This window comes from Akebia trifoliata, chromosome 7, assembly GCF_017979445.1.
Source record: "Akebia trifoliata isolate Shusen 1 chromosome 7, ASM1797944v1, whole genome shotgun sequence".
NCBI lineage: Eukaryota > Viridiplantae > Streptophyta > Magnoliopsida > Ranunculales > Lardizabalaceae > Akebia > Akebia trifoliata.
Window position 1 is genome coordinate 30797086 of NC_141381.1, and position 144179 is coordinate 30941264.

At 33.8% G+C, this 144179-nt stretch overlaps 14 protein-coding genes across 19 annotated transcripts in view; 9 read left to right on the plus strand and 5 right to left on the minus strand.

Annotated features, from left to right (window-relative positions):
- The first annotated feature begins 11538 nt into the window (after positions 1 to 11538).
- LOC147398990 (glutathione S-transferase U17-like) lies at positions 11539 to 13644 on the plus strand. Its single transcript, XM_086448364.1, has 2 exons — positions 11539 to 12037; positions 13149 to 13644. Exons 1-2 carry the CDS (start codon positions 11720 to 11722, stop codon positions 13521 to 13523), a joined length of 693 nt encoding a protein of 230 aa, XP_086304490.1. The 5' UTR covers positions 11539 to 11719; the 3' UTR covers positions 13524 to 13644.
- Positions 13645 to 23012: 9368 nt separating this feature from the next.
- LOC147398991 (glutathione S-transferase U17-like) lies at positions 23013 to 25099 on the plus strand. Its single transcript, XM_086448366.1, has 2 exons — positions 23013 to 23402; positions 24574 to 25099. The coding sequence occupies exons 1-2, from the start codon at positions 23085 to 23087 to the stop codon at positions 24952 to 24954; spliced, it is 699 nt and encodes a 232-aa protein (XP_086304492.1). The 5' UTR covers positions 23013 to 23084; the 3' UTR covers positions 24955 to 25099.
- Positions 25100 to 31694: 6595 nt separating this feature from the next.
- On the plus strand, positions 31695 to 33468 carry LOC147398992 (glutathione S-transferase U17-like). Its single transcript, XM_086449022.1, has 2 exons — positions 31695 to 32012; positions 33067 to 33468. The coding sequence occupies exons 1-2, from the start codon at positions 31695 to 31697 to the stop codon at positions 33442 to 33444; spliced, it is 696 nt and encodes a 231-aa protein (XP_086305148.1). The 3' UTR covers positions 33445 to 33468.
- Positions 33469 to 41568: 8100 nt separating this feature from the next.
- On the plus strand, positions 41569 to 43880 carry LOC147398993 (glutathione S-transferase U17-like). The gene is made up of 2 exons (XM_086449023.1): positions 41569 to 41960; positions 43411 to 43880. Exons 1-2 carry the CDS (start codon positions 41643 to 41645, stop codon positions 43768 to 43770), a joined length of 678 nt encoding a protein of 225 aa, XP_086305149.1. The 5' UTR covers positions 41569 to 41642; the 3' UTR covers positions 43771 to 43880.
- A 9153-nt stretch (positions 43881 to 53033) lies between these two features.
- On the plus strand, positions 53034 to 55176 carry LOC147398994 (glutathione S-transferase U17-like). Its single transcript, XM_086448367.1, has 2 exons — positions 53034 to 53466; positions 54695 to 55176. Exons 1-2 carry the CDS (start codon positions 53149 to 53151, stop codon positions 55064 to 55066), a joined length of 690 nt encoding a protein of 229 aa, XP_086304493.1. The 5' UTR covers positions 53034 to 53148; the 3' UTR covers positions 55067 to 55176.
- Positions 55177 to 57383: 2207 nt separating this feature from the next.
- Positions 57384 to 63212, plus strand: LOC147398995 (uncharacterized). The gene is made up of 14 exons (XM_086448368.1): positions 57384 to 57613; positions 57699 to 57851; positions 57942 to 58040; positions 58904 to 59005; positions 59547 to 59690; positions 59827 to 59921; positions 60015 to 60144; positions 60259 to 60363; positions 60490 to 60596; positions 60679 to 60730; positions 61775 to 61864; positions 61982 to 62066; positions 62144 to 62208; positions 62853 to 63212. The coding sequence occupies exons 1-14, from the start codon at positions 57515 to 57517 to the stop codon at positions 62949 to 62951; spliced, it is 1425 nt and encodes a 474-aa protein (XP_086304494.1). The 5' UTR covers positions 57384 to 57514; the 3' UTR covers positions 62952 to 63212.
- A 1854-nt stretch (positions 63213 to 65066) lies between these two features.
- On the minus strand, positions 65067 to 66332 carry LOC147398996 (LOB domain-containing protein 27-like). The gene is made up of 2 exons (XM_086449024.1): positions 65481 to 66332; positions 65067 to 65387 (listed from the first exon to the last, which is right to left on the minus strand). The coding sequence occupies exons 1-2, from the start codon at positions 66257 to 66259 to the stop codon at positions 65285 to 65287; spliced, it is 882 nt and encodes a 293-aa protein (XP_086305150.1). The 5' UTR covers positions 66260 to 66332; the 3' UTR covers positions 65067 to 65284.
- A 5715-nt stretch (positions 66333 to 72047) lies between these two features.
- On the plus strand, positions 72048 to 81015 carry LOC147398997 (Actin cross-linking protein). The gene is made up of 5 exons (XM_086448371.1): positions 72048 to 72199; positions 72288 to 72881; positions 76894 to 77445; positions 77539 to 77833; positions 80652 to 81015. Exons 2-5 carry the CDS (start codon positions 72294 to 72296, stop codon positions 80684 to 80686), a joined length of 1470 nt encoding a protein of 489 aa, XP_086304497.1. The 5' UTR covers positions 72048 to 72199; positions 72288 to 72293; the 3' UTR covers positions 80687 to 81015.
- Positions 81016 to 81961: 946 nt separating this feature from the next.
- LOC147398998 (uncharacterized) lies at positions 81962 to 96835 on the minus strand. Of its 2 annotated transcripts, none has more exons than XM_086448369.1 (14): positions 93754 to 96835; positions 93540 to 93668; positions 93248 to 93439; positions 93075 to 93127; positions 92434 to 92975; positions 92117 to 92338; positions 90775 to 90888; positions 86357 to 86553; positions 86037 to 86252; positions 85574 to 85849; positions 85313 to 85460; positions 85077 to 85210; positions 82787 to 82873; positions 81962 to 82708 (listed from the first exon to the last, which is right to left on the minus strand). In XM_086448369.1, the coding sequence occupies exons 1-14, from the start codon at positions 96451 to 96453 to the stop codon at positions 82622 to 82624; spliced, it is 5097 nt and encodes a 1698-aa protein (XP_086304495.1). In that variant the 5' UTR covers positions 96454 to 96835; the 3' UTR covers positions 81962 to 82621. The 2 variants fall into 2 exon arrangements, with proteins under 2 accessions (XP_086304495.1, XP_086304496.1); XM_086448370.1 differs by having other exon boundaries at positions 90775 to 90873; positions 93754 to 96834.
- A 3357-nt stretch (positions 96836 to 100192) lies between these two features.
- LOC147398999 (pentatricopeptide repeat-containing protein At1g74750-like) lies at positions 100193 to 105510 on the minus strand. 4 transcript variants are annotated; one of them, XM_086448374.1, is made up of 3 exons: positions 105352 to 105506; positions 103358 to 103570; positions 100193 to 102884 (listed from the first exon to the last, which is right to left on the minus strand). In XM_086448374.1, the coding sequence occupies exon 3, from the start codon at positions 102879 to 102881 to the stop codon at positions 100350 to 100352; it is 2532 nt and encodes an 843-aa protein (XP_086304500.1). In that variant the 5' UTR covers positions 102882 to 102884; positions 103358 to 103570; positions 105352 to 105506; the 3' UTR covers positions 100193 to 100349. The 4 variants fall into 4 exon arrangements, with proteins under 4 accessions (XP_086304500.1, XP_086304499.1, XP_086304498.1 ...); XM_086448373.1 differs by lacking the exon at positions 103358 to 103570 and having other exon boundaries at positions 105352 to 105510; XM_086448372.1 differs by lacking the exons at positions 103358 to 103570; positions 105352 to 105506 and adding an exon at positions 105196 to 105218.
- A 1384-nt stretch (positions 105511 to 106894) lies between these two features.
- On the minus strand, positions 106895 to 109092 carry CRR28 (Tetratricopeptide repeat (TPR)-like superfamily protein). Its single transcript, XM_086448376.1, has one exon. The coding sequence runs from the start codon at positions 108998 to 109000 to the stop codon at positions 107168 to 107170; it is 1833 nt and encodes a 610-aa protein (XP_086304502.1). The 5' UTR covers positions 109001 to 109092; the 3' UTR covers positions 106895 to 107167.
- Positions 109093 to 125937: 16845 nt separating this feature from the next.
- Positions 125938 to 131724, plus strand: LOC147399001 (calcium-dependent protein kinase 10-like). Its single transcript, XM_086448379.1, has 7 exons — positions 125938 to 126794; positions 126891 to 127034; positions 127152 to 127304; positions 128398 to 128513; positions 128640 to 128807; positions 130681 to 130911; positions 131011 to 131724. Exons 1-7 carry the CDS (start codon positions 126128 to 126130, stop codon positions 131182 to 131184), a joined length of 1653 nt encoding a protein of 550 aa, XP_086304505.1. The 5' UTR covers positions 125938 to 126127; the 3' UTR covers positions 131185 to 131724.
- Positions 131725 to 132040: 316 nt separating this feature from the next.
- On the plus strand, positions 132041 to 136105 carry LOC147399002 (uncharacterized). 2 transcript variants are annotated; one of them, XR_015180083.1, is made up of 3 exons: positions 132041 to 132683; positions 134325 to 135101; positions 135969 to 136105. XR_015180083.1 is itself a non-coding variant. In XM_086448380.1 (2 exons), the coding sequence occupies exons 1-2, from the start codon at positions 132268 to 132270 to the stop codon at positions 134782 to 134784; spliced, it is 876 nt and encodes a 291-aa protein (XP_086304506.1). In that variant the 5' UTR covers positions 132041 to 132267; the 3' UTR covers positions 134785 to 135194. The 2 variants fall into 2 exon arrangements, 1 of the variants encoding a protein (XP_086304506.1); XM_086448380.1 differs by lacking the exon at positions 135969 to 136105 and having other exon boundaries at positions 134325 to 135194.
- Positions 136106 to 142335: 6230 nt separating this feature from the next.
- LOC147399003 (protein NRT1/ PTR FAMILY 2.13-like) overlaps positions 142336 to 144179 on the minus strand; it is a 5431-nt gene continuing 3587 nt past the window's right edge. Inside the window, exon 4 of the mRNA XM_086448377.1 lies at positions 142336 to 143397. Within this exon, the coding sequence (XP_086304503.1) occupies positions 142512 to 143397 (886 nt within the window). The 3' untranslated portion in view covers positions 142336 to 142511. The remainder of the gene's footprint in view (positions 143398 to 144179) is intronic.

Below are 144179 nucleotides of genomic sequence, written 5' to 3' on the forward strand. Positions count from 1 at the left end.
TTATGATGACATATTCTTCAATTGTTTTTATTTTGAGTCGTACTAGAATGACCTCAAGCTGCTGGAACCTCATATCGCACTTCTTAGTGTGAAAGTGAATAGGAAACATAGATGATTTGTCACTTGTATCTCGATGAAAAGCATTTATGGTTCCCATACACTTTCACGTCCCGGAGTCACTTCAACATTATTCTTTTATTATTCCTCTTTCCAAGAAGCTTGCTTTAAATTCATTCTCTTTGACATATTTCAAAATAGTAGGGATCCTGAATGGTGTCTTGTACCTAACAAAGGTCAAGTGGCACCCCATTTTATGCCATGTGGCACTTTTGAGACTCACTAACCGTATGAATATGTGATCCATCCCTTGGTGAACCCACATACCAAAAATCATGGTGTTTGATAATTTGTATCCACTAGATCTAAGCTCTTGAAAAAAAAAATTAAATCCAACAATTATAAATTATTCTTAAAACAATGTTATTATCAATGGATGCACATCACCAATCAAACTGATGTTTAGTGTGTAGATTCATCAAGGGATGGACCACATATCCATACCGTTGATGGGTCCCTAAAAATGCCACATGGTATAAAATGGGTTGCACCTAACCTTGGTTAGGTACGAGATATTGTTCTGGATCTCTACTCATTTCATAACCCTTCCAGGCATCACACATACTAAGATTGCATTCCTAGAGACCCATGATTCTCAACATATAGGAGAAAAAAGATTTTACTTTTCTAACATCAAACAAATTTTTTTTTTTTTTTTTGAATCGAAGTATTCGGGCTCTTAGAACAAGTAACTAATCATTGGACCACGTGCAGTCCCCTCTCCCTGGCCACCACACCCACACACCCACACACACACACACACACACCAAGTAATTTCAAAAATAAATTATGAAGGATTGCCTCAAAGGGGGATTCGATTTCAAGACTCCAAGTCTTGTAGTGTGGTCTTGACCATCTCACCAACCCTTACATGATATTTTTTATTTTTTTTGGGTGGTGGTTGGGGGGTCTAAACAGAATACTTAGACATTATTGAGGTTAGTATTTTCCAAAAACTCTGCGGTCACCTTTACTCTTAAGATTCCATCTTATTTCACCTTCAAATTTAAAGCACTAAGATATGTGTTTTGGGAAAATTGAAAATGACTTTTTTCGAAAGAAAATCATGGAATGAAGCCGAGTTTGAAGAATTTGATGATAATGGTTTTCAAAAGAATTTGAAAATAAGGGTATATAAATAATTTGTCCGTTTGTCTCTCAAAAAAGGCAATTATCATAGATAACATTATCAATTCGAAAACACAAGGATATCTATCCTAACTTCGGAGAAACATGTCTAGATCACCCTTCAAATGAAGGAAAATAAGAAGATGGTTGACCATCATCTCATTCTCATAATCAATCCTCTTAGGCCTCCGATATGTTTTATTTATTTATTATTATTATTTTTTTATTGGTAAAAATCATAAGAAGAATAAAATGGGTATCTCATTCTCATTGAAGAACTTTTTCTTATAAGAATATGATTATGAAACAAATAGTAATGTTGATTATGGACATCTTATGCATCATAGTTGATTTCAAAAGTTGGTGTTGAATAAATAAAAATTGGTAGGTAATATAAACTACCTTATGTCAACAAGATGAGTAATGTCCTTTGTGGGAGGATAAAATTGACATCTCGTCTGGACTGTTTCATTGATACATATCTGTAGGCATGTGTCATGTCACATTGCGTTGTTTGACTTGGATCAGGAGATTATCTTAATAGGAAAGGATTCTCTATTTATGGATAATTAGCTTATATGGATAAGAGAAAATTTGATTGTTACAATTTAAAAAAGATTCGACAACAGTGTATCTCACATATTAGAGTTTCTTTTCTCTAAAAATGGGTAAAATCACTTTAGAGTAAAAGGGGAGACGAGATCATGTAAAAGGGAGATTCAGAATATAATGGAACGACTCTTCGAGGCAATGGACATAGACACATTGTCGAATTATATAAAAAAAATCTCTTTGTGTTTTTTCTCTTTTTTGTTTTTTTTCATTATTTATATGATTTATTGATCAGAGATCTTGATTTCGATGGAGATCTCGAGATAGAGTACAAAAATATCTCTATATTCTTCCAAGTGGTGGACCTACTTACACATAAAAAATAATCTTGATTGGTGATTTCCAACAATTGGATTTGACAATTTTATGATGGCATGAAAGAGTGACAGGACAATCATGACCAGTGAGACATGAAGAATGTGCCAAGTGGCAAAACAAGGTTTGGAATTCAGTAACATTATTCAACTCCTATTGCAGAGAATATTATGCAATTAGTAAGGAGAGACCATCGTCACAAACCTCTTCTCACATCATATACGTGATGACAATGGAAATATAAAACAGATTTTAAAATGAATGAGATCATCACAAGGCGATGATATCGAAGTTTTAAAAATTGGATCAGATCACATCTGTATTAAAAAAAATTAACCTGATATATCAGATGATCACAACCATACTGTTTATAAATTTTACGAACAATATGATCTCTCGTCCATCAACAATTTCCATCATCAACATCCCTATACTTCAACTGATCAAGAATTTTTCATTTGGAAACCGTGATAAAGTCAATTATGATGTATAATTATTTCAAATCGATATATTAATAATGATTTTATTAGTATTTAATCATAAAAAAATAGAGATTAATTGTAACTATATAGAAAGGATACTTCATAAGCAAGGCATACAACCTTTTATATAAAACCCTATTAGAGCATTCATAATGGATGTGTTAGTGGGTCTGCTTATATCAGCCACATCAGCATGTTAAACTTAATAAATTCTCAATTCATCTGATTTTTATTAAAAAAGAAATGTTAAGACTTAAAATTTAGTGTAATGATTTTGTAACTCAATCTAACAGGATAACTCAAAAATTCAACCGATGTGTGCCCTGCAAGAATTGTAGATTTTTTCCCTTAGGATACACAACTGGACATCCTCATAAAACACGTGTTATTATGTATCTCGAGGGAAAAAATCTACGATTCCTACACTTGTCACATCAGTAAGTTTTTGAGTTACCATGCTAGGTTGAGTTACAAAATCGCCTACGTGAGTAAGTTTTTTCAGTAAGTAAAAAAATTAACTTTAAAATTTAACATATACATTGGAGAGGAGAATAGGTTTGTTCACTAGCATGTATTAAAAACGCCTACGTGACACCTTTTAACATCTCCATTGAAGATGTTCTTACTATGTCAAAATTTATAATTAACTTAATTATTGATATTTGATCATATGACTCATGAGATAGAGGATTGACGAAGAAACTTTAAGAAAGCTGAAAGTCTCTCTAATTGGAGTAAAAATAAATGTCTGCTTACATTGATTGTCGAAAATATTGATAGATTGTATGGTTAAAATCTTATCCTTGAGAAATTTATATGTTTATTGCAAATATAAGATCCTACTTTAGATAGTGAGACGACTTCAACTTTCAATTTATCAAGAGAAAATGTAATTACCAAGCACATCTGTTAGTTTCTCATAGCCTTCTTTGTAACTTTAACTCGAGGAACTAATCTACTTATGTAAGGGATTACAATTTCACTCATGAATAAAATCTAGTATTTAAAATAAAAAATAAAAAAAAATAAGACAAAGAAAAGTGGGTTATGGTAATCAAAAGTCAAAATATCAATTTTTTTTTTTGTTAACAAGTGCCAATTTAAACATTTTGTGTGAAATTTGGCAAATTGTTCCCACACCCAATGTACCAAAAATCTGGTTGATGATGTATTAAAGAGTCATACTGGAGTAACAGTGAAATGTACATCGGTTTGTGTATTCTTATGTGATGGTGCACACGTAACCATAGATGTTTTTCATTGTGATACAAGTGAAAAGCATTTATGATTATGTGTGGACCATCACATAAAAATATACAAACAATGTACATTTTAATGTTACTTCAGCATTATTCTTTATGAATTATATTCTTGTGTTTCCGGTGAGTGTCGTTAACACAAATAACCATTTGGTTCCTTTTCAAGAAATATCAGGGTTTAGTTCACAAAGGATAAAACTGAAGAATCCCTTTAAATGTCACATTAATAAATGTAATGTGGAATCCCTATAAACGTATCCTTGTTGACTGAATTCTATATTACAAAAATAATTATTTTCACATTGTCTGTAATATAGTAAGTTCAATTATAGGATTTTGTCAGGGCACACGTTAAAGTGCAATTTATTGCACTTTAAAGACACGTTAACAAGACCCTTAATTATAAAGTTACATTTGGAAGAAAATAAGTTGGTGTTCATCACCACCCTTCAATTTGCTTTTATGTGTCCCAAAAGAGTCATGCTGCAGTGACCTCAAGATTGACCTCATTTCGCACTTTCCTAATGTGGAGGTGGGCATATGACCAAAAATGATTTTCAGTCGTATCTTGGTGAAAAACATCTACGGTTTGATCACACCTCCGCATCATTAAAGTGAGAAATGAGGTCACTCTTTGAGCTCACTTCAGCATTATTTGTCTCAAAAACATTGGCTAGGACCCACAAAGGTGTCAATTGGTGAGCTTTCAATTTTTTATGGGGCTCTTGCTTGTTAAGAAACTTTGAATATAGAAGTATAATTACTTATTATAGCATGTTACAGTCTCCCTATCCTTACTAAGAGCAAGGATCTCACGCTTACTAAGGATTCTTGGGCTCACCTCTTGGCATCCAATAACATGATTTAATGTTTTAGGGTTGTAGAGGACGCAATTCTATGAATTAAAAAAAAAAATTTAATAAAAATTATTTTTCACCGTTGAATTTTATTTTTAAGTTTGGGAGATACGTGAAAGTTTGATAGTCATCTATTTCAAAATCTTGGATCTAGTTCAAAATTAATTTTTTTTTTTAAGAATCTATGTTTTTCAAAGAAACTTAAAGGGTTATGGTGTTGGATTTTTGATTTGATAATCCATTTGAACAAAATGACCCTTAGGAAGACTCAAAATCTTATTATGTTAGTAAACAAAGGGTTTCACTATATTATAACAAATCCCATATATTAGAGGGAGTGGATCCTCTATAATACTTTTTCATTGTAGGTCATTGTAGTGGATTTCGATGGTTGAGAGAGTGTCATGTCACAAAGACACAAAAATCCGCTCAACCCTCCAGTTCAAAGCCTTTGATCAAGCATACAAAAATATTATTTTTTTTCATTTTAAAAAAAATCTGATATAAATGGCTGAGGTGTTGATTTTTCTTTTCAACATGTCAATCTCTACTATTTAAAATCCCTTACAACGAACTGGAAGGAATAAATGGTATAGATCTAGGATCCGTCCCTAATGTAACAATTCTTTTTTGATAAATAAAGAGTTTTCATTTATGAAAAACAATTATGGTAGGTTAGAATTGACCTAGTCAATATCATCGATCATAACTTTGTGATGTGTGCAATTTGACGCACGTACATGTGTGTGTTGGTGATATGGACTGGAGTTCTCTCCATCGGGGGCAAAAGATGAAAACCAAAAATGAACATGGACCAACATGGGACTCAAGTGAGAAAATTTTTTAGAACAAATGCAATAAATATGATTCACACCAAAAATCTTAAAATGATGTGAATACAATATGAATGCAATAAGCGAAACATTGTATTTATTCAAACAAATAACACCATGCAATATTATGATCAAATGAATATATCTTATGACTTGAATATAAGAATTGAAGTGACATGTCTTGAGTTATGACACTTAACTATACAGTAAAGACATAGAAAACACAAGTCTAATTTATATTTGGACAACAAAAAATCATTGATAGTAATTGCATAACTTCAAAGCTCGTGGTAAGTATTTCATCACTCTACTTATAACATTCCAATGCTTTATACTAGACTTGCAATTACGCCTACAAAGATACTTCTATTGCATATGAAATAATTGGACCCATATAGGCGTTATGTACCTGAGATCTCTAGAATATTCATTTTTGTTTATATGATCACACCATTAGGATACAACTAAATAGGATCAAACATTTTTAATATAATGAGACTAATCTATTGCAATACCATCAATAGTACTCGTTAATTTAATTCTCAATATTATATTTATTTTTTTATATATCGTTCATATCAAACTTTTTTTTTTTTTTGCCATAAAAGATATTTGATCTCTTCACTATCTCTAAGTATTCAAGAATCAAAAGGTAAATCCAATAACTACACTTCAGACCTAATATGGAAATGTCAAAACCAATGTGAATGCAATAATGTAATGCACAACCACAATGGCTATAACTAATGTGAAAGCAACAAATGTCGATTTAATTTATGAGTCGTAGATCTGAATGTCTCGATAAACATGATTGCACTTTCCCATAAAAAGTGTATCCCGAGAGAGATGTATTCCGAGGCGGAAAGATCTATTGTTTAAAACTTGTTCATGTAAATGAGTCGATTGAGTATGCCACCTGGCTAGTCATTTTATTAGGACTCTTAATTTATTGGTCTTCTTAACATAGCTGTCCCTCGAAAAATACCCCCCAAGTTCTTGTTAGCAAGACCCTTTATTTATTTAAATACATTATTTTTTTTCTTGAAAAAGTTGTAACTCAATGAAAAGGGTATTTCATGTAGTTGAATGACAAAAATTTCCCGCCAAAATGAGCAAACTTCTATGTAAATATCTATTTCTATTAAAGGTCTAGTTAACGTGTGGCCTTAGGCTAAGGTCACACCTTAAAGTGCAATAAATACACTTTGGAAATAAACAAATGAGGGTGTTTTGGTAATAAATAAAAAAAACTTTAGTGCGAGCTCTTAGGGAAAATGTTAACAAAACCCTCTATTAAATAAGAAACATGTGAGAACTCCAAATTGGACCCAACTCAAAATTCGACCTAATTCACTTGGTTTAATTGAAGAGTTGTGATAATGTGACGTTCTTTGTACGTTTCCTTTACAGAATAGTAAATCCTTTTCTTTAAGATACATAAAGAGAAAGATTTATGATTTTGTAAATTGCCAGGTCAAAGAACATACAAAAAGAGTGTCAGATTATCATGATTCTTAATTGAATTTTATGTTGAGATGGTACATAACTAAGTGAAATAACCGATTGAGTTTTTGCGAGTAATCAAACTGCATGAATTGACTTAATAGAAATCTGATTTGAATTTTTAAAAAGGACAATTTTTACACTCCTCCAAGTTTTTGTAACTATTTAGATAGAGTAGGATAAATGGACGCTAACAAAATCATAGATCTTTTTCTTTGGGATACACAAAGAATATATATTTTTATATCAGTAATCATTTAAATATCAACGTTTTCAAACTCATCTAGGTGATGGAGAGATTAATAGAAATAACCTAATAACTAAAAGATTGGAAAAGAGATTTGTTATTTTAAAATTTACGTACTAAGATGATAAACCTATGGCATGACGTCACATATATTGAAAAAAAGCAAGAAAATAAACTGTTCCAAAATTTTCTCTCCACTAATCAATCACTCTTATTTTTTTTTTTTATACAAGTGGCATCAGTTCATCAGCTTAGCACATAAATTTTGAAACAACAAATCTTTATTCAAAAGATTGATCCCATCTTTTGCGAAAAACCCTTGATTCTCCCCCTCCAAAAGAAAATAAATCTATCCCTTCAACCTTTGATTTTGATGGCAAAATCTCCACTTATTATTATTATTACTATTTCTTTACTGTTTCTTATTATTCAATGAAAAAAAAAATTGAATAGAGTTTTACCTCAGACAACTCCACAAAATGAATTGTATAAGAATTGAAGCCAACATGTTTGGGGAAAATCAAGATTTTTTCTTATTCTTTTGTTTTATTTTATTGAGGGAAGAAAGTCTAAAGATTGTTAAATAGAACTTTTTACCTTTTAAGGTTGAAGAGTTTGAAGGCTGCCGACTTTTTAATGGAAAAATAAAGGTTTTTGACAAAGAGTTGAAGGCAAGGTATTTTTGTTCGAGTCACTATCCAGGATGGTGACGCATTCCTATAGTTACCAACAACGTCTACATGGCATTTATTTATTAGACAACAAACAGAGAGCTGTGTGTGACTAGAAAAATGGCTTGATTAGGAGTCTGATGTATTTTAAACTCCAACTAAACACATGCCACATATACATTGTTCATATTCATTAGAAACGGAACATCGTATGTGATATGAGTCGTTTCATTATTTTTCCTACACTAACCTCACTTACAAGATCACAATCGTTATTTTTATTAATTATTTCAAAGAATTAGAATCTAGAATGGTGTCCCGAACAATGTCTATGTGGCAAGATTTAGTGTTTAAAATGCACCGAACTCCTAAACAAGTTGTGTACATAGTTCTATTTATTTTAAATCCTACCAAAATGTGCATGTAGGCTTCATTTGTTGTTATAGGAACAAGACATCATTCTAGGTCGAGACTCTACTTCGTATATGAGGAATGCTAGCCTCCACCCCCTTCCATGTGAGCGTGAGTGTGAGGATACGAAGACAGAAAAATGGGATTTTGGTTTGACCAAACATTTTGTGAATATTTGAGATATCCCTATATATTTTCAAACTAGTGGCATACCCCGTGACATTGATCTTCTCTTTTAGACGAAAGAAAATTAACATTAATATTTTAAAATTTAATTTTTTTTATTTAAATTAAATATGATTTTATGACTAAACATCTTATAATCTATATTATATTATATAAAAAAAATATTCATATAAAGAAATAATTGTAAATTTGAATTAAATGATTTATCTCATACAAGATCAAATGGTCAAATCGAGATCTGAAAGTTGAATCCATGGCCATAAGGGCACACGTTAAGATGCATTAGATACACCACCAAATATTATTTTACGATGTCAAAATTGAAATTCCATATAAAAAAAAAAGAATTTCTACCAAAATTTCCTCAACTGCTTATTTCCAAGGTGTTTAAATGATCTTAACACATGCCATGGGGAACACGTTAACAAAATCCATGTGTAAAAGGTGAATTTGAAAAGGAGTCGTGTTACTCTGCCTGTGTTAGGCATTGGGTTCAAAACTAAACTGACTTGTTAGTGTACATAAATTTATTTTGTCGAGATACAAATTAAAAATCAATGATTCTCTATGCACTATTAAGTAAATTCAGTGTTGAACCCAATGTCCAACACAGGCAATCAAGCATTTTCCTTGAAACACCGATAAAAAAAGAGGATTTTGTTAATGTGTGCACTAAGGGCATGTACTTTGAAAATTGGAATTTGAGGGTATTTCTAAAGTGTATTTATTGCAACATTTGATAATTCTCTTATTTTTCTATTTAATTACGAAAGTGTAAATAGATTTTTCATAATCTTTTCAATAGACTTCCAATTAAGTTATTTTGTACAAAATTTCCTTTCCCTTTTGGCCCTATCTTCATAAAAAATTAACATTAAATTTTGAACTATTAGAATTTCGTTCTAATTAAAATCACATTTAATTTTTAAAACTTCTATCTTGAAATTTTTCCGAACTTCGTATTTTAGATCTGTTAATTGGGTTCAACAGTATAACTATTAATCCCATAAAACTGATGGTTCATTCGATTAACCCATCTATTTGAATCAAATCAAACTTTCTTCGGCAGATTTACAAAACCTTGATAAAAAAAAAAATTCAGCTCGGTTAAAATAGATTGGGGTCATTTGAAAGAGCCATAGATTTTAATGGGGTAGGTGGATAGTGGAACCATATGAACCATAGGTTTTTATAGACAGATTTTAAATTAAAATTTTTGGAAACAAAAAAATTCGAAGATAAAATTCGAAGATAATATTCTGGGATATAAAACAATATTAGGTCCATAGAGAAGATTCTTTAACAATCAGATCTTAATAAAATAGCACAATATTACTTTTTTAAAATTAAAAAACAATTATTTTTAAAGTAATAAAGAAACTATATAATAAAAGAGGTGACTGTTTTTTAAAGTAATAAAAATAATTTAAAATTCTTTAATAACTCCTAAAATTATTCATAAATGAATACATGTATACTCATTTAAGAGATCATCCTCATAAAAAATCATTTCATTCTAAAATTTCTTACCCTAATTTACAAGTTCAAGCATTGTAAATTATTTGATTTTTGTAAATCTTTTACGAGATTAGAAGTTTTAGAATGGGCTGATTTTTGACGAGGATGATCTCCTCTTGTACATTGAAAAAATATTAGGCATAATGTTTGGCTCTTTTTAGGACTTTTGAAGACCATACTTTATTTAATCATAACCATTGATGGTTTTTTACTCATATCTCAGTAAAATACATCTATGGTTATGTGTGCACCATCAAATCAGAATGTACAAATTATGTAAAATGTAATGTTACTTCAACATTATCCTTATTTAATATATAAGGAGGGTTGGGAAGAAAATAAAATTTATCGGTTATTCAATTTCTTAACTCAGAATCGAATAACAATTTGTTACAAACCAGCCCAAAATAATCAGTTTGCTTCCATTCTCGATTTGAACCGGATCATGTTGGGGTGTCCTTCGTATTAGAGAAGTCAAGTCTTCCGATTCATTCTCATAAATTGTTGTAACTGCTTTAGTTTATTTTGTTTTTGAATTTGTATTTTAAGTTACAACTGTACACTTATCTATAGGAATCTGTTACAGCTGTACACTTATTTTTAGGGATCAGTTACAATTTTTTGTATTTATGTTTGCTAATTGAATGAGAAGTCGGTGTGGCATATTTCCACTCCTCTGTTTCCTTCATTCATTATATGGTATCAGAGCATTTAATTGCTGCTGCTGCTGCTATCTTTTCTAGCCACCAGTACCAATAATTCCAACTCTCTGCCTGTCATTCAAAACACATCTCTCATCTCTATCAATATCTCAGCCCAAGCCCCACTCAAACTCACCACAACCAATTACATCTCTTGGAAACTTCAATTCCACACTCTCTTTGTTGGCTATGACCTCTTAGGATATATAGATGGATCCAAACCTTGTCCACCCTCCACTATTACTCAAAACAACACCACTGAATCAAATCCTGATCACACTGTCTGGATTAGACAAGACCAACTGATACTTAATGCTTTAGTTGGATCTCTTTCTCCCACAATTATCCCGTTCATTGCTAGAGCCAAAACATCAAAGGAAGACTTGACTTCTCTAATACTCCGGTCGTCGTTTCAAAGAACTCTCTGGAAGGAACATTGAGAATCTTTTTTTGAATCCAGCTCATGTTTCCATCTCTAAAGTGTATTTATTGCAACACGTTTAAGATGAACCATAATGAAAAGCAACTGTCTTAGGGACATTGTAGTAGGTAAGGACGTCTGAGCATATATGTGATAAAATGTAGCTCTGTTAATCTTAAAAAAGAAAGAAATTAATAAATAAAAGTACACTGCTCAAGTATTCAAGTTTAACGGCTGAGATGGAAAAAGATTTTACGACTAAAAATCTCTAGGAAATGTCAACCAATCTCCAACGTTAAGAAAAAAAATCTGTAAGAACATTTAACGATCCCTCGACATGATTGCGTTCACACCTATCCATCTGTATATTTGAAGTAACTCTAACTTCCCTCAAAACTTAAAAAGTTTCGAAGTCTCTCAACTAAAGAGGAAAAACAGAGCTAAAAGAGTAGAGAGCAATGGCAGAGAGCGATGTGAAGATATTGGGAGGATGGCCGAGTCCATTAGTGATGAGGCCTCGTATGGCATTCAACATCAAATCGGTTGAATACGAGTTTCTTCAAGAGAAATTAGGAGCCAAAAGCGATCTTCTCCTCAAATCAAATCCAGTATATAAGAAGATGCCAGTACTCATCCATGGAGACAAACCCATATGCGAGTCCCTCATAATAGTCCAATACATCGATGAGGTCTGGACCTCTGGACCATCTATCCTCCCTTCTGATCCCTATGATCGCGCCATTGCTCGATTTTGGGCTGCCTACGTAGACGATAAGGTTGGTATTTATTTAATTAATTTCAACGAAATATAAAGACCCTCCAATTTTTTTTTATTTTTGAAATACCCCTTTGTGTTTTCAGACTGTTGACATACCCCTTGACCTTGGTCTTCTTTGAAAGACACTATAAATGATCTAAATGCTGTCTTTAAGTTTTCATTTCCTATTACTTGCCGAAAATCCTTTTGAGGTTTGAAAGTTTAAGGAAATGGGATCTTAAGGTTCAAGATGAGGGTATTTTATTTTTTTATTTTTAACTTATAGGTTAAAGGTAACGGAATTTTGGGAAAAAATTTAAAAAAATCAAGGGAAAATTACTTAAAGATCCTTTTTAAAGGGTTTTCTTTCTTAATAATCCTTGAATTCTTGGTGATAGCTTGATAGTCCATTGGGTAAGGTTTTTTTTTTCTTCTTAATGGTCCCTCGTTATTGTCGAACTCACTACTTACATTGTAAAACCAACCCATTTTAGTTTTTGAAGATTTTTCGACTAAAATAAATGAAAAGATCCACTAAAAACTTGATATAATGACTTGAAAAAATCCTAATTTTCAACATAAGTCGATTGAGATGCTTAAAGTTCAATTTTTTTGAATGAAAATTGTGAGTTCGATCTGTTAAGGGATATTCAACGTTTTAATCGTGAGAAATATGAGGAGTGAGATTCAGGGACTGTTTAGAAAATTATTTTTTACTAAATAAACTATTAAGAGAAATCCTAAAAGTAAAGATTATTTAGAAAAAAAATTCCACAGCCAAGAACTTAAAGTAATTTTCTCAAAATCAAAGGTTTTTGGCTATGTAATGAAGATGAGGGCATTTTTTTTTAACTGTGTAGTCATGTAGAGTAGACTGAGTTCAAGAGGTCTATCATCAGTTTTGTGGGCATCTCAAATATCTTCAATGGAGGCCGGAGAGGGAAAAAAATTTGGCTCACGAAATTCTAGATTCACCAATCACACGAACGCACATGTATTGAATGGCATAGTTAATTTACAAAACTACCCTTGCATGTTTGACATGGCATTGTGGCACACACTGAGGATTGATGAAAGTAATTTGAACTAATTGTGTAATTTAATAAGTTGGTTGTGGTTGTTGTTGTTAGTGGTTCACTCCTTTGTCAGTGATCGCTAAAGGAATAGGAGACAAGGAAGAGGCGGCCAAACAAGTGATTGCTGCGAGTGAAGTGTTGGAAGAAGCCTTCAAAACTCTTAGCAAAGGTAAGGATTTTTTTGGTGGAGAACGAATTGGATATGTTGACATCACACTTGGATGCTACTTGGCATGGCTCAAGGTGTGTGAGAAGATTGTAGACTTAAAGTTTCTTGATGAGGAGAAGACCCCTTGTCTTGTCGTGTGGGCTGAGCGCTTTTGTGCTGATGATGCTGTGAAGGAAGTGATGCCCGAGATCGAAAAGTTGTTGGAATTCGTTAAGAAGCTTCAAACCATGTTTGCAGCTCCTACTACTACTACTAACTGAACTATTAATTATGTTATATGTGTGTTGAGAGTATGTTATATGAGTATGAAGGATCCGGAAGGAATCATGTTTGGTTTAGTGTTGTTGTTTTATAATAATAAATGTTGATTATCTTTACCAATTCGATTTTGGTTATATTTTGAGTATTGGATTGTTAGAATACTATTTATTTAAGAAAATCGCTTTCTAGAATTAAAAATCTGTATTTGGACTGAGAGAAATGGGGAGAATAGAAAGAAAAAATAAATGGGCTTCTATCTTTCTCCTTCTTTGGATTGTTAAGTGGGGGAGGGAAGAGAGAAGAGAAGAGAAAAAACAGAGAGTTTTCTTTTTCTCCAAAAGTGAAGAGATTTGAAGAGAAATGAAGAGAAAGTCTTTTAAAATATTTTATAATTTCAACTCCACCCCTAGATGTTTTTTAAGACATTTTAAAATTCTAAAATTATCTTAAATTCTCTCCTTTAATCCAAATATGATGGAGAGACATTGAGTTTCTCTTCTCTCCACTTCTCTCACTCCAAACAAAGTGTAAGTGACACCAACTTAAAAACATAGATTTCCACCAATCAAAAAAAAAAAAAAATTAAGAATATGGGTCCGGTCCCAATTGCAAAATACTTGGATAGGAACTTAAGAATTAATGGGCAATGGCAATTGGGATAGGTTGTCTATTGGAGAAATTTTTATTACCAAGTAGCCCGAGAGATAATAATCCAAGTAAAACTTTCATAAAAGAATAAGATGGCATATTACTTATGATATTCTTAGGTTAGAATGGAAGAAAGATGGGACTAAATGTACTCAATAGTTGAAAAAATTTAAAACAAAGTACAAGTGGACCAAGTTGTTATTTTTATTTGATGTGATATTTTATGGATTATACAAGAAGACCTACAGAGGATCCGCGAGCCAACGGCTTGGTTAGGGGCCGATGTGTTCTGATCTTCAATTAGAGTTTGCTAGACACACAAGAATGGGACACCTCATTGGATCACGATTTGATTGATAAGTCCATGGGAACTTCTCTTTAAAGGGTTAAGATGAGAATAGAAATGAGGATGTGAGTAGCAATAACAATGATGATGATGATGATAATTACAATGACAATGATGACAAGACCGTAACCCATGTTAATTTTTATAGGACACTTTCTATTACAAGTTACCATATTTGCTAGGATTCTAAATAGTGATGTTGAATTTCAATGAGATCTGTGTTATCCTCCTCCAACAATTTTACACTAATAGATAACGCAAGAAGAAACCAAGAGGATAGTCATAAACCTGAAATTAAAATCAACAATAAAAGTGAAAAAAAAAAAAAAAACCCCCCTTGTTGCAACTAAAGAAAAAAAAAAGGGTGTTAGAGGAAGAGGTTTCTCTAGTTTTCGAGATGGATGAAGAGGTTGTGACGGAAGACCATCCAAATATGGGGTCAACTGTTCAATTCCACGTATTCCAAAACCAAAACTTAAATAAAATCTTGGTTTTGATTCAAATCTCTGCAACTAGAACCCCGAACCAACCCTACAAATACCCCATACCCATCAAGTACTTGTTTGATACCAATTATGATAAATAATATTTTTTTGAATGTGAAAAAAAGATAAATATCCAATAAATCGACAATAATTTGTAAATTTAATAATTTAACTTGTAATTCCTCAATTGAAAGTTAAGATCAACGATGATTTTTTTAAGCAAATAAAAAATTTGAGAATAACATCATAAAAAATTGTGGCACAGATCAACTATTTGTTGTTGAAATTGTATGATACATGAAAAATTAATGGATGTTCACTTAAAAATAATAACTACACACTTCACATTCTCTTTATATTTTAATTCTAGGTCAAGTACATTCACTTCAATGTATCTCTTTGTTAGTTTTTTATTAAATTACTAATTTTATTGTAAATGTTATAAATAAAATAAATGTACTAGTCGGGTACCCGAATGAGACCCGATTCTGATCAAGTCCTTAAAATAGCCACCCAGAACGAAACCAAAAATGCTTAGATCTGTAATGATAGCCGAAAACCGAGTAATCTATTTCGAGTACATTAGGTAATTGGGTATTGATTGACACCCTCACCTAAATGTGAGGGTTGCGGTGTTATGAATCATATGAAACATAAATGCTAGATAATGTACCCTCACCTGTGAGACTTTCTGGTGACAAATGCTTAGACTATGTCAACCAATATAGATATGTACTCATGGTTTAGATTTAAACCTTCTCCAGTCAATTTTTTGAAAATGGACCTCTAAACCATATATCCTCCCTTATGATCCTTATGGCCGTACCATGGCTCACTTCTAGGCTGCCTAGATAGATGACAAGATTCAATAGTTAATTTTCACCGTTAAATATTAATTTTAAAATTGGGAATTCGGTAATCGTCCATTTTCCACACCTTGGATGAAGTCCAAAACATATATATATATATATATAGGGTCAGGTTCAAGGGCCATATGAGAAAACATATAAGAAAACTTTCGTTTTTAATAAAATTTTAAAATATGGGTTAGAAATTTTGGATTGAGCTGATTTTTTGTGAGGATGATCTCTATGATGAGAAGATCATTCAAAAAAAAAAAAAAAAAAAAATCAGACCAATCTGAAACTTCTAACCCCATTAAAAGTGATTTAGAATGTGGACCGTCGATTTTTTATCAATTTTTATCACTAATTTGTAAATCACTTTTGATGGATTTAGAAGTTTCTGATTGAGCTGATTTTTTGTGAGGATGATCTTCTCATCATAGTGACCATCCTTGCAAAAAATCAGCTCAATCCAAAACCTCTAACCCTTATTTTGAAAAACGAAAGTTTTCTCATATGTTTTCTCACATGGCCCTTGAACCTGATCCTCTATATATATATATATATATATATATATATATATATATATATATATATATATATATATATATATTTTAACGTGAGTTTTTCCATGAAATCTAGAAGACTCTATTAATGTTTCATTGTTAATGTGATAATTTGTATGAGCCCAACAACCTTTAGTAATATTTGAAACTAGCTAAGTTAGTATGAAAAATAATTTTCTTAGGTAAAATACAACCGTTGGGATTTGAGTTTTACTCAAAGTCTCCTTTGATTTGAGTTTGACTTTGGTAAAAGTTAGTTTAGTATAAATTTCGCTCAAGGCCTAAAGCATCAAAAGTAACAATTTTATTCAAATTTTAAATTTAAGCCGACTTTGAGTAAGGGTCGGAGATGCTCTTAGATATACACCATTTAAATTTTGGTGTATTCAAACTGATGACATACCTTGACCTTGGTCTACTCTAGAGGACCAGTAAAAAATGGCCTAAATGCCCTCATTACTCTACTTATGACATTCCAACGCTTTATACCAAGCTTGCAAGTATGCCTAGAAAGATACTTTTACTACATATGAAATATTGTTGGAGAAATTTATTACACTTTAAAGACACACTTTAACAAGACCCTTAATTATAAAGTTACATTTGGAAGAAAATAAGTTGGTGTTCATCACCACCCTTCAACTTGCTTTTATGTTTCCCAAAAGAGTCATGCTAGAGTGACCTCAAGATTGACCTCACTTCACACTTTCCTAATGTGGAGGTGGGCATATGATCAAAATGATTTTCACTCGTATCTCGGTGAAAAACGTCTACGGTTCAATCACACCTCTACATCATTAAAGTGAGAAATGAGGTCACTTTTTGAGCTCACTTCAGTATTATTTGTCTCAAAAACATTGGCTAGGACCGACAAAGGTGTCAATTGGTGAGCTTTCAATTTCTTTTTGGGGCTCTTGCGTTTTAAGAAAATAATGTATAATCTTTGAATATAGAAATATAATTACTTATTATAGCATGTTACAGTCTCCCTATCCTTACTAAGAGTAAGGATCTCACGCTTACTAAGAATTCTTGGGCTCACCTCTTGGCATCCAATAACATGATCTGATGTTTTAGGGTTGTAGAGGATGCAATTCTATGAATTTAAAAAAAAAAAAAATTAATAAAATTATTTTTCACCGTTGAATTTCATTTTTAAGTTTGGGAGATATATGGAAGTTTGGTAGTCATCTATTTTCAAAATCTTGGATCTAGTTCAAAATTAAATTTTTTTTAAGAATCTATGTTTTTTAAAGAAACGTAAAGGGCTATGGTGTTGGATTTCTGATCTGATAATCCATTTGAACAAAATGACCCTTAGGAAGGCTCAAAATCTTATTATGTTAGTAAAGAAGGGGTTTCACTATATTATAACAAATCCCATATATTAGAGGGAGTGGATCCTCTATAATACTTTTTCATTGTAGGTCATTGTAGTGGATTTCGATGGTTGAGAGAGTATCATGTCACAAAGACACAGAAATCCGCTCAACCCTCCAGTTCAAAGCCTTTGATCAAGCATAAAAAAATATTATTTTTTTCATTTAAAAAAAAAATCCGATGCACACTACGATCCTTACTTGGCTGAGGTGTTGATTTTTCTTTTCAACATGTCAAGCTCTACTATTTAAACTCCCTTACAACGAACTGGAAGGAATAAATGGTATAGATCTAGGATCCGTCCCTAATGTAACAACTCTTTTTTGATAAATAAAGAGTTTTCATTTATGAAAAACAATTATGGTAGGTTAGAATTGACCTAGTCAATACAATCGATCATAACTTTGAGATGTGTGCAATTCGACGCATGTACATGTGTGTGTTGGTGATATGGACTGGAGTTCTCTCCATCGGAGGGTAAAAGGTGAAAACCAAAAATGAACATGGACCAATGTGGGGGCTCAAATGAGAAAAAAATTTAGAACTCTATGTAAATGCAATAAATATGATTCACACCAAAAATCTCAAAATAATGTGATTACAATGTGAATGCAATAAAGGAAACATTGTATTTATTCAAACAAATAACACCATGCAATATTATGATCAAATGAATGTATCTTATGACTTGAATATAAGAATTGAAGTGACATGGCTTGAGTTATGACATTACTAGACAATAAAGAAACAGAAAATACAGTCCAATTTATATTAGGACAACAAAAAATCATTGATAATGATTGCATAACTTCAAAGCTCGTTGTAAGTATTTCATCACTCTACTTATGATATTCCACTATGTGAAAACTGGAAAATTTGACAAAAAAAGTTGACGGGTTAAGGCCCACGAATTTTAGAAATTGAATTTTGACGGTCTAGAATTGTTGAAATTCTTGATGTTCCTAGATTTGACGGCTTAGAATTATCGAATTTCTCCCATCCTTCATTAATTTGACAGTTTTGGTACATTGAAAAAAATAATTTGACAATGAAAATTTTGATGTCTATTCGACCTCTTGGTCTGTCAAATTTTATGAAATTTGACGGTCCAAGACTGTCCAATTTTGGCTTTTTTCACATTGTGTTCCAATGCTGTATGCTAGACTTGCAATTACGCTTACAAAGATACTTCTAATGCATATGAGATATTAGGACCCATATAGGCGTTATGTACCTGAGATCTCTAGAATATTCATTTTTGTTTATACAATCACATCATTAGGATACAACTAAATAGGATCAAACAACTTTAATATAATGAGACATATCTATTGCAATACCATCAATAGTACTTGTTAATTTAATTCTCAATATTATATTTATTTTCTTATATATCTTTCATATCAAACTTTTTTTTTTGCCATAAAAGATTTTGATCTCTTTACTATCTCCAAGTCAAGAATCAAAAGGTAAATGCAATAACTACACTTCAGACCTAATATGGAAATGTCAAAACCAATGTGAATGCAATAAATGTAATGCACAACCACAATGGCCATAACTAATGTGAAAGCAACAAATGTTGATTTAATTTATGAGTCGTAGATCTGAACGTCTCGATAAACATGATTGCACTTTCCCATAAAAAGTGTATCCCGAGAGAGATGTGTATTACAAGGCGGAAAGATATACTGTTTTAAACTTGTTCACGTAAATGAGTTGATTGAGTATGCCACTTAGCGAGTCATGTTATTAGGACTCTTAATTTATTGGTCTTGTTAACATGTGCTTTAGGGCACACGTTAAAGTGCATTAAATACACCTTAGGTCTGAATTTTCTACCATAACTGTCCATCGAAATATACCGCCCAAGTTCTTGTTAGTAAGACCCTTTATTCATTTAAATACATTATCTTTTTTCTTGAAAAAGTTGTAACTCAATGAAAAGGTCATTTCATGTAGTTGAATGACAAAAATTTCTTGCCAAAATGAGCAAACTTCTATGTAAATATCTGTTTCTATTAAAAGGTCTGGTTAACGTGTGGCCTTAGGCTAAGGTCACACCTTAAAGTGCAATAAATACACTTTGGAAATAAACATATGAGGGTGTTTTGGTAATAAAAAAAAACTTTAGTGTGAGCTCTGAGGGAAAATGTTAACAAGACCCTCTATTAAATAGGAAACATGTGAGAACTCCAAATTGGACCCAATTCAAAACTCGACCTAATTTACTTGATTTAATTGAAGAGTTGTGATAATACGACGTTCTTTGTACGTTCTCTTTACAGAATAGTAAAATCCTTTTCTTTGAGATACATAAAGAGAAAAATTTATGATTTTGTAAATTTTCAGGTCAAAGAGCATACAAAAAGAGTGTCAGATTATCATGATTCTTAATTGAATTTTATGTTGAGATGGTATATAACTAAGTGAAATAACCGATCGAGTTTTTGCAAGTAATCAAACTGCATGAATTGACTTAATAGAAATCTGATTTTAAATTTTAAAAAGGACAATTTTTACACTCCTCCAAGTTTTTGTAACTATTTAGATAGAGTTAGGATAAATGGATGCTCACAAAATCATAGATCTTTTTCATTGGGATACACAAAGAATATATTGTTTTTTATATCATTAATCATTTAAATATCAACGTTTTCAAACTCATCTAGGTGATGGAGAGATTAATAGAAAATAACCTAATAACTAAAAGATTGGTAAAGAGATTTGTTATTTTAAAATTTACGTACTAAAATGATAAACCAATGGCATGACGGCACATATATTGAAAAAAAACAAGAAAATAAATTGCTCCAAAATTTTCTCTCCACTAATCAATCACTCTTATTTTTTTTATACAAGTGGCATCAGTTCATCAGCTTAGCACATAAATTTCGAAACAACAAATCTTTATTCAAAAGATTGATCCCATCGTTTGCGAAAAACCCTTGATTCTCCCCCTCCAAAAGAAAATAAATCTATCCCTTCAACCTTTGATTTTGATGGCAAAATCTCCACTTATTATTATTATTACTATTTCTTTTACTGTTTCTTATTAGTCAATGAAAAAAAAAAAAAAAAGAATAGAGTTTTACCTTAGACTCCTCCAGAAAATGAATTCTATAAGAATTGAAGCCAATATGTTTGGGGGAAATCAAGATTTTTTCTTATTACTTTATTTTATTTTATTGAGGGAAGAAAGTTTAAAGATTCTTAAATAAAACTTTTTACCTTTTAAGGTTGAAGAGTTTGAAGGCTACCGACTTTTTAATGGAAAAAATAAAGGTTTTTGGCAAAGAGTTGAAGGCAAGGTATTTTTGTTCTAGTCGCAATCCAGGATGGTGACGCGTTCCTATAGTTACCAACAATGTCTACATGACATGTATTTATTAGACAACAAACAGAGGGCTGTGTGCGACTAAAAAAATGGATTGATTAGGAGTCCGATGTATTTTAATCTCCAACTAAACACATGCCACATAGACACTTAGACACTGTTCCTATTTTATAGAAACAGAACACCTTATGTGATATGAGTCTTTTCATTATTTTTCCTACACTAGCCTCACTTACAAGATCACAATCGTTATTTTTATTAATTATTTCAAAGAATCAAAATCTTGAATGGTGTCCCGAACAATGTCTACATGGCAAGATTTGGTGTTTAAAATACACCAAGCTTCTAAACAAATTGTGCACGCAGTTCTATCTATTTCAAATCTAACCAAAATGTGCCATGTAACCTTCATTTGTTGCTATAGGAACAAGACATCGTTCTAGGTCGAGCCTCTATTTCATATATAAGGAATGTTAGCCTCCGCCGCCCCCTTCAATGCGAGCGTGAGTGTGAGTGTGAGGATACGAAGAGAGAGAAAAATGGGATTTTGGTTTGACCAAACATTTTGTGAATATTTGAGATATCCCTATATATTTTCAAGTTAGTGGCATACCCCGTGACATCGATCTTCTCTTTTAGACGAATGAAAATTAACATTAATATTTTAAAATTTAATTTTTTATATTTAAATTAAATGATTTTATGACTAAATATCTTATAATCTATATTATGTTATATATATATATATATATATATCATATAAAGAAATAATTGTAAATTTGAGTTAAATGATTTATCTCATACAAGACCAAATGGTGAAATCAAGATCTGAAAGTTGAAACCATGGCCGTAAGGACACACGTTAAGAAGCATTATATACACCTACAAATATTATTTTACGATGTCAAAATTCAAATTCCATAAAAGAAAATTTTCTACCAAAAATTCCCTCAACTGCTTATTTCCAAGGTGTTTGAATGATCTTAACACATGCCATGGGGAACACGTTAACAAAATCCATGTGTAAAAGGTGAGTTTGAAAAGGAGTCGTGTTACACTGCCTCTGTTAGGCATTGGGTTCAACAATAAACTGACTTGTTAGTGTACATATAACCATAGATTTATTTTGTCGAGATACAGATTAAAAATCAACGATTCTCTATGTACTATTAAGTAAATTCAGTGTTAAACCTAGTGTCCAACGTAGGCAATCAATCAAGTATTTTTCTTGAAACACCGATAAAAAAAGGGATTTTGTTAATATGTAGGGCACGCACTTTGAAAATGGGAATTTAAGGATATTTCAATAAAAGGCAAATCTTCCAAGAGCATTTTTGATACAAAATTCAATTTCTAAAGTGTATTTATCCCAGGGACATTGTATGCAAAGACGCCTTTGAGCATATATGTGATAAATGTAGCTCTTTTTTTTTTTTTCTCGTTGGGGTTCTGCCTAAGTTCGTTAATTTAAAAAAAAAGAAAAAAAATTAATAAATAAAAGGCCACTGTTCAACTATTCAAGTTGAACGGCTGAGATGTAATCTGTATTTCTCTTCCCATCTGAACTGCTTCTAGAAAAGTCCACGTTGTCTTATAATAAATACATAGATCTGATGGTGATGTCACGCCACACATCATACATATATATACACTTAGATAGAAGGAAAATTCTATTGGAAGTCAGAACGGCTGAGATGGAAAAAGATTTTCTAACATAAAATCTCTAGGAAATGTCAACCAATCTCCAACGTTAACTAGACATAGTTGGACGGTTTCCCACGTTCATTAGAAGTTGAAAAAAAATCTGTAAGAAAATTCAACGATCTTTCGACATGATTGCGTTCACACCTATCCATCTGTATATTTAAAGTACCTCTAACTTCCCTCAAAACTTAAAAAGTCCCAAAGTCTATCAAATAAAGAGGAAAAACAGAGCTAAAAGAGTAGAGAGCAATGGCAGAGAGCGATGTGAAGATATTGGGAGGATGGCCGAGTCCATTCGTAATGAGGCCTCGTATCGCATTCAACATCAAATCGGTTGACTACGAGTTTCTTGAAGAGAAATTTGGAGCCAAAAGCGATCTTCTCCTCAAATCAAATCCAGTATATAAGAAGATGCCAGTACTCATCCATGGAGACAAACCCATATGCGAGTCCCTCATAATAGTCCAATACATCGATGAGGTCTGGACCTCTGGACCATCTATCCTCCCTTCTGATCCCTATGATCGCGCTATTGCTCGATTTTGGGCTGCCTACATAGACGACAAGGTTGGTATTTATTTAATTAATTTCAACGAAATATAAAGACCCTCCAATTTTTTTTTTTTTTTTGAGATACCCCTTTGTGTTTTCAGACTGTTGACATACCCCTTGACCTCGGTATTCTTTGAAAGACACTATAAATGATCTAAATTCTTTGTCTTTAATCTTTCATCTCCTATTACTTGCCCAAAATCCTTTTGAGGTTTGAAAGTTTAAGGAAATGGGATCTTAAGGTTCAAGATGAGGGTATTTTATTTTTTTATTTTTAACTTATAGGTTAAAAGGTAACGGAATTTTGGGAAAAAATTTAAAAAAATCAAGGGAAAATTACTTAAAGATCCTTTTTAAAGGGTTTTCTTTCTTAATAGTCCTTGAATTCTTGGTGATAGCTTCATAGTCCTTGGGTAAGGGTTTTTTTTCTTCTTAATGGTCCCTCGTTATTGTCGAGCTCACCACTTACATTGTAAAACCAACCAATTTTAGTTTTTGAAGATTTTTCGATTAAAATAAATGAAAAGATCCACTAAAAACTTGATATAATGACTTGTCTAGATGATTTCAAAATAAAAGAATCATCTTTAATCAATTTTCATCTAAAATTTTGAAAAAAATCCTAATTTTCAACATAAGTCTCCTAAACTCGATTGAGATGTTTAAATTCAATTTTTTTGAATGAAAATTGTGAGTTCGAACTGTTAAGTATATTCAACGTTTCAATCGTGAGAAATATGAGGAGTGAGATTCAGGGACTGTTTACAAAGAATTTTTTTACTAAATGAACTGTAAAGAGAAGTCCTAAAAGTTAAGGATTATTTAGAAAAAAAATTCCACAGCCAAGAACTTAAAGTAACTTTCTCAAAATCAAGGGTTTTTGGCTATATAATGAAGATGAGGGCATTTTTTTTTAACTGTGTAGTCATGTAGAGTAGACTGAATTCAAGAGGTCTGTCATTAGTTTTCTGGGCATCTCAAATATCTTCAATGGAGGCCGGAGAGGGAAGAAAAATTTGCTCACGGAACTCCGGATCCACCAATCACATGAACGCACGTGTATTGAATGGCACAGTTAATTTACAAAACTACCCTTGCATGCTTGACATGACATTGTAGCACACACTGAGGATTGAGGAAAGTAATTTGAGCTAATTGTGTAATTTAATAAGTTGGTTGTTGTTAGTGGTTCACTTCTTTGTCAGTGATCGCTAGAGGAACAGGAGACAAGGAAGAGGCGGCCAAACAAGTGATTGCTGCGAATGAAGTGTTGGAAGAAGCCTTCAAGACTCTTAGCAAAGGTAAGGATTTCTTCGGTGGTGAACGAATTGGGTATGTTGACATCACACTTGGATGCTTCTTGGCATGGCTCAAGGTGTGTGAGAAGATTGTGGGCTTGAAGTTTCTTGACGAGGAGAAGACCCCTTGTCTTGTCGGGTGGGCTAAGCGTTTTTGTGCTGATGATGCTGTGAAGGAAGTGATGCCCGAGACTGAAAAGTTGTTGGAATTCGCTAAGATGCTTCAAACTAAGTTCGCAACTCCTCCTCCTCCTCCTCCTACTAACTAAACTACTAATTATGTTTTATGTGTGTGTTGAGAGTATCTTATATGAGTATGAAGGATGGGAAAGGAATCATGTTTAGTTTAGTGTTGTTTTATAATAATAAATGTTGATTATCTTTACCAATTCGATTTTGGTTAGATTTTGAGTATTGGATTGTTAGAATACTATTTATTTAAAAAAATCCTTATCTTGAATTAAAAATCTGTGTTTGGATTGAGAGAAATGGGGAGAACAGAAAGAAAAAAATAAATGATTTTCTCTGTTTCTCTCTTATTTGGATTGTTAAGTAGGGGAGGGAAGAGAGGAGAAGAGAAAAAACGAGGAGTTTTCTCTGTCCAAAAGTGAAGAGATTTGAAGAGAAAGCATTTTAAAATATTTTATAATTTCAACTCCACCCGTACATGTTTTTTACAACATTTTAAAATTTTAAAGTTGTCCTAAATCTCTCCAGAATCCAAATATGGTGAAGAGAAATTGAATTTCTCTTCTCTTCTCTTGTCTTAATGGATTTCTCTTCTCTCCACTTCTCTCACTCCACACAAAGTGTAAGTGAAAACAACTTAAAAATATAGATTTTCACACACACACACAAAATTAAGAATATCCATCCCAATTGCAAAATACTTGGATGGGAACTAAAGAATTAATGGGCAATGGCAATTGGGATAGGTTGTCTATTGGAGAAATTTTTATTACTAAGTAGCCTGAAAGTCAATAATCCAAGTAAAACTTTCAAAAAAGAATAACATGGCATGTTACTTATGATATTCTTGGGTTGGAATGAAAGAAAGATGGGACTAAATTTACTCAATTGTTGAAAAAATTCGAAGCTAATATCTATGTTGGTTGATGTAGTCTAAGCACTTGTCACCAGAAAGTCTCACAGGCGAGGGTACATTATCTAGCAATTATATTTCATGCGATTCATAACACCACAACCCTTACAATTAATTAGGTGAGGATGTCGATAACCAATTACCTAAGGTACTTAAAATCGCTTAGTCAGTTTTGGGCCTATCATTACAGATCCAATCATTTTTTATTTCATTCTAGGTGGCTATTTTAAGGACCTGATCAAAATCAGGTGTCATTTGAGTACCCCACTAGTAAATTTATTTTATTTATAATATTTACAATAAAATTAGTAATTTAATAAAAAAACTAACAAAGAGACATATTGAACTAAATGTACTTGAACTAAAATTAAAATATAAAGAGAATGTGAAGTGTTTAGTTATTATCTTTAAGTGAACATCCATTAATTTTTCTTGTATTATACAATTTCAACAACAAATAGTTGTTCTATGCCACAATTTTTTATGATGTTATTCTCAAAAGGCTGATTTGTTTAAAAAATCATCGTTGATATTAACTTTCAATTGAGGAATTACAAGTTAAATTATTATATTTACAAATAATTGTCGATTTATCAGATATTTATCTTTTTTTTTCACATTCAAAAAAATATTATCCATCATAATTAGAATCAAACAAGTACTTGATGGGTATAGGGTATTTGTAAGGTATATTAAAAAAAATATTAACCAATAAGAATCGAAACCAAGATTTTATTTAGGTTTTGGTTTTGAAATATGTGGAATTGAGTAATTGACCCCATATTTGGATGGTCTTCCATCACGACCTCTTCATCCATCTTGAAAACTAGAGAAGCCTCTTCCTCCATAGTTGGAAGGTCTTCTAGCACCCATTTTTTTTTCTTTAGTTGCAACAAGGGTATTTTTTTTGCACTTTTATTGTTGATTTTAATTTCAGATTTATGATTATCCTCTTGATTTCTTCTTTCGTTATCGAGTAGTGTAAAATTGTTGGAGGAGGATAACTCAGATCTCATTGAAATTTGACATCTCAATTTTCACACTTAGGTTTTAAGCTAGCAAGTAACTCCAAATTTTAGTTTGCTCGACTTAATTTTGAAGAACGGCTATATCTGTTTTGGGAGAAAAATAAAGAGTTGAATCGAGGAGAAAAGACTCATGGTTAACGATCACTATATAGAATCCTGGCAAATATGGTAACTTGTAATAGAAAGTTTCTAATAAAAATTAACATGGGTTCCGGTCTTGTCATCTTTGTCATCGTAATTATCATCATCATCATCATTGTCATTGCTACTTGCAACCTCATTTCTATCCTTATCTTAAAACCCTTTAAAGAGAAGTTCCCATAGACTTATCAATCAAATCGTGATCCGATGAGGTGTCCCATTTTTATGTGTCTAGCAAACTCTAATTGAAAATTAGAACACATCAGCCGTTGCTTTATAGCTCTTCTTGTGTAATCCATAGAATATCACATCAAAGAAAAATAACAATCCAGTCCTCTTGTACTCATGGTTTAGACCTTCTCCGGTCAATTTTTTGAAAATGGACCTCTAGACCATCTATCCTCCCTTATGATCCCTATGGCCATGCCATGGCTCACTTCTGGGCTGCCCAGATAGATGATAAGGTTTGATAATTAATTTTTACTGTTGAATATTAATTTTAAATTTGGGAGTTTGGTAATCGTCCATTTTCCACACCTTGGATGAAGTCCAAAACATATTTTAATTTTAATTTCTTTTTTGAATATGAATTTTTCCATGAAATCTAGAAGGCTCTAATAATGTTTCATTGTTAATGGGATCATTTGTATGAGCACATCAACCCTTAGTAATATTTGAAACTAGCTAAGTTAGTACGAAAAGTAATTTTCTTACTCAAAGTCCCCTTTGATTTGTGTTTGAGTTTGGGTAAAAGTTAGTTTGGTATAAATTTGGCTCAAGGCCAAAAGCATCAAAAGTAACAATTTTATTCAAATTTTAAATTTAAGTGAGACTTTGGGTAAGGGTTGGACATGCTCTTACACATACACCATTTAAGTTTTGGTGTATTCAAACTAATGACATACCTTGACCTTGGTCTACTCTAGAGGACCAATAAAAAATGGTTTGAATGCCCTCATTACTCTACTTATGACATTCCAATATTGCTTTATACCAAGCTTGCAAGTATGCCTACAAAGATAGTTCTGCTATGTATGAAATATTGTTGGAGAAATTTGAAAATTAAACAGAAAAGAGAAGAGAAAATTCAGAAAATCGATCTGAGACATAAAAAAATATTGTTATCTTTAAACCAATATTAGTCCTCATCATGTGAAACGTGATTAATAATAAGTTGCCGGCAACGTCAGTTCCAAGATACAATGGATGGAATCTGAATTCTTGTGATTGACTTCTCAAATTTAATCACGTTTGTTCGAACACCAAAAACTCTAAATAACACTTTAATCAAATAAGATAACTTGTGGACAAGTGTTTAAAGAGTTTATTTGCTGAAATTTTTTTTATATAATAAAGGCAAATAACAATCTTTAAATAGATTACCAAGAGATGTGTTAGACATCCTTTCAAAGAAACCCAAAGGAGCAATGGGTGCCAAGGTAACCACCGGATTTGAAATCAATTTGATAAAGATCAAGGGGTGCAACTTTTAATAAAATATATTTTCTTTTAAAAAAGAAACTGTTTTGAAAAAAATAACTAAATGGATATAACGATAAGACTATAATTGATTCCAGCCGTTTAAATTTAACAAAAAAAAAAAAATTCTCTAACAAATATTAGGTCCCATATAGGCGTTATATACTTAAGATTACCAATTATACTAGAATATTCATTTTTGTTTATATGATCACATTATTAAGATACAACTTAATACTAGGATCAAACCTGGTACATACAAGCTTACACTATTTTATTTTGTTTTAGAAAAAAAATCTTAATATAATGAAATTGATTTATTGAAATACCATCAATATTACTAGTTAATTTAATTCTCAATATTGTAAAAAAAATTATATTTCTTTCCCATCAAACTTTTTTTTTTGGCATAAAAGATGTTTGATCTCTTTACTACCTATGTATCAAGAATCAAAAGGTAAATGCAATAACTACACTTTAGACCAATAGGAGTAGGGATGGAGAAAGGTCTCCCGTTTCAAATCAAGGTCAGGTGTCACCCCATTTTGTTTCACGTGGCATTTTGGGAATAGATATGTGATCTATCCCTTGGTGAACCTACCTACTAAGAATCACAGTGTGTGGTAACTTGTATCCACTAGATCTAAGCTCTTGAAAAATAGTTTAAATCCAATGATTAAAAATCATTCTTAAGACAATGCTATATTCAATGGATGCACATCACCAACCAAACTGATCTTTTGTGTGTAGATTCACTAAGGGTTGGACCACATATCCATACGGTCAGTTGGTCACAAAAAAAAAAAATGCCACGTGCCGTAAAATGGAATGCCACCAAACCTTCGTTAGGAACATGACACCGTTCTGGATCTCTACGAAAGAGAAAAATGGAAAAAGCAATGTGAAACAATAAATGCATACATAACAACAATGGCCAATACTACTCCCGAGCAAGCTAATGAGAATAATTTGTAAAGGTGCCAGTGGACACATCGATGACCATTTGTATTCTTTTGTTTTTTGGTTACAGGTCTGTATATATATATAATGTGAATATCTGTTTCTATTAAAAGGTCTTGTTAACATGTTAAAGTGCAATAAGTACACTTTGAGAATAAGCATACGGAAGTATTTTCATAAAAAAAGAAAAAAGATTTTTAGGGCATTTTCGATATAAAATTCAATTTTTCTAGGTGTATTCAATGCCCTTAGGGCATATGTTAACCAAACTCACGTGCCAGAGCTCCAAATTGGATGGTCAACTCAAAACTCGACCTAGTTCGCTTAGTTTAATTGAAGAGTTGTGATAATTTGACACTCTTTTACGCTCTCTTCATAGAACCGTAGATCCTTTGTTTTGGAATGCGCAAGTACAAAGATTTATGATTTTATGAACTGCCAAGTTAGAGAGCGTCAAATTATCAGATTTGTAATTGAATTTATGTTGAGATGGTACAGAACTAAGTGAACTAACTTGTCAGGTTTTGTGAGTAATCAAACTGCATGAATCGACTCAATAAAAATGTGATTCAAGTCTAATTGAATGTTTGAAAAGGGAAATTTAAACATTCCTCTAGGTTTTTGTAACTATTTAGATAGAGTTGTGATAAATGGACACATTGAAACATACTTGGTAAGTACGTGGCTGACGTGGCAAGGGCACAAAATCATAGATCTTTTTCTTGGGGATACACAAGCAAAAAGATCTATGATTTTGTGCACTTGTCATGTCTGACGCGTAGATTGCATATGTTTCAACTTGTCATTTTTATCATTAGTTATTTCGATATCATGTTTTCAAACTCATCTACGTACCGGAGAGATTAATGTAAATAACCTAATAACCAAAAGATTGGAAAAGGGATTTGCTATTTTAAATTTATGTACTAAGCTGAAAAATCAATGGCATGACACCACATATATTGAAAAAGCAAGAGAATAAACTGCTGGGAAATTTTCTCTCTGCTAATCAATTAACTCTTATTTTTTTAATACACATGACATCATACCATTCGTCATCAACTTATTTATTTTGATCTTGCATTTTGTGATATTTGAGATGCCTCCTTATGTTCTCAAATTGATGATAAGATAAGTGAAAATCTCGACTGAGTCAATAAAACTCAGCCGAGTCAATTAGGATTTTCTATATTTTAATTAAAATAATTAATATTTTAAAATTTAAATAAAACATTATTTTATGACTAAATATCTTCTAATCTACATTATATTATAAAAAAATATTTATATAAATAAATATTTGTAAATTTGAGTTAAATGATTTATCTGGTACGAGAACAAAAGTTCAAATCGACATTTGAAAGTTAAAATATTATTTTACTACTTCAAATTCCCTAAAAGAATTTTTTCTGTCAAAAATACCCTCAAATGCTTATTTCCAAGGTTTTTATATGCATCTTACATGTCATGAGCACATTAACAAATCAAAATCCATGTATAAAAAGGTAAGTTTGAAACATGAGTCGTGTTACACTGCCTTTGTTGGACACCAGACTTGCCACTGAGCTAACTTGGCAGTGCACAGATAACCATAGATTCATTTTCTTGAGATACCAGCTTGAATATCAACAGTTTTTATGCCAGGTCAGCTCACTGTTGAATTTAGTGTCCAATGCAGGCAGTCAAAGCATTTTCCTTGAAACAACAATCTTTAATAAAAGAGTCGTGCTGGACTAACATTGAAATGTGCATGGTGGGGGACATTTGTACATTTTTGACATTGATGTGTGTCAGAGAATCATAGATACTTTTCATCGAATATGAGTAAATCTTGATGAAAACATCTACAACTGCGACACACATCCACATCAGAAACATCCCCCATAATGTACATTTTAAAGTTACTTCAGCATTTTCCATGATGAAAGCCACTGTCCAACTATTCGAATAAAACGGCTGAGATGCAACCTGTATTTCTCTTCCCATAGATTACATGTGATGTCAGGCCACACTTCATATGATATATGACCCACCAACAATTTTATATATCTTTACGATAAAAGCAAATTTCTAGTGGAACGTCTAAGAAGGAAACATATTTTATGGAAATTTTAACCAATCTCCAACGTTCATTACAAGTTAAAAAAGGGAAATCTGTAAGAAAATTCAACAATCGCTCTTGTTAGATTGCGTTCACACCTATCCCTCTTGTATATGTATAGTACCTCTAACCTCCCTCAAAACTTAAGTCTCAGTTCTCTCAATTAAAGAGGAAAAACAGAACTAAAAGAGTAGAACAATGGCAGAGAGCGATGTGAAGATATTGGGAGGATGGCCGAGTCCATTCGTGATGAGGCCTCTTATCGCATTCAACATCAAATCAGTTACATATGAGTTACTTGAAGAGAAATTTAGAGCCAAAAGTGATCTTCTCCTCAAATCAAATCCAGTATACAAGAAGGTCCCAGTACTCATCCATGGAGACAAACCCATATGTGAGTCCCTCATAATAGTCCAATACATCGATGAGGTCTGGACCTCTGGACCATCCATCCTCCCTTCTGATCCCTATGATCGTGCAATTGCTCGATTTTGGGCTGCCTACATAGACGACAAGGTTTGTATATATATTTAATTAATGAATCATGCTGGAGTGACTACAAGATTGGACCTCATATCGCATATCTTGACGTGAAAGTGGATAGTAACCACAAAGTGGCTTTCACTCATATCTTGAGGAAAAGCTTCTACGGTCCCATTCACTTTCACGTTGAAACTTTTTACCTATATAAAAACAAACAAATTGGCTATGATGTGGGTGCGCTTAGTAATAATTAGGGTGTCTATAGACTGAGGACAAGGGTATGCCATCAATTTTGTGGGAGTGATTGTTTGTTCACAGACCAACACCGTTTTGACATGTAGCGATGATGTCCTAAGTAATAATAAGAGAAATTTTCTCTCTGCTGCGCATGGTAAAATACCGAAATTTCCTAATAAGATCATCTTGTCACATTCAAAATATGATCCAATACAAAAATGTTGTAGAGGATGAAATTCTATGAATTAAAATACAAAAAAAAAAAAAAAAATACAAAAATTTAAAGTTAGTTTTCACAGTTATATTTTAGTTTTAAATTTAAGTGCTTGGTAGCCATCCATTTTCAACACCATTGATCAAGCTCGAATTTCCTTTTTTTTTTTTTTTTTTACCATGAAGTTTTCCATGAAATCTAATAGTTTGTGGTGTTCGATTGCAAATATGATGTTCCATTGGATCCCATGATACTTTTTAATATTTGAAATCTAAAAAATAAAGATTTCTGGCACACAAGGGATGTGTGGGCAAGAGAGAGAAATTTCCTTCTTATTACTTATGTCATCAGCACCAAATGCTAAAGCAGTGTTGGTCTATGAGCAAATTTGCTTACAGCGTTGTGATCAAACAATCACATGTTTTGTGGGCATCTCAAATATTCGCGAAAAGATGGAGACGAGAGGGGATATAATTTTTGCTCACAGAAATTGGGAATTCACCAATCACATGCATGAAACCACGTGTATTGAATTGAATAGCATCCATAATTTACAAAACTACCCTTGCATGGTGGAAAATAATTTGAACAAATTGTGTAATTTAATAAGTTATTTGTTGTTGTTGTTATTGGTAGTGGTTCACTCCTTTGACAGTGATCGCTAAAGGAACAGGAGACAAGGCAGAGGCGGCCAAACAAGTAAGTGCTGTGAGTGAAGTGTTGGAAGAAGCCTTCAAGACTCTTAGCAAAGGTAAGGATTTCTTCGGTGGAGAACGAATTGGGTACGTTGACATCGCACTTGGATGCTTCTTGGCGTGGCTCAAAGTGTCTGAGAAGATTGTGGGCTTGAAGATTCTTAATGAGGAGAAGACCCCTTGTCTTGTCGGGTGGGCTGAGCGCTTTTGTGCTGATGATGCTGTGAAGGAAGTGATGCCCGAGACTGAAAGGTTGTTGGAATTCGCTAAGGTGCTTCAAACCAAGTCGGCAGCTTCTCCTCCTCCTACTACTACTTGAACTATTAATTATATTATATGTGTGTTGAGGGTATGTTATATGAGTATTAAGGAATCATGTTTGGTTTGGTGGTGTTCTTTTATAATAATAAATGTTGGTTATCTTTATCAATTCGATTTTGGTTAGATGGAGAAGAGAAAATAAATGGGCTTCTCTCCATCTCTGTGGTAGTCTTATGTGGATTGTTAAGTGAGGAGAGAAGAGAAGAAATGGTGAGTTTTCTTTCTCTTCGAGAGTGCTGAGATTTGGAGAGAAATCGAGAGAAGCCCTTTAAAAATATTTTACAATTCCAACTCTCCCCTAGATCTCTTTAAGACATTTTAAAATTTGAAAGCTGTCCCAATTTTTCTCCAGTTAATCCAAACATGGTGGTGAGAAACTGGGTTTCTCTTATCTTTTCTTAATGAGTTTCTGATATTTCCACTTCTCTCAACCTAGACACAGTGTAAGTGAAAACAAGTTCTTTCTATTTTTTGTTAAATAAGTAAAAACAAGTTAAAAACATAGATTTCCACAAACAAACAAAAAAATTAATAAATAAGAGTATGGGTATGGTCGTCAATTAGTAGAATTTTTATTACTTAAAAGTCGAAGAGTTAACCATCCAAGTAAAACTTTCATAAAAGAATAACATGGCATAATACTCACATATTCTTGGGTTGGAATGGAAGAAAGTTGGGACCAAATTCACTCAATTGTTGAACAAATTCGACCAATTTCACTATAGATATCTGTGTTGGTTGATGTGGTTTAAACATTTATGACCTGAAAGTCTCAGGTGAGGTAAATGATCTAGCATTTTATAGTTCATGTTACTCAAAACACGACAAACCTCACATTTAGGTAAGGGTGTCAATCGATATGAAATTACCTGATTATCCTATGTACTCAAAACCAATTAGTTGGTTTTGGGTCTATCATCATGGATCCGATCATTTTTGGGTCCGTTTTTGTTGGAAATATTACGATGGAGGAAGAAAAATAACTTCTAGGCTTGAAAAAATTCGATATCTTTTAGACAAATATTCTCCCTTACTGGTTAAACCAAAGTATACAAGGGATCGATGAACAAATACCTTCAAAATACAAAGAAGCCTTACACTCAATTTACTAAATCAGATTATGTACGATCTGATTTAGCCTAGAACACTTCAAAAAATAAGAAACTGATGATGCCTAGATCTTAAGCTTAGAGAGAAGAGAACATAGAATTTTCCAGTTAAGAAATCTGAATTCTGGTTGGCTTTTTATAGCCATTTTTGTGTCTGTTGACCAAGAGTTATGATTTAATGTCTATTGGTCTAATAGTCGTTAGATTATGTCTTATCTGAGATCTAACGATCCAGATTGCACCCTATCGAAGGTATGTGTCTCATACCTTTTAACTAACACCTTTTAGTTAAATCTGTTCAATCTAATGGCTCTGATTGCGTCCGATTAGTTACCATTTGATCTAACGGATCCGATCGTTCCTAATCGGATACCAATCATGAACCAACACACCTGATCGTTTCTGATTAGGTACTATATCGATCCATCGCACCTGATCATTTTGATCAGGTACTACCTTGATCCAATGCATCGGATCCTTCTCGATCCAGTAATATTCCGATCCATCGTATCCGATCGGTTCCCGATCAGATACTAACTTGATCGTATGGAACTAATCGCACCTGATCCATCACACATGATAGATCAACCACAATCGTTGGATGGTTTCGTATCTCAAAAACTTTAAAGTTCTCCAGTTCTTCCCGACGATGCGTACGTACAAAGTGCAAAGTGCGCCTCAAAGCGCCCTAAACGCCCAATCGCCATTTCGCACGCGGGTAGTGCTTCGCACCACCTCGAAACACTGGATCAAAGCCTAAAGGTGTGACACAAATAAACTAACTATGTTGACTATTACTTATAAGGTACACCACTTTCTTACTTGTGAGCGATGTGGGACTAAACCTTATATACACAAAAATCTCAAAAACTAACTTAAGAAAAAATAAACCAATAAATCATAAAAATCTTATTTTATTTTTTAAAATATTCAACAGTTTTGAGTGGCTATTTTAAGGACTTGATCAGAATCGGGTGTTATTCAGTACTCGACTAGTAAATTTATTTTATTTATAACATTTACAATAAAATATTAACAAAGATATAAGTTGTAGAAAATGTATTTGAAGTAGAATTAAAATATAAAGAAAATGCGAAGTGTTTAGCTTTTATCTTTCTCTAAGTGAGCATCCACTAATTTTCCATGTATTATACAGTTTCTATAGCAAATAAATGATCCGTGCCATAATTTTTTAAGATTTTATTTTCAAAAGTTTGATTTGCTTGAAAAAAATCCATTGTTGATCTTAACTTTCAATTTAGGAATTCCAAGTTAAATTATTACATTTATAAAAAAAATTGTCTATTTTCTGGGATATTTATCATTTTTTTTTCTCATGCAAAAAAAATATTATTTATCTTAATTGGCAGAGGCAGAGCTAGTAAGGAGGTAGTGGGGGCACTTGCCCCTATAGAACTTTGAGATACCCCTTATTTTCAATTAATTACATGTCTTATTTGCCCCCACTCCTCATCTCCCTCCCCCCACCCCATTTAATTTTTTGAAGATGAAATTGCCTCTTGATCGGATCATTTCTCATTGACTAATTGGAAATGACCTAAACATCATGAAAAATCTCTTAAGTTCTCCCTCAAAATATTCATCTTCACAGTCCTCAAGTGTACCATTAACTATAGTTTGCCCCCACTACAAAAAAAATTCTAGCTCCGCCCCTGTTAATTGGTATCAGACGAATACCAAAATGGTATAGAGTATTTCTCGAGTCGACTGATTCCAAGGATTTGAACCGAAACAAATAAGAGTCAGAACCAAGATTTTATTTAGGTTCCGATTTTGGTATACATGTAATTGACCATTTGACATCCTTATATTTAGGTAGTCTTCTGCCACGATCTCTTCATCCATCCCGAAAGTTAGTGGAGCATGTTCCTCCAGTGTTAGAAGGTTTTCTAACACTCATTTTATTTATTTATTTATTTATTATCTTTTAGGCAATGTTTGGATTGAGAGAAGTGAAGACAAAAGAAACTCATTAAGCAAAGAGAAGAGAAAAGAATTGGAGAGAAAGAAAAAAGTGAGTTTCTCTCTCCTAAAGTGGAGAGAAGAGGAGAGAAACCCTTTTAAAATATTTTATAATTCCAACTCTACCCATAGATATCTTTTTAAGGTATTTTAAAATTTCAAAGTTGTCCCAAGTTCTCTCTTGTCAATTCAAACATGGTGGAGAGGTTAGGCGCATGTTACGGGTTTGATTCCCCTCTTGAGTTTTTTTCATGATTTAAGTAGGAGATCATGGTGGTGGGTTGCTGTGGTAGTCCTCCCCGAGATTAGTCATGGTGCGCGCAAGCTGGCCCGGACACTCGGTTAGTAATAAAAAAAAAAAAAAAACAATCCAAACAAGAGAAATGGAGAGAAACTCATTTATTTTCTCTTCCCTTCTCTTCTCTTCTCTTCTCTCCATTTCTCTCAATCCAAACACGTCCCTAATTGCAACAACAATAATTTTTTTGAATTTTTATTATTGATTTTAATTTCAGGGTCTTGGTTTCTTCTTGCGTTATCTAGTAGTGTAAAATTGTTAAAGGAGGATAACTCAAAGCCCATTGAAATTATTCGACTTCTCAAGTTTTCACACTCAGGTTTTGATCTAGTAACTAGTTAAAAATATTTGCTTTGCTCGACTCATTTTTTGAAGAAAAGCCAAATCTACTATGGGAGAACAATAAAGTGTTGATTGAGGATGAGGATGAAAAACTCTCATGGATAACGATGACTATTTAGAATCCTAGCTAATATAGTAACTTGTAATAGAAAGTTTCCTAAAAAAATTAAAATGGGTTAAGGTCTTGTCATCATTGTTGTTGTCGTTATCGTCATCATCATTGCCATGGCTACTCCCATCCTCATTATCTTAAGGTAATTGATTTTGAGAAGAAAATGAAGGACTTTTAGGTCATTTTTATTTGTCTATGATATAAGACTGAGGTCAAGGGTTTATGTCACTAGTTTTTGAAGAAAGGAGGTATCTCAAATATCTATAAAAATGCAAGATAAAATCCTTGTTTTTTTTTTTTTTTCCTTTTCTTTTTTCGGAAGTTACCTGTCCTTATGTGCAGTTGGTGAGAATTATGTGAGAATAACATTCAATCATGTTTAATGTTTATTTATCAAACTCGGAGGACTATGTCAAAATCAATTTTTTTTTTTTTCTACAAAAGGAAAAAGTAGGTTTGAATTGAAATACCAAACCTCCAAACCATTAATATAATGAAAAGTTCAATACCATTCAAAGTGAACGGTTGAGATGGTACCCATGTTTATATTCTCATCTTAACCCTTTAAAGAAAATTCCCCATAGACTTATCAATCAAGCCGATGATAAGAACGCATCAACCCCTAACCAAGCGGTTGGCTCGTGGATCCTCTATAGCTCTTCTTGTATAATCTATAGAATATCACATTAAAAAAAAAAAAAAACACTCAATCCTCTTGTACTAGTTGTTTAGACAGGATTTAAAAATCTTCAGTCAAGTTTTTGAAAATGGACATTTGGACCATTTATCCTCCCTTCTGATCCCTATGATCGCGCCATCGTTTGCTTCTGGGCTACCTACATAGATGACAAGATTCAAATTTAACTAACTATTTCTTCAGTTTCCGAAAATACGAACTATATACAAAGACCACCATCCAATCTCTCAATTCTTCTTCTTCTTCTCCCACTCCTCTTCTCTCTCTATTTTTCTCCTCTTCCTCCAATCTCTTTCCCTCTCTTCTCTAATGTTCTTCTCCTCCTTCTCTTCCCCCCCTCCCCCTCTTGCAAGAGCGTCGAAATTGTTGGAGATGAGAGGGGTGCCCTTTTACATGGAGTGCCCACAACATTTTTTGGATTTTTAGAGATACCCCTAAAAATTGGAGGGCCCTTAGATTTTTATTACATGTTAATAAAAAATTTCTTATTTTCTCATTAATGCTAAGTTACTTATTGGGTGATTTAGAGTATCTCCAGTTATGACTCAAATTTTTATTCAAATTTAAGTAAATATTTAATTTGATATGAAGTACTCCACTGGTAAATTGAAAAAAAAAATTAGCTAACTTTACTACCTTAGGAAGATCTCAAATCTTATTGAGGGTCTTGAACTCACATTGTCGCATCCTAAAACATGATCCAATGCCCCAGAGTTATAGAGGACAAAATTTTGGAAATTAAGAAAAAAATTAGAAAAAATGTTAATTGTCATTGTTGAATATTACTTTTAAATTTGGGAGTTTGATAGTCATCCATTTTCTGCACCTTGGATGAAGTCCAAAACAGATTTTTTTAAATTCTTTTTTTTTTTTTTAATTTTTTTTTTTAATATGAATTTTTTCACGAAATCTAAAAAGTTCTAATGTTGGATTGCCAATGTGATAATCAGTATGGGCCCGACAACCCTTAGTAATATTTGAAACTAAGTTAGTATGAAAAATAATTTTCTTAAGTAAAATATAACCATTAGGATTTGAGTTTTATTCAAACTCTCATTTGATTTGAATTTGAGTTTAAGTTTGAATTTGGGTAAAAGTTAGTTTGGTATAGATTTAGTTCAAGGATTAGGGTGTCAAAAGTAACAATTTTACTCAAATTTTAAATTTGAATCTGACTTTATAAAGGGCTAGAGATGCTCTTAGACATACACCATCTCTTAAGTTTTGGTGTATTTAAACTGCTGACATACCTTGACCTCGGTCTACTCTAGAGGACTAGCAGAAAATGACCTAAATATGCCCACATTACTCTACTTATGACATTCCAATGCTTTATATTAGGTTTGGAAAGTATGCCTACAGAGATACTTCTACTAACATATGAAATATTAGGTCCCATATAAGCGTTATATACTTGAGATTACCAATTATACTAGAATATTCATTTTTGTTTATACGATCACATCTTTAAGATACAACTTGATACTAGGATCAAATGTGGTACATACAAGCTTACACTATTTTTTCTTTTTCTTTTTTTAAAAGAAAATTCTTAGTACAATGAGACTGATCTATTGAAATACCATCAATAGTACTAGTTAACTTAATTCAAAATATTGTATAAAAAAAATTATGTATCTTTCATATTCAACTAATTTTTGCCATAAAAGATCTTTAATCAAAAGTAAATGCAATAACTACACTCTCAGACAAAAAAGAAAAAAAAAAAAAAAAAACTTGTAAAACCAATGTGAATGCAATAAATGAATTTTATGTTGAGATTGTACATAACTAAGTGAACTAATCAAACTGCATGAATCGACTCAATAAAAATCTGATTCGTGTCTGGTTGAGTGTTTAAAAAGGACAATTTAGACACTCCAGGTTTTTGTATCTATTTGGATAGAGTTGTGATAAATGGGCAAGCTGAAACGTCCGCTGTATGTACGCGATTAACATGGCAAGCACACAAAACTGTAGATCTTTTTCTTCGGGATACACAAGGAAAAAAGATTTATAATTATGTGCTCTTGCCACGTCAACCATGTACATACCCCGTATGTTTCAACACGTCGTTTTATCGTTAGTCATTTGGATATCATGTTTACAAACTCATCTAAGTACTGGAGAGATTACTAGGAAATAACATAATAACTAAAAGATTGGAAAAGGGATTTGCTATTTTAAAATTTATGTACTAAGCTGAAAAACCATGTATATTGAAAAAGCAACTAAATAAACTGCTCTGAAATTTTCACTCCGCTTATCAATCACTCTTATTTTTTTATTGCACGTGGCATCATGCCATTGGTTCATCAGCTTAACACATAAATTTCGAAATAACAAATCTTTGTTCAAAAGATTGATCCCATCTTTTGCGAAAAACCCTTGATTCTCCTCTTCAAAAGAAATGAAATTTATTCCGTCAACCTTTCATTTTGGTGGCAAAATCTCCATTTATTGTTATTATGATTTAATTAATTACTATTTCTTATTAATCAATGAAAAAATAATTAATAGAGTTTCACCTCAGACAACTCTACAAAATGAATTATATAAGGATTGAAGCCCATAAGTTTGGGGGAAATAAATATTTTTTTTCTTCTTATTTTATTTTAATTTTTCGAGGGAAGAAAGATTAAAGATTGTTAAATGGAACTTTTTATCTTTTAAGGTTGAAGAGTTTGATGGCTACCAATTTTTTTACAAAAAAAAATAGATAGCTTTGCAAAGATTTGAAGGCGAGGTATTTTCATTTGAGTCGTGATCTAGGACGGTGACGTATTCATATAGCAACCATCAGTGTCTACATGGCATGTATTTATTCGACAACAAACAGAGGGGTACATGCGACTAGAAAAATGGCTTGATTAGGAGCCCAATGTCTTTTAAACGGCTTGATTAGCAGTCCTCATCAAATATTTATAAAGACTGTTAATGAGTAGCATGATCTTGCATTTTATGATCTTTGAGATGCCTCCTTTTGTTTTCAAATTGATGACAAGACTGGTGAAAATCTCAACTGATTCAATAAAAGTCGATTGAGCCCGACTAGGATTTTGTATATTTTAATTAAAATAATTAATATTTTCAAATTTTAATAAAATATGATTTTATGACTAAATATCTTCTAATCTACATTATATTATTTTAAAATATATATATTTAAATGCATTTTAACACATGCTGTGGGCGCACAAGGTAACAAAACCCATGTAACCTTTTTTTTTTCTCTTCCCATCTCAACCACTTGTAGAAAAGTCCACGTAGTCTTCGCATTGATTATATGTGATGTCAGGCCACACATCATATATTTGACCCAACAATTATTTTATATCTTCTTCTACAAAAGGAATATTCTAGTGGAACGGCTGAGATGGAAACAGATTTTAAGACAAACAATCTCTAGGAAATGTTAATCAATTTCCAACGTTCATTAGACATAGTTGGACAGTTTCCAACGTTCTGTAGAAGTTAAAAAAAAAAAAAAAACTTTTAAGTAAGAAAATTCAACAATCTCTCGATATGACGACATCTATTTTAGATTGGGTTCACACCTATCCCTCCTGTATATTATAGTACCACTAACCTCTCTCAAACTTAAGTCTCAAGTCTCTCAACTAAAGAGAAAAAACAGAGCTAAAAAAGTAGAGCCATGGCAGAGAACGATGTGAAGATATTGGGAGGATGGGCGAGTCCATTCGTGATGAGGCCTCGTATCGCATTCAACATCAAATCGGTTGAATACGAGTTTCTTGAAGAGAAATTTGGAGCCAAAAGTGATCTTCTCCTCAAATCAAATCCAGTATACAAGAAGGTTCCAGTACTCATCCATGGAGACAAACCCATATGCGAGTCCCTCATAATAGTCCAATACATTGATGAGGTCTGGACCTCTGGACCATCAATCCTCCCTTTTGATCCCTATGACCGTGCCATTGCTCGATTTTGGGCTGCCTACATAGAAGACAAGGTTTGTATATATTTAACTAAAATTTGTGCCGGGTGACACAAAGGGGGACACAGTTGTGACACAATGACGTGGTGGCACGCACATAATCGTAGATGATTTTCTGCGAGATACAAGTAAAAAGCATCTACAGTTGTGTGCACGCCACCAAGTCATTTTTGTAACAACTGTGTCCCCATTTCTAGGGGCAAAGCCAAGATTTTCTTGTAGTGGGAGGCAGACTATGGTTAATTGTATAACTAGAGAACTTGAAGATGAGTGGTTTTAGGGCGAAATTCAGAGGTCTTTTGTTAGCAATTGAAGAAAAGGATATTTAAGTCATTTCCAATTAATATATGAGAAAGGCAATGACATAGGGGTGTCTCAAAGTTCTATGGAGGCAATTGCCCCTACCAACTTCGCCCTTGTGTGTTTTTGTTACTCCAAGATTAATGTATATTTAATGGAGAATGCTAACTACCAAAACATTAGGAGGATGTTAGCATTCTTGGAACATTTATTTCTCCTAATAATACTCTTATTCATTTTGTCTTTTACTAAATAATAGGGGTTTGTTGGTCTTTTACACAATAAATATTTATTTATATTAATTGTCAAATCATTTATTGCAAGTAAGACATTTAATTATAAAAATTAAATGTCCTTAACACTTATTATTTGAGATATAAGTATTTATTACGTAAATAAATATTTATTATGTAAAAATACTAATATACCTTTGTCTTTTTCATTAAAAGACAAAATAGATAGAGGTATTATTATTATTAAAAAAAGTGTTATAAAATGTTAATGTCTCCATGAAGTATTAAACGTTATCGTTTTCCATATTTAATTAACTTCAACAAAATATAAAGACCGTCCAATTACTTTCCTATTAATGCTTAAATAATTGGGTTTACAGATTTAGACATACCCGTTTACGTTTGGGTGAATTATTTGAGATACACCTTTATGTTTTCAAACTGATGACATACCCCTTGACTCCAATCTTCTTTGGAAGACACTATAACTGATCTTAATGCCTTTGCCTTTAATCTCTCATCTCATGCTAGTTGCCCAAACTCCTTTGAGGTTTGAAGGTTTAAGGAAATGGGATCCTAAGGTTCAAGAAAGCATAAAATAAAATTTTACCTTATATGGAATTTTGGGCAAAAAAATCAAGGGTTTTTTACAAAATGTTTTATGAAGATGAGAATATTTTGTTCATTGTGTTTTTTCCGTAGAGTAGACTAAGGTCAAGAAGTATGTCATCAATTTTGTGGGCATCTCAAATATTCGCCAAAACGTGGAAGTCGGAGAGGGAAAAATTTTTGCTCACAAAAATCCGAGATCCCCCAATCACATGACATACGTATATTGAATGGCATCCCTACTTTACAAAATTACCCTTGCATGGTGGAAAATAATTTAAATGAATTGTATAACTTAATAAGTTGATTTTTGTTGTTGGTAGTGGCTCACTCCTTTGTTAGAGATCGTTAGAGGAACAAAAGACGAGGCAGAAATGACCAAAGAAATGATTGCTGCGAATGAAGTGTTGGAAGAAGCCTTCAAGACTCTTAGCAAAGGTAAGAATTTCTTCGGTGGAGAACAAATTGGGTATGTTGACATCACACTTGGGTGCTACTTGGCATGGCTCAAGGTGTGCGAGAAGATAGTGGGCTTAAAGTTTCTTGATGAGGAGAAGATCCCTTGTCTTGTTGGCTGGGCCAAGCGTTTTTGTGCTGATGATGCTGTGAAAGAAGTGATGCCCGATACCGACAAGTTGTTGGAATTTGCTAAGTTTTCCTATCATATCAATGTAAAGTCATGAAATTTTATTATGTACATCGAGGAATTAAGTCAATTACATTGACCTATTTTCCTATTTAGTTTTTAAAAAATATTAAAAATAAAGTGTGTTATTGTCGATCTAAAATAATGATTTTCTAGAAGGAGAATTTGTTAAATGAAATGTATAATTTGAGGAATCTTACCATGATTATGAGCGAAAAATTAGAACATTTAGTTAAAGTAGATCAAATTTAAAATTTTATGTGAAACTCTTTTAGTCAAATGGACATTGTCATTAAGTTCAAAATCATCGAAAAACATAGTTTAGACTGTCAATATGTTTAAATCTGAATTTAATAGGATAAGTTATTAAAACATTAATTTTATAAAAAAAAGACTTAGGGCATAAAGGGTATTTTGGTCAATGGGAATTTCGAAAATCCAAGACGCACAATTTGAATTGGTCTAAAGTAACAATATAACAAAAAAGAAAAATATATATAAAATAATATATTATTTAATTATTATTTTTGTTATTAAAATAATAAAATAATTTTTTTTATATAATAATTGGGTTTAAGTGTAATTATTTACATAAGAGGGATTGATTTGAAATTATTAAAGAGTTAAAGGGGTGAGGTGTAATTAAGATAAATAAAATTATTATTATATTATATTTTATTATGTTATTGTATAATATAATATAATATTATAATATATTATAATTTATAAATGTGTTAACAGATTAGATACCTAGGTGTATTATTTTTATATATTATAATATAATATATTATATTATTATATATTATAATATAAGTTGATGTTCATTCGTACTGCTAAAGAGAAATAGAAACTGAGATGAGTGGATTTTGATAGTGAGTTCGTATGTGTTATCTTCGATCAAAATTTAAATATATTTCAGATGTGAATTAACATCCGATACTGAAGAACAAAATGCCATCGATGTTGAGATTTACTTAGTCATCAAAGTATTTTGTCGAATCACCGAATACATTAGCTAGAAAAATTAGTTTAATGTCATAGGGACGCATAAAATCCAGCTACGAAGGTAGGAAACTTATAATTTCAAATTCATAGTATAATTTTCAATGAAATATATTTTATTTCAATTTTGATAGTTATTTTTAAATTTGTTATGATTTAAAAAATCAAAATTTATATATCGAATTGTAAAATAATTTGTTTTATATATTTTCTCTGATATTTTAATATTGTGAAATAAAAAATAAATGAATTTGGGACAAATTGATTTTCATAGTAATTTTCGTAGAGTATTCAATTTTAAAACTGTTAAGACGTCCTATTTTGAAAGTGTATTTTTATTGAGTAATAATCTATTAAAAAATAAAATATTTAAGTTTAAATTTGAAATCAAGAATGAAAATTTTGATTATTTAAAATTAAGAATGGGATTCTAGACTGTATGTGATTGTGTTGAGAAATTTCAAGGTTTAGAGTATTTTTGAGCACTATGTAATAGAATATATGATGCAATTAAGATGGTAATCGTGGGACAGTATTCCTGTATGTTTACTACTTTATGATTTACTATCTTTCGATATATTTGCAAATTTATTTTAATTTATTTTAATTTATTTCAAATGAAATTTAAAAAATATAATTACTATTTTTGTCATCCATTATAAGGGTAATAAATGTCGATAAGATTAATCGGTAGCACCTTTCGAATGCAATCAATTAATTTAAATAATAGGGATTTGATATTCTCTTCAATAGTTTGAGATACCATTTGAGAATACTATTATACCTACTATTTGAGAAATTCTTATCTTATCTTTATGAAAAAATAATAAATTGTATTATAAAAATAGTTTGCAGATAACTAAATCGATTGAAGACACATGCATATCACAGAAGTACGATGAAAATGACTTTTGAAATGATCATTTACAATCTATAATAGTTAAACAATTTATCTTCGTTAGAGATCAATGACCAACCTAAGCCAGAAAATAGGGTCAACCAATTATGATAATTTGTCAGACTGGTCATAAAATTAAGAACTAACACTAAGTTCCACACTGGTTAAGTACTGGAGCATCGATATACAGATCACTATTTTTGTATCGATCGTATATATCGTCATTCTTATCAAATACACCACCAAGATTGATATTTTTATAATATGTTTATGTTTCTTTTATTTTATTATAAGATGAAAATATTTCATTATTTTTTTTTTTTAAATTAGTCTATTTCGAATGTTATTTGTTTTTATTTAATTATTTAAAATTAACATTATTTGTAATAGATAAGTTTGTTTATCCCTTCATATCAAGATTATTAATTTGAAATGTCAATTTACTTTAAGTAACTTCTTTATTACTCATCCTACTAACAAAATATTACAAGATGCCTATTTCTAATGGGGAATATCATATAAAGGGATCATAAAATCAAGATGATGAACATTATTTCTTTTATATATGAGTTGAGATTGGAGTTAAATGAAATTATTTTTTGTACTTTTGCACTTTTTTGTATAAATTAGCATTATGCATGTTATGTCTTTTTGTATATATATGTTCAGAGTGTAAGCGTTAGTTTTTATGACATGGACAACTGAAGATCTATATGAGATGTGTAGTTGATGTATGTAAACTTTTGGATTGTAATTATAGTTATATTTTTTTTGAAGTGATGTATATTCGTTATAAATATGATAGTTGGATTACAATGGATATATGAATTTTGATTATACAAGTATATTTTTACATGTGAAATTTTTTATAAGTCCAATTTTAAGGGAAACTCTAGCAAAATTATTTGGAAAAAATATATATCGTATTTAAGTTTTGAAAATCTTGATTTTGATTTTTTTTCCTTTTGCTCCAATGTTGAGATTTGGAAAAATTTAAATCCTAAATCGGGGGCGTGACAATAATCTATTGAGAGTATGTTATATGAGTTTGAAGCAATCATGTTGGTTCAGTATTGTTTTATATATAATAATAAGTTGTGATTATCTTTACCAGTTTGTTTTTTGTTAGATTTTGAGTATTAGATTGTTAGAATATTATTTAAGAATTAAGGGTACGTTTGATTGCACGAAAAATCAGGTGAAAATTGCAATTCCGTGGAATACTGCTATTTTCAAGTGTTTGGTGTGTCAAAAATTAGAAAATTGCAGGGAAAATGATTTGTCAACACATGTGATTTTCCTTCATTAGCTGCAAATCATTTTCTTACCCCTCCCCCTAGGAAAATGATTTGTCATCACCTGTAGCATTAAAATTTTAAAATAATGAATTATTTTAAATTGTTAAAAATTATGCTTTATTTATAAAATAAATATTTAAATTATTAAAAATTAATTATTTTTATCAAAAAAAAAAAAATTTAAGTTAACATAGTCAATTCTTTTTTTTTTTTGTTGTTGTAAATTTCTGATTAAATAATTAATTTTAAATTATTTCAATATATGTTTTGTAAATAAAAAAAATAGAGAGCTACTATTGGAACCCGAACTTTTATTGATTACACCCCAGATAAAAAAAAAAAAAAAAAGAAAATCATAAATAAAAATTGTGGTGCCATTAAAAACTTTCCTAGTTGTTTGCTAGATTATTATCTATTTTTCGGTTTAGGAATTTATATGAGTTTAATCATAATTGTAAACTGCTACTAAAATAATTTTTGCCAAACCTTTGTAATTTTTGAAGAGTGTGTTTTAATCTTCAATTGGGGATTGATAAATAATTTAAGAAATTGGAGTATAATAATTAAAATTTGGGGTGCACATAGTAGCTCTTGAATAATTTAAAAAATTCAGGTGTAATAATTTAATTTTTGCACAAAAGAATGATTTTATCGTAATTTTTTATATAGTATCACAAAAGCAAAATTAAAATAGTATATATATATATATTTATACAACTCTAACAACAAAAATAATTTTCCGTGAAATTTTTCATGTTGTGTTCAAACAGTAGAAATGGATTTGCTTAACAAATCATTTGCCTGTCAAATGATTTGCCAAGTAATATTTTCTCTGTAATCAAAGAACCAATGGGCAATGGCAATTGGGACAGGTTGTCTATTGGTGAAATTTTTATTATTTAGTAGCCTAAGAATTAATAATTTCAAGTAAAATTATCACAAAAGAATAAAATGGCATGATATTTACAATATTCTTGGGTTGGAATGGAAGAAAGATGGGACTAAATGTACTCAATTGCTGAAAAAATACAGCCAATTTCACTACAGATATCTGTGTTGGTTGATGTAGTCTAAGCATTTGTCACCTGAAAGTCTCAGGTGATGGTAGATGATCAAGCATTTATATTTCATGTGACTCATAATACCGCAACCCTCACATTTAGGTAAGGGTGTCAATCAATACCCAATTACCTGATTATCTGATGAAGTGTTTAGTTTTTATCTTTTCTCTAAGTGAGTATCCATTAATTTCCATGTATTGCACAGTTTCAACAACAAATAAATGATCTGTGCCATAATTTTTTATGATTTTATTCTCAAAATTTTGACTTGCTTGAAAAAGTTATTGTTGATCTTAACTTTCAATTCAGGAATTAGAAGTTAAATTATTACATTTATAAATAATTTTCTATTATATTAGATAATTATCTTCTTTTTTCTCATTCAAAAAATATTATCTATCTTAATTAATGGGTACTTGATGGTTATAGGGTATTTGTAGGGTTGATTCTGGTTCCAAGGATCTCATACCCGAAATCAAAACAATAAGAATCGAAACCAAATTTTATTTAGGTTTTGGTTCTAGATATATATGGAACCGACTAGTTGACACTCACACCCTTACATTTAGGTGGTCTTCCGCCATGACCTCTTCATCCATCCTAAAAACTAGTAGAGCCTCTTCTTCCATTGTTGGAAGGTCTTCTAGCACCATTTTTATTTTTTTAATTTTATTTTTATTTTATTTAATTGCAACAATGTTTTTTTTTTTTTTTTAATTTTATTTTTATTTTCATTTTAGAATTTATGAATTTCCTCCCGGTTTCTTCTTACATTGTCTAGTAGTGCAAAATTGTTAAATTAGGAGGATAGCTCGAATTTCATTGAAATTCAACTTCTTAAATTTTCACACTCAAGTTTTAAGCTAGAAAATAGTTCAAAATTTTTTGCTTTGCTCAAATCATCTTTGAAGAATAGCCAAATCTATTGTGGGAAAACAACAAAGAACTGATTGAGGATAAAAGATTCTCATGGATGACCATCACTATTTAGAATTCTAGCTAATATGGTAACTTGTAATAAGAAGTTTCCTATTGAACTTGACATGGATTACAATCTTGTCATCGTCATTATCATCATCATCATCATTGTCATTATTGGTGGCATTCTCGTAAGCTTATTCAAAAGGTTGAAGATGATTAATTTTGAGAAGAAAATCATGGGTTTCTAGGTTTTTTTAAATTTTTTTTTTTTTTTTTTAATAATATAGGACTGAGGTTATGGGGTATGTCACTAGGTTTGAAATAAAAGGAGGTATCTCAAATATCTATGCAAAAAATGCAAGGTAAAAACCTTCTTTTGTGGGGGTGGGGATCAAGATTATTTTTATTTTTATTTTTTTTTAGGGAGAAAAGATTAAAGATTGTTAAATAGAAGTTTTTAAGTTAGAAGGCTACCTATATTTTGCAGAAAAAGAATAAAGGCTTTTGGCAAAGAGTTGAAGGCGGCGTATTTTCATTATTTTTACTAGACTAGTCTCACTTACAAGATCACGATCATTATTTTTATTAAATACTTCAAATATGAGGAATGCTGGCCTCAACCCTCTTTGATAGGACTGTGGCCATAACGCTCTTCAATCGTGAGCACGACGTTGAACAGAGAGTCAAGTGGGATTTTGGTTTGACCCAACATTTTTGTGAATATTTGAGATATTCCCATATATTTTCAAATTGGTGGCATGCTCTTTAATTTCGATCTTCTCTTTTAGGCTAATGGAAATTGACGTATATAAAACTTCCCTTGTCTAAGCAAAATCTCTCTCTCTCTCTCATGTGTCCTCATGTTGGAGAGAGTTATGGCCAAGCTTCCACAAAGACTATATTTAGATTGAGAGAAGTGAAGAGAAGATAAATCAATTAAGAGAAGAGAGAAACTCAGCTTCTCTCCATCTTGTTTGGATTGATAAGAAAGAAATTGAGATAGATAAAAATTGAGTGTAAAAACTACTTATATTTTAGGAAAAAAGAATAAAGGTTTTTGTCAAAGAGTTGAAGGCGAGGTATTTTCATTATTTTTACCATACTTGACTCCCTCTAGCTCGATGAGTCTACATGTGAGGAAGAGTGTGATTTTATCTTGATCTTTCATTTTTATGATATTTGAGATACCTTGTGTTTTCAAACAAGATCAGTGGAAATCTCAACTTAGTCAATAAAACTCAGGTGAGTCAATTGGGATTTTATATATTTTAATTAAAATAATTCATATTTTAAAATTTAAATATTTATTATTTAAATAAAAATATGATTTTATTAAGTAAATATCTTCTTACTACATTATATTATAAAATATACATTCGCATAAATAAATAATTATAAATCAAGTTAGATAATTTATATCGTACCAGACCAGAGGTTAACCCCAACTCAAGGTTTGAAAATTGAAACAGGCCTTGAGGGCACACACTAAGATGCATTAAAAACACATTCAAATAGTATTTTATGATTTCAAATCCCGTTCCACAAAAATATTTCGGAATACTTATATCCAAGGTCTTTAAATGCATCTTAAGGTATGCCTTCGGGCAAACGTTAACAAAATCCATGTATTAAAGGTAAGTTTGAAATACTGAGACACCTAATCCTTGATATAATAAAAGGAAAAAATTATTTAAAAAATAATATATTAATTTTTTTATTATTAAAAATAATATTTTTTAGAAATCATCAATAAATTAATAAACTTATAGTCCAATCCTCAATTTTCAGCCGAAATTTAATCATGTACTCAAAATACCCTTCACTGAAACTAGACGGTTGAACCATCGCTTTCGTAAATAAATATATATTAAATTATAATATAAAGTATATATTATATTAAATTAAATATTATTATATATGATAATATAATAAATTATATTAAATACAATTTCTACATGTTAATATATATATAGAATAATGATCTTTTAACTAGAAAATCAACCTTCGTGTATATAAGTAAAAACAATGTTATAACAATCATTTTTCAAAATATGGGTTAGAAATTTTTTTTAAGCTGATTTTTTGTGTGAATGATTTCTATGATAAGAAGATCATCCTAAAAAGAATCAGCCTAATATGAAATTTCTAACCCCATCAAAAGTGATTTAGAATGTCGACCATCAATTTTTTACCAATAATTTGTAAATCACTTTTGATGGATTTAAAAGTTTCAGATTGGACTAATTTTTTGTGAGGATGATCTTCTTATCATAAATTAAAAAAATAAGTTCAATCCAAAACTTTTAACCCATATTTTTAAAAATGATTATTTTTACTTGTGTGACACCATCAACCCATATATATATAAAATAAATTATATTAAATATGATTTGTACATGACTATTATATTATTTTATAATTATTAAAAATAAGGAAAAATTAGCTTATTTTCTAATAGTATTATAAAATTAAAAAAAAACTAAAAATCATTTGTTATATTTTATAATTACATATTTATAATTTATAATTAATCCTTATAGATATGCAATCCTAAAAGTAGTGTTTTTAATAATTATAACTATTATTTAAAAAAAATTGTAATTAATACTTACAAATATTATTGAAAAACAAATAGTATTGATAGTTACATATATTATTTGTAATTATCATTATATTAATAATTATTATTCATAATTATTATATTAATAATATAATATTGAAAAAAAAATAGACACTTACATATATTATCAATATTATTTTTTATATTAATAATTATTAATTGTAATTATTATACCATTAAAATGTGAGTATTACCACCAATGTATGTTGATCTTCACAATAACCTCAATACCGGCATACAATCATTCTTCGACTAATCATCTAATAAATTGAAAAAAATATCCCTTAATTAAGAGAAATTAGAGAGTAAGAAAGGAAGAAGGATAATAAAAAAGAATTGAGTGTGAGATTGTGCAAAATGGGGATTGAATATGTTATTTATAATGGGATTTTTCATGATCATTGGGCGTGGAGTGGAAAATATGACTGTTGGAGCATAAGTTGGAGAATTTTTTTTTTTTTTTAATTTGACTGTTATAGCGAAAACAAGCGGTTGAACCGCCGATTTTCATGAGGGCATTTTTGTCAACTTGAAAACCGACGATCCAATTGTCGGTTTATTACTTATTTGCTATATTCAAAATAAAAATATTAACTTTTAAATAATTATAAATTAATGTATTATTGTTTAAATAAATTTTCCCTAACTAAAAGCCACTAGCCAACTATTCAAATTGAACAATTGAGATGTAACTAATATTTCTCTACCCATCTCTACAGTTTCTAGGAAGTGTAATGATCTTGTAACTCAACCACACAGTGTAACTCAAATACTCAACTGACATGTACGGTGCAAGAATTGTTGATTTTTTCCCTTGAGATACACAATTGCACGTTCCTGAAAAACATATGCAGTTGTGTATGCCGAGGAAAAAGTCTATGAATCTTGCACCTACCACGTTAGTAATATACTACAAAACTAATGATAAAATGACTCGAAAAAACATATGCGGTCTGTATTGGATTGATGTTTTATACACTTGCCACATCAACCGAATACAAGTTGAGTAAGATTTTTTGAGACAAATTATAACGACTCTAAACGCAAAATGACTAATGATAAAATGACTCTAAAAAACATATGCGGTCTCTACGTGGTTGATGTGGCAAGTGCACAAAATTATAGATCGATTTCCTTGTGTATCCCGAAGAAAAAGATACATGATTCTATGTACATGCCACATCAACAACGTATAGACCAAGTACATTTTTTCGAGTCGATTTATCACAACTCCTACAAAGATTATACTCAGCTAACATGATAAGGGCACAAAACCATAGATCTTTTCCTAGGGTATCTCGAAGAAAAAGATCTATGGTTATGTGCCCTTGCCACATCAGCCGCGCACAAATGAAGTGAAAATTTTCAAATCAGAAAATCAACTCATGTGATGTCAGGCCACACATCATATATCTCATCCACCAACTATTTTATATCTTCTTCATTAAAAGATAAAAAAATATGTAAGAAAATTCAACAATCTCTCGACATATATTTTATATTGTGTTCACACATATGGTTTTCTGTATATTAATAGTCCCTCTCTCAGCTTAATTCTCAAGTCTCAACTAAGGAAATTTACAGAAGAACAAAACAGAACTAAGAGAGTAGAGCCATGGCAGAGAGCAATGTGAAGATATTGGGATATTGGCAGAGTCCATTCGTGATAAGGCCTCATATCGCACTTAGCATCAAATCAGTTGATTACGAGTTTCTTGAAGAGAAATTTGGAGCCAAAAGCGATCTTCTCCTCAAATCAAATCCAGTATACAAGAAGGTTCCAGTACTCATCCATGGAGACAAACCCATATGCGAGTCCCTCATAATAGTCCAATACATCGATGAGGTCTGGACCTCTGGACCATCTATTCTCCCTTCTAATCCTTACGATCGTGCCATCGCTCGATTTTGGGCTGCCTACATAGACGACAAGGTTTGTATTTAATTAACTATTTGTTCATTTTAATAAAATATGAAGATAGGGCTTAAAAGGGGTCGGATACGATCCGGATATGAATATGTTTATATCCATATCCCAATTTTTTTGTTCTGATTCATATCCGGATCCGACTCAGATCTTAATAATTAAAATCATATCCAAATCATTTTACTTTCATCAAATCCATATTCGGATCTGATCAAATTATTTGACTCGAGTGGGTCGAGTCAGATAATGTCAAACCATTCAAGGTCATTTCAAATAAAATTGTAAATATATATTTGAACTTCGAAATATATTCTTAGGACAAATAATTTTATATTTTATATTTTATATTTTTTTACATTCACTTATCTTTATACAAGTCATTAATTATCATTAGTAAATTATCTAATATTAATCAGGTTTACGCCAACTTGACTTGGGTTGGGTTTGGGTTGAGTATTTTATGTCCAAGGCTGTGTTGGGCGTGGGCATGGGTTGGTGTTTGTCAAGTTTAAGTTGGGTATGAGTTGATCCCTGACCTGGCCCTTCGCCCCTGCCCACCAAAGTTGCAGTCCTTGTTTCTACAGGTTTTGAAGCCAAGTTGTGAGGTGAACCCTTCAAATGCCTTAGCAACTTAGATAAGTTGGCATCTTCGTACGTCCAAACTTCTATATTTATAATGAGGTTTGAAGGTTGAATGGGATGGATCTCAAGGTTGAAGAACAATTTATATATATATAAACGTTAAGAATTTAAAGATAAGTTGTTTTAAGTAGAAAAATCAAGCGTTTTTTACTATATTCTAAAGATAAGGGTATATTAATCATTTTATATAAAGTCCTATGGAGAAGAGAAGTAGACTGAGGTCAAAGGGTATGTGACCAATTTTAAAACAGTGTATATCTCAAAGAATAATGCTGAAGTGACCTCAAGATTGTATCTCACATCGCACATTGTGACGTGAAGGCGTATAGGAACCATAGATGCTTTTCTTCCAGAAACACAACTCTCAAATATTCACCAAAACATGAAGTGAAAAAGCCTCTATGATTCCTATCCACTCTCACGTCGGGATGTGCAATATGAGGTACAATTTTGAGGTCACTCTAGCATGACTCAATCTCAAATATTCACCAAAACTTGGAGTGGGTATGTATGTCTAAAACGTACACCTCAAATAGTTCAAACGAATTGTGTAATTTCACGAGTTTGTTTTTGTTGTTGGTACTTGGTATAGTGGTTCCCTCATTTGAAAGTGGTTATTAGAGGGCAAGGAGACAAGGCAGAAGCGATCAAACAAACGATTGATGGGACTGAATTGTTGGAAGAGGCCTTCAAGACTCTTAGCAAAGGTAAGGATTTCTTCGGTGGAGAGCAAATTGGGTACATTGACATCGCACTTGGTTGTTTTTTGGGGTGGCTCAAGGTGTGTGAGAAGCGTGAGGGCTTGAAGTTTCTTGATGAGGAGAAAACCCCATGTCTTGTGGGGTGGGCCAAGCGATTTTGTGCTGATGATGCTGTGAAGGAGGTGATGCCCGAGACAGAGAAGTTGTTGGAATTTGCTAAGGTGATTCAAACCATCTACACAGCTCCTCCACCTAGTAACTGAAGTAGTATATTATATGAATATGAAGGATCGGGAAGGAATCATGTTGGTTTAATGGTGATCATTATCAATGATCTTGTTATTTCATAATAAATGTTGATTAGCTTTACCAATTCATGTTTGGTTGAGATTTAGATTTTGGATTGTTAGAAGAGACATTTCCCAAAACATGCATAACTTTTGGCCTAATTCCCAAAACACGAATGACGAAATCACTAGTATTTTATCTTTGCATGTAAAAATTAAACTATGTGGTAGTGATTATAAAGTGACAATCTCGTTAAAAATAATTTTCACAAAATGTGGAGTATGATTTTAAATTAAAATGAACAATGTACCCGAATAGTGGAATAGGAATTTCACCATATTCAACAAAGGAAATGGTAATCCTTCTTAGAATAATTATAGGAAAAATGGGTTACAAAAGATCTACTCTAATTCTGTACTTGGCAAGTAGCCCGATATGTTCTAATCGTCAATTAATCGAGCCCCAATATACCTATCAATCAAGTAGTGATCCGATAAGGTGTCCCATTCCTATAAATATGAACAGTTTCTACTTGGCACATTATGATTGGAGAGTAGAACACATCGGGCTCTCTCCTCAGGCTTGGTTAGGAGCCATGTGTTCTATAATCTCCAACTAGAACTTGCCACATAGACACTGTATTTATGTGATGTCATTCCATACATCATAAATCGGACCCTCCAACTATTTTTTATCTTCCTCGGAAATCACCAACTCCCAAGGCAAGTGTATCCCTAGGGAAAAGTGTATTAATACCCAAGTTGTTGAAACTGATCTTTAGGAAATCAATCTTTTTCCTCAAATCCTAACCGTTGTGTTGATGGAGGGCCTCAACATGGACGTTAGAAAAGTCTCTTTTAGATTGCGTTCACAAGTCACAACTATCCTTTTATATATCAGAGCCGTGATAAACCTACGCATTGACACATATGCAGTTTGTACGCGACTGACTGACGTGGTAAAGACAAATAATCATACATCTTTTCTTCAGAATACACAAGGAAAAAATCTATAGTTCTATGTTCTTGTCACGTTAGTCGTGTACGTGTTAGTGTGTCGTTTTATCGTTAGTCTATAGATTAAGACTAATGATAATCTGACTTGAAATTTTTCATTAGGTCTATATACGATCAACAAGGCAAATGCACAAAATTATAGATCTTTTTCTTCTTTGTTTGTCCCGAAGAAAAAGATCTATGATTATGTGCACTTGCCACATCGACCAAGTACAATCAAGTGGAATTCTCACAACTCTACGAGAATTTTACGTTATTTAGATACTTATAAATCCCAATTCTTGGATTTCATGTTTACACAATTAAGATAATGTATTTTATCAAGAGTCATTGGAACCGACCCTTCTAATAATTGAACTAAGAACAATTCCAACGCAATACCCATCCCTCCACCCAGCTGTTGTTCGCTTAGTGGAGTCAAAATAGTATCTTCACCTCAAGACCCATCCCTCATTATTTTTTGGGTCTTAACATTTTCTATACCAAAAAGAGGTACTCTCATAGGGAAAAGATTCAGACAGTTATGTTGAAAATAAGTCAATTTAAAAAAAAAAAAATTAAATTATATCTGAATTGAAATCAAAAAACTATCAAATAATTTATGGGTAGCACGGTTGGCATGTCGCATGGATACCCATAATTACAACCCATATACCCAAAAAAGCTCATTTATGGGTATGAGTGGAGAGTGCTGCGTTGGAGATGATCTAAGTAAAGGTTATCTGGAGAAAAAAAAGTCAAATCCAACGTTATTTCATTTTCAGTTTCACCACTAACATGTTGACTTTTATAGAAACCACTTTTTCCTTGGTCGGCCAAGTTTCAAACAATTAGTAAGTAATTGAAATACCCAGCCTCCTCAAGCTGATGATATCTCCCCTCGACCATAGTCTTTTATAAGGGACTAACATAAAATGACAGAAAATCTCCAACCTTTCCTATCATGTTAAAAGTAAAACCCTTGTATTTTCCACCAATACACTTGATGTTCTACCATAGATTTTATTGACAAGATCGCTACTACATGACTTTTCCAAATAAGAGGATGGAAATTTTGGAAGAAAAATTAAAATCAAGGTGATTTTTTCAAGTGGTTGAATACAGGGTATCTTGGTCATTTTTTGTTGATATTAAAGAGAAGATGACAGTCAAGGGGTATGTCATCAATTTGAAAATCGCAGGGTCTCTCAAATATTCACCAAAACACAAATGGATAGATCTAAATTATCCAAATATTTTCCGAAAGCGACCACGTTTCGATGGAGTCTACGCCATCTCTTCGAACTTTTCCTTCGGCAAAAACAAAGCACACTAAGAAGCTTTTCTGCACGGAGACAGAGACAGAGACAGAGAGAAAGGCACACTTGAAGCTTTTCTGCTGAGAGAGAGAGAGAGACAGAGAGAGAGATGGAGAGAGGAGATGGAGTGAAATTAGACAGATGGGGATACCCAGTGAGAACCTCTTCTGATGGTTGCATCTCCGCCATTAATGCCTACTATCAACAGGTTCGTTTCTCTGTCTCTCTATCTCTGTTTCCATCACTGTTTCTTCTAATAATTATTGGATTTTAATTTGTTCAAATAAATGAAGTTTCTGAGTTACGGGAGAAATTATTCGGTGATACTCGAAGCATCAATCCATGATGAGAACTGTGTTCTTGGAAACATCTTAATTGCTCATTTTCTCTCCTCCAATAACCCTTCTCGAGCTCCATTTCATCTCCAATCCGCCAAAGCTCGATTTGTAAGATTTCCCCATCTCTCAACTTTTTACCTATTTAATTCTTTCTATCTGTTTTTCTTTATTTTAGTTGCAAATTTCCTTTTATTCCAGCAATTCGCCACCTCGTATGAGAAAGCCGTCTTCGATGCGGTCTCCTGTTTGATCTCTGATGACAGGGACGACGATGTGGTACTTGATTTACACTCCAAGGTAGAATTTTTTTTCCAGTATTTAATAAGTGAGGTTGAGATTCTTTCATTAATTTTTAATTTTTATTATTAATTTAAATCAATTTTTTCCAGTATTTAATTAAGTGTTGTGGAAAGTGCTTAATTTGAGTGATCCGATGAATTATTGTATGATTTCGACAAAAGTTTAACACTTGACCAGCTAAATCACATAATATAATGATTCCCAATGTTGATGTTGTGTGAAAGGTGTGGATTTTCTCTTCCCTTGTTTGAGATTCTCACTTGATCTTCAAAAGGTGATTGGGGAGGTTTTTGTTTCTTGGTTGAAAGGACCTTACTAATAGAAACATGAATCAAGGCGATATTACTTCATGTTTCTATCTCTTACGGGGCCAAATGGAATCATAAGTGGTGTATAGTCCCACTTGTCGTATGTTAGGGTATCTGGAAGGTGTAAAACAAAATTAATTTCGAAGGTAAGAACAAATCAGTCGTGATGATGTGCATTCCTGTTGGGCAATTTCGTATTACTGGACATCCATCTTAAGAGAGTTGCAGGGTGTAAAACTAGAGGGCTTTTGTTTTTTCCCTTAACTGGAGTTGTATCATTGTGTATGTTTGAGTTCTCGCTGTTTCCCTTCTCATTGACTACTTTTTTTTTCTAGAGGGGGAATGGTTGTTAACTCTATGTAATTTTTACCTTTTTGGTTAGATTGTTTCTTTGTTAGCATTTTGGGTCGTTTTAGTTGTAAAGATGAGTTTTCTTTCTACTGGGATAGTTACATTTGGCGGGGGAAACCTTTGTTGCATCATCCTCTCTTTTCTTCCTCTTGCTGTGTTGTGCATGCCACAATAATTCTGCATGTGATGTTTATTTTGCAGTTACTGGAGCAATTTCCAAAAGATTTGGTTTCTCTAAAAAGGGCTCAAGTGCACTGCTTTTACATGGCTCGACCTGATCTTTCTTTGGATCTTGTTGAACAGGTAGTGTTCCTTTTGTTACAAAATATGTGTAAGGGAAGGCCATCCTCACATCATCCATTAACCCTTTAGCATTTTCTTACACTTATCCAAGATAATCTCAATATGTGATATATTGATGTCGTTCCTTTCTGATACTTCCAAGCATAGTCACCAAAGTCTCCAACTTTTTCAAAAAATCGTGTTTAAATCACTATTTTAAAGACTTATTAAGCAAGCTATTTTAAAAGGGTTTTCAAAGACCATTTATTCTTAAGTTTAAAGTAGGATTTGATAATATAAATAAAAACAACACTTAGTAGAAAAAAATATATATTGTCTTAACACTATTTCGACTTTTTCCCGATTTGTTCGACTTTTTCCCTTGCCTACTTTTTCCCGAACCCCGACTTGATGATGCTTCCAAGTACACAACTTTTTTGTACTTCATCTTACTTTATTTCTTTGAAGTCTGCTTCCATGATAATCTTTAAGTACTTCTTTTCATGTTTGATTCAGATCTTGTCGTGGCTTGAATGAGTTTAATAATTAATGCAAGAAACAGGTTCTACCACAAAATCAACAAGAGAGCTACATATATGGAATGCTTGCTTTTCCTTTATTGGAGCTTGGCAGAATGGATGATGCTAGGGAAGCTGCAAGGAAGGGATTTGAGATCAACAGGCAAGATCTCTGGTCTCAACATAATGTGAGTCAAAGATGTTATCATATCCTTGAATCCTTAGTAAACACATTTAAATTATATCCAAGAAATTATAGATTTAATAAGATAATTGATCGTTTGTATGAATACAGATTCTTGAATCTTGTGGATTCTTTTGCAGTTATGCCATGTTCTTCAGTATGAATGCCATTACAAGGAAGCAGTAAAGTTTATGGAAGAATGTTCATCTTCATGGAGTTCTTGTTCATCATTCATGTATGGATCTTTCATTCTTTGAGTATGAATTTTTCATGGTTTTTATTATCTGTATTGTGTTCAACAACTTTGATGAACTAATTCTACTCTCAGGTACACACACAATTGGTGGCATGTTGCTGTTTGTTATTTGGAAGGTAATGCTCCGATCAGCAAAGTCTTGGAAGTTTACGATCATAATATCTGGAAGGAGTTGCAACGAAGTGATGCTCGTTCTGTAGAGGTATATTAGATCTTGTTCTCATTAGCATGACCTACTTTGTAATACTTATAGGTAATTTTACTTATAAAAAAAAAAAAAAAAAAATTATAGGTCATTCCTCCCTTGTGAATTCAGGTGTATCTGAATGCTTTATCATTGTTGTTGCGAGTTTACGTACGGGGTCAGATAGGTTATTTTGAGGACCGTCTAAAGATCTTGGCAGAATGTGTTATGGACCAAGTGAGTTATAAGACACAGTATGTTTATTTGGAAAGTTATTAACTTGGGAAGATTGTTATGCCATATGCATGGAGGTAGCGCTTAGAGTATATTTGTATATTGATGAATGGTTACTCTAAAATTCAGTCAACCTGGCTTTTGGAGTGGCACCTTGATGTGTTAATAATGTGGGCATTAGCGAGTACCAACAAAATGGCTGAAGCAGAGGATTTATTCAAGGCCATGAAATCCAGGTAAGAAGAAATCTACTTTTTTCTTTGTTCATGTTGGATACTGCATCTATCTAACAGTGGAACATCCATTTACATTTTTTAGGCTTTGTTCGATGAGTGGGAAGAAGCAACAATCTATGCAGAGAGGATTTCTGGTTTGTCTAGTTCATTATTTCCCGATTCCTAATATATTGGTTGGATGATTTTATATTCAAATATATTTATTTATTGTTGATTTTTCCCTAATTGGAGCTTAGAAAATATACACAGGTATTTATCACCTTTATAATAAAAGTATGGTAGTAATGTTAGAAGTTCAGAACGTTGAGAGGGAAGTTCTCTGAAAATGAGAATAAACATTGTGTTGGATATTAGTTTTCATGGATTTTATAAGTACAATACATTCTATTATTTTGTTCTCTAAGGTACAATTTTGTTCAAATTGGAACCAAGGATAAAGTTGTATCTATATAACAAGTGATTGAAAGTGTATTACTAACACCTTGTAGACATTACTTTAGATGTTAAAACCAGATGGGATACCATTGTAGTCGAGATGCTAGTTTGACATTGCCTTGTTATTTTTTCTCTTTATTTATCTTTTCATCTTCTTTCCCCTAGGCAGGTCCCCTTGAACCTCCTAGTTTTTTCTGCTTTTCTTTTGATTTCTCATAATATCCTTTACTTTACCTATCAATAAAAATGGTGTTACAACTTACAACTGTGCCACTATGTATCCTATTGGAAATATCTTCAGATGGTTAGCATAATTTTTTTGCTAGGCAAGAGTGGTTGAGGACCACAGGGCTAATTTGTAGAATGGGGTCTTCAACCCATTGCATTACTGTACACTGGGGTCTCAAACAAACGGTTCTTTTTATTTTATATATTCAGGCGTATTAGTGAAGTTTTACTTCTAGCAAGGAAGTGATTTCTTTTTAATATGTTTTTTTTCCTTAGTCTGCTGAAACGTTTTATTGTTTGGCTTATTTATTAATAGATCTTCCCATAAAAAACATCAAGCACCATTTTGTGCTGCAAAGCTTTTATTACCATTCTATTAACATGTCATATTCCCTGATGTCCAACATAATAACTGGTTTGGAAATTGTAACTACGCTATCATGAATCAAAATTTCTTTGTAGTTGTGGGACCAATTTGAACTTATAAGGTTGCAATCTTACTTCTTAATACCCAGCTTGCAGAGGCTCTGTATGAATATGGCAAAGGGAATTACGAACGGGCATTTGAATTGATTGGTCCTGATTTTTATGCTATTGACTGTAAAGTATGATCATCACATAATATTATTCCATCCTCCTCTTTCCTTTTCTCTCGTCTTCTTAATACACTGGCTACATTTTCATAATATTTGAAGTCTAAAACTTTTTATTTTTTACACCAGATAATCGGTGCATCAGATGAGCAACTTGACGTCTTTAATGATGTTTGGTACAGTATCTTGCTGAACACTGGACGATTTCAGAAGGGTATGATCACTATTGAACTTTATTCTCCAAATATGCAGCTATTTCTTTTCTCATTGATCTTTATATTCAAACTACAGCAATTGAAGAAATTGAAAAGCGGGTTGAGAAGACGAAAGGGATCCCGTTCTTGTGGCGATTGCTGGTATTGCTTTCTGATAAGTCTTCATTTCTTCTTTTTTAAGTTGCAATTGCAATGTTGTTGTGGATTTTTCCCTAGCAGATCTAACCCATTCCTGCTCATCATTTTTAATAATAATAAAAAAAAACTACTATAAATAATATATATCTAGAATAATGGCTCTAAGTGCATATTGTTGAATTTAGTCCCACATCGGACACTCATTGCCTGGTCTCTTTCCTTATAAACTTATGGGCCTCTCCACTCATTGCAAATTGGTTTTGAGTTGGACCCCCAAATTTATCATGGTATCAGAGTGGGCCTTTCTCTCATCCACATCAGCCAGTTCATATCTCCACGTGCTTTGGCCTAGTCCGGCCCACATGTGAGGGGGTGTGTTGAATTTAGTCCCACATCGGACACTCATTGCTTTGTCTCTTTCCTTATAGCTCCTGGGCCTCTCCCTTCATTCCCAATTGGTTTTGAGTTGGACCTCTAAATTTATCATGTATGCCTTTGTTGGCTTTCTTGAAGGGTATCCTCACACTCCCTTTTAAACACAGAACCTAGCAATTCTAACACTGATATTGTGAGGACCCATCTTGAAGAAACTGAGTATAATCACAAGCTATGGTCAGACATTTGTTTACTTGGTACTGTTTTTCCAGGAGAGAGGTTATTCTATGGCTGGCAGGGAAGAAGATGCTATTGTGTTATCAGAAAAGGCTAGGGCTTTAGAAGGTGCATATTTCGAACAGGTGGTATGAACAATACTAAACTACTGTCATCTTTCAATCATTAGCCCAGGCCTTTGTGGGGGCAAATTATCGTTTGCGGAGGTCTCCCCAATACTTAATTCTGTAACGTTGAAGCCTTGTTATAACTGTTTAACATATGCACTCCCTCGTCGACTCTATTAACTTTAAAAGATGTTGTAAGATGTAAACAGATCCTTGAATAAGACTTAGACCTTCTAATCCTTTTAACGTAAGTGGTAAAATGGATAGCCATAATGTTTCAATTTATAATCCAGTTCTTATCCTCTTAAAAGTAATTCTCATTGTGGTGCCACTGGAAATCGTTAGTAGGAGTAGCAAGAATTCACTTGTAATCCTTTTAATAATACTATTCTTCGGACTGTAATTATTTCTATCACCGATGATGATGATGACGACGACTGGTTGGAATGCATCTCGAAAGGTCCACATATTTTTTAATTTGCAGAAAAGATTATGTTAGGGAACATATTTTTCTTACCTTATCCGTTTGAATTATCATGGTTTGTGATTATTGGATTGTCAATGTTTAAAAAGTCCTTTAAGAAATATATCCTCTTGGCTCCATTTATTTTAAAATTTGAATTTCATTAGAAGTCCATAGATTGAATTTTTATAGAAATATTCTCTCTTGTTATCCTTTTTTTCTCATTTGGTTGTCATAGAATATTGATAATAATAATAAAAAAATTGGGAAATTTAGTCTTACCCTCATAAAATTGGTGAAATTAGTGATACCTCTCCAAAATGCAAGATGAGGTCTGTACTTGTTGACTTTCGTTGATTTGGTCAAATGTTAAAAAATCTCCATTTTATTGGTACGTGCAATTACGAAACTACCAATCATCTCTCTCAATTTACAGTTCTGCGCACACTTTTCACATCTATCTCTTTCAAACCCTAATCACAAGAACAAGGAAAAACAAAAGAAATTGATTTAGGGCTTCGATTTCTTTGTCATAAATGGCGAGTTCAGATCTCGTTCGATCAAATCACTACCACTAGATTGTATGCACCTGATGGTCTTTAGGTCATTAACAGTCTCAGTTAATAGAGTACTATTTTTAACAGTTTGACCAAGTCAACTAAAGTCAAGGGGACAGATCCGATCTTGAATTTGGTGAGGATCACTAATTTCACCAATTTTATGGGAGAAAAGACTAAATTTCCCAAGTTTTTTGAAGAAAAACAATCTAATTTACAATGGATTGTGCACGTATGGTGTCCAAATCATAAAATCAACATTTGTACCATAATTTAATTCTCCATTCCATTGGTGGTGTGGACATAATGTTGTGGTGGTGGTTGTGGGGATAGCACGGCTGTCTTGAATGGATATTATAATCCTCATTCAATTTTGAACGCGGCCAATAAATCTTACAATTTACATGGCAACATGACCGGTAGTTTTTTCATGCTTCTTTCACACTTTCATCATTCTACACTGTACAAGTTTATATTTTGTGATGAAAACCACACTTCTCAGCATGTATTCAAAACACTTAATAATAGAAATAAAAATCAGATCTTAGAATTAATGGGTTTTTATTATATAAAAGAATATGAAAACTTTCTTTCAATATAAATTTTTAAAGTAATTTTATGTTGGTAGGTACTCAGTTGGAAGATTAAAATTGTTTCAATAACATAATTGAAATATTGGAGGAAATTGAATATAGAAATTGAATAAGATGAAATGAAATCGTAATAAAAGATTATAACATTTAATAAAATGAGAAAATCATTTATGCCTTTTATTTATTATGAATGTAAATGTAGTAAGTTAAAAACTACTAAAAGTTAAGTGTGTATCAATTTCTTGAGTTTGATCTCTTAACTCATATTTTGTCAACTGTGAAATTTTAATTAATTATGTACTACAAATTTACAGTATACTTTATTACTTAAGACATCTAAGAAGACTTATACCAAAAAGCATTCATCACATGAATATGGAAGGCGCTTGAATTGGAGTAGGTGATAAGCATAAGCAATGTCGTTGTTTACAAATAGCAACGTGTATTGATCAAGCCCAAATTTCTTTTTCGAACGGCTTTCCTTGTTTTATAAATTCATAAAAATATAAAAGACAATTACAACACTAGCTAAAATGACATAATTGAATGAAGTAACAAAACTCAATACTCGTTTGCTATTATTTATTTTGTAGATTCGTGGATGTGAGTGGTTCATCACAGAAACATTCAAAATTATGGAATGAGATATTTGGAATTGATCTGAAAAAGATTAAAAATAAATAAATAAATAATTCAAAAATAAAAATTGCTCTCACATTCTTCTTCTCAATTCTTTCTTTCGGTTGATCAATTGACACCCGCAAGATTAAAGCACGCGGCAGCACTTTTAAGTTCATTCTCTGAAATGTTCTCAATTGATTGTGTTGTATCCTTCAACGATGACTCGGAGCTGTAGATAAATTACAAAATGTGTCAAATCAAATTTGAAAATTATCTAATTATAATAAATCAAATATCAAAAGAACTTAAAACATATATATACCTCGATTCATAAGCCTCCTTTGAATCAATATAGGATTGTCTATCATCAATGGTATCGAAAAAGGAGGGAATGTCATTATAATCTTGAGAGCCTTCTTCTATTTGATCATGTTGGAACGAAAATGCTTGGAAGGAAGGAACGAATTGAGATTGAATTGTGACCGAATTAGTATTATTGTTATTATTATAAGGATGTTGAACCCACGAAGGACTCATAATGTTATCCTTGGCATCGACAACATAACCATTTGTGTCGTAAATAGAATTATTCTCATTCGATAACGCCATTGGATTTATAAATTGCTGATGAGGATGATCTTGGAAAAGTGTTAGAGCGTTGTTAGGTGATGTCGTGCCTAATTGTAATTGAGAAGAAGGCGAGTGATGATGATGATGAGGAGGAGGGGGAGGAGATTGTTGTTGTTGGTGGTGTTGTTGTCTATAAAGTGCAAGTTGAGCGTTAACGGCTTCAAGTTCGAGATAGGTCTGTTGGATTTGGTATTGGAGTTGAACAATAACACCGTGACATCCGTGAACGGGGTACCTCTCGCGAATGGTTGATTGGAGAATGATGGATCGCATTGCGTCGGTTTTCTGAATTGGGTTCAATTGTTTGAGAATATTCAAGATGTTGCGTACGCCGAATAATCTATGAGCATTCTGAAACATTTTTGGCTGGTCGGGAGGGAAGAACGGGGCGAGCGCACAGTCGGACGAGCATTTCCGCCTTTGGTACTTGCATGCAGCGCAAGCCTGGCTTGTGCCGCCCTTAACGGTCATCTTCTATGGGATCTATCAATGCGGAGAACAATTGAATTGAGGTATACGGTGCGGCCAAAGAGGCAACAAAGAAGGACAGAGAAAATAATTAAGAGAGTGAGAAGGTTTGTTGTAAGCCATTGAATTGAAGTAACGAATTTGTTGGAGAGGAAAGACTTAGTAAAAGCTTGAAACTGATTTTCAAAATGGTCTGGATCGTATACACCAAGGGTGGATGATTTAAACTCTCTTTCCACATCTCAATACATGCCACGCAAGTCTATGACGAGAAGATGCCGGGTCGTGCTGGAGTAACATAGAAATTGACATCGTTTGCGACATTGGTGTGCACTAAACCATATATACTTCTCACTCGTATCTCAATGAAAAACATCTATGGTTATATAGACACATTCACAACAGCAATGTCCCAAACGATGTCAATTTCAATGTTACTTCAACATTTTCTGAAGATATTTTAGGATTGAGTCGTGATAATCTGAGTACCCCATGTGGCAAACTCAATCAACTACCTAATGTGACAAGTTCAAGAACTGTAACTTTGTGCTCTTCGAGAAACAAGGTTCCTCTGAGATACACTTTTTAATGGGTAAGTGCAACCGTGTATCCCGGGGAACGCAGATCACAATTCCCAAATTTATCACGTCAAGATAGTCGATTGAGTTTGCCACATGGGATAGTCAGATTATCACGGTCCTTTACGATTTTTAATTACTAAGATTGTAACTTAGAATAATGATAACTTAAAACCCCCACGTGGCATATTTAAAATACTCTCCTGACGTGACTTGTGTCAGGATCGTAGTTTTTCTTTCATTAGGATACACAACTATACAGATTTATGGGGGATGTGATATTGTGTATCTCAAGGAATAAAGTCTACGGTTCTAATGTATGCCACGTCAAGAGAGTATTTTGAGTATGCCACATGCGAGAGTCCGATTATCACGACTCTATAGCTCTCGTGGCATGTATTGAAGTGGGGACAGAGGGTTTCAATCCTCCACCCTAAGATGTACACGATGTGGACTTTTTTCAAAAAGTTGTTTTAAATCTTTGAACTTTGGGGACAAGTGTTTGTTGATAAATATCGTTTGGATCTTTCGATAAAATATCTTTTGTGGGTTGGGTTTGGTTTTGTCTCAAAACCGATCCGACTTGCCCAAGTTTTGGTTGTATATCTATTTAATGATAAAATATGAGAGCTGTTATTGGCACTTTAACTTTTACTTATTACACCCCAATTAAAAATATAAAAAAAGTAAATTATTGAGAATAAGTATAAAGTCGGGGTGCCAATAGAAACTCTCTCGATTTTTGGGTTTTAGATTTTATGTGAGTTTAATCATAATTGTAAACAACTAATGAAATTTTTTGAACAAGTGTCTTATGTTGAGATAATAATTTGAGTCAGGTTCGTAATGGTTGAATGGTGTGTTTTAATCTTTAATAGAGATGTGATTAATAATTTAAGAAATTGAGGTTTAATAAGTAAAATTTGGGGTGTCAATAACAGCTCTCAATATTTGGTTGGTTGTACATAGGGGTGCAATTTGGTCTAGTTCAAACTGAGAACCGATGCAAGCCAATAGTTTTGGAATGGTTTGGTTCGGTTTGGAACAAATTGTGGTTCAGTTTTAGATTACGAAAATGGAGAACCAATCAATTTGGTTCGGTTCTCAGATCAAGCCTGTATAGAACCAAACCCTTATGCAATAAATAAATATATATGTGTATAATAATTATTATGAGTTATTTTAGCAATTAGAACATAGATTAATGATTATTTATAAATAAACTAATGATTTTTTTTATGGATAGATTAGTGATTTATTATACGAAATTTTATGTTTATTATATGTATATTTTTCATTAAAAAATGGTATTTACAATTTATAGAATATTAGCAACCCATATAACCGAACCAAACCAAACCAACTTTAATTCGATTTAGGTTGGTTTGGTTCTAGTTCTTATTTAGTGGAACCGACCTATGTTGGTTCGATTCAAATTTGACCTCATCTCGAACCAAGTTGCACCCCTATTCAAGTACCTAGAACTGACATTATAGCTTTGGGTATTTCAAAAAATACTCACACCCAAAATTGGATTGGAATAAAATATTCAGGTATTGTTAAGGTTCACAATCGGTTTATGGTATATTAAAACGTTCTTTTTCTTCTTATTTTAGTTTTGTTTAAAACTACAAATATATGAACTTTAGTTTAATATATAAATTTTTAAAAATGTTTATATAACAATATTTTAAAAAGTGTTTATAATATTTTAATTTTTAATTATGGTTAATTTTGTTTTACAACAATGTTATAATTCTTAGGAAATATTGGAAAAATATTTTAAAAAATTAGATAATATGCCGAAAAGTAGAATTGTGAAACCGTACTCGGGTTTGAGTTCAGGTTCTGGCTCAGTTATCCAGTAAATGTAGGGTCAAGTTTGGGTTCAGTCTGATCTCAGGGTTGGGAAACCAAAATTGAACCGTACCAACTCAGGCTCGATACAATTTGGGTAATTTTCGAGTTCAATCCAGGTTTGGATCCATTTTTGGGATCAAGGTCAAGTCGAGCCTCGGGTATGGCACTCAAAGTTGGTACATGTACAAATGGACTAGGCCCCGATACGATATTTCTACTCAAAATTAATGCATGGGTTAACCTCAAATGCATAATTAATGACTTTATATGTACAAGTTAAGAATCTTGGGGTAAAATCCTTTTGTATCAAAGATTTTGGGTCAGTTAATCAAATTAAATCAGATTTTGAAATGTATGCCCATTTTAAAATTTTCAACAAAACCTCTTATTCAAGTTATATTAAAAAAAAAGGCTGCAAGTGACATTAAAAATGACATCGATTCACACATTGCCGATGCAGATGTGTACGGAGTCATAGATGTTTTTCATCCAAATACAAGTTAAAAGCATATATGGTTATGTGCGCATCTCTACATCAACAATGTGTGAATCGGTGTCATTTTTAATGTCATTAAAACACAACTTATAAATTTCATCATCGTAAAACCTTCTCATCATCATCATCATCTTGATCACATAGCTTTTTTTTTAATATTATCCAGATATATAATTAAGGCAAATGAAATTTTGAATTTCGAAGAAAATTTGGGTACAATGTGGATAATTGATTGATTAAATTTGAGTTCATCTCGGTAATGTTTTTCAAAAACAAATATATGAAATTTTCAATCTGTGGATTATGGGTAAGTTAGGAATTTTCTATTGAAAACATTCTAAGAAATATCAGTGGTCTTGAATTTTGTCATTTTCTTTCTCTACCAAGGGTTTCCATCAACATCCAGGTGTTGCAAAATGCCCAACATCCACTATCATGCCCATTTTTCCCAACTCTATCCTACTTCTTAAGAATTTGATTTATTGGAGACTATAGAAGGTGACGTGTGCAAACGTAGTGTTTATCTTTAATTAAAATATTGATTATGAATAGGGGTGCAATTTGATCCAGTTCAAATCAAGAACCAAATCAAACCAATAACTTTGGGGTGGTTTGGTTCAGTTTGTACTAAGTTGCGGTTTGATTTCGGATTACGAAAATGGAAAATCGATCAATTTGATTTAGTTCTCGGATTAAGCTTGTATAGAACCGAATCAACCCGAGAATCGAATCCCTATGCTATATATATATATATATTATGAATTATTTTAGGAGTTAGGATATAGATTAGTGATTTTTTTATGAATTAACTAATGACTTTTTATTGATAGATTTATAATAATTATAAGAAATTTTATATTTATTATATATTTGTTTTTTCATTAAAACATATTACTTACCATTTATAGAATTTTGGCAACCCATAGAACCAAACCAACTTTAGTTTGATTTGGTTTGGTTCCAATGGAATTTAGTTCAATTCTGCTTCTTATTTAGTGGAACTGAGACCTCAAACCAAATCAAGTTGCACCCCTACATGAATGAGGATAACCACATAATTGGTACCATATTTTTCGTAGAAACTCACTTTTATAAATAGGACCCCCAAGGGTCATAAACATGAGCTTAGACTCAAGCTTACACTATTTCTCTATCATCTCTCCTATGCTATTTTATTTGTGTCCCTCCTCAATGCAATGGTTACCAAACAACAATTGACACAGTTTATTGTAACCAACAAGTATTGGGCATAATGACCAAGGCATCCTTCTAAAAGGGAGAGATCTTGAATTGAAACCCTCTCATTGGCCACTCATAGGGATTTATTCATATTTACTTGGTATGTGTGATTTCCTTCTAAAAGGGAGAGGTCTTCAATTGAAGCCATCTCGTTAGCCACTCTCAGGGAATTATTCTTATTTACTTGGTATGTGTGGTTTGTATGGCATTGCGTGTACCTAAGAGATTTGGGCAAAATATGGTACTCTAAGAGGTCAATTGCCTCACACTTAATAGTCCAACCTACACGTCAAAATCCCATCATAAAAAATAAAAATAAAAATAAAAACAATTGACATATTTAAACATCCAATTCGTACTTGATCTTTTCGTGAAAAATATACGAATTTTATGAACATTGACATAAAATTTCAAAAGAATAAAAAAAAAAAATTAATAGATAATTTTGTAGAATTTTGTAGGTGAACAAGAAGAAGTCAGCTATTTTAATTTTAAGTAGAGGCTGACATTTAAAAAAATTTATACCATCAACATGCAGTACTAGTTGTTATTTAAAATTTCAGCGCTCACAACTCCACCACACCCACCCCAAAACATGTTCAATTCTTAATAATAGAGTCTGAACACTCAAAATGTCAGAGCTTCTGCTGAGAGCTTAGTCCCCCACTACATTCCTCTATCAATATAGGGAACGTTTGTTTACAATTCTAGAATCTAAAATCGATTATAGATTTTGTTTCTTACATTTCTGCATATCATCAATATAGGGAACGTTTGTTTACAATTCTAGAATCTAAAATCGATTATAGATTTTGTTTCTTACATTTCTGCATATCGCCTTTTTTGGGTTAGGCCATTTGATATTTTGTATCACAAGAGTACAAATGAGCCCCCAACAAAGAGATATTCTTTTGACTTCAATTCATTCTCATCTCTTTGGCCTAAATCTGCACCTGGCCCATTAATCGTTCCAAGAGTCCAATCATCTTTTGTTTATTTAATAAGATAAAAAAGAGAAACATCATACTTACGGTTCTCATATAATCTAAAGTATTATTGAGCCTAAGAGCTTATGAATCTTTAATGATCGGGCATCTGAATCTCGCATGATCAAGATCATCTTTGATTGATAGAGGCCCAATTAATATTTGGATTAAAATTTGATATGTTATGGTCGATCTAAGTTAAGCAATCCTCTTTTTTTCCGCTCCATATCGATGACATAGATTTTGCAACAACAGATCGTTATTTTATCGAAGTAACATTAATCATTTTTATCACCGACAATATTAGAGTACCATATCATTCCCATAATGATGAGGATGAATTGTTTTAATTTTGTTTGAGTTTGTCCTCAACTCGGATTTGTTTAATTTATTCTTTGAAAAGTTTTTGTAATTCAAGTTAGAGAATCCATAAAATTCGAATATTCTACGCTACAAGACTCCAAAGCCGTTGGATTACCTATAACAACACATAACAAAGTCCAACCCACCTTCTAAAGCGTGTATTAGAAGAGCAACCCACCTTCTTTGATATTGCCAATTTTAATATATTTGTTTAAAAAGTCCAATTTGGAAGGTTGAGTCAATAAATGGTGCAACCTTGGAAGTTACTGGTCAACACAGCTAAGTCTTTTAGACAGTATTTAATCTTCCTTTTATAAACCCAAAACCCATGAATTAGAGAAACAACAAGGAGAAGAAGAACAACAAGAGAAGACAAACACACACACACACCTCATCTTCCATCTTCCATCTTCATCTTCATGTAAGAAAAACAAAACCCATCTTTTAGTTTCTATATTATTCTAACTAATTTGTTTATTTATATTGTTTTGTTTGATAATTGAAATCAGATACCAATGGAATTCTTCAAGAAATCAAAGACTATTCGACTCCGAAGCCACCTTAACAAGTACCTACTAGCCGAAGACGATCAAGAAACAGTTCGACAAAGCCGTAATAGGTCATCTCATAAGGTAAATTGGACAGTCGAATTCGTCGAAACAAACAAACAGGTCGTGCGCCTTAAGAGCAGCAATGGTCGATACCTTACTGCCTCCCAGACGCCTTTTCTTCTCGGTATGACTGGGAATAAGGTAATCCAAACTACACCAATAACAAAGTTTGATTCATCGATCGATTGGGTGCCCATAAAAGATGGATCTATGGTGAAATTAAAGAGTTGGAACGAAAAATTCTTGCGTGCAAATGGCGGTACGCCGCCTTGGAAGAACTCGGTGACTCATGACATCCCTTATAGGGATTCTACGAAAACTTGGATATTGTGGCGTGTTGATATGGTGGATGCATCAGATGTCGATTCGTCGTTCGTAGACTTTCAATCACCATTATCAAGTTTTTCTTCCCGATCTGAGGATCCATTGGATTGGCCGGAAGCACTATCGTTGGAAGCAACTAATTCTCCCAGATTAATTAGCTCTATACAGGTATGATTAATTTCCTACTTGTTCCAGTTAATAATAAGTTTATAATTCTAGTATTTCTTAGTTAATTTCATTGTGTTTTTCATAAGTTTCTTGTTTGGGTGAGTTTTTTCATAGAAGATAAGATAAGGTATAAGACTAGAAGCACAATAATTAATTAATGGTGATGAAAACCCATTATTAATTGATTTCAATGTTAAGGAAATTTCAATTTGCATTTTAATTGACTTGATTGATTGGAACTATGAAAAAAAGAGGGGTCTTGATTTTAAGAACTCAAATACAAGTGTATTAAATTTATAAATATTTTAAAATAAATTTTTTGTTTAATTTTTAATTATTTACCAAACTATTAAATGTAATGGTATAGCTCGGTCAACTTTTTAATTCCACTTGGTATTTTCAAGTTGATGGATTAGCTCCATCGAGTTTTGCAATCAAAGTCACCTTTAGTCCAATCTATTTCAATCGGCTCGACTCAACGAGTTTTAAAACTATCGTTTAAAGTCTAAACTCATGTTTAATTTGTTTTTTTCTAAGCTTAATCTACGTAAATTTAGGTCTGTGTCTCACTCTTTCATAAGCTTTGAAGTTACATGTTATTTTTTATTGAATAACGATGAATGCACACGGTCCTGTTACGCGGTTGACATCGCAAGGACACAGAACCACACATCTTTTCATTTGTATCCCGATGAAAATGATCTATGATTATGTGCCCTTGTCATATCAACCGCGTGCATTCATCATGACTCTTTTTAATGAAGACTATTATTATTGATCTTTGTGACACATATCAAATTATTTTAATAAATTTCTCTTATTTTATCGCCCATTGGACGATTTTTACTATATGTTCACAAATACTAAAAATTAAATATTATAACTTTTATAGGATTACTCTAAATTTCTACACTTATACATGAACCCTTGGATCAATCATTGTGACTCCCCATTTATTAAATACATACTGGGGTCCAGCCAATAAACAATCACTCTTAATAGAAACCAAAAAGAAATAGGGAGTAGTTGTGGTTGTTGAAATTTCAGAAAAACTAGTGGAGTCTATTAAAGTTACCTTCACTTCCTCTACAACAATCATGATTTTGTTTGTGCCCCAACTTATATAAGGTGGAAAGCAACTCCACCACCTTCACGAAACTTCTTTAGTGAGGAAACCAAAAGTCACCATCCATAACAACCTAGTCACGTTTTCTAGCTTGTTTGATAGTTGATTTTAGACTCTTAAGTCACGAAAAGAAAGACTATAATGTGTCCAAAAACGATAAAGATCGTGCCATCTTTACTTTAGGGTAAGTAATATGACCAAATAATTCTCCTCTTCTGTTTGATGACTGATGAAAATAATTCACAAAGAAGTACATGATTCCATTAAAACACGAAATCCAAACAAATAAATACAAAATGTTACTTATTTTTAAGATAAATCTCAATAATTAGATTTCGTATTTTAAGTGTAGAGCTCAAATCCCTGGACCATCCTTATGGATTTATCCCAAAAATTACTTGATGCATATGGGGGAGGGGATTGCATGACTCCTAAGGATTAATTAGGTCCTCTATGAGATCTGAATAACCTGATTCAAGAAGAAGAAAAAAATTATGTGTTTTTGTATGAATTTTTATTGTTTTATGGATAAGCTATTTGAAATTTTGTTGAATTTCATTAGAAAAAATTATTTGTTTCTTATGAAATAAGATAATTCCATGTTTATTTTGTGGTGTTGAGATAATAATTAAAAGTCATGGTAATCTGACTCTCTTTTTTTATATCATTCCTTCACAGAATTATACAAAATCATTAATGTATGTCTTTGTGTACCTTGAAACAAAGAATCTACGATTCAATCAAGAAAGGGTACAAAAAAGAGAGTCAGATTATCATGACTCTAATTAAAATATAGGGTAAATTACACTTTGACTCCTTATAGTTTGACATAATTCCATTTTGACCCCCATAATGTTTTGAGAATTGCACTTACCTTCCCTTTCACTAATGGACTTAATATTTATATGTTATGTTACTATTTTACCCTCTTATTTCATATTATTCTTTTATTAAAAATAATAAATTTTAAAACAAAATTAAAATACTCTCATCTAAGCGTTCATTGAACCCATTTTTTTCATGGGCATATTTTTATTTATAAAAAGGAATAACATTTTAAAATAGGCAAAATGATCTTCATAAAAGGAACCTAACAATTAGGTTGACGATAATTTGATGGAAGGGGGTAAAGAACCCCTTAGACAACTATAAGGGAGGTAAGTGACATTATCAACATATTAGGAGTTCAAAATAGAATCATGCCAAATTATAAGGGTCAAAGTGTAATTTACCCTAAAACATATGTTTTCTAGAGATGGGTTTCTTCGCATTCGTATGGGCTTAGACTATTTTGGGGTTGTATAGGGTTAATAGGTGCACTAAGGATAAACATGGGATGCATGGGGTGCAAGTAGAATGGCCTAATTCATTTCTAGGAAAAGCTTAGCAATACCAACTAGTTAAAAATAAGCCAACTCAACTTGTCAAGTCAAGCTGTAGTGCGCTACTACACTTGATATCTATAGGCCCAGGCCAAGCTTGTGCTGTTAAGGTTGTTGTACACGACCTCATAAGATACATAACATATGCGGTGGTAGGCAGAGCAGTCTATATGATCGGCAACGGGTTATCAAAGAAGTAGATAATTATGGGTCTTGTTAATTTGTTCCCTATGATATACATTAAAGTGCAATAAATATACTTTGAAAAATTAGATTTTGTATCAAAAAAATACCCTTAAAAAATTATTCTTTTATCAAAATACCTTCAGGTATCAATTTCCAAAGTGTATTTATTGCATTTTAATGTGTGCCTTAGGGAACACATTAACAGAACCCAATAATTATAACTCTACATAAAAAAAAGATAGATCTTTACCCGTGGAAAGCTACCCCACCCATTTGACCTATGAATATGATTAATGGTTTGTTCAATTATTGCCAAAACAAATTTTGATCCACAACTACCTCTTAAATGTCACATGATGCATCGTTCCTCTGACCACCGATATTTCATTCCTGTTGTTGAACAATGCAACAAATTGATAGATCTTTATTCCCAAATGATAAGAATTGATTTTCAAAATTTAGAGTCTATTTTGATTATATTATTTATTAAAATCATTTTTAAATTTAGTATCAAAATCTCTCTTTGCTAATTCTATTTCTACAATTGTTAAATAAATTAGAATCAACACAGCCTCCGACGTGACATGTGCAATTGCCTATCTTGAGGAAAAGAATCTATGATTCTAGCACATGTCACGTTAGGTGACCTGTGCTAGAGGGAGCGTTAAAAAATCATTGTTCTATAAATTATTATGTATAATGATTTTGTAATTCAATCTCACAAGATAACTTAAAAACTCAATTAACGTATATTTTGTAAGAACTGTAAATTTTTTCTTTAGGATATACAATTGCATATTCCCATAAAACATGCGTAATTGTTGAAAAAATCTACAACTCTTGCAATTGTGATTAGTGAGTTTTGAGTTATGCTGTCAGGTTGAGTTACAAAACCAGCACTCAAATGAATATACCATACGGTATAACGCACACAAAAGAGATTCCAAAATCTATTTAAAGCAATTCTAATTTTTTTTTTTTTTTTTTTTAAAATCTTTTAACAATACGACCCTAACCTAAAAAATGGATCTTGAAGTCCAATTATTGTGTCCAAAACGCGTAAAGTGGCTATAATGAGGAACAATTATAGAACCTAAAAACTGTGGGTCCCACTCTGTCTTCAATTCCCTTGCCCTTCGTCAACAACTTCACACACAGAAGCCACCTTGCAATTTCCCTTCTTGTCAACACAAAAACGCGTTTTTTCTGTACCTCCAAGAATCGAAGAGAAGATTCTATTTCAAATTTCAATTTCGAATCGATTTTGGATCTTTTAAAGAAAAGATTTTTGAATTTTCGATTGATTGATTGATACCAGAAAGGAATGGAACTCTTCCACAACGCAAAAGCTGTTCGTCTTCGAAGCCACCACGACAAATACCTTTCAGCCGAAGAAGACGAAGATTCCGTCTGCCAAGACCGTAACGGTTCTTCCAAGAACGCAAAGTGGACGGTAGAGTTCGTCCAAGGGAGTAACGCCATCCGTCTTGTTAGCTGTTATGGGAAATATCTCACAGCTTCGAATCAACCCTTTTTGTTAGGGATGACAGGTAGGAAAGTTCTCCAAACTCATCCCAGACAATTGGATTCTTCGGTTGAATGGGAACCCATTAGAGAAGGGTTTCAGATTAAGTTGAAGACTGTTTATGGGAACTTTCTTCGTGCTAATGGAGGTGTTCCTCCATGGAGGAACTCTGTAACTCATGATATTCCTCATAGAACTGCAACTCAAGATTGGGTTTTGTGGGATGTGGATATTGTTGAAATTCAAGTTCAAGCTTCCCCACCTCGATCCGATCCTTCACCTTCTGAACCCATTTCTCCTACTTCATCAATATCCAGCAAATCCCCCGCATTATCGAAGTTAGAGGTTTGTTTGTTTGTTTTTTAAAGTTCCCATTTTTTTTTCTTTAATTGTTATTGGGTTTTTTTCATTTTTGATTTTTGATTTGTTTTTTTTCAGTCGAATGATTCGTTTACTGGCTTAAGCTCACCGATGAAGGACGATGGTCGAACAATCTACTTCCATATAGCTGATGACAATGGAGACGTTGAGGATGAAAATGAAAGTGTTTCCTTCAGTTTTAAGGGCAATGGAGTTGATGAGTTAACTCAGAAGTTGGTAGAAGAGACGGGTCTCGAAGATATCATTGTGTGTACTCGTAGCCCGTTCAATGGAAATCTTTATCCCCTTCGACTAGATCTCCCTCCCAATAATGCAACTATGAATGTTGTTGTTGTTAAGTCATCATCAAAAGGTGTGTTTCCTTACTTCTTTGACACCTTGAATTATTGCAAATCTTTACTTGCTTTTTTCTTCAATTGTCTGTGAATTGTCTTGGAATTGCTTTAATTAGTGTTATTGAACCTAACTATATTACTTATCAGACAATACTATATCGTTATAGAAATGAAAATGAACAGCTAGAACACACAAACATAGAATTTTTGCGAAATTGAATCTACCGCAGAATATTCTATTTGGTCCTATGAAGGACACCGCAATAAGCTCTTTAAGCTCCAAGGATTTTAGAAGACTTGCTCAAATGGACAATGAACACTAAACTTCTCTTATTTTTTAAATTTCATTTAGAGCTCACATTTATGGTCAATGTTTTCTTCCTGTTTGACCATATGGATCTGGTTCTTTCTGTTGATCAATGTGTTATATATGATCTTAGATAGCATTGTTTATCTTATATACTATAAGTCTATAACTACTTCTCAAAAAAATTTGCCTTTTGGATCTATTTAATGGTGACTAAAAAACACAATGACATCCCCTCAATTGAATCTGAAGGGCTCCCAAACCATTTTTGGGTCTTACTTTTTGTGAATAATTGAAGATTCTCTTGTTGGCCAAACGCTTTGCATTCGCTTCACATATGCATGCCTTGAACATTCTCTTTTTTATTATTGGTTTAACTTAATAATTAACTATATCTTTGGATAGGCTTAATGGAAGAATATTATTGAACCCTGTCTTGATGATGAGCAAGACGATCCATTAAGTCTCTTTATCCTATTTAGTATTTGCATTTATTTGAAGATTGTAGGGGCTTTGGATACAGAGTGGAATGGAGGAATCTCAGTAGACCCCAAATCTTTGGGATAAGGCTTTGTTGTTGTTGTTGTATTTATAGAAGCTTATAGTGCTTCAGTTTTTGTCTTTATCATCTAAAATAAAACAATTTTGGATTCTTGATATCTAGTCTTTCTAGAGGTATCCAATATATGATGCCATATCTGATCCTTGTCACACTCTTCCCTTCATGGTCAACACCATGAACCCAAAGGACCTAACCGAGAAGTGGCAACTTTGCTAAGTTGGTTAGACATGAGGAGTGTAGTTCCCACATCCTAGGTTCAAACCCCCGTAACCCAACTTCGCTTGCTAACCACTAACCCTTCACCTATCAAACAAAAAAGTACCTAAACGATTTTATATGGACTCAATATTTTCAGAATTAGCCAATAAATATCCCAAAGATTGAGAAAATGAATCCAATGGAATGGATATGACTACTGGTTTTGAAGATACTATAACTGTCTTATCTGTGGAACTTTGCATTTTAAAACCTTCATAACTCATATTTGCCAAAACAGAGCAATTATGAAGATTTTTGTAATTTATAGTGCTTACTTCCATCAACTCATCTACAGATTGTTGTACTTGATTCTAATGATTTATATGTATATATAACGAACTTGATTCTTTTGATTCATCTTTTTTGCTTTTGTCAGACTTTGTAGATAAATACCAACAATGTGACACTTAGATAGTTTGAACCATGGTATTAAATTTCAACATATTTCTTTGAAATATAACCGGCAGGTGCCAACTAGCTTAGTTGGTGAAGTCTTTAGGTGATCATGCTAAAGGCCTGGGTTCGAATCCTGCCAGCACTGAGTTACTGAACTCATTAAAAACAGGCTTATCTATAATAAATAACATATTTCTTTAAAATATACAGAACTATTTCCATTTTCATAAGGCCCAACATGAATTTTAATCAACAGTTTCCTTTTGTATATATTTAGGTGAAAATCACTATTTATTTCACGAAATGTTTTAGTAAATAGTAAATTTTGATCGAAGTAATCAAATTTTATATGCAAAAATACAAGATTTTGGTGGACTTATTTTGATAAATAGTAAAAGTCAACCGAAATATTTTTTTCTGAAAAATTGTAATAAGATCTATAAAATATTTTTTCTTTAGTAAGAAATTATAAATTACACTTCAATCGTTAGTAGAAATGAATTATGTTTTTATTTTGATTTATTGTAAGCAATTAACTCCTTCATATAAGCTTTCATATACTATCATTCTTGTTCTAATTAGTTATATTAATAAATTTATTCATACATAATGCATATAGCATACTCGAAGTATATTATTATATTCATATAAGTATGCACATATAATCATTCATGCTCAAATTAGTTAGAGACATCAGTAAATTCGTTATACATATTTAAAATATGTTTCACAATACATTATTATTTGCATTTCCATAAAGAACATAGTTGTTTTAACTATCGGACTCTTAGATACTTGTCCAAAGCGTAGTGAAGCACTACTGATCTTCAATTTGACAACTTATAAGTGTGTTTTCACATCTGTTCTATCATTTCGTACTCTTCCAATGAACACTTCCTTAACACTTCCATCATTTCATAATATTGCCATCATTTCCTTGAAAATTACGCCGATTCCTATTTCAAGACAATTAATGCAGACAAAATGTTACCATTTTCAGGCTAGCCAAAGTAGAATCGTAACCAGAATTTAATAACTTGGTTTGAACTTCCTTTCATATTAAATGCCATGTGCATCTGACAAAAGCCATCATAGAACATTGACAATCAATTTTCCTTGCTTGTAGATATAGATTTTTTTTTTTATTTTTTACGAATTTTGTGTGGTAACAGGTCTCTTGGTACCTTAATTAACTACATGGTGATTTCATGCTGCATTTTCCATACGAGCATAGGTTTTTATTATTCTTATTATTATTACTATTTCATTCTCTTTGTTGGCTCACTGGCTTTGCTATTTGTTTTTATGTCAGTGGCAAGAAATTTCGCAAGGCCGGGCCTGCTGTAAAATTTACCAAGGCTCAACTTCATATCTTTGTTGTACAGTACGAGTTGGTAGACATTTTTTTATTCTATATCTGGCATTCTTGTATGCTTTCAGCTGTAACTGTCCTTTTGCCTCCATTAATTGCTACTGCTATGGAATATGGTTTCATTGTTGGACGCTGAACGAACCCTCATTAGTTTTGGCAGAGAGATGAAATCTTGTCATCCATGGAAGCAACATATGTAATCAAAAACCTTGTTTTAAGGGGACGGATGCAATTGTTTCTAGTATTTATTTTTCTGAAAATCTTTGAACATTGAAAGTGAGGAATTATCAACTCTTGTTTTTTATTGTTCTATCTGCAATAATATTTACTTGCTTGCATGGATGGTACTATAGGAAGGCCCTAACACATACAGAACCTGAGTGCATGGTTTTACGGATCCATGCAATTAATCGACTTATATTAAAATCTGCCCTAGTATTATCTTAAACTGGAATGATACGGAGATAATTAGCATCACTGCATAATGGTTGATCAAGACCAAGTTTTCTCTATCAAATTCAAATGAATGGGGTACCAACATAAAACCAACTTGCTTGTCCTCCATCGCCTAAGTTGGCATGTTTTCCAAATATTTTTGCTAATTCAATAAATCTTTACTGTTGAGAATCCATTAATTCCATAATAAATATAGGATACTTGGACGGATCAAAGCCACTGAATCTTTTTAAAGAAACAAAAAGCCCTTCGCATCGGGTAAGAAATTTTCTTTTAAAGGTGGCTTTCCAACCCAAAGCATGGATTTTTATAAGATTCTGAGTTTTGACTCTTAATAAATTTCATTGATGTTTTCTGCTAACTAATTTCAATTTCATAAAAACATGAAAAAAAAAAAAAAAAAAAGAATTGTAAGAGGGGAATTTTGAAAAATGTTATAAAAGAAAATATTAACTCGAGATGGTACATAAATCCACGTATTCAAAGTGGGATGAACCATGAATATCAATGACAAACTCCTGCATGAATTCAATCCATAGTCATGAAGAAGGGAACTACAAATATATATATATATATATATATATTTATTTATTTATTTATTTATTTATTTATTTAAATCCTGCTGTTACCTACCACCCTCACTTCACTTTCTCCCCCATTTTTCTTTCATTTTATCCCTTTCTCCTTTCCTTCAAACTTGATGTTGGGATGTAACAGAACTTTACACATTAAAACAACCTACTGCAATTAATGATGCAGTTCATAGTTAAAAGTAATATTTCAGAACCTGAAAGGAGTAATAAAAAATAAGTTTTTCCAATGTAATAATCATAAACGCATATTCTATCTGTACGCTACAATATTGTGAAAGCCCAAACGGCCATAACGTCTTTCTATGAACAGGACCTCTATAGAACTAGAAGAAACATAAAACAATTTGGGTCCAAAAGAACATGTCTTCCCTGTATAGGATTTAGCTGTATGCATTGCTGCCAACAGTCAGCCATAGTATCATTACCATTGAGAAATCAGCACGATGAGCTCCTTCGGTGCATCCATGCCATGTAACATTTATGGTTACTTCCTTTCCTTCAGTATGCCACCTTATTTTGGGAGAAACCAAAAAACAAAAGCCAAAAAAATAATAAAAGGAAGGAAAAAAGAGCAAGGAACCCTTCTTTGATCATCTGATTCGCCCTCCTTTGTAAACAAAACCTCTTTTAGTACAAAAGTGTTCCTCCCATAGGGCCATTGCTCCTAACAAAATCTCTTCATTTCACTTCAAAACTTTTTTTACTTCTTTCAAAATTACTTTTCAAGTCTCACTGTCGTCATAATCAAATAGTTGATTGTAACCAAGGTCACATCATCATGCATAAATGGTCGGCAAAGCCACACTAGGCTTGTAGAGCATCCCAGAAAAGCAAATAATGAGATGATCTCCAGGTAAAAAGCTAATTTGCAGCTTCAAAGAAAAGAACCTGAGGTTGTAAATGCCCTCTTTCACACATGGTAAGAACATCATCCCAGCCACCAATTACCTAGACGAGTTAAATTCGATCATGAAAACCATATAAAGGTTTACCAGAAATCAAAAATTGCAACTAGGTTAAAGTTACCTTGACATTTTTGTCGTCGTACATGATCCAGCATTCATTCTCATGACTGTAGGCAAAGCAGTGATAATGTTGCCCGTAATAACACACCTATCAAAAGTAACAATAATCAAAACCAAAAATGATGAGGTAAACAAGGAGTTACTCAACAAGTTATAAATAATTGATTTGCCACTAAAATATATGTAAAGCTAACACAGAATCACCAGCAGCATGTTGGGCATAGCTCAAGGAAGGGATAGAAATAGTTAGGATAAATTCAGTTTCGAGCGTTCAATTCCGATGCCTCGATGTGTATATTGTCCACTGGTGGGTCTGTGTACCTCATGGGTAGTTTAATCTTTATATATATATATATATATCTATATATATATATATATATATATCTATATATATATATATAAGGCAATGTTCTGCAACCAAAACTTTTTCCTATATGGGTTAGAAGAGAGATCATCCTCACAAAAAATCAGCCCATTCCGAAACTTCTAACTTCAGTTTACAAGTTGAAGAATCGTGGACGGTCAATTTTTACAGTTAATTTGTAATGAGATGATTTTTTTGTGAGATCATCCTCATATAAAATAACAGGGTGTTCAATAATAAGATGAGAAGTCCTCACGGCGGTTTCTTGGAAATCTTGGGATTTTCGTATCTTTGGTCAAAACAAAACATAGAGTTTGCGGGGATTACTTTTGATGACTTTCTTTTTAGATGGAACTCTTTATGTAATCATTGACGTCTTAGCATTCCTTTATTTTATTGCTCTTTGAGAGGCCTCCTCGGCCTCCTTGTACTTTATTCTCCCTTTATCAATATATTATACTTATCAAAAAAAAAAAAAATAAGCCCATTCTGAAACTTCTAACCCCAGTTTTCAAGTTGAAGAATTGAAGGATCATCAATTTTTACCTTTAATTTATAAACGACTTTTGATGGGGTTAGATGTTTCAGAGTGGGCTGATTTTTTGTGAGGATGATCATCCTCACTAAAATCAGCCCATTCCAAAACTTCTAGCCCATATAGGACAAAACACGTTGGCTATCCCGCTGACTACGTTATTAGCTCTTGAACCCAACCCTATATAAATTATCAGCCCAGGAAATGTACAAGTGACATTTCAGGGTAAACAGATTAAGGCCTGTAAATCCACTACTTTTCATTTCTATGTCCTTTATTAGACTTTGTTTCTACTTGGTGTCTTGATGGTGTTTCAAATTTCAGAATCTTCAATAAAAGGAAGTGGGGCCTCAACCACAGAGGGTAACTATTTGATATGGTTGAACTCAAATAGGTGAAGTCTTGTGAGTGTCCTCTTTGAATGGAGAAATATTCAAACAATACAAATGAGTTGTGGATGTTTTCATCATGTGTGTTCTAGATCTTGTATATCAGTGTGTTTTTCTAATGTTTTGGTCCTTTTGGCAATATGTTTCCAAACTTCTCTAAATTGACAAATTTCTACATAACTTCTACAGAAACTAACTTCCTCAAATTAATTCCAAAGTTTTACAGTGAAGTTTTGGGTAATGGAAGCATCTTGAGAGAAAATAGAGAAATTAAAAAGAGACATCATAAATCAAATAGGCCAGACCATTCTATCCAAATACATATGGACGAGTAGTAGTATCGGGATACTGATATTCTCTTTACTTCAAACAAAATCCATATGCTAACCATGGAGAAGTGACAACTTAGCTAAATGGTAAGACGTGTGGAGTGTTGTCACCACGTCCTAGGTTTACCCCCTTGCACCCAACTTCATACGCTAACCACTACCCCTATACCTATCAAAATAATAATACTAATAATCCTTTTCATGAACAGCCTATGCAGTAAAATGTAAGTCCTAGTTATGGGTACCATTGAGGCTAAGGTAGGTTCAAGGGGGTTTGAATGTAAGATGCGGGAACGACACTCCTCATGTCTTACAAACTTGACTAGGTTGGCTCTTCAGAAATGAATCAATTATCATAATGAATTTCCAAGAACTTACCAAGAGGAATCACCAAGAAGAAAAACAATTTTAAATTGTAAGAAATTTTTTTTTATCAACAAGAGTAAAAATATTATTAAATCATAGAACTCAAATAACGATCAGTTTTGAGCTATGAATATTCAAGCACAAGAGCTTCTCTTACAGGCTTCCCATCTGGAAATTGAGCCAGTGAAGATTGCCAAACAAATTGACAGAACAAAATCAATATTTGTTAATCTCAGCAAACAAAGAAACCTAAGATCAATATCGGAGTGAAAAGCTAGTACTTCTTGTGAGGTTGAGGGTTATTTTACCACTGAAACCAGGCAATGCTTTTTCCCTGGATCTAGACCACGATATAGAACACCAATGTCTAACTCAGTGGTTAGGGCTGCCAATGTTGCTAATATGTCATCTGTACTCTCACAGGTATTCTGCCAACCCAGAACTGCAATATGCAAGCAAGGTATAATTAGAGATTTCTAACAAAGGAAGCACCACTTCGACCACGTAGAAGAATATAGTCTCCTCAACAACTACATATACTTACCTGTTGTGAACACATGTGGCGGAGTTGAAAGAAAATGATGAATATGGTTGAGTTTGCCACAGCCGCCTGCTTCTTGATCACAAGCTAACTGGTAATTCATCTCTACAAGATTCAACAGCTCGCCAAAAGAGCTATCAGGACACATAACCTGAGAGGAAAGGAATTAGTTATGAATAGACTTATGAGCGAACTTAAATTTCAACTTCATCTTAGGAAACAGTGGGAGGTTATGGAAACACAACAATTTTTTAGAATACATGCCTTCATTGTTCTAAGTGCACTGGCATTGATGTTGTGAAAAAACGATGTGTACTTTAGATGTCTGGACTCAACACCACAGGTGAAGCAATTCATCCGTTCAAAGATGTCCATTCCAAAATGAGTGTGTACGAGACAAGCACTTTGTGCACAATCCCACGAGCCCAAGCAATTACTTTCTTCTGATTCAGTATCAGAAATAGACAAGCTAGAAGTAAATGACCGATGAAGGCAGTCAAAGATGACTACCAATACTTCAGAAGCATCATTCATTTGTGCCTGAAATTAGCACAAAGGGCATCAGATCTATTTCAAGAAAAGAAAACAAAATTGCTTGACCATCCCCATGTCTGAATTAGTGTTTAAGCATAGGTTGAAGATAGTATTCCATGCAACAATTGGATAGAAAATTTTAACTCTAAATAGAAATCAGAAAGAAGGAATACCACTGGTTTTGGGAATTTACCTCCCGGAAGAAATTACTATCAGGATACAAGTTGCTTAAAGCAATCCTAAGACGAGTAGGCGCAACAGCCTCCCTGCGTGTGTCTATAGATGCCATGCTCAGGGCAGAAAAAATATCATATAATGCACAGATTACACAAGGATCCCCAATGTGCACATGAGTTGATGTTGACCTTCTCAGGAACTCATCTCGAAAACGTCGTAAATGCCATAAAGACTGCATTTTCTCATGAAAAAGTAAACCACTCAGGCTATAGAAAAAATGAAGTAATTCATTATATATAGCAGAATTGCACTCTCAGAACATTATGGAATGCCAACCTGTATGATCACATTCAAAAAACAATTGTATTCACCAACTTCATTTCGCAGCCCCGTCCCAAGCATATCCGTTCCATTCATTTTTTGGACCATGACTTGATTTGATGCATCCCCAAGACTGCCTGTCTTTGGAAGTATATTTGGAAGGACTCTTGGCCCCGTAACCTTGGGCAAATTTTTCCGAGCTTCAAATGTGTCTTCAAATAAAGCAACATAAATCAAGAGTCAGGATATTGCCAATATAACATAATGATTCCATGGACAGGGAAATAACAATGTAAGGATGCTCTTGGTAGATCCATGATTGCACCATGAGGCCACAAAGCAGCACCAATGGTTACTAAATGTTCACCTTGGTTGGGACACTACCCTTGTATATAGAAAGAAGAATAAATGAGAGATTGTATCCTTTTTATTGATAAAAGAGCATATAAATTAATGAGAATGGCGAAAATAAAGTGTAAAACATCACTTCCAATTACATGTTAAAACTTTCAAGAATATTATCAGGTGATATTAAATGTCCTTGAAATATTTTGTCAAACCCGAATTCTTGTTTCACTAGGTATTAAAAAGTGCTAATGAGAAACAATTTTTTTATTTTTTTTATTTTTATATATATATAAATCTTAATAGTGAAGAAAAGGAGAAGAGGAAGCTGAGATAGCCCCCAAACAACAAAACAAGAAAAACCAACAAAAAAAAAAAAGAAAGGAAAAAAATACACGACTAGCAGGGGGATACAAGTCACAAAAGGTTTCCCAATTAAAAACAAAATCTTGGAAGCACACTCCCACAAAATCTTTACTTATATTTGACCAAAAAAAAAAAAAAACCCCAAAATCTCTAAAACCACCGTGTGAGACGAGCTCTCCTTGCTATGGAATACCTTATTGTTGCACTCTCTCCAGAGACTACAAGCAATAGCAGAAGGAAGGATAGCCCAAAGATACCTCTTTCTAAAAGAGAAGATATTTAAACTCCAGCCCTCTAAAAGTGCAAAGAAAGATAAAGGAAGAACTCAATCCACCTGGAAACGAGATAAGAAGAACATCCAAATAACACAGGGAGAAGGAACAATGAATAAAAATGTGGTTGGACTCCCCATCCCTCGAACAAAGAAGGCAAAATGTTGGAATAATCCACCCCCGACTAATCAAATTATCCAAGGCGAGAATTCTACTAAAAAAGACAAGCCATAAAAATAAAAACACCTTGAGCGGACCAAATGATAGATGGAGAGAAAGATACCTTACACAACGGAAGCAAGCAATAATAGAAAGACTTGACAGAGAACTACTTATCCTTAGCCTTGAACCATTCCCTTCTGTCCTGCTCATTCTCTCTGAATTTGATCAAATTAAGGAGATCAAGAAGAGAAGTAACCTCCGTCAATTCTCAATCATTGAAATTCCTCCTAAATCCCAGATCCCAAGAACCCGTGTTGTCGTCTTGAATCAGACACTACTTTACTAAGTTGTTTTTTTTTTTTTTTTTCAAAAAATAAGCGTACAAGGATGGAAATTGAGTAGACAGAGATGAAGTTCCACACCCAAAATCCTCCCAAAATCTAATCTTATCCCCCAACCCAACTTTGAATCTAATCTCCCTATCAAACTTATCAACAACCTTCAGTATACCTCTCCACACACTACACCCGTAAGTTCCTCTAGTCTCATCACTATACCAACCAAACCTCTTCTCTCCATATTTAGCTTGAACCACCCTCCTCCACAAGTTGTCTCTTTCTTCCCCGAATCTCCAAAGCCACTTGCCCAGGAGAGCTTTATTTGTTAATCTTAATGCTCTATTCCCCAAGCCTCCATTTTTCTTTTGAGTGAAAACTATTTTCCAATTCACCAAATGATACTTTCTACCACCATTATTATCATTCCACAAAAAATTATTCATGAGTCTTTCAATCTTAACTTCCACCAATTTAAGCAACGAAAACAAGGATAGGAAGTAAATTGGAATACTCATTAAAATACTTTTATCAACATAACATTACGCTCTTTAGAGAGATATTTTACCTTCCAAGTACTCAATTTTTTTCCATCTTCTCGCTAACTCCCTCCCAGATGTTTTTACTACAATACGGAACCCCTAAAGATAAACCTAAATAGAAAAAAGGGAGCATATCACTACTACATCCCAAAGTAACTACTAAAATTGGAAGGTTCGACACTTCACCAACCCCAAACAACTTGCTTTTCTGCAAATTGACATATAAGCCTGAAATTGCTTCAAAGCAGCATAATAAAACCCGAAGAACTCTCACTTGTTCTCTAGAACGATCCAAGAACACTAAGGTGTCATCTGTGAATTGCAGGTACGAAATCAAGGGGCCATCAATGTTCACTCTAAAACTGGATAACCTCCCTATCTTAACTCCCCTCTTGAACAATTTCCCCAAGGCCTCTGTCACTATAAAAAATACAAATTGGGATAACGGATCACCCTGTCTCAATCCCCTAGACGTCCTAAAATACCCTGTCGGACTACCATTGACTAAGATAGAAAAAAAAACCGAAGCTACACACTTCATAACTCACCCAATCCACTTAGAACCAAATCACATTCTACCCAACATATACTCCAAAAAATCCCAACTCACATGATCATAAACCTTTGCATATTGATTTTTCCTATTAGCTCCACCTTCTTATCTTTAATCTTAAAATCTAGACATTCATTAGCCATTAAAACACCATCCAGAATTTGTCTTCTCCTAAGGAATGCACCTTGTTCAGGGCCAATTAATTTCTTCAAAACTTCTTTCAATTTGTTTGCCAACACCTTGGAGATTATCTATCTTGTACACCAATCCCACTAAACTAATAGGCCTAAAATCACTCAAGTCAACCGCCCCCACTCTTTTGAGGATCAAAGCCACAAAGGTACTAATGAGAAACAATTTAAGACTCATAGCTTTTATGCTTGAAAGTACTTTGTACTAAGATACTTAAAGACATAAAGCTGCCTTTAAATGTTCAACAGTAGGAAACCACCTGACCTTGGGAATATCTAAAGCCCTTAAAAATAGCTAAGACAAATTAGTTTGGTTGCAAGACATCTAAATGCTAAGATATCCAGATACTTTAAAATCACTATACCAATTGGAGAATAAAAAAGTCAAGGTGAGGGATCTTGGATCCAATGTTTTACAATCCACACGAAGGGAGCAGTCCAGTCAGCTCAATGACAATATCATAGATCGATAAAGAATAATACATTTGTAGCCCATGGCAGGCATAAATTCATTCCTCGCTCAAGTAATATTGAGCTCAATGTAGATACAGAGCTTGAGAGAAAAGGGAAACAATCTCCCCTAATCTAGACACAAGATCTTCAAATCTAAGGCCTTTGCACTCAGGGAAAGAAGCTTCCCAATAAAAAAGAGCTTCCACAGCAACAAGGATAGCCCCCAAGCAACTCCGTATCCCTGAAAATCCTCCTAGTTCTCTCCTTTCAAATGGTCCAACAAAACACGAAGGGAATCAACCTCCATTGTGCTCTTCCCATCCGGTTAAAGGCTCTAATTGTGTCTAATAGTGATTCCAGAAATATCCAGAACACCCCCAATAACTGGTCTGCAAATCTGACATCATAGGGTTCTTGAGAAGCTATAGTATACCAGTGGAAAATATAATGGATCCGACTCATTTTTGTTCTTTCATGGAAAACACCTATCAGGAATGATCATATGCTAAAAATATTATTCATTATGGGAAATTAAAAAGGCACTTTGCAAGATAACCATTCACCCAACACTACCCAAGCCCAGACAAGGAGTTTTTTCTCACTGAAGATATTTGTTGAAGAATGATTTGACTGATGACACAAGTGCTCCACACCCTCCTATGCCACTATTTTGTGACACAAGACTTTTAAAAGAACGCATTAACTTGGGGGTCTGATACTACCTATAGACCCTGAAGACTTGCAAAATTTGAAAGGAAAGGGATCTTTGCCCACCCACAAAAAAAAAAAAAAAAATTGTATATGCTTGGCATTGAAGTTCCATAAACTTGCCTATTCATTGGTTGAAGATGGCAAATACAGTCAAACACTGTATATTGGAAGCTCTTTCCATTTCCTCCTTTTCCTTCCATATTTATATAATGTATCTTCTTTTTCTTTTTTTAAGTTTGTTAAGGTGATGTAGCATTCTCTAGCAATACAAAACGATAATTGTTATTTGATTTTTAGGAGCTATGATGACAGAAGAGATTTCTTTTGAGACGAATGGAATAAACTGAGACAAACATATCTGGTTGTGTGACCTTGGCCAGCTGACAATTCAAGTTCAATCACAAAAATAACCCCAGGAAAATTACATAAAAATCTCAAGCTAAAGAGCAGATAAATGTGGCATAAGGGGGAAGGGATTAAGATAAGATGATTCATAGAATTACCAAGGCTTTGGCGTACGGCTTTTTCAAGGTCAGCTTGGAACCTTTCCTCATCAACTTCCTCTGCATGCAGTTGCCTCAGTGTCTTTATTCCACTGTCTCCTGAATACGAATCAACTAATTAAAACGATGATCATGTTAGTTTCATGATCCAAAAGCAATACCAACCCTAAGGGACCAAATAAACAAAATACATTATGCAAAGAAGCATATCTTCAAACACCAAGGCGTGAAGCAAGGCAAACATCAATTAAGTACCAACGAAAAATCAAAACTAAAAAAGAGTTCATACATTTCAATTTCTTTTTCTTTTCTTTTCTTTCTTTTCATGAGTTGCACAATACCCATGTTATGCACACAAATCAAAATTATCCGGCCTAGCACCTCTTAACACTGGTTCTGGGCCCAAGAACAGATTTTCTATTCTATGTGTCATACAGCAACACCTGTTTCAAGTCTCAATAGCAAAGAACATTTGTAGTAACGTATTCCATAAGAAGATTAAAATTCAATGTGGAAACACTTTTTTCTTTGTCAGGCGAGTGGATTAGTGGTTTAGTAATTAGTGGGTAAAGGCGAGTTTTGAACCAAGGTTGTGGCATTGGCATCAACACTCACAGATCTCACCAACTTAGCAAGCTGACACCTTAGTTTTAATGGAGAAACATGATTAGGATTTGGGAGGATCATAAAAAATATTATCAAAGCTTTGAGTAAAGCAAATAACATAATACCTAAGGAGTTAATTTGGTGGATACTGGGAAAGAAAGGAGTCCAAAATGGACATATTAACATCAGTAATGACATACATGAAGTTGTAGTAAATAATGTAAGGACGATGGTGATGAATAAATCAGTTCCCAGTTACAGTTAATTTACATTAGAGATCAGCCCTAGTTCTAGCTATAAAGGAAATAACTGCTCGTACTTGCTCTAGCTATAAAGAAAATAACTGCTCATATTTAAGAGAAGCTCCCTTAGTGTATGTCATCTGCAGATAACATAGTCTCAGCTGTGAGAATATGAACACAGGAGGGTTGGTCCAACTCCAAGAGCTTCAAAATAAGTGCACACAACAAATGCACGTACTGACGTACACAAACCAAAGCCTAAGATAACTCGTTCACAAGTGGTTCATAAACACCATAGCATTTTTACAACTAGCTTGAAAATTCTTTCAGCAGTACCAGCTTGGTTCATGGCTTTGCCAGGATTTAAACATTCTAGCAATGTAACGCAAAGGATAAGTAATAAGTAGCTGAATAAGCTCCGTTAAGGGTTTAAAGCAATAGAAACAAAAAGAGAGCGAATAAATTAGAGAGTACAAAAATATGGGCACACTTACTGCTGCCACCATGCAGAGTCTCCTGGTCCCTTGCATTAGCTTGCTCTTTGTTGCCAACCTGAATAGGCAATTTCCTAACTGAATGGTTTTCTAGTTCAGAAGGCAAGGGTCGAGGAATTCCTTCAAGCAATTTGATAGAGCTGTTTGGCCGCTTGCCTTGCCTTCCTGTCCATCGGTCAGAAGGTAAAACACCATCTTCTGGAGTTCCTTGGTTAGCAAAGCCTGCATAAGATAAATATGATTCAGGAAAAAACTTTCACATAAATATCAACACAATATCCATCTAAAATATGTTGATTTGTGAAAAATGTGTTAACCTTGCTTGACTTTGCCTATAGAGTGATTATTTGTTCCTTTAATCTTTTGGGTACCAGAGTTGGTTGAGGATTTGCTGGGCACTACAGTTCCCTCGGCACTCTTTACAGGTGTGCCTACTAAATCTTTGGAGAAACCACTTTTCCTTAACAATGGATCCACGTAAGTGTAAGGTTCATAAGGCTTCTCATGGTAACCAAAGGAGACATTGTCAGCTTCTAAACTTAGCATCGTGCCATGTCTCAACTGCTCACGTAAAGATGGAAGATCGTCTCCATGCTTGAAGTTAACAACAGACATTCCCTCTGCCATATTCTCCATAATAGTTCCACTAATAGCCTTTTTATGCTGCTCGGCGAGGTGCTTCTGTTTGGCCTCGTTCTCAATTCGCCTTTGATACTCCAAAGTTTCTTCCAACTTTCTTTCCTCTGCTTCAAGCTCAATGTTACGTCTGAATTCCTCCTCTCTTTGTTTAATAATATCTTCATCACTTGCAATACCTACAACCTTGAAATCTGGATCAGATGCAACAGGAAACTGAATGCTGCACAATACACAAGTAAATCAAATAAGGACCATCTCTAGTAAACAAGAACATAAAAGAGAGCTTTATGGAGAGATTGAGAGCGAGAGAAAGACGTACGCCTGTTCTTCAGTTTCCTGATAGAGAAGAGGATGCTCAATACTGCCAGTAGCCTGCAAAACTATAAAAAACATTAGCCCAACAATGGAAGTTGGTTGTATATGAGAAAAATAATGGTCCTCGTAAAAGAAACAAAAAAAAAAAAAAAAACCCAGACCCAACATCACTAAAACCTTTAAGTCCTTTGTTTTTCTGAAATCCTTGATCTTTTTCTTGTCCTTTGTCTTCTCTTGCAACTGCTTTGAATGATCACCTCCTTTATTTATACCCTTTTCGGCATCGCGTGCAAGTTCTGCTAAGAATGCTTCTCTTGCAGCATCGGATTTTTCCGTGGCATCTCTGTCAACAAGATCTTCCAAGTGTGCCTGAAATGGGAGGATTAACACCAAGAACATGTAAATTTACATCCCAATAAAGGTTTGCAGTGTGGACTAATATGATGTAGTAAAAAAAATCAGTACAGACCCTCATGAATGACTTAACAAGAGGCAACACAATTGCCCGGTAATCATGGGAAGAAAAGGGCCCAAGCTTAAGCTCCAACTGCTGCATTCCAGTGACATTTCTCATGATCCTCGCATCAATTTTGCTGAGCTGTAAGACAAAACACAGTAAGAAAAAATGGAACCAACCCAAGTCTTGACTTTTTGTTTTAAATACAACCAGAAACAAAGCCCACCTCTACAGATAACTGTTCCTTCTGTCTCTGGATTGCTACTTCTATACAAGTGTCTGCTTGATGATGACGGTAGTGCATCCCCCAATCACCATCTTCGCCATTTTCCAAGTCACGTAAACGAGAAGTGACACCAAATAAAGTTTCCTCATATCCAAATTGTGTAACATTCAATGATTGGGCCTCTTTAAGAACATCTGATATGGTATCCTTCTCAAGCCGACTATTAATTAACGGCACATCGTTATCCCTCTCGACGAGCTCTTCTTGCCGTTTCCGAAGAACATCCCCGTAACTTCGAGAGACGAATTTTGTGAGATTTTTCCTTTTATTAAGTTCTTCAAGACAAAGACTCTCCACCGCCTGCAAAGCTTCCTCATGGCTCAAATGCTCACACTTCCTCTCGCACAAACTCTGTAAGAGGCAAAATTCCTTCTCAAGCATCTGGAGAATTTCCATTGCACGGTGTGTTTTCTCTTCCCGCAGACGTGTCCATGACGCCAGTTGTTCCCCACTCGAAGGACCGGTAAATATCCAAGATAATAGAGCTTCACAATCAGGTGCTATATCTTCACAATCACTAACAATAACAGATGTTGCAGCATCTGTGGAGCTACTCTTCTCAGAGTATCTTCCAGGAATAACTTCACCATGCAATAAACACTCATCCAAAAGGAGAAATGATGAATCACCCGTTAGAATTATCCTCTCTTTAATTTCAAAATCTTGATTCCCACTTTGGGTCTCATCCGTAGTGCTATTTTTCTCAGGATATCTGCCTAACCCACAAGAATGAGAAAGCTCCTGCAAGAATTTGAGGACTTTTCTAAGTTGTGAAGCTCCCAAGAAGCAAATGCAGAGAGGTGTTTGGTCCAAACCATGGTTCAGAAGCCATGTACCGGGAGCAAGAACTTGGAGCTCATCCATCGTATACTGTAACACCTTGTTTAACTGGCTGGCAGCGAGGTATTTATGTCTCAGAAGCAATTGAAAAATTCCATGGATTCTCTCAAGGAGTTTCGCACGCTCGGAATCATCGGATAGCGGCCAATTCTGTGCAAGGGAATATTCCATTAATTCAAAGTTTGAATTTTCGTCATTATTTCTACTTTCCTCAAGACTTCCATTGCAAATCTCCTCCACCTTGGACTCTTCATCAGATGGTCGCACCTTCACCTCACCGGGGGAAGAATCCCAAGTATCTTTAGAACACCAAGTGTTACTAAGGCAGTCCTCCTTACTCTCCGAACCATCAATAAGCATGGGAGAGTGGCATTTCGACCGATCTTCAAGCATTTTTACCGCAGCGGACGCATCCACTGGTTTCCACAAACCATTGAGAAGCATCTCAACCCAATCATTATCTACTTCTTGAGGCAAGACCAATTGCAAATTCGGAGGGAGATTCCCCATATGTTCCCTGACAACATGATGCATATGTGATTCACTATCCGTAAATTTCTCATTGCAGCGACAGCACACCCAGAATCTCCACGTCTTATTGGCCTCGGCAAATGATAGAGCTTCCAATAAAACCTCCATCGCGAAACCATCCTTAGCTGAACTAAAGTGAGCCCTCAGATCATGAACACTCACTTCAAGCAAATTTTGCTTCTTTTCAAGACTCATAGAATTCCAATACGATCGAACCCTATCCATCCTCTCCGCAGAAGATGCTATCTTTCTTAAATGGGCATATTTACGACGCTCACCCAATCGGTGGCCCCCCGATGACGACTCAGACCCCCTATCCTCGTCATTCTGTGACTGAGGTGAATCAGATTTCTGCTGCAACAGCCTTGCAGCAGCAACCCTAACCTCGATCTCTTTTCTTCTCTCTTCGGGTGTCTTCGTCGCCTTCTTGATCTCATTAGGCCGCTTCGCTTGGACAAGCCTAACTTCCATGGGATCTTCTGATATTCGTCGCATTGGTATCAATCGAAACTTCTCCTCACCAGTCCCAGTCCCAAGATTCTTCATCCAAGTCGAAATCGATGCAATATTTGATTTCTGAATAAGGGAACGAAGCTCTTGCTGAACATGTGTAATCCTTACTTCAGGTGTAGACAACTTTAGCTGACTTTCATCCTGCAAGCTCTCCTTCGCTGGGTCAATCGGGTTCAAAACCGAGAGTGCCCGCTCGCACTCTTGCACAACCTCCTCGTACCCCTTGTTATCAGTCGAGGATTCATATAATAGATTCGCGTAAAAGTGAGAGAACTCGATCGAGTTCGGAGACAACGAGACTGCTCTTCTAGCAGACTCGATTGCGTTCTTAACGTGTCTTTGTTTCACATTAGGGTCTTCAATTAAAGAAGCAACCTTAACAAAGATAGTACCTTGGACACGGTGGAGAAGCGCGGAGTTCTCATGGCGGATACACGACTCCTTCATGAGTCTTAGGGCTTTATTGTGGTTTCCTCTTCGTAGAGAAGTTAGGGCACGCTCGCATTCCACCTTGATCGAAGAAGAAACAGAAGAGTCCGATTGGATTGCAGATGTAGCTTCGATCGTACTCTGTTCTTGATGGAGATCATTAGAAGGACCAAGATTCTGAGACCTCTCATCTTCATTTGAGCCGAAATCATTGGTAACGTCGATAGGGATCGCCTCAGTAGCAGAAGAAGAAGGAGGGGAGGGAGGAGGAGGAGGAGGAAGTGAAGGTTTGGAGCGAGTTTGAGGGTTTCGCTTCTTGTGCCCCATCAATGATCGATGAACAAGAGAACAGTTTGATTCTAATTGAGTTCTCTCTGCATGATTAACATAGAGAGATAGATTGAAATCGAGACTTACTTCTTCGATTGAATAAAGAAAGAGACAGATTGCGGAGACACAGAATGAGATATGAAGAAATGTGATGGTGAAGAAGTCTTGGTTTTTGCTTCAATGGCGATCGATTGATCGATCTTTCTCTCTCTCTCTCACCTACCAAAGGTTAGAGGGTGAGATTGAGATTGTTATGTTTAAGCTTTTGGGGATGAAGAAGGAGGAGATACAGAATTACGAAATCGACCAAACCAACCCACTTTTTCCTCTCTCTCTCTCTCTCACTCCTTCTCGGTCTCGCGGTTTGGGGGGCTTAACAAATGCAGTAAAATAGAGTTTTTAATGGAACTAAGGAAACAAAATTTGATTAAAAAAATAATTATTAAAGAAAAATGCTGAATTAACATTTAAAATTGACATCGATTCTCACCTTGCTGACGTGGATTATATACTAAATCATACGTACTATTCATCGAGACACGAGAGAAAAGCATCTATGCTATGTGCACACTTCCACATCAGCAATGTGAGAATCGATGTCAATTTTAATGTTAGTCCAGCACGATTCTTAATTGAATGTTAATAACTATTTACATTAGGGTTAACTTCAACATAGCCCTCCATGTTCTAAGTAAATATTCGATATATCCCTTCTGTTTTCACTGATGACATGCTCCCTTGACTTCAATCTACTTTAATAGACCATTGAAAATGACTTAAGTGCCCTCATTTTAAATTTTTAACCTATATCTTTAACCTTTTAACAAGATAGGATTTTTGAAAAAATAGAAAATAATAAAAAAATTTGTCGAAAAATTTATGATTTTTCACAAAGGGTTAAGACTAAGTTGAAAATGATGGACTGTAGAGGTTGAAGAATTTGAAAATAATTGGTTTTACGAAGAAAAAATATATATATCAAATAGGATATTTGGATAAAGAAAAAATAAATAAATAACTAGCTAAACAAATTTAGGATTTTATATAAAAGTTAATGCCAAGTAGAAAATGATAGATTGAAGATGATATTAAAAAGATAATGATAGAGTCAGGATCCCTTGACTCCTAAGAATGATCATGAAAAAAATACATAATCCCAATCCTTTAAATGCAAAACTCACTGGTTGAGATTTATTCTCAGGATAAGAATCTCCGAGATTTGTGTTATCAAGATATTTATAAATCTAAACCATTAGATTTTGTGCTTAAAAGGTTAAAATCATGTGTTTTTTCATGAGTCATTCTTAGGAGTCAACGGATCCCAACCCATAATATTAATAATAATGTACCATCGAGGTTGAAGACCAAGATGACTAATTTTCAAGAGAAAAATGAAGGATTTTTTTTTTTTAATGAGTTGACAATGAAAGTATTTGGTTATTAACTTATTCAAGAAGATTGAGGTCAAAGTGGGATTGTCATCAGTTTGAAAACAATGTATTTAAAATATTCACAATGTGGAGTAAGGGGTGGCAATGAGTCATGTCATGTTGAATTAAGGGTATTCTTGAAATTTACCCAACCCAAACCCGACCCATGTAATAATCGTGTCAAAAACATAAATCCGAATTTATTAAATTGGTAACTTGACTTGACCCATATAACTCACTCAGTAAAATCCTAATCTAAAGTGGAAAAAATAAGTTCAACTTCACCGTCAAAAAAGTGTTCTAATGTTCTTAAAATTTTGTCAATCACATTCATGGGGCATCAGATCATATTTTTGGATGTCACAAGATATTGTAATTAGGAAAATTTCTTTACTAACTAAACAAAGTGTTTTTCTTTTCCAAATTGAAAGCTTAACCGTTAATTATTTAAAAAATATCTTAAAACACCTTCAATAATTTATAAATTTTGAAGAAAAAAAAATATCATGTAAAAGTTCTATGAATTTTTAGTAAAAAAGAATGGATAATTATAAAAACCTTTTATATAATAGTTGATATTTGAGATACCTCATGATTTAAAATGACATGTTAATGACACAATAATTAAACGTGTCAAAAAGGGTTAAGGGGGGTAACATTCCTAGATACACCCCGTTTAATTATTGTGTTAGATAAGTCGACATTATTATAAAATCCAATTAAGCTTGACTCAAACCCACTAATTTTGTGTTGTGTTAGTTGATCATGTTAAGATTGCCAACCCTAATGTGGAGGGATATGTCTAAATCACCCTCATTGGGAAAATGTTTTTTTTTCCATGTACTATAGGGTGTAGAGTTTCTCATACACGTTGAATGCATGGCAAATAAAGACTTTGTAATTGTTGGAAAATCGCTACTAGTTCCTAAGAAAAAGTGAGAGAAGAAGATTGAGATTACTTTCAAATTTTCAGATTTAATGTAATGAAAGACAATACTTATCTAAGGTAATGGATTGCTACAACAACCCACACTCCAAAGGGATACTCCAATGGGAACGTCACGAAGAACTTGACGAAGTAGAGTAATTCACAAGCAATAATAATTAATTAGAATGGTGGTTAATCGATTAGATTTTGGTGAAAAATCGAGAGAAAATGCTATGAAAAGTAAGTGCTTAGAGACGATAAGTCATTGGGAATAGATTTAGAGGAGATGTGGTTGTCCAAATAGTCACCAAACCCCAAGTTCATGTCTCTTTGTAACATTAGTTTGGAAGAGATAGGAACAGAGAAGGTATTGAAGGGAAACCAACTAATTATTTCCAATGGACTAAAATCAATTACTGTGGTTGAATTAAAATTAAATAAATAAATAAATAGAAATGTAAGTAATTAAGGCCCAAGCCCGAACTCAGTCCACTACATGTGTCACACATGCTAAAGGATTTTTTGGAGTTTGGGCCCAATCCCACAAGAAACTTTGGATTCCCAAATGACCCCCCACATGAGCATGCAAAATCACTCACAATCCCTCTTACCCTTTTAAGTCTATAAACAACATCAATATAAGAGTTGGTTCTCAATTATTATATATTTTTTCAATGTGGGACTTAAAAATAAAAACAAAACCAAGACCACAACTAAACACAAGGAGTTTTCTATATTGACACGTATATTTCCAACTGTATTACACATCAAAGGTCCGATATGGAGATGTTTTTCAACAAAACTGAGTTTCATTGCAAGCAGAGCTTGCTTGTCCTGGGCTTAGATCCATAGCTCGGTTGGTTTGACAAACTGCAAAGCAACTTTGAGGTTGTGGGTTCAATTCCTGCTTACCCCATTAAAAAAAAAAAAAAAAGATCTTCCTTGTCCTCAGATCTTAAATTCTTCTATGTATTTTTTCTAAAATCACACATTCTTCAAAAACATAACTCCATGTGATAATGCCAAGATAAGAACCCCAAAAAGATTTGACACTGCTTTTTGATTTGAGGTATAGTAATGTTTGGACCTGCCGAGCCAGACAACTATCAGAGATTGGTCCCCTACCCAACCCATGACAAGCCATTTAACTACCACCTCGAGCGAAAGCCATGTAACTGCCCATGCATAGGTGCCAATTCCTGAATGCACAGCAAGTTGGAAACTTTGCTCATAAGAACAGACTGATTTTGAATTATAAATATGAGTCGTGATTTTCTGACACCCCCTGACATGGCATGGGTTAGAACCATAGATTTTTTCCCTCGGACACACAACTGTACATACCCATAAATATATGCAGTTGTGTATCCCAAGGAAAAGAATCTATGGTTCTAGCACATGCCATGTCAGGGGGCATCAGAAAATATTATTCTAATACATTCATTCACCAAAAGCAAAAGCAAAACCCAATTTCTGTTTCTAACAAAATTGCATAATGTTATAATCAATACAACAAAGGAACAAAAGATAGCTGATTACAACAAATGCATCCGCTCCACGTAAGAGTGGAGCAACCATGTATTGAGGGGCTTCCCGCACCCCACGAAACACCCTGAGTTCCCATTTTCAGTAAAGAATGGAAAATTAAATATATTCAGCAACTCCTTAACAGATTGTCTAACAAGAGAAGACCCCATCACCTTACTTCGTCGGCCCCATCCCGTCACAATGTCAATCCGACAGGGTCCAATACCAGATGAAAGCATCTGCCTTCGAAACCAAGCAAGTGTCCTCGACAATGCTGTCACAGCCGTTCCATCTGACATAACATGAAGATTGATAAGCCAATAGCAAGAGCTCTTCTCCGTCACCACATCAGTGTAGACATTCTTCTGGGCAGCCACCTCCCATACTGAGCTCGCTTCCTCCTTCAGTCCTGATTTATGAAGAAAATCAATAACAGCATCAACAAGCCCTCTCTTGCTCTCCCTATCCTCACAGCGCATTAGGTCCAAAAAATCGCTCACGTGGTCCCGCACATTCTGCCCGTCTGGCCCCGCTGCTGGCATAGAAAGTAGGAATGCATGAGCTGGATGGCCAGTGTTTGCCATGAGTTCACAACAATAGCCCATGTCACCATGAGACCGTGTGTCCGTACAACAGCTGAGGATCAGAGTATATGTCTGCAGAGAAGGGTGCAGATCCAACCTCAGCATACTCTGCAGCATATCGTAAGCATCGGAGAATCGATGAATCCGAAGGAATGCACTGAGCAAAGAATTACACGTAGGGACGTTAGGATGGAGGCCCGCATCGAGCATCATTTGATACCATCCTTGAGCCTTATCAACATTGCCAGATTTCCCCCACAAGTCTACCAATAAACCATAAACGGGCTCATCGGGAATCCAATTCTTTCGTTTCATCTCAACAAACAAAACCTCTGCTTCATCAAGATATCCACAATGTCCAAGGACCTCCATTACAATGCTGTAGGTTACCTTATCAGGTTGAAATCCAACGGTCTGCATGTCTCGATACAGCTTTAACGCACAAGGATAGTTTCTTGCCTTGGCTTGAAGAGTAATCATGATGTTGTATGTGACAAGGTTAGGGGCACAACCCTGAGAAACCATCTCACAAAATAGATCATAAGCAGCAGCAAGATGGCCAGCCTTCCCAAGACAATTGATTATAACACTATAAGTAAAAGTATCGGGGGAGAGTCCTGCTTCTTGCATCCTTCGGTACATATCCATTGCAACATCAAGAAATCCTGCTTTCGCATGGATGTCAATTAGAGTGCAATAAGTGACTCGATCGGGTTCGCACCCCATTTCTTGCATCTGATAGAAAACACTGATTGCTTCATCCATGTAATTAGCTCGACCATAGCTGTGAATCAGACGGTTATATGTCACCACATTTGGTAAGCATCCATCCCTGACCATTTCATTAAGCAATGTGTTTATGGCACCGAACCGTCTGGCACGTCCAAGGATGCCAACCATGGTGGTGTAAGTATGCCCATCATGCTTAAATCCAGGCTGACGTTTCAACCAGTAAAAAAATCCAAGAGCAACCGAATCATCCTGAAGTTGTTTGAGGATTTGGTTTGCTTGATAAGCACCCAATGAACAATTCAGATTTTCTAGAGCTTTCTCAGCAGACGGACCCCACTTTAGGTGTTGCAAAGTGTGATAAACACGTTCCACACCATGCCCAGCATTTATGGATGGACGAGCCAATGCAGGAGTTCTTGTTTGTATTCTGGAAGATTTAGGGAGCTTCGGAACATTATCTGCGGACCTACTAACTTCAACAATGCCTCCTGTTCCTGTTGCCCGTCCACTAGACTTGGACTTTGGAACAAAACGATATGAGTTAGTTTGAGATCTATGAGGTATGGATTGCCTTTGATCCAGAGTATCTGCAGGTACATTATGAGTCTCTACCGCTGAGCTTGACTTTTCATTTTGACCTTTAGGACCATGGTGGGAAGTTGTAGAATTTGACCATCCCACTGTCTCAACTGACGGTTTTCTTTGGGCTTTAGAGAAGTTCTCTCTTTCGTGGGCATTTGTATTTGATGATCTTACATTAGCTATGGACCTCGTAGAATCAACCGTATAATGTTTGGGGGTGAGAAATACCCCATTCGCATCTGATATAGGAAGCTTGTAATTTACTAAATCGGAGAGAGAGCCAACTGCTGCAATACTAGCTTTGACGGCATGGTCGGCGACAAGAGCAGACGAATGCACCATATCACTTTGAGCAGGTAAAACACGTGCAACTGAAGCTGGATACACACCATTCTCAGCTTTGTGATAACCAATTGAATCTCCAGAAAGTAAGGTTCCTGCTTTGCCCAAAGTGTTGGATACTAAGGTGGAAGTCTTCGGTAGAAGTAGACCTTCATTACATCTCTGTTGCTTTCTTGAAACACAAGTTTCATCCTCAGTGCAAGTAGATGAACTTCCATCTGCTTTGCTACCTTGAGAACCACTAATAAAAAAGGACCTAGCACACTGGGAAAGGGGAACTATCTGCTTCGTTCTTAACATTATCTGCATCAACTAGTTATGCTCAGTGATACATTTCAAGGTGGGGTCCCAAGTGTCAAAAAACAGTTTATAATGTAATTAATATATCACAATGTGGAATTCTAAACAGGAGGACTCGCGTATTTGGTTGTAAGCTAATCCTAGCATACAACCCTGTTTTGTTTAAGCTATCCATAGGTTAATTTCCTCAGTTTATTGCAAAAGGAGTGATGGGATAACAAAAAATGTATTCCATTGTGTCATAATTCCAATTTGTTGGCACATGAACTATTTTATGAGTAATTCAGCAGAAACAGAAACATTTTTGAGGCAATGTTTTGGTCAGGAGAAGCCAAGACGTCTCAACTAAATATTTTATTTTTTTTATAAATATAAAGATTTTGTAAATATCAAAAGGAGAGGGAGAATACAAAGGAGGTCAAGAGAGCCCCCAAGATGGAAAGCAAAAACAGAGAAGATAAAAAACAAGATCCTACTAGTTATATAAGTTATCCCATATAAATACAAAGTCCTCGAAAGAGAACCCTGAGAAGTCCTTGCTTAACTTTGCCCAGAAAAATGGCAGCCCTAAAATCTCCATGTACACCGAATGCGAATTGTTCTCCTTGCTTTGGAACATCCTGTTGTTTCTCTCTTTCCAAAGACCCCAAGCTATTGCCGAAAGAAGGATAGCCCAAAGGTGCCTTTTTCTATGAGAGAAGATGTTGTTGGTCCACCCTTCTAACATCACAAGAAAGTTCTTCCGGAAAACCTAATACATGTGAAACAAAGACATTCCAAGACAATAAAAAACGCTCTCAAAGCACTCAATGTTTCGTTCTGATCTCAGCCAAAACCAGAATGCTCTGCCGAATCAGAAGGAAACATTGAACCATGAGTATCACCACGGAAAATATCAACATATAGTTGATTGTTCTTGAAGTAGTCTGTTTAACTGAATCCTGGAGTTCCAAGTAACCATAAATCAGTGAATGATATGGAGAGAACTTTCTAATGTGTCCAATCACTCAGCCCCATACTGCTTTTAAGAATTTGGTGCAGATTTTTCAGCTTAAGCTTGTTTTATTGTTTGTCCATAACCATTTATTATATGTAAAAGATTTCATAAACTCATGAAAAGATGCAAATAGAAAGGTGAGGTCGAGGGGCCCTTTTTTTAATAAGCATGTTAGATCAAGTAGATCTACAAAAGAAAAGACCCCCTCCCCACACACACAAAAAAAAAAAAAAAAAACACCTTGAGTCAAAAGGCGAGAGCCAAAGACACCAAATGAATTCTAGATCTTCTCCTCACAACATTAAGAATCCCACCTAAAATAAAATTGTCAAAGAAGACTATTAAATTCCTCTTTGGTCTTGGACACAAAAATATATCAAATTGCTTTGATGTCCATGATAGAATCAAACACTTACTTCCTTCCCCCCAAAAAAGCTCTAAAATTCATCACTATCTCATTCCACACTCTGTTGGGTTTTCCTTTCACTCTTTTAGAACCTTCAATTTGCACGTTCCTTCTAAGTTCTAACTAGGACTACATTTTTTTTCCGGAACTGAGGCATCTGGACCTCTTAGACCACCCGACTAATTTGTGGGGCACGTGCAGTCCCTTCTCCCCACATGCACTAGCTAATTTCTAGCTTGATTTAAAATATCACATCGATTGAATGTTTCGGTCTATGACAAACCGATACGGTAGGCCGATAAAAACCCGAGACATTCAATGTTTCGCATCAATCCTAGCTGATACTGATACATGCTGATATTTCAAACCATGATTTCTAGGATAAATCTCAGAGGGTGGCCCCTAGGGGGGGTTTCAAACTCAAGACCTCTGCTTCGTGACCAAACCATCTCAATCAACTTTCTCTTAATTTATCCATTATCATGGATACTCCTACACTTTTCATGAATCTCTTCACTAATTTTATCATTCTTACTCCTTCCACTTGCCCATCTCAACATCGTCATCTCTATAATGCTTAAGTTATTAACATGTTTTTTTATTACTCAACACTCATCTCCATAAAGCATATAATTTTCCTTTTTTATTTGATTGGGACGACATGGTCACATAAAAGGGGCAGAGGATGTAAAGATTTTGCCATATGCTTATGCCCATATCCTAAATAAATGCTTATGCCCATTAACATTTCACAAAAAAAAAAAAAAAAATCTTCATTTATTAATATAACATCCCAAATTATTGTTCTTGGTAGATCAATTCCTACATCTAAATAAAATGTGTTTTGAAGATTATTAGCATTTCACAAGCAAGAAAGAGAGAAGGAAAAAAAAAACACCACAGAAGTATACCAAGTTGCTCATCTCCCCTCCCCCAAATAAGTAACATTGACAAACCCAAACTTCAATCAAATAAAAACTAAAAACCCATTCTTTATAAACATAAAACACATCAACCCATTGAACTGGAACTAATCAAAAAAGAAAAACAGAGAGATAGAGAGTTACCTTGAAAATGGTTTAAAGATGGAGAGGACGGTCCGCCCTTTCTTCTCTTCTGTGATTAAAAATCAAAGCTTTAGCTCGCTCTACTTTTTAAACCTTTTTCACGCCCATGGGCCCTGACCTATTCTCACAGCTTTCTGGAGACACAGCCGAGAAGTTGCCATATTTGAGTTTGATTTGCCTTTATATTAGTCAACGAAAATAGACAGATAATACATGTAAACTACACGTGGCGAACATCCAAGGGAGTTTGATGAAAAAGGTCACAGCTAGTAGGTCCCACTGATTGGGTAGGTAGGTCATGAATCTGCACACAGTAAGAAGCTTTATCCATCTGTAGTGGATTAATACAATAGGTAATAGTTCATTAGATCATTATTTCTGATTTTCAAACAACCGAAGCTCACCTGTCGCCTATCCTTTCTATAGTGGAAATTATTTTACTGTTAGACATTAGCCGTGTTTTAAGCCAATTGTACGATAGCATTTTAATCATTTTGGATTCTGGTGACGTGTTTATTATTGATAGGTTAAATATTCTAGAACTAATGATAAATTGACACCTCCTCTGTCAAATTTACCACCCACGGCTGTTTTCTCGGGATACTCATCCGCAAATATTTTATCACAGAGAATATTCTTCATCTTTTGGATTTATTGAAAGATCTTTCTTGTCGCTCAAGACATATATTTCTTCCGGAGGCGTGTTGGTGGTGGACGCTTACCAGCATCCGCCTAACATCCTTACAGTGATATTCCTCGAGATTCGGATATATCTTAGTAAGTAAGAGAATGTTTCTCTTACTCAAGAACCAGATTAGCCTAATTAATTTGGTCAGGATCGTTGGGCCCACATGAATTATCACATTAGGAATTCAAACACCACAACGTTTTAGCTTGATGAAAGGTGTTTAAAATTGGATGGCTACAAAACTCCTAATTTTAAAATTAAAACTCAGTGATGAAAATTAACCACTTTTTGAAATTTTATTCAAGTGGTCCTACACTGACTTCCTTGAACACTGCATTAAACACCATGCTGATATGGCAGCAGCGGGCAAATAACCATATATCTTTTTACCTCAATATACAAGGAGAAAAATCTACGGTTCTCTGCGCACTACCATGTCAATGCAGTGTTGAGGGCAGTGTCCAAGGAAGTAACTTCGGTATTTTCCTCTCTTTTTTTTCAAAGATCTTGGAATTGTGTCCTTTACAATCCTGAGGCATCAGATCATGCTTTGGGATGCCACAATGTGATGCACTCAAAAAAAAAAAAAAATTTCTTAAGGGGGAAAGCATTTTTCCTTTCTCAATAACTAACCAAAGTGATGATTAGTAACGGAAAGGATGATCAAACAAAATGGGACTGAGATGCAGCCCAGACTCCAATGGAGAATTTTCCACATTGGGTGAAAGCCTGACAAAACAATACCGTGTGGAGGTAGAAGGCCCACCGGTTATAAAATCCTTAAGAAGCAATGATGGTATCTGAGGAATAAGCATCAACTAACTCTTAGAAGACATCCCAAATCCCAATTGGTGAGAGGTAACCAAGAAAAAATGAATCCATTGTGGCAAGCTATCACCAATTCGGTTTGAATGAGTTTCATAGGAATGATCCAAATGAACCCATTAAGTTACTATTTTTTTTAGTTTATATAAACATCTAAGATTTCAAGGGTACAGCAGAGATTAGGATTGCAAATCTTTCTGTTCAATCGTATACCTTTGAAATATCCAATATAATACAGCTTCTTAAACATACATTTAGTGAATATTAATACAAGTGTGAAAGAGAATAGCATGAAACCATGTATCACCAATAATCCATGCAAGAACATAATCCATCTTTGAAATGATGAAATCGAGCACGATCTCTCACAATAATCTCCATATCAAAAACTCTAGAGATTAATTTGGTGACTGTGTGACAATCGTTGCAGACTCGTAGATTTTTGAAGATTCGAATTGGCATCCCTGGTCTTGTATTAAGGAGCCCAAAAGCAATGGCAAGTCTCTCGCTATGGAGGCGAAGGGACTGTTGTTTTTCATCACCGTGTTCATCAACCATAGGTGCTTGTGTTATGTCGGGTGCATAACCTACACTTTCCAGTCTCTTTTCGATGCTATCTAACATAAGGTATATCTCTTTACTACAGGGGTGTGATGTGTCCCCAGCAAGAAATTGGAAAACCTCACCGTCTACCTCTATTGAACTGCAACCAGGCTCTTTGATAATACCCTTCTCACACATTAGTTTTCTAACCAACCCAACATCGTTCCATCGGTCAGCCGAAGCATAGACTCTAGACAAAAGTACGTAAACACCACTACATATACCACCTTCCGATTCAATAACCTTTCGAGCCATTTCTTCACTTATATCAACATTAACATTTTGCTTGCAACAAGCATCCAAAAGACTCCTCCATATCACAACATCTGGCTTCACAGGCATGCTCGACACGATATTCAAAGATTCATCAATAAGTCCAGCACGAGCGAGAAGATCAACTATGCATCCATAGTGCTCTAATTGTGGTTCAATATTGTACTCGTTAACCATTGAATCGAAGTAGCTACGACCCTCACTCACTAGACCTCCATGATTACACGCACTTAAAACACCAACAAATGTGATCGAATTCGGCGTCAACCCTTCAATTGTACACATATATGCAAAAGTTTTTAATGCTTCCTTGACCTGCCCATGCATGGCAAATCCTAAAATCATCGAATTATAGGAAGCAACGTCTCTCTTATGCATCCTTTGGAAGACTTGACAAGCCATGTTAAGGGCTCCGCATTTAGAATACATGTCCAACAGTGAATTATTCATTAAAACATCATTAGCCACATCCACACTACACTTTGTGAACACATAGGCATGAGCCCATATCCCTAAAGCTAAAGCACCCAAACCACCACAAGCACACACGACACTCTGCATCGTAAACCCATCTGGTTCAAACAATTTCTGCATCTCACCAAACAACCCCAATGCAGTATCAAACTCACCAAACTGAACATACCCATCTATCATAACGTTCCAAGAAACCAAACTTCTCTCAGACATTTTATCAAACAGTTTCCGTGCAAGATCCAAATACCCACAACCCACATAAAAATGAATTAAACTGTTGTTAACATAAGTATCAGAATCAAACCCAAGTTTCAAAATCTGGGAGTGAATCTGTTTTCCTTCAGAAATGGCGAACAAGAAAGCACAGGCCTTGAGAACAAAAGGGAAGGTGTGTTTGTCCTGTACAACACGACCTTCTTTCAACATTTTTCTGTATAATTGGATGGCTTTATCTTTGTTTTCGATGCTCCACGCGTACCCCCTGATGAGAGTATTCCATATGAAGGAATTCGGGTTCTCGATGTTGTCGAGAAGGCGAGATGCGTAATCGAGATTAGCGAAGGCAGAGAAGTGGACGATTCGACTGTATAAGAAGAGAGTGTTTGGGTGATTAGGAGAGGTTGTCTTTAGTGCTTGAGCGTGAATTTGTTTGAGCTGAGACATGTTGACACAGTTTCTTAAGAGACAGAGTAGGTAGTGATGATGATGATGGTATGGGTCGTTGTTAATGGTGGTTTTGGAGATAAGAGGAGGTAATGGGGTTGGTGGTTTGATCGTTAGTGCCATTGTTGTTGGAGGTTTTGGTTTATGGTGCAGTTGGAGCTAAAACCATAGCTCCTCATCTTGATGTTGTGGTGGTTGAGTTTTGAGAAAGAAGCACAGTTGGGCTCAGCAGCACTAATGGGCCTCTATTTAGTGGACCCACCCAAAACTTTCTGGGCTAAAATCTGACTCCCATGTGAATGGTTGTGATCTGTATTGGTCATGGGGAAAAATCAAAAGATTTTAGAGTAAAATATTCTGAGATACTTTAAATAGTCTAAGATGATCCAGAACATTTTTGAAACATTCAATATTTTGGAGTCAAATGTTCTATTTTTTTTTTTTTTTTTTTAATGGAAACTTTAGGATCACCTCAAGACTTTGAACCATGATTATGAAGTATTATTTTAAGTTTACTTACAAAAAAAATTAAGATTTTTTTTATGGGTAGTTGGACTTGAACCCACGACTTCAAAGTTGTTTTGCAATGAATTGTTTACTTTTAATAGTTAATTTGTAAAAAAATCCATGTAATGCTATGTACTATGATTTTATAAATGAGCTTACTTTTATCCCTAATTTTTTAAAGAGTGATGCTAAATGCACGATGTTTTTGGCCAACGCCCTTTTCCCTCTCCTTCTCATAGTGAAAAAAACAAACTTTTTGATTTGATCACCTTGTGACATTCAAAAACATGATCCGAAACAATGGAATTGTAGAGGACAAAATTATATGAACTTAAATAATAAATAAATTAATAGTTATTTTTCACTGTTAAATATTATTTTTTAATTTGGGTGCTCGGTGACCATCCATTTTCAACACCTTGGATTAAGCTCGAAAAAAAATATATTTTTAATTTCATTTTTTTAATATGAATATTTTCATGAAATCTAAAAGGTTGTGTGGTTAGATTGTAAATGTTAAAATCAATGCGGGCCCAACGGCCCTTTTTAAGATTTGAAATCTAAAAAAATAAATATGTGGGTAGCGGACAAGAGAGAGAAGCTCTCTTTATTGATGATGTCATTGCACCACATGCCAAACGTTTGTAGGGTTGTGAGCCAACACATCATAAGGCATCTGGGGTGCGTTGGCTAAAAATGGCGTTCATTTAGCATTTCTCATTTTTAAAATTGCTTATCAGATTAAGACTGCTTCAAAGTTTTGGAGGAACCCTCCTTCAAACATGACACATGGATTTTTGTGTTTATTTCCCGGCTCTACTTTATATGTTAATATTTGAGATACTTCTTTTGATATACAATGTGTAATCCAAAGGAGAGGGTTCTATCGAATTTTGAAGCTAAATGGGCGTTTCAAAGTTTTTTCACCATGAATGTGGAATGGAAGTTGGATTAGGCATCTAAGATTAAGAATGAAATGTTCTTGATTGTATGGAGGAATTAGGGGTGGCAATCTCAACACCACCCGCAAACACAACTTGAAAACGACACAGAATTAGTAGGTTTGGGTCATAGTAATGTCAATCCGTCTAACACAATTATTAAATGGGTTGGGTTCAAGTTCTAGGCATCAACCCGCCTAACTAATTTAAACACGTTTAGTGATTTTGTCATTGGCATATAATTTTAAATATATCAACAATTATTTAAGAATTTTTTAAATTATTTTTTTATAGAATTTTTTCATAATACATTTTTTTTAATCAAATTCCATAAACTATAAAAAGTATTTTAAGATATTTTAAATTAATAAATAGTAAAGATTTAATTTGGGAAAGAAATAAGTTATTTATTTATATTTTTTTCATTGAAATCTAGAGGTATGTAGTGTTTGATTCCTAATATTGGCAAAATGGCCCTCAGTAAGATTTAAGATCTTATCAAATAAAACTATTATGTCTCGTGTGATAATGAAATACTCTTTGCTTTGTCAATAATAATAGTAATAATAAGATTGAAAAACACTTTTCTTACTAAGTTAGTAAGAAAAGTTTTTTTTACCACATCCACATCACCTTGTGGCAATCAAAAACATAATCAAAAGAAAGTTACTTTTCACCATTGAACTTAGTTTACAATTGTGTGACTTTATTTTGAGTAATGATATTTTATTTTTGGTGGTGGAAATGGAACTTATTTTTTTCAATAAAGATTAAAATTTTATTTAATAGGTTATATTTGGGTTGGGTCAAGTATACCTATTTATAAATGAGTTGGGTTCGGTAAATTTTCATAATACCCTTAACTCAACACGACACGAACACGACCTGACCTGACCCATTGCCACCCCTATCAGGAATATTGTCCCTATGTACACAAGATTCCTTCTTTGGCATACCCCCTCCATAATTAATTTGACGAGTATTTGAGATATCTCCTTATTTTTTTCAAATCGGTTTTATGCTCTCTTTCACCTCAGTCTTTCTAAAGACTAATAAAAGTGATCCAAATGCCTTCCTTGCCTTCCTCCTACTCCTCATCATTGTCATGTCATCATCATCATCTTCTTATTTAAAAGGTTGAAGTTGATTGATTTGGTTTTATGTTTTTTATTAGATCTCGAAAAAAATTTGATTGTTTTGTATAATGTATCAAAAACACTTCTTCCATTTTAACATGATTACTAGTATAAGTATTGATATTTTATTTGTTATCAATCAAAAGAACTTCGCTTTTTAGGCCAATCTATATTAACTTATAAAAGAACATTGAGGTCAATGGGGTATCTCATCAGTTGAAAAGCACATTGGGATATCTTAAATATTCACTAAAATGTGAAGGGTCACGTGATTTGCAAAGAAGACATGCCTTTGATTCTTTGTAGATTTACTTCATTTCTTTGTAGTGGACTAGTTGATTGAAAGTTTTTCCTATTGACAAATCAGATTTATTTCATGATTCGTGTTGGAATAACCTCAAGATTGTACCTCATATCGCACGTCCTGACATGAAAGTGTATAGAAACCATAGATGCTTTTTAACTCATATTTAATGCTGAAGATTGTACCTCACATCGCATATTCTGACGTGAAAGTGTGTCGTAACTATAGATGTTTTTCATCAAGATACGAGTCAAAATACATCTATGGTTCCTATACACTTTCACGTCAGGATATGTGATATGAGGTACAATTTTGAGGTCACTCCCGCATGACTCTTATTCTTATTTCATTGCTTAAGAAGCTTCTCATTAATAAATGAGCTTACTAAGAACCAATTAATTTATCAAATTTATTTCATTACTTAAGAAGTTTCTTATTAGGAAACAAGCTCGCTAAGCTATCAAGTGGCATGGAACTAATTCATTTTTGGGTTGGTATCATGGTTTTAAAACTCTGTTTCACGTCTCGTCTTATTCATGCCAAATATCACGTTGTCTTGAACCAGTTTTCCGATATGTTTGAGACGTATTGTTCAACAATAAGAAAAAATAAAAGTGGGGTTTTAAATTTTATCCGATACATTGACTTGTCCGTTCATCTTGTCCATATCGAGACGACTTAGGAGATACATCTCGGTCTCGGACTAGTTTTGCAACATGGTTGGTATTTGTTGATTCGATAATAATAATCAATAAAAAAAACTTGAAATTTGAAGACACGAGACCAATATTCAGGATAAAAACACTTTATCGTGGTTGTTGGATTTTGTGTCCTAACAATAGAGATTTCATGTCTTTTCAAGTCACTTTCGATGATTCAACAAATTCTGATGATGTGAGCATATATAAACTGATGTTTCTTTTGTGTGACCATGACTTCGTGTTCAAGAAGCACAAATCAAATTCCATCTGTGTACTGTGATTTCTTGTTGATGTGTCTTTTCTGGTTCAAAAAAAACATTCCCATAAGAGGAGGTTTTCAACAAGTTATTTATTGCTTATGTCAAGTAATTTAAAGGGACAGTTCAAATTGTATTGTGCTCTAGTTGTCTTTTTCTCTTTTTTATAAACATTTTTTTAAACAATTTTTTTTTTTCATATAAAATAGTTTCAGATCTGTAACAATAGTTTAATTAGATATTTTTTCTTTGAAATCTTTACTATGATAGCCATCATTAAATATTTTTGTTAAAAAAAAAAAAAAAAATTTATATATATATTAAAAACTTGATTTTTTTTCCTATGTTTCAAAATTCGAACCAAATTGATTTGGTGTGACCAAACTTCATAATAAAAACAATTCATTAAGTGAACCATCAAATATTTTTAAATACAATGCAATGATTAAGTATTCTCATCTCCTACACTTTTCACGATTGAATGTCATAACCATTTGAACTCATCGTTTTCATTCAAAAATTGGATTTTTGACATTTTTATTGAGTTTTGGAGAGTCCATTCCGTCAAAAATGATTTAAGAAAGAAGAAGAAGTCATTTTCAAACATTTTAAAGATGTATGCAAAAAAAAAAAAACTAGAATTTTTTACTTTTTTTTCTTAGGTTTTGGATGAAAATCGATCAATAATGGTTCTTTTGGGTTGAAATCATTTAAACAAGTTGTTATCTCAAGTTTTTAGTCGATCTTTCCATATATTTTAATCAGAAAAATACGAAATTTGAAAATGGGTGGGTTTTACCAGTCTTGATTTACCACTTTTTATTTAAAAAAAGCAATGAACTCGATGGCAATTAGAAAAGCATCAAGTTCAACGATAAATAAAAAGTGATGAACTCGACAGTAAATAGTGGTGAGTTCGGCAGTAAAAAATGTGAACTCGATACTAAATAAAAAGGCATTGAGCTATGAACTCGACAATACAAGGGACCATTAAGAAAGAAAAAATTTACTAAATATCTTGTCAAGCTAACACGTAAAACTTAGGGACTATTTAGAAAGAAATCATTCTATGAGGGTCCTTTACATAGTTTCCTTTTGATATTATATTTTATGAAAGTAAGTTAGGGGAACTATACATACTTTGATAAATTTAGTTCAATAAAAAAAAAACCTAGAGTCTAACCACGGTCCACCCAATTTTACAAATTTCAAGCTCATCATTTTGATTATTTAGACATTGGCTCTTAACGCCTACCACATCATACACATGCAAAAGAATATAATCAATATATCTCCCCACTTACCTTTTTTTCAATAATTTTTTAATTTAAAAAAATTATTAGTACGAAAAGAAAATGAAGAATTTCGATAAATTGATACTCTTTGGACACTCTTTGACCAGCTAGTTCGCAAAACCATAGATATTTTTCTTAGGGATACACAAGAAAAAAGATCTATGATTCTGCACTTTTGTTCGCATGCCACGTTAGAGAGTAATAGTTTATCATAGTCTTTCATTAAGATGATGGGTTTTTGGGAGGAAAAATCAGGGCTTTTCTACAATAAGTTGAATATGAATAATGATTTTCTAACTATAAAGTTTTCATTCGCATCTCCATCAAAGATGTGCAGTTATGTATCCCGAGGAAAAGATCTATGATTCTGTGCCCGTGCCATGTCAATCGAGTGAAGACTTTCTAGTTAGAATATCGGAACTCGTTGAATGTATTAGAAACAATTTATCTTAGAGAGGTTGAAGAGCTTGGAGATAACAGATTTGTGGAAGAAATATTCAAGGGTATTTAGCGTTGAAGATGAGGGGGTCATCTTTTAAGTCATTTTATTAGCCATTCAAATTAGATCAAGGTCAAGAAGAGTGTTGTATCAATTTGAAAATTCATAGCTAAGGATGTCAATAACTAGGCTTGAGTGCTTGATTGATTCCTAGCCTAACTCTTAAGAGGAAGGAGGAAGGGGCGGGGGGCAGGGAGGGACGCCTTAGTTTGCCTTAAAGATCTAACTCAAATCAAACGGGCTTGGACTAGATTTGGAAAGAATTTTGGGACGATAGAATTATTGAATATTTGTTAATTAGAAAATATACAAGAATGAGATTACAAGCATGGTTTTAAAACTCGTCCGGGGAAGAAGGGGGGCACACCTTAATTTGCCTTGAAGATCTAACCCAAATCAAACAGGCTTGGACTAGATTTGGAAAGAATTTTGGGACGATAGAATTATTGAATATTTGTTAATTAGAAAATATACAAGAATGGGATTACAAGCATGGTTTTAGAACTCATCCGAGGCCAAGACGTATCACTTGAGTTAACTTGGTATCGTGACTGGACAGGACAAACACACAAACTCATTTGAAACCATCCCGTATCGCAAGATAAACGAGACGTCTCAGACGAGATTTTGCAAAATCTCATTTGAGTTAAACGAGATAGCAGGTTTTCAAGCTTGAAACCTTATACTCTCACCCTCAAATCGATTTTTCTTCATCTTTTTTTTTCGACTTCATTTTTTAATAGGAATCATTTAAAATATTTTTTTTTCAGATTTTTTAAATGGTTAAAAACCATTGTTTCAATGCTGAATGAGATGAGATGTATTTGTTGGAAAAATACTACGAACACAATATTCATGGATTTAAGATTTAATTTTGAACAAAACACAATAATCGAATCGAAAAACAATAAACCTTAAAATACATGGATTCGTTTTTCGATAATCTGCGAAGAATACTTTAATGTTGATCTTGATTTGCGAAGAATAAGAGTACTACCCTAACTCTGCCTACACCTTTGGTGATAGGAACCTCTATCTCAATAGTAAATATAATTTGTGTGTGTAGAGAGGGAGGGGGGGGACCTTAGTTTGCCTTGAAGATCTAACTCAAATCAAACGGGCTTGGACTAGATTTGGAAAGAATTTTGGGACGATAGAATTATTGAATATTTGTTAATTAGAAAATATACAAGAATGAGATTACAAGCATGGTTTTAAAACTCGTCCGGGGAGAGGGGGGGGGGCACACCTTAATTTGCCTTGAAGATCTAACCCAAATCAAACAGGCTTGGACTAGATTTGGAAAGAATTTTGGGACGATAGAATTATTGAATATTTGTTAATTAGAAAATATACAAGAATGAGATTACAAGCATGGTTTTAAAACTCGTCCGGGGAGAGGGGGGGGGGGCACACCTTAATTTGCCTTGAAGATCTAACCCAAATCAAACAGGCTTGGACTAGATTTGGAAAGAATTTTGGGACGATAGAATTATTGAATATTTGTTAATTAGAAAATATACAAGAATGGGATTACAAGCATGGTTTTAGAACTCGTCCGAAGCCGAGACGTATCACTCGAGTTAACTTGGTATCGTGACTGGACATGACAAACACACAAACTCATTTGAAGCCATCGTGTATCGCAAGATAAACGAGACGTTTCAGACGAGATTTTGCAAAATCTCATTTGAGTTAAACGAGATAGCAGGTTTTCAAGCTTGAAACCTTATACTCTCACCCTCAAATCGATTTTTCTTCATCTTCTTTTTTCGACTTCATTTTTTAATAGGAATCATTTTTGAATTTTTTTTTTTTCAGATTTTTTAAATGGTTAAAAACCATTGTTTCAATGCTGAACGAGATGAGATGTATTTGTTGGAAAAGTACTACAAACACAATATTCATGGATTTAAGATTTAATTTTGAACAAAACACAATAATCGAATCGAAAAACAATAAACCTTAAAATACATGGATTCGTTTTTCGATAATCTGCGAAGAATACTTTAATGTTGATCTTGATTTGCGAGGAATAAGAGTACTACCCCAACTCTGCCTACACCTTTGGTGATAGGAACCTTTATCTCAATAGTAAATATAGTTTGTGTGTGTAGAGAGGGGGAGGGGGAGGGGGAGGGGGGGGGGGAGACGACCACCTATTAATAAAAGATGATACTAGATTTTCTATCCATCGTAGAATTCTCGTATTAGGTGAATACCACTTAAAACTTTGATAGGATGTTTATTAATCCATCATATTTGATATTGGTAACCAATGCCAGACTATAAGCATGATTTTCAATTTTACTTTTAATGTTTTGAACCAATTACAATCTAATATTTATATAAAATTTGTATATATGAAAGGGTCACAAAATAATTTTAATATTGAATATAATAATAATAATAATAATTCCAACAGTATCGTCCAAATTAACTCGATATCTTGACTAAACGAGACAAGATGTGAAATCGAATTTTAAAAGCATGATTACAATTTTCAAGCACTTAAGCCTTAAAACCAGCTTGGATTTAGCTGATTTGATAATTTTAAGCCCTAATAATTCTTTGTGGGTCGTAAGATTGAAGATCTAACTCTTATTAATCGGGCAGGGATACCTCAAATAATCTCCAAAACGTGGAGGGTTACATATCTAAATTTCCCAAATTAAAAGTAAAGCCATGCCCATGCGAGGCCATCCATTAAACGTGTGCTAATGATGAAGTCGAATTTACTAAAACATTTAAACTTTTTTATATATATTTGTTTAAAGAGCCATCATTAATGTCACGGATATTACGACACATTAGCTTTTTAGGTCCAGAATTGAAAAGTTTGGGTATGGGAAGTAGGGATGCATCATTGCTATTATTAGCTTTTCTTTCTCCTCTTCACATGGAGATCTATAGAAATAAAGAGACACTGTGATGATATTATCAGGCATAATTTTGATATTGTCATGCCTGTTAGGTGTGCATTGTAGTCAAATTCAATGATTTTGATCAATTCAACTGTGTCCCTTATAAATTCATTCATTGCTCGTATAACTTAGTCTATCATTGCAGGCTACACACAGTCAAGACATCAAGACATCAAGACATCAAGACATGCTTTTTTTTTTCTTCTAATATGTGATGTTGATATGTTCAGAGACGGATTTATAGTCGGGGCACTGGTTCATATAAGAATTTTCAAAATCTATGAATTAGTGAGACAAATGTTAGTGACAAATAAAAAAATTCCATCACTATTACCACCACAATATTTTTTTTTCCTTTTCTACTCTTGTTTGACTTCACATGAGAAAAATATTGACTCCACCCTTGAATATGTCCCATCTCTACAATCAATCTCATAATTACCTCCCCAAGACCTATAAGAGAAAATAATCAATGTATGATTAGATTGAAAATTTATTAAAAGAATCTGACTAGTTTTACTAAGTTAGTAAGGATTTCACCCTTACTAACGGCTCTTGGACTCAATTTGTGGTATTTAAAATCATGGTCCGTCCATTTTCAAAACCTTGGATCAAGTTCAAAAGAAACATTTTTTTTCAGCCAAATTTTTTTTATGAATTCTAAAAGTTTGTGGTGTTGAATTCCCAATGTAAGAATTCATTTTAGCAAAACGACCCTTCGTAAGGCTTAAAATCATACTAAGTAAGGAAAGTGTCACTGTTATAAATAGGTTGGACCATAGTCAATGGTTTAATTTTGTTGAGATTCAAATTTTTTGAAAAGAAAACTCCTTGAGGGCCTTTGTTTTTCATTGCATTGATGTGATAGTCATAGATGTGCTTCCTCGAGATACGAGTAAAAATCATTTACGATTATGATTATATGCGCACCTCTATGTTAGAGATGTGAGAATCGCAATAAATACTAATGTCACCCCCAGCATTATTCTTTTAAAAAGTATGATATTTACTTTTTAAAATTATTATTTTTGTTCTTTCTGTAATAAAAAAAAAAGTTATTAAATATGTAATTTAGATTTGTATGCAAAGTTATATACTTTAAAATATTCACAAAAAACCTGCCCTTGGATTGATTCAGTGGTTGACTAATCAATTTGTAGAATCTTTGACTCTTTTAAAATCTCAGTTAGACATGATAAAACCACCAATTTGGTCTAATTTTTTTTAAGACGCTAAAACTGAGAGAATACTTGGACCCAAATGGACCCTCCTTTGCAGGGATGGAAGTCTGCTCTGTCATCCAGGGTTGCATCTCAAACCATATTTATGAAATTTATTATAGAGTTACTATTGCCACAACAAGTGTGTGCAACTCTCAGTAATTTACATGGGAATTGGTGTGGAATTAGTAAAAGTTGGTGTGGCAATAGCACCTCTCTTATTTTAATATATTTTTATTTTATAGGGCACTGAAGATTTTGAAATTTAACCCATCAAACCAATCATGGGGTTTGCTTATGTGGGTGTGTTTCAAGTGAATTAGTTGGGCATTATTTATTGACTTTGGAGGGTCAGCATGGATTTGGATAGCTATTATGCCATTTTAAATTTTTGCTTGAATTTTTTTTTTCAAATTCAACGAACAACTCCTCATCCACCCTATCATCTGTCCACATCTCATAACATTTCATGGACTAAATGTTGTTCGATAGGAGTCATGTTCCAAGTCAATGTGTTCAGATGAGCAGATGGGATGATATGGGGGAATATACTATTTTGGGTGATTTACACATATCCCCTCCATGTTTTCGTGAATATTTGAAATACCCGTGTTTTCAAACCAATGACATGCCCCCCCGGCCTTCGTCTACTCTAATAGATTAATAAATAAATAAATAACTTAAATACACTCATCTTCAACTTATAGTCACAAAAAAAAAAAAAGAGTCAATTTTTCCTCTCAAAATTGATAACTTTTTTACCTTAATCGCCAATCTTAAGATTTTATCTACTTTAACCTTCTGACTGTGAAATTTTTGGTAGAAAATCAATTGTTTTCTTCTATGATAAAGTGACATTGAAAATGATGGACTAAAGATGAAGTTGAACAAATTAAAGGTAATTACCATAAGTGTCAAAAGGCTTGAAGATGACAAAACTTTCGCAGAAAAACCAATTTTCTAAATAGAGATGGAAGGGAGGGCAGTTATATCATTTTTCATTTGTCTATGAGAAAAGACCAAGGTCAATGATGGCATGTCATCGGTTTGAAAATGTAGGAGTATCATCTTAAGACTAATGATAATCTGATGCTCTTTTTTTCAGACGCTCCCTAACTTGGTAGGTACATAACCGTAAATCTATTTCTTGTGTATCCCAAAGTAAAGGATTTACGATTTTGTGATGATGAAGTATGGGATAAAAAAAAGCGATTAACATTTATGAGGCCTAATACTTCATTCATTTATGTATCTTTTTTCACGGGTGGGGAAGAGGACTCGAAAGTCAATGTGATTGAGTTGACTTGGGTACTCATGAGTCAAGCATTTAAGTCATAAAATCATTATCGTAATAAATAAAATTGTGAAATTATTTTAAATAATATCATTATAAAAAAAAATCATAGTAACAACAATCAAAATCTTATCTCAAAAGTCTTGGTCTTCCATTTAATTTTGTGTAGAGTAATCTCTTATCTTTATTTATATGTCTCAATTATATCATTCTTGATTTTCCATTGTTACTATAAAAGATTAATGATAATCTGACGTTCTTTTTCCAGAACCTCCCATACATTTCTTGACTTAGTAGTTACAGAGTCATAAATCTTTTTTCTTATTTATCCTGAAGAAAAAATCTATAATTCTATGATGAGGGGCATCTGAAAAAAGAGCATCAGATTATCACGACTCATTATAGAACCTTCAACATTCATGTCTCTTCTAATTAGGATTATCACCGATCTTTATTACATTTAAAAATTAACGAATCATTTCAATCGACTTTTCCTTTATTTTGTAATAAATTCTAAGTATTCCTAATTTTATCATTCATAAAAAACTTCATTCATCCATCTCATTATTCTAGTCTTTTTTATATCAAATTTTTATTCCAACTCCATTAAGTATCTTATTGATTGGAGTAGACTAAGTCAAATGTTAAACCCATGTTCCCATGGTCCACAACTCACTTAATTTGGAGTGAAAGAAGAAAAATCTTAATTAATAGTGAAAATCTTTTGTAAAGTTGAACATCATTTTGACTTTTGAGAATGAGTTTTTAAATTCCCCCCATAGCTTCTAGAATTGTATTTACTTCTTGACTAAGTAGCCCACAACATCTTTTTTCTCTCTCATAAATTTCTTGTTATGAGATAAGAAAAGAAGAGAAGAAAATATTATTTCTTTAAGAGTCTTTTAGTATGGCATATCCAAACCCAATTGCTATTTACATTTTTCTCCCTTAGAAAAATGATAATTACATATCCCCAATATCATTAAACTAATACTTGGTTTAAAATATAAAATATTTAATATTTTTAATCATATCATTAAGATCATATTATTTGTATACTATAAACCCGAAGCCCCCTTTATTCTTTTCTTTTGTTATATTTTCTTTTTCACTTTTGCACCCTAAAACAACACAAGAGATCAATCAGGTCATGTTCTACATAATTTTACTTTTTTAATTATTTTAGAATGCAATGTTTTAAAAAATGATATGTTTAAAAAGATTAAAATATTGTTATTATATGTATATATTTAAAGTAATGCTAAATGGATGTTGTTTTTTGCCAACACTAAAAACGCCAATTTCTCTCTCCTTGCCTATAGTGAAAAAAATAAACTTTCTAATTTGATCACCTTGTGACATTAAAAAACATGATCTGATGCAATGGAGTTGTAGAGGACAAAATTATATAACTTTAAAAAAAAAATTAAATAGTTATTTTTCACTGTTGAATTTTATTTTTAAATTTGAGTGCTCAGTGGTCTTCTATTTTCAACATTTTGGATCAAGTTTGAAAAATAATATTTTATTATTATTATTTTTTTAATGTGAATATTTTCATGAAATCTAAAAGATTGTGCTGTTGGATTGTCAATGTGATAATCAATGTGAGCACAACAACCCTTTTTAAGATTTGAAATCTAAAAAAATAAATGTGAGGGTAGTGGGCAAGATAGATAAGTTCTTTCTATTGTTAATGTCATTGCGCCACATGTCAACCGTTTGTTGGGTTGTGAGCCAACACGTCATAAGGTGTTGGGATGTTGGCCAAAAATGACGTCTATTTAGCATTTCTCATATTTTTTTTATATGTTATTTTGAATTTGTAGCAAACATATGATGAACCCCTAGACAAGAGATCAAGAAACAACTGTATAATCATGCCTAGATATCCCGATCGATTAAAAAAAATCCGCATTGTAGAGGTTTTTTTGAGCTTCCACTCCTTGACGTGAGATTAATACTTTGATTGTGATGATGATCTTGATCAGATGTTTTCTCTTCTAGTTTCCACTAGCTCAAGACGGTAAAAAGCTAGAAGGTAGAGACCTCGGTGTGATGCCGCCCAATAATCCTCTGAAGATTTTGTTAGTGAATTGATCAAGATGAACAAAACGGAAAAGTGGTAATGGAAAAGATGATGAATAATGAAAATGCACATGTTAATTTCTCTTTCGAAATGATCCAAATCTGATTTTTTTTTTCTTTCATCCTTAGTCTTTGAGTGGGGTTTTTATACCCTAAATTTTAGGACATGTGTCACCACCCGATTGGTCCAAGTGTAATGTTAGTTGGGGATGAGTTGGATGGAGGTTGCTTGATCATCCATTAGAATTCGTTCTCATGCCTTATTAATGATAATACTGATATTTGAGTTTGATTAGCATTGTCTTATCACAATTATTGTTGAGTTGGTTTGATTCATTGTTTAAGGGTGGGTGAGTCAGTGAATATCACACCCACCTTAAACTTGATAAATACTCTCAAATATTGCATTTAATGAAGAGATTTTATGCATGAGAGAACTCTTGTCTCATTAAAGTCTTTGTCTTATTATGACATAGATCCTTAGACTGTATTATTGAGTTACGACCTAGTTAATACCTTGACTTGTTAAAGCGCACTGACCTAGAATTCATCTTATGTTGTAATTGGGTTACCCCGATTTTTGATCTCCTTCATTGTTCTATTCACTTATCAGGCTTTTCGATTATAATCGATCTGATATGATCAGGGGAGTTGGGTAGATACCACTCTGCTCAACATTTTCCCTTTTGTTGATACACTGAATTAGTTCCGATAAATGATTACCTTGGTCTACATCGATCTTACATTTCTGCTATCATCAACTTGGTATTTCATCCCTGGCCCACCTGACAGTCAGAAGACACGTGTCTTTATCTTAATTATGTGACAAAAGTGATCTTCACACACACAATAAACACAAGTCATACCAAATCTAGGCAAAATTGGAATAGACATCATATGAATGATCAAAGAATCGAAAGGAGAAATGTATCAAGGGCCCACATGTTGCTCTATGACCTGATGAGAATGGATTTATGTAGACTAAGCTTATGAGCCCACTGCCCACCCATTACAAGGAAGAAGATTGTGCAGAATTTAGATGCCTTTGTGTGGTTGGTAGATTCTTACATGTGAAGACTTTTTTTAATTTTTCTCATAAAGTAATATTGGTTTTTGATGATTGCTTAAGAGAAGTGGACCAACTCTTGGAAGACTTGAAACCCAAGGAATTTGAGGAGAAAAATAGTTTTTCAAGAAAGTTCCAAACATAAACAGGGAGGCTGCAATGAGGAAATTTCAATGGTTATTTATGGTTCAAACAATATTAGAATGTATGTGTTTGACAATGACTTTGACTTATTGTTTATCTTTATAATTATTACCAAAAAAATATAATTTTAACAAATTTTTATTTGGTAATATAAATATTAATTTTGTAATTTGAAAAAAAGGGGGAACTACAAAATCGGGCACGTAAGAAGTCGAAATCATTGTGACATACACATTTTTAAAATAATTATCTTCTCAGAGATTTATTATTTTTTTTCCAAATAAGGTACCTCTTGCATTTGCATTTTATTAAATTTTTTTTTTTTTTTTATATATTTCTAAAATTTGCATTTATGTGAAGTTGAGTAAAGGGAGTAAAATTAAATGAAAAAAAACCTCTTTCGGGTAATAAATGTTCGTCCAAATAGAAATATACTTAATTTTAAAACATATATGATGTGTGCTATATGAATTTTTAAAATAATTATCATATTGGGGATATCCCCTACATGATTGTGATTTTTGCCCCAAATAAGGTAACTCTTTTTTTTTTAAAAAAATAAAATAAAAATAAATTATAACTCTGAAATTTTCACTTATTTAAACTTGAATCAAGGAAATAAAATTAATCTTAAAAAAAAAAAAATTACTCTTTATGTTAATAAATGTTCATCAAAATTAGAATATACTCGAAGTACTAAGTAATTTTAAAACTTATATAACACAAAATTTTGACTCTTCGTTCTCTCGACTTGTTAAAATTTAAATTAAAAAAATATAATAATAAATATTATAAAAATGAAAAACCTTTTAATACCTCAAAAATTACGTTGTGAGATACGAGTTATTTCAAATCTCCATCTTCGGTTATATTCTTCATTCCCACAATGAAATGTGATTAGTACGCATGCCGTTAAAATAAATAAAGTAATTAGAGAATAAGAGTGGCAATTAGATTACATTATAATAAAGTTTGGGGAAATTGGTTGCAATTTTGCATTAACAAATGATTTTATTTAATTTTAAGAGAAACTTTTGTTTTTTGGACCCAGTCAAGACAGGCTGAGATCTTATAAAAGTTCAATAAATGGGTTGAGCAAACATCAATTGTGTTAAATAACCATATCTTGATTATTAAAATTAATTAATTAATGAGCAAAACTTTATTCATTTGTACTTGCTTACTTGACTTTAGGATATGTAGATAACCATGATTGGGACTTATTTAGTGCCATTTTAAACAAATCCGGAATTAGGTAAAGTCAATTAGAAGCTGGTTTTCAGATTCTCCACTTGTAGGTAGGTAGGGTAGGGTAGTCTTATACCTCCAACCAAACAGCACCTGTGACTTTGGCATAAGGAACGTCTCCTGCTTTCCCAAATCCCAAAAGTCCAAAATGTGGGTTAGGATTGGGTAATGAAGGGCACGTGTAATGCAAGTAATGTGACTTTATTACTCAGAAATTTTTATTAGATAATAAATGTTTGGGGGTAATTTAGACATACCCTCCTTCCCTTTTAAGTGAAATTTGAGATACCTTAATGTTTTCAAATTGATGATATACCCTTTGACCATGGTCATCGATCAAAGACTAATAAAAATGCCCTCAACATTAATCACTTTTCGAAAATTATTGGGGTAAAGTTTTGAACTTATGAAAAATCATTTTCGAAGTCATTCTTTTTGACCTTTAGTCGAAAAAATAACCTCATAAAAAATTTCTTCTAAAGAATCACTATTTTTATTATTCACAAAGTTTGAAGGTGGAGAGATTCTTGATCTTGAAGAGACGAATGAAAGCATTCACGTAGTAAGTCCACCTCAAGAGGAGTGCTCTCCTATTTTGACTTCACAAAACCTTGATAAGAGACAAATATAAATTATTTCAATAGATGATGCTACACACCACAAGATGTCTGTGCATCGGGGGACTATGAGAACAAAAGGAGATATAAGTGTCAATTCCTACTCCACATGCTTTTTGTCAATATTACTTACTATGCATCAATGGGCTAGTGACATATTGATAGACCTCTTCTTCTAATCGTTCCAAGTTAATAGAATATTCATAATTGTCCCAACTCATTATCTACGATAGATGTTCTGAGTACCTAGAACACCTTCAAATCTATTACGAGACTCATATGTGAATCGAACAAAATGACCTCTTCAAACACAAGAATAATATCAGGAACGAGACCCTGATAATGCGATACTCTACAAGTTCCTTTGAACGGATCTTCGACAATATATCAAATGGGACCCTGTAGGATGTTCCACATGCCATGCAACAAGGTTAAAAACCTAGCCAAAAGGCTTATTTTTGATCTACAAACCTCCACCTCAATAACCACTAATCTATGATTGTGTTAGAAAAAGAAAAATAAAATAAAAAAAAACTCTATTGACAATGATTTCTTTAATTTAACCGGAAGAGAAAAGAAGTCATATCTTTACATTTTGTATAATTTATATTTTTCCTCTAAATTACATAATTATCCCTTAAAAAAAGCAATTGATGGGTTTTTATAAGGGCAGTTTCGTAAAAACAATGGATAAGAAACTTTAAAGGGTGCGCATGCGTTACGTTTAACATAGATAAATATTAGTTCTAAATTGTAATTCTCTAATCAACCCAATAAAAAAATAATTTCGTCCATCACAATAAAACCCTTTTAATTAAAGTCATTTTTTTAAAAAGCCCCCTCTTTTCTATAACCACGTACCTTCCTCTCTCTCTCTCTCTCTGCCTAACTCAGACTTTCCACCACCACCATTATCTCCACCACCAAGAAACAGAACAACAGAAGAAAAAATATTTTCCAGAAAAAAGAAGAAGCGAAGAAGAAGAAGAGTTCTTCTTGAGGTCTGAACATGGGGAACTGTTACGCTTGTGTGAGAGATATAACCTCAGAAGACCAAACAACATCAGCAGCCAAGAAGAAGAAACGAAGAAAGAAGACACAAAAGGAACGAAGACCCAACCCATTTGCCGAAGACCCTCGTTCACCCGCTCCGATCCGAGTTCTCAAAGACGTAGTTCCACTGAGTCACCGAAGTCGAATCGGTGATAAATACGTATTGGGTCATGAACTCGGTCGTGGAGAGTTTGGGATCACCTACCTTTGCACAGACCGAGAAACCAAAGAAGCTTTAGCTTGCAAATCAATCTCCAAGAAGAAACTAAGAACCGCAATTGACATCGAAGATGTTCGTCGAGAGGTAGCAATCATGTCGAGCCTACCCGACCACCCTAATTTCGTTAAACTCAAAGCCACTTATGAAGATAACGAGTCGGTTCACCTGGTTATGGAGCTTTGTGAGGGAGGTGAGTTGTTCGATCGGATCGTCGCGAGGGGTCACTATAGCGAACGTGCGGCCGCAAATGTTGCTCGAACAATTGCGGAGGTTGTGAGGATGTGTCATGAACACGGAGTGATGCATAGAGATCTTAAACCAGAGAATTTCTTGTTTGCTAATAAGAAGGAGAATTCGTCTCTTAAGGCGATCGATTTTGGGCTTTCTGTGTTTTTTCAACCTGGTGCGGGTTTTTTGATCGAATTTGATAATTGGGTTTTGTTTTTTGAGTCAAATCTTTTAACTCTTTTACTTATAATATGATATATTTGGTGAACAGGGGAGCGATTTTCTGAGATTGTAGGGAGTCCGTACTACATGGCACCAGAGGTTTTGAAGAGGAATTACGGACCAGAGGTGGATATATGGAGCTCGGGAGTGATTTTGTATATTTTGTTATGTGGGGTTCCTCCATTTTGGGCTGGTACAGTTGTTTATGACCACTTCGAAAAATCCTAGATTTTTTTATATTTTATATTTCAATTAAGTTATTTGAATCGAAATTTTTAAGAATTAATTTGGTGTTTCTTGTTTATCACAGAGACTGAACAAGGTGTTGCCCAGGCAATTCTCAAGGGGGTGATTGATTTCAAGAGGGATCCATGGCCTAGGGTTTCTGAGAGCGTGAAGAGTTTAGTACGACAGATGCTCGAACCAGACCCGAGAAAGCGTTTAACTGCTCAACAGGTGCTTGGTAAGAGATTGTCTTAATAGATTCATTGGTATTTCTCTTATTTAGATTTTAGAAAATGATACTGTTCTGAGACTTCATTTATTAGAAATTCTTGAAAGCGGAAATAAATGATTTTCTCATAATTTACATTTAGGATTGTTGCACTCTGCACACATTGTTTTTTACTGTAGACCATTTAATTTGCGGGCCAACTCTCAGAGGAGGCTCGATCAAAATTCCAGAGTGATTGCAGATTATCTGTCTGGTCTAAGCATAAAATTGGACCAGTAGGGGGAATAATGTTTATGGTTGGGGTCCAGGACTGTTTGTTTGTATGTACCGCACATCTATGCATCTGTGCTGGCCATTATTGACCTATGCCCCCTCTAGGAGGTGACCCGATGATTTAACAGTAGGGTCGTGTACGGTATAATAAGCTGTATCGTCATCAGTGCACTTAGGGTGCATCGGATATTTTCTCACCTTATATTGAGATATTGATGGGGTTTAGTTGCTAGAAAACATTGTGGCAACTAGTTCATATTGATTTTCACACACGGTATTGATCTCGTCAAAACTAAATCAAGGTTACTGTAGTTTTGAATTGTAAATCTTGAATTCAAGGTTTCTACTCCATGTAGTTTTATGACTGTTGGGGAAGTATTTCATAATGTTCTTTGTTGTGGAAGCTCAATACTTGCTTCATATCTGCGCTTCCTAGTAAATGGGTTTGGATCATCCATCCAACAACTCACTTCTTGGGGTGGCCATGGTTTTTTACTTGACAGCTTCCATCCATTTGGATAGTCAAAAACAGTATCCAATCTAAGAGGTGGACCGTTGATTGGTCGATCACGTTCAAATAGAACGGATTGGTTGGACATATGGGCAGTGAACTTACCTCAAAATCACAGGTCTTTCCCGAGGAAGAATGAATTGGCCCTAGTAGTGAGTGTAGCAATGAAAGTAACTGATGTTTTTCTGAAGTCGTGCATATATTTCTCTTTCATCATTTGAAAAGACACTTGTGTGGAATCTAGAGTCTTGAGTTTTGTTGCTTGTGATACCTTCATCGTCGTATTTAATTTGCCTTTCTGCTTCCAATATTTTTTAGATCATCACTGGTTGCAAAATGCGAAGAAAGCTTCAAATGTCCCGTTAGGAGATATTGTGAGGACAAGGCTCAAACAATTCTCTGTGATGAATAGATTCAAAAAGAAAGCTATGCGGGTTGGTAACTAATATCATTAATAAGTCTATTTTCGTATAGGTCCTGTTCTTTAGTAAGTGCAGTATGATCTTCTATTCTTGACTACTTTGATTTTTGATGATTTCTTTTTCACTAATATACATTAGGTAATTGCGGAGCATTTATCAGTTGAAGAGGTAGAAGTCTTTAGAGACATGTTTAAATTGATGGATACCGACAACAATGGGAAAATTACTTATGATGAATTGAAGGCTGGGCTTCTGAAGGTTGGCTCGCAATTGGCCGAACCAGAAATGAAAATGCTGATGGAAGTGGTAAGGTTCTTTGGTTACTTGAGAAAAATTATTTTTTTCTCCTTTACCTCACGAATTTGACGATTTTCTTTCTTTGTTTTGCTATGCTTACAGTCATGTATTAGCATGGAATATCTAGAATTTTTATATTTCTTAATAGTTAAGGATGAATTTCATGCAGTATACTTTTCCTGTGACTGATAATGATGGAATTGGTGTTCTTCATTTTGAGTTACTTCCCTTGATTTAATATTGTTCCTGGATTCATTTGTAATTTCCTTATTTTGACACTTTAACTGGTGGTCTGGCCTTCACCGTTTAATGTGTGATGACCAATAGAAACTGATAATCCTCATATAGTTCCACAATTCTTTTTTCACAATCACATCAACTCATACTAATATCTTGTTTTTTTTCTATTGTTTTAACTATTATGTTTCCATTTTTCTATCATTTGTTATCTACCTAACTTGAAATGTCTCTATTAGGCACTGATTCTATCAGATTTTTTTTTCATCAGTGAAAGTTAACATGGTGCAAGCTTCTAGGCATCAGGCGTAAGCCATACACGCATGGATTTTTAAATAAGTAATATAACATACAAAAATAATTAAGAGTGAAAAATAGAAAAATTTGGGTAGCTACCACATATTTTCAAATTTCAACTTTCCAATCCATGTTATCGAATTCCAAGTTTTAATTCCCTACATTAACAAAATAATATATTTCTACAAGAAATAAGTATTTTATATTTGAATAATTGAAAGTTTATGCTATAAATAACTATTTTATATTTATTGCAAAAATAGAACTGAATACAACAACAAAGCCTTATCCCAAATATCTGTGGTCAGCTAAACAAATCTTATTCCTCCATTCCATTCCGTCCAAAGCGAAGTCTAGAAATAGCTCTAAATATTATTTTTTATTAACTTTCTCTTTATAATACTACACTCTAAACAAATTTATTTCTGACTGCTCCAAATATGTTTTAAGTAGCAACAAAGAAATACAAGGAGAGAGATGGAGATATTTGAAAATGCAATTAATAGGTAATTTTTTTTGTTTTTGATAAGTGTAAATATTTTATTAATAAAGAAGAGAAATAAGAGGAGGCTGAGATAGCCCCCATACAAGGGAAAAAAAAACAGAAAGAGCAAACTAAAGCTAACACAAAAGCGAAAACACAAAGGAAACTAAGTGCTACAAACAGTATCTCATTCTTTAATACATAATTTTAAAGAATAATTAACATGAAGCATACCCCTCGGAAAGAGGTGTACTCCTCAATCAATATTCCTACTGGGGTGTGCATTTTTTGGGCAGTTCTTGGGCTGAAGCATACTCTGAAACTGTTTTTACATTTTTACACGTGCACTTCATGGCATTTTTAATGAGGTCCACCCTAAGACATTTTTTGAGGCATAAGCCTCAAATGCCTTCAAAAACGTTGGTTAACATTTTATTGCACGACTTACTGTTGGTGCGAAAAAGTGAACACCCACCATGTGTCAGCCACCCTTTGAGCAAAGATCAGTTGAAGCACATCTATGAGAAGAAACCCCTTTTTTGGGTAGGAGATGGAAGGGATAGTTCCACTTTGAAACCTTCCCAAACCTAATTAATTATTCAATTACGGAAATTGCCTAATCTTAGAAGGTTTTATAGATGATTGCATACATTTAACTAGTTTTTTCTATTTAAACACTCTACTGAATGAGTTCAAGGGGAGAATGATTCAACATCATACACTAGTGGATTGGCCCACCATGGCCGGTGCACATGGTCAATGATTTCTCCAATTAAAACTTTGAATAGCGCTGAGTACTTGCTTCATTTTCAAAGCTTATCTTCCAGTATAACTGATGGAATATTACTGGGTAATTTCTTTTAGGCTGATGTTGATGGGAATGGCACACTGGATTACGGGGAGTTTGTTGCGGTGACAATTCACTTACAGAAGATGGAGAACGAGGAGTATTTTCGTAGAGCATTTATGTTCTTTGACACAGATGGGAGTGGGTATATTGAAATGGATGAACTACAGGCAGCCTTGGTGGACGAGTCCGGTCAAGCTGATGTAGAAGTATTGAAAGAAATAATACGCGAGGTCGATACAGACAAGGTTTGAGCCTTCTCGTCTTCTTTTGTTTCCTTTTTTATAGGGTTGGCCTTTGTACAAATTGTTTACAAGTTTTCCATCCTATGTCCAAATATATTTCAGGATGGACGAATCAGTTATGAGGAGTTTGTTGCAATGATGAAAACTGGAACTGATTGGAGGAAGGCATCTCGCCATTATTCAAGAGAGAGGTTCAAGAGCTTGAGCATCAACCTGATGAAGGATGGTTCTCTAAAGATGGGCGATGAGAATGATGGTCTTGCTACTGTGGTCTGACGTAAGGGTTCATGATCTTGTTTGTATTTTCATGCTGAATGCCCTGAAAACCAAAGCAACTTTCATCTTCGAAGCATTTGATGCAAGTATTTGGGACAGCTGTGGCATGGTAGTTTCAAACCCATCTTGACTGGGTTTGGGAGGTTGGTAACTGATTTTGAATTTGTTGGCACGGGACTTGGTTCGCTTTCTGGCCACATGAAGTAGATACAGGAGGACTTCAAACCGGGTATGGTTGTCAGGTGTTGCTAGAGAATGAGGGTGGGGGGGTGGGGCTTTTGTGAGGATTCTTTTCGAATTTGTATCAAGTTTACTTGTAAAGCTGTTTTAGTGTGTTTGAGTACTTGTGCCTAGAGGGAAAGCTGATTGGCATTGTGAACATTGTGGTTCTACATTCATTCAAAGCCCTCGTAATTAAGTCTCTTTTATACCATTCGTCCAGTTTGGAATGTTTGTAATTTGTACTCCACGATGAACTATATATTTCATTCGAAATCACTTAGTAATCCCAAAAAAAAAAAAAAATCATTTACCTCATTATTTACTCGATACAAGCTCAATACATCATTAGAGAATGTTAATTTTTTTTTTATAGATAGTTACTATTGTCGCACCAACTTTTACTAATGCCACACCAACTGTGTGCTATTCTTTGGTGACATAGGAATTGGTGTGGCAATAGCAGCTCTCTTTTCAAGGAATCAATCTAAAAGAAGTCAGCTTTGGACATGGTTTAGTATTTTTGGAAGGATTTTAACCAATAATTGAGAAGGTCATATATACATATTGGAGTAATATATTCTTAAAATATTGAAAAATATCCTATAGTTACCTAGAAAACAGTGATTAAGTTTTATGGGCTCTTAAAAAGGAAAGAAACAAAATGTGAGAATTGAGACGAAACCCATACTCTACTCCAGACTCTTGAGGAAAACTTTAAAGTCGATAGTAGTTGACCATTAGCGATTCGCTAGTTCTATATCCGTGGGAGCGACTAAGGATCAGAGAGAGAGAGAGAGAGAGAGACCAACCTTGTTCTTCTTCTCCGCACGAAGACAGGAAGATCAAATAAGTTTGAGAGAAATGGGCGTGGATTACTACAACATATTGAAGGTGAAGAGAAACGCGAGTGAGGAGGATCTAAAGAAGGCTTACAGGAGACTCGCCATGAAATGGCATCCAGACAAGAACCCTACCAACCAAAAACACTCCTCCGAAGCCAAATTCAAGCAGATCTCTCAGGCTTACGACGTCCTCAGCGATCCTCATAACCGTCAGATCTACGATCTCTACGGAGAAGAGGCTCTCCACTTGTCCGACAAGGTCCCACCATCCCATTCTACTACCACCACCACTGCTACTGCTACTGCTTCTGCTGATGACCATACTCCTCAGAAAGGTCCAATTGTCGAGCATTTGTTATCATGTAAGCTGGAGGACCTCTATTTAGGTTCAAGAAAGAAAATGAAGATTTCGAGGAGCGTCTTCGATGCTTCTGGGTATGTTCTTTTGCATTGTTTCTTGTTAATTTGTGTCAGTTTCGATTTTGGAGACCTATGTTTGATTCGTGATTGATGTTTTATGGAACCAAATAATTGGGTTTCTCACAAAGATTAGATTTTGATGACAAATTCATCAATATTTTCAATAATGGCTGGTGTGGTGGTACAAAATTGGGAAAAAAGAAAACAACAAGTGCATTTGAGAGAATTTAGAAGATTCCTAATGGGATATAAAATAAACGCTGATTGTGTTGAATGGTGAAAGGGAATTTGTGTTGCCGAGAAAGACATCAATGATGATGATGGTCAATATTAGAGGTGCAGTGCCATTGCCCATTGGAGGTGTCAATGCAGATAGTGCTTTGGAGTAGCCTTTTTTATTGAATTAGAGAACTTCAGTAAACTTGTCATGTTTAATTTTATGCGAGGAGGGTTGGCTGAATTGCCAATGCAAATGCGGTTGATCAGAAGATAAATGCTGTTTGGTAAACTTAATGATGTTGCATGACTAGCAAAGATTCATTTATAACAATTCTTATTACCATGTCGATTGCATATTTTCTTGCTAAATTACTAAGGTTTTACAATGCCAATTATAAAATGGATTCTGATACATAGTTATGTCAATCTTTAATTGGGTCACAAGCCTATTATTTAAGCCCAGGTTTGTTAGAGCTCTCTTCACCCTACCCATAGGTCGATCCATATTTCGAAAGTCTTGAGTTTTTCAACCTCTACCCTTTATAGTTTTGATATCATGAGATGTCAAATCTGCTAAAACCTTAGAGAATCAATAGGAGAAGCAGCGCCTAACTCCCAAATCGAAGCTGTCTTTACCTTGTGCGTGTGGTCTCACTGACCAGTAATGTCTAATGTCACAGTAAGCTTCAAGAGGGCCATACGAATAGGAATAGAATGACCTGTTGTCAAATAAGCATTGTGTAGCTGTATTTACTATTTTTTCAGCCAAAGTTCAATGTAGAAAAGGTAGCGATAATAGTAAACTGAAAATACATGTGTCTTTGGGCATGAAAGTCTGCATTGAGAATCAGAAGCAACAACACCATGTTTCTTTCTGCAATCTCCTTGGGTCTAACAATTGATAGCTATTAGAAAAAAATCTACTTTGTTTAGGTGTCCAAATCACGGGGAAGTATTCTCTCTCTATTTTCATGAAGAGGGAAAAGAAAATAGGATTGTAGAAGTGCCTTGTTTACTCTAACGAGAGTAAAAGATCTCATCATTATCTTCATTGCCTTATCCCAGTTATTTGGGTTTGTCAACATGAATCCTGTTTCTCCGATGTGTTTAATCTAAGACCATGGGGAAATGTCAGTAGTTTTTCGTATTATTTTAGTAACCTCAGTTCAAATGTACAATCTCCGGTGCTCCAGGCCAAGCTGACTTGGGCAATTCACTAGCGAAGGCATTGAATTCTAAGATCATTTAGAGAACTGTGCATGAATGATATACTTGGGAATACTTGTTTTATTCTAGAATGTCTAAAAAAATAGAAAAATCTGTAAATATGTGGAATGTTTCTCTTTTGAGGGTTGTTTTTGAATGATGAGTGCTTATTAGTTCATAGTTAGTTTGTTCTTTTATTTTTGGCTTGATACAATAGTGTCTCTCTTGCAGTAAGCCAAAGACTGTGGAGGAGATCTTGACCATCAATATCAAGGCTGGTTGGAAGAAGGGCACGAGGATCACTTTCCCTGAGAAGGGTAACCAAGAAGAACCTGGCATCATTCCAGGAGACCTTGTTTTCGTGATAGATGAGAAGCCTCATGGAAATTACAAGAGAGATGGGAATGATATTGTGATCAACCAAAGGATATCATTGTTGGAGGCCCTCACTGGGAAGACTGTCAGCCTGAAAACTCTGGATGAGAGGAATCTGATGATCCCAGTAACAGATGTAGTCAGTCCAGGGTACGAGCTAGTGGTCCCAAATGAAGGAATGCCGATCTCAAAAGAACCCGGGAAGAAAGGAAACCTGAGAATCAAGTTTGATGTCAAGTTTCCAACAAGGCTTACTGCAGAACAGAAATCTGGCCTTAGGACGGTGTTGGGTGGAAAAGCTGATGATGAGTGCTGACTTCTATTTTAGGGATGGCTACTCATTATCCTGGATAGATGTTGCAGTGCCGTTGGATGTACATACAGTTCAGTGCTAGGTTTGAAAATGTGAATAGTAGGGAAGAAAGGTTAAAGGGTGCGAGGTGGTATTGACAGTAAAATGTGGTCTGGTTATTTTCTACTTCAATGTTGGTGATGAATGATAACTTTTTGTGGTTGGTTTGAAAGAAACAGGTAGGATTTAGCAATTGTCGTTGCCAACTCCACTTCACCAAACTTGTAGTCTTCTCTTCGGATTTGTACAGAAATAATACACGTTGGACTTGGAATGGATGGGTAAGTAAATTTAAGGTCAAGTAGTTGATTATTGTAGTAATGTTCATTCATTTTTTTCTCAGCTAAGATCAAATTCAGTGCATCTTTTGGTTCAACCTGCTTATTTTCATGGGAATATACGACTATTTGGCACAGTCAAGGTTCTGTTGCCTATTACACCACGTAGAATGAAATTGATGGGTCTCCGATCATTGTCATTTGTGTGATTTCAGATTAGATCAGATTGTTTCATATTTGGTTCAAAACCAGTTTACTTTTAAGATATCTACTAGGAATGCTATTGTCCAATTCATTGGGATGTTAGCATCCTTCAATAGTTTTCTTTTCCAATAACATCATTAGTAGTTACTAATTAGTAGGAGAAGGCAGATATTGAACCCAAGTTGTGGTATCAACACTCTCAGAATTTATGCAACTTAGCAAGCTAGGACCTTCTTCTGATTTTCTTATTTTGGTATCTAACATAACATTATTTGCAATGGACTCCATTCAGCTCATCTAGTGATTAAAAGTATTATGATTGAGAGATGTTCTTACCATTTTTCTTGGAAAATTAAAAAAGTAGCTCTCCTACATACATCTGTTTACACTATTTGAACTGAACTGGGACAAAAATTAACATATCAGCTTCAAATAGTGTTTCCATAACAACCTTCCCTAGATGAAGAGAAAAGAGAGCGATATATGACATGTATCATATGGTCTTGTTATAGCATATCAGGCCTCAGGAGCCTTACCTTCTGAATTAGTCTTAACTTGTGCCTTGATGATGTCCAACCACTTTTTCCCTCCCTGCTGAGATACCCACGTTCAACCACTTTTGCTCTTCCAATACCTTCTGAGACACCCATGTACTGTGTGTAACAGGCCAATGCATCAGCTAATCTTCAGGACGGAACCATTTCCTTGATTTTGAAGAGACAGACTCGTCTGAGTTGGAATCTCTTTTCTTACTGCCGCTTCTGCATTCCCATAAGACAGATGATACCATTTCAGCTCTTTTAAATCTGTTCTTGTTCCAGAAAGATAAGGGTTCCTCTGGCTTGTTTGGATGAGCAAGGAGTTGTCTCTCAAGTTGGCGTAGCAAAGAATAGTGATACATGAGATGAGGGTCCTGCCAACATCAAGATGTAAGGAGTTGATGGAGAAGCATATTCACTAGCATTAGAAAAATAAAAACAAAAATGACTGAAGCCTCTCAGACTCTTTCTTTTATATGTTTAATTAAATTTACATAAACTTCCAATTCATTTCATCTAAAAATTATGTGTTTGGGACTAGTCAACTTATTAAGCATTCCCTGATCATCTTTTCTCAAGTAATGGAAGAAGTGGAACTCCATCATGTTCAGTTGATGTTTGGGATCACACTATATATTGAATATTTTGCTTTTCTTTGTTTCTTTATTGGTCATTGCTCTATAGTCTATAGTATGATAGTTACATCCTATGAAGTTAAGAGGTTAAGTATGTTGTTCCGCTTTCTGCAATGTTGGAGCTTCACTGTTAAAGCTAAGGGTGACAATTGATAGCCAAGTACCCACTTACCCAAGTTGATATATTTTGGTCCAATCCGTCTTTCTATATTCGTTTCTGGCCGGGTTCTGTCAACCTCATGTACCCAACCCAATTTGGCTTGAGATTTTCTTGGATAGAACGGTCTTACTGATAACCAAATCGATGACACCCCTAGTTGACGACAGTCCCAGAGACCAATCTCAACACATTTGAGGTATCAATGACACTACCTGAGATATCCTATTCAAATAAAGCTGAATTCAAGTGATCTGTACGGTACTGATGATGTTTGATGCATGAAATACAAAAAAAATACCCGATAGAAAGCAACAAAGAACATGATAGAAAGGAAAGCTTTCATACCCGATAGATTATACCAGCAGCAGCACCATCATTATTACTCTCACCGTAAGTGATACCTGCAGAATAAACATATAAAACTTCTCTGCAACTACAGACAAGCTTTTGGGATTCCAGATTCAAAGCAGGTGAGTTCAATTCAGTAGAGAAAAAAAATTGCATGGAGACTAACCACCACATCTAGAACGGTAATTGATGTCATGAAAAGCTTAGGTCGTAGGCCATTGATCCACTGATAGGCATTGTTTGGGAACCTTTGATGAGGGTGAACTCCGGCTTTCACCCCCCTATAGGCCATGGAAGGTTCATATTGTCAGTATCATGGTTAAGAGCCCATGAACTTATCGATTGCATCTTCGAATGGACTGAAAAGGCACCCCCCTTGCCCAGTTGATTTTGTTAACTCCTCTGGCCTGTTTTCTCCTGAATAGTCATGCTTCTTTGAATCAGGCCAGTATCGAATGAATGGTGTCGAGATCATCGGCCACCCACTCGTGAGGAGTAGAAATCATTCCCTCTGCTCTTCCATCATGGTTATCATTGTCGATGGAATTAATCTCACCGGTGGTGAGCATAGTTTCTCCTGCAAACTGTGTTCTGTAATTAGGTGGAAACCAGTCCCATTGTTGGGTCAAATTGTTCCCCCTCTTCTCTTCTTCTTCTTCCCCAATACTTGTAATCCTTGGCAAAGAATGAAAGCAAACACCCCCATGAGAGGTCCTTTTGTTATTAACACTCCACCTTTCGTCGTGATCTTCCATATCACCCTGTCCCGCAAGACCCAATTCTCCAATTCCATGATGTTTTGATTCTGCACAATCCAAATCCAATCTGAGGTCCAATTGCTGATGCAAAAGAGGCCCTCCACAAGCACCACTGGCCTCCTAAAACTGTAAATCCCGATGACTCGAATGATCAACATCGACCAGGGCTGGCATGGGCAATCTGACCCATGATGATGGATCGGCAACAAGGCTCCTCCTGCTACTTCTAATCTAAAATGGTCCGAAACCATTGAAGAAGCAAGTCTCATTATATGTTCTCATAGGACATCTTTTAATCTTCAATGGAGGCTTTTTCTTTTCAAGATTGAGAAAGCGATGTACATCGATGGAGCATTTGACAGTGAAGTTGGTGTAGATGACTCACGTGTAGAAGAATAATTCAAAGAAGATGATTCCCCTAATGGTGATGGGTTATCAAAGCAGAGAGTTAGTTGTTGGGTTGGTCGAGTTGTTGTAGATAATGGTGGTCGATGAGACAAGGGTCTTAAGTTCAAGCAACAGATCCATGGCGATTGAAAGACTCCTTCACTGCCCTTGTCTTCTTGATACGTCCTAAGCTGAGTATCCCTTCGGCCTATAATGCTCTTCTTGCTTCCCACAGAACTCTTGGGAGACACCATCATCCCCTACAAATGTATATATATAAACTAAAAAACTGATCACTTGTATAAATTATTGGAAGAAGAATAAAGTTTTTTTTTTTTTTTTCCACCAAGAATGAAGCATCATGTAGTAGAGGTGTTAGTGATCCTCAAAAGAAACACAAATTCTCTTGCTTTTCTTTGTTTTGTTCGATTTTTAAGAGGTTGGATCATCATGAGCTGATCCGAATCTTACTACCAATTTGAAGATAAAGGAAACTCCATGTGACATTGACACACCATTTGTTTCTTTCATTTGGTGCTTCAAAGTGACAAAAACTCCCACCTTACCTAAAACTGGTCTAAGCTGATAAATCAAAGATTTGATGGCATGTGTTCAAAGAAGAGTAAAATCAAAGCCAATTGCTTGTTTGGCTAATTATGGTTATTTTTCACTAATCAAACCCAACTTCACAGGGGAAGGTTTATGTGTCACTAATCAAATCGTGTTGAGGTTGTTCATTTTTTTTCAAATTCTTTTATTATATTGTCCGATCATGTAAAATGGATGGCATTGGCATCCGGATGATGTATAACAAAATGCAATGGTGGACTCCATTCCCTTTATCCCCGTGTAAAGAGGGATTAGGATTTAATCTCTCAAGAGCAACTCTTGACTTTATTACTTTTTCTATTATTCTTCTTTTTCGAGAATACTTACTTCCATCTCCTTGAATACCCCTCAAATCTTATTGTCTTTCTTCTATACCCTTTTTTCAATAATACCCTTAAGTCTGTGCTTGTGAGAGTGAGAGAGAGAGAGAGAGTGAGAGAGGAAAAAGAGAGACACTTTTTTCATTTGGAAACTCTACACTTTTAAATTTTCATCTTCAATTCTTCATCATCAAAGTTCTCCTAAATGTTTGTTTGGCTGAACGTATTTCTCCATCAAAACCGTTCCTGTTTTTGACCACTTGTTCTGTCTATTGTTTTGATGGTTAAGATCAATCCATTAATTTTTGAAAATAAAATTCATTAATATCGATCCATCTGTTTTAATACAATAATCTGAAACAAAAATAAAAAATACTGGACCCTACAAAATATACAAAGAATATTTTGTCTACCGTAAAAATTGAACGAATAATTAATAAAAATAAAAATAAAAATAAAATCTCATTGTATCATATTCATCATATTTCAACCATCTGCCGTTCACAAAATTTTGTTCTCTAATAATTTTATCGTTGCCCACGAGTCACGACCTCTCGTCCTCCTTCCAATTAATAACAGATTTGTCACTTTGTCCCATAAATTTTCATATCCATCACATTGAAGAATGGGATGAATCATGAAAAAATGTTCAATCGAACCCGCAAAGATAGTGTCTGGCTCAAAATTCGCCATGGCTGGGGCCAAACTAAGACCTAACAATGCCCAATCCAGCCTAGTACTATTTTATAGTCATGCTGGAGTGACCTTAAGATTTGACCTTATATCCACATCTTGACTTGAAAGTAGATCTCAAGGAAAAGCATCTATGGTTCTCATACACTTTCACGTCAGGGTGTGCGATGCGAGGTCCAATCTTGAGGCCACTTCAGCATTATTCTATTTTATATGTGAGTCGTGTTAGAGTGACCTCATATATCACTTTTCTGATGTGAAAGTGTGTAGGAACCATAGATACTTTTCATCGAGATACGAGTGAAAAAGCATCTATGGCTACCATACACATCCACACTAGAAAAGGGAGATATGAGGTACAATCTTCTTGAGGACACTTCAGCGTTATTCTTTATACGTATCATTTTCTAAGAAAAGATAATTAAAACATATGATAAATAAAAAGTTTACATTCATCTTTAATCATTTTTCAATTTGGATAGTATTAGACCCTATTTTAATGAAAAGCAATATGAAATATCTACGAACGACTTTGAAAAAAAACAAAAGAAGTATGAATCTAACTTTTTTATATTTTTAATAAAACCCAAAATCATCCAGAGCCCGACAAAGGTTAGTAGGATCATTTTTGGGCATAGCCAATTTTGGCTGATAGGAGTCGGGGGCTGGTCTAACTGTAATCCGCCTCTTTAGGGCTCAACCAAGCCCCGCGCGAACCCACCCCTTTGTTCTAATCAATCCATCAAAATCATGAACCATAGAATGGAAGGGAGAACTATACATGAATATTTAGAAACTGGTGATTTGTGATTCTTTTTTTTTTTGTGGGTATAATCTTAGTCCTAATTTAATTTTTCAATTTTATTTAATGGAGTTTTTGATCTTCTATTGTTGGATCTTAAATTTGACCACCAATATTTTTTTATTTTGGAAAAATTACGTAAAGGACCCTCGCGGAAGGGTTTCTTTCTAATTAGTCCCTAAGTTTTGCATGGTAGCTTGATAGGATATTTAGTAATTTTCTTTCTTAACGGTCCCTCGTTACTAGTGATCTCACTGCTTTTTTATTTACTATCGCATTCACCACCTTTTATTTAAAAAGTGGTGAACTCGACATTGGTAAAACCCACCCATTTTCAATTTTTGAGTTTTTTATGATTAAAATATATGGAAAGATCGACTACAAACTTGAGATAATGACTTGTTTAGATGATTTTAACCCAAAAGAACCATTTTTGATTGATTTTCATCCAAAACCTATGAAAAAAAAGTAGAAAAAAAAAAACCCTAACTTTTTTTTACTTACATCTTCAAAATGTTTGAAATAATCCTTGAAAATGGTTTCTTCTTCCTTTGTAAATCCTTTATGATGGAATTGAGTCTCCAAAACTCGATTGAGATGTCAAAAATCCAAATTTTTGGATGAAAACACGAGTTTGAACGGTTAAGGTATTCAATTGTGAAATGTGGGAGATGAGGACCAAGGACTACAAAGAAAGAGAAAAGTTTTCTAAATGGACTATTAAGAAACCACCCGAAGCTTATGGATTATTAAGAAACAAGTCCCTCGGCCAAAGTAATTTTCACTTTTATTTATTATAGTGCATGATTTTGAAATATTGTTTTTGATGGTCACATGTTTGAAGATGTCAATTCTATCAAAAACACTTCTTTGTATATACAAGTGGTTATAAAAACTGTTCTTATGCATGCATTTTATATGTGTATCCCACATATTTAAATTGATTTTTTGAATGTAATTATATAAACCCAAATTTTCCTTGAATTCTTTCAATAGTTTTTTTTTTTTTTTTTTTTAAGTTCTTCATTATTTCTCTGAAAATTTGTTAAAAAATTCTCATTAGCTACTATTGCCATACAACCAGTCCATCTCCACAATTGTCAATCACAACTGTTTGAATCGTCGATCTTAATGAATCATGTTCAAGTATTGAGCTCGACGATTTATAATCATTGATTGATCATGAAGAGTGTAAAAAGATCTCAGTGATTGAAAGAGAGTGAGGGGGCATTAAGAGAGGGAAAGTATACCAATTATTAGACTATCAAGTTACCACCCAAAAAGTTAGGGGTAATTTAGAAAGAATTTTCTCAGTCAGGGTTCATTAAGTAATTTTCCCTATTTTGATTGGACCATAGACCTGTAGACTACCGCATGGATCCTAGTCCCTCATGGAGTGGGCCAAACTTTCATAGGTCGGTATATCAAACAAAATTCTTAAAATGACATTAATTGGGTTGGGTGGTTAAACTTTTTCTTGTGAAAAAGGAAATAAAGTGACAAAAATGTTTCTATCATAGTTCAAAGTTTCGTTCCATTTCAAAGTGTTGAACGTAAATATTTCATTTTTGATCGAGATTTGACCTTATTTGAAACATTGCCTCGAGACAAGATTTTAAGCTTTAAATAACAACAAACAAATGTGGTTGAGATTGAGAATTTGATTTTAAGAGTTGGCTATATGGTCCCAAAATGGATACAATAATTGAACCTTTGAATGGGGACATCTCATTTACTTGAAAACAAATAAACAAGTGAGTAGCTCTCACCATGACTCACTCATGCACAATAAATTGATCTTTTCTAATATAAAGCAACCAACTTATTTATCTGTTACAATTGTGACATATATGCTGGCATATAAGTGTCACTTTCATAACTCTCACAAGAGAGATACAAGTTGAACTAAAAACCCCATCTTTATGATCTTTTATGGGTAAAATTACAAGCATATTAATCTAAATATCTACGTGTTTAGTTGTGTTTAATTCAATAACCACGTCGCCATTGTCATCTCCTACTGGTACACTACCCTTGTAATGGTATCGATTGGAAACTATCAGAAAATATATCAAATTCAAGACTCCCAAGCCTGCTATAAGAAAGTAGAAGTAATCGACTCGGGCCTTATTTATGTTCTTATCTAACCAATCCGGGTGGCCATGTTTTCCGGTGGTGTCGTGAATTATGGCCACAATTAAAGTGCTAAGGTAACTTGCACCAGCTATAGTGCAAAATAATAGTGAGTTAGCAATAGTTCGGAGGTGTTCGGGGAACTGTTTGTAGTAAAACTCAATTTGTCCAATAATGTTGAAAGCCTCAGCTAAGCCCATTAGCATTAGCTGTGGTGCAAGCCACATTACCGATATGGGTGCAATCCCATCAGGCCGAGAGTGTAAAACAGCCGAATTCCTCCTCTTCTTCTCGAAAAGCCCAGCAACCACCATCGATAGAATTGAGAAAACCATCCCAATTCCCATTCTTTGAAGAAGTGTGATACCACCTTCTAATTTAGTGATTTTTCGAAGTTTGGGGACAAGAATTCGATCGTAAAACGCAACCCATATCCCTAATGTAAGCATCGAGATTACACCGAGTGAGCCCGCGGGGATTTGAAATTTGGCTCCTAGGTGTCTGTCCATTTTCAAAGCCTGGGAGACAGTGAATGTGCCTTGTTGGGCCATTGAAGTGAAGCAGATGATCCCCGAAGCCCATATCGGAACGATTCGAATAAGGCATTTAACCTCTTCAACTTGTTGGATGCTACAGAGTCTCCATTTATTCAAACGAGTACCATCTGCATTTACTTCACCATCTATTACCATAGCAGCTTTGTTTAGGAACCTAAAGAAACATCACCAACAATTATATTAATATTAAGAACACAAACATTTTTTTTTTATACTAAGAACACCCCAATTCATAACTCTTAGTAAAATATGGTGTGGCAATAGAAGCTCTCTTTTTTCAGTCTAAGGGTCTATGATGAGGAGTTCATATTCTTTTGTGAATGAATTTTCTTTTCTGCAATCATATAGACCCTAAGGGTTGTTTGGACATTTTTGTTAAATAGAAAATTCTGAAATAACAAACACAACTGATAGTGTGAAATAGAAAATTGGAGTTATCTGCCGTTGGAATGAGGGCCCAGATCAGAATTTTGTCTTTAACTTTTTCCTAGTAGTCAGATCACCAAACAAAAGTGGGCCCTGTTTTTGTTTTTTAATATCTCCAAGATATGAAGGATATTGTGGATTTTTTTTATATATTTTTTTTTGTTTCTAATGAGTTCTTCGCATATCTTAAGGTAAGAAGAATTGGCACACTAGAGCCTAAACCATCCATAAGATTCAACAATTATCAAAATAAGAAATATATGTTCATGATAAGGGTATAATAGTAAATTTAAATAAATACAATTAGAGACATTCCCTTGTTAGGTAAATTTTTATACCAAACAAGGGGATATTCCTTTTATGATAAATGTTTTAAAAACACATGTGACACTTTAACATCTCACTTTCCCTATTTGGTAAAAACATTTGTGACTATTAAAGCCTTATCTTAAGGATTGAACGAAATCTATTCCTCCACTCAATTATGTTCAAAGTTAAGTCTTCTGTCAT

What these genes read in the sequence shown, in the direction of transcription:
- LOC147398990 (XM_086448364.1), top strand. Translation starts at nt 11,720, where the DNA reads ATGGCAGAGAGCGATGTGAAGATATTGGGAGGATGGCCGAGTCCATTA. An exon ending in CTGCCTACGTAGACGATAAG is followed by an intron (nt 12,038 to 13,148) that starts GTTGGTATTTAT and finishes TGTTGTTGTTAG; the next exon opens with TGGTTCACTCCTTTGTCAGT.
- LOC147398991 (XM_086448366.1), top strand. Translation starts at nt 23,085, where the DNA reads ATGGCAGAGAGCGATGTGAAGATATTGGGAGGATGGCCGAGTCCATTC. An exon ending in CTGCCTACATAGACGACAAG is followed by an intron (nt 23,403 to 24,573) that starts GTTGGTATTTAT and finishes GGTTGTTGTTAG; the next exon opens with TGGTTCACTTCTTTGTCAGT.
- LOC147398992 (XM_086449022.1), top strand. Translation starts at nt 31,695, where the DNA reads ATGGCAGAGAGCGATGTGAAGATATTGGGAGGATGGCCGAGTCCATTC. An exon ending in CTGCCTACATAGACGACAAG is followed by an intron (nt 32,013 to 33,066) that starts GTTTGTATATAT and finishes TGTTATTGGTAG; the next exon opens with TGGTTCACTCCTTTGACAGT.
- LOC147398993 (XM_086449023.1), top strand. Translation starts at nt 41,643, where the DNA reads ATGGCAGAGAACGATGTGAAGATATTGGGAGGATGGGCGAGTCCATTC. An exon ending in CTGCCTACATAGAAGACAAG is followed by an intron (nt 41,961 to 43,410) that starts GTTTGTATATAT and finishes TGTTGTTGGTAG; the next exon opens with TGGCTCACTCCTTTGTTAGA.
- LOC147398994 (XM_086448367.1), top strand. Translation starts at nt 53,149, where the DNA reads ATGGCAGAGAGCAATGTGAAGATATTGGGATATTGGCAGAGTCCATTC. An exon ending in CTGCCTACATAGACGACAAG is followed by an intron (nt 53,467 to 54,694) that starts GTTTGTATTTAA and finishes TACTTGGTATAG; the next exon opens with TGGTTCCCTCATTTGAAAGT.
- LOC147398995 (XM_086448368.1), top strand. Translation starts at nt 57,515, where the DNA reads ATGGAGAGAGGAGATGGAGTGAAATTAGACAGATGGGGATACCCAGTG. An exon ending in AGTTCTTGTTCATCATTCAT is followed by an intron (nt 59,922 to 60,014) that starts GTATGGATCTTT and finishes TTCTACTCTCAG; the next exon opens with GTACACACACAATTGGTGGC. An exon ending in CTATGCAGAGAGGATTTCTG is followed by an intron (nt 60,731 to 61,774) that starts GTTTGTCTAGTT and finishes CTTAATACCCAG; the next exon opens with CTTGCAGAGGCTCTGTATGA.
- LOC147398996 (XM_086449024.1), bottom strand. Translation starts at nt 66,259, where the DNA reads ATGACCGTTAAGGGCGGCACAAGCCAGGCTTGCGCTGCATGCAAGTAC. An exon ending in AAGGAGGCTTATGAATCGAG is followed by an intron (nt 65,388 to 65,480) that starts GTATATATATGT and finishes ATTTATCTACAG; the next exon opens with CTCCGAGTCATCGTTGAAGG.
- LOC147398997 (XM_086448371.1), top strand. Translation starts at nt 72,294, where the DNA reads ATGGAATTCTTCAAGAAATCAAAGACTATTCGACTCCGAAGCCACCTT. An exon ending in GATTAATTAGCTCTATACAG is followed by an intron (nt 72,882 to 76,893) that starts GTATGATTAATT and finishes GATTGATACCAG; the next exon opens with AAAGGAATGGAACTCTTCCA. An exon ending in CCGCATTATCGAAGTTAGAG is followed by an intron (nt 77,446 to 77,538) that starts GTTTGTTTGTTT and finishes GTTTTTTTTCAG; the next exon opens with TCGAATGATTCGTTTACTGG.
- LOC147398998 (XM_086448369.1), bottom strand. Translation starts at nt 96,453, where the DNA reads ATGGGGCACAAGAAGCGAAACCCTCAAACTCGCTCCAAACCTTCACTT. An exon ending in CAGGAAACTGAAGAACAGGC is followed by an intron (nt 92,976 to 93,074) that starts GTACGTCTTTCT and finishes TGTATTGTGCAG; the next exon opens with CATTCAGTTTCCTGTTGCAT. An exon ending in ACGACGACAAAAATGTCAAG is followed by an intron (nt 82,709 to 82,786) that starts GTAACTTTAACC and finishes TAACTCGTCTAG; the next exon opens with GTAATTGGTGGCTGGGATGA.
- CRR28 (XM_086448376.1), bottom strand. Translation starts at nt 109,000, where the DNA reads ATGGCACTAACGATCAAACCACCAACCCCATTACCTCCTCTTATCTCC.
- LOC147399001 (XM_086448379.1), top strand. Translation starts at nt 126,128, where the DNA reads ATGGGGAACTGTTACGCTTGTGTGAGAGATATAACCTCAGAAGACCAA. An exon ending in TGAAAATGCTGATGGAAGTG is followed by an intron (nt 128,808 to 130,680) that starts GTAAGGTTCTTT and finishes AATTTCTTTTAG; the next exon opens with GCTGATGTTGATGGGAATGG. An exon ending in GCGAGGTCGATACAGACAAG is followed by an intron (nt 130,912 to 131,010) that starts GTTTGAGCCTTC and finishes AATATATTTCAG; the next exon opens with GATGGACGAATCAGTTATGA.
- LOC147399002 (XM_086448380.1), top strand. Translation starts at nt 132,268, where the DNA reads ATGGGCGTGGATTACTACAACATATTGAAGGTGAAGAGAAACGCGAGT. An exon ending in AGCGTCTTCGATGCTTCTGG is followed by an intron (nt 132,684 to 134,324) that starts GTATGTTCTTTT and finishes TCTCTCTTGCAG; the next exon opens with TAAGCCAAAGACTGTGGAGG.